This window comes from Tamandua tetradactyla, chromosome 4 (genome assembly GCF_023851605.1).
Source record: "Tamandua tetradactyla isolate mTamTet1 chromosome 4, mTamTet1.pri, whole genome shotgun sequence".
In the NCBI taxonomy this organism is placed as follows: domain Eukaryota; kingdom Metazoa; phylum Chordata; class Mammalia; order Pilosa; family Myrmecophagidae; genus Tamandua; species Tamandua tetradactyla.
In genome coordinates, this window is record NC_135330.1 from 29259555 (window position 1) to 29403733 (window position 144179).

The 144179-nt window shown below is 42.6% G+C and overlaps 1 protein-coding gene across 2 annotated transcripts; it reads right to left on the bottom strand.

The window, feature by feature from the left end:
• Positions 1-3954: 3954 nt before the first annotated feature.
• TNR (tenascin R) lies at positions 3955-79855 on the bottom strand. 2 transcript variants are annotated; one of them, XM_077155758.1, is made up of 21 exons: positions 79357-79855; positions 76450-76926; positions 70203-70466; positions 67354-67469; positions 64969-65119; positions 61781-62050; positions 56612-56797; positions 45962-46051; positions 44566-44829; positions 43654-43923; positions 42165-42284; positions 41264-41410; positions 38726-38845; positions 35799-35942; positions 34969-35099; positions 33852-33984; positions 16300-16451; positions 14831-14927; positions 10747-10908; positions 4987-5150; positions 3955-4074 (listed from the first exon to the last, which is right to left on the bottom strand). In XM_077155758.1, the coding sequence occupies exons 1-21, from the start codon at positions 79853-79855 to the stop codon at positions 3955-3957; spliced, it is 4077 nt and encodes a 1358-aa protein (XP_077011873.1). The 2 variants fall into 2 exon arrangements, with proteins under 2 accessions (XP_077011873.1, XP_077011874.1); XM_077155759.1 differs by lacking the exon at positions 79357-79855 and having other exon boundaries at positions 70203-70362; positions 76450-76530.
• Between the last annotated feature and the right edge of the window lie 64324 nt (positions 79856-144179).

Sequence of the window (144179 nt, forward strand, 5' to 3'; positions counted from 1 at the left end):
AGAGTGGGTGCCTTGTGCATGCTGCTCACTGAGTCCACTAAGCAGGAATCAGTGAGTAAAGTTAGGAAGTTTTGAGACAAGTTGACATGGGACTTGGGGAGAGAGTGGGGCACAGCATGTCTTGAAAATGGTGAAAAAAAATTGCTAAAAGATGGAAGCAACCCAAGGGTCCATCAACTGATGAGTGGATTAACAATATGTGGTATAAACCCACAATGGGATATTATTCAATCATATGAAGGAATGAAGTCCTGACACATGGGACCACATGATTGAACCTTGAAGACATGACACTGAATGAAAGAAGCCAGACACCAAAGGACAAATGCATGATCTCACTGATATAAAATAAATATGGCATGATCTCACTGATAGAAAATAATCAGAATAAGCAAACTCATGGTGTTAGAATCCAGAATACAAATTACCAGGCACTGATGGGGAGTGGGGAATGATGAGTGAATGCTTAATTTGTACAGAATTTCTATTTAGATCGATTGTAAAGTTTTGGAAATAGATCATGGTGATGGTAGCAAAATGTTGAGCGTATAATTAACATCACCGATTTATAGATATATGAAAGTGTTTAAAAGGGGGAAATTTTAGGTTGTACACATGTTGCTGGAATAAAAATTAAATGATAGAACACAGCGCTGAACAACACAGCGAACCTGGCGTAACGATGGACTATAGCTAGCGTGGCTGGTGTAGGGGTGTCCTTTCATGGATTGTAATGGGTGCAGCGCACTAATGCAGGTGCTAATAATAGGGTGATAAATGGGAAAAATACACCCTGATGTAAACTGTGGACTACAGTCAATAGTACAATTTTAACATACTTTCAGCAGTTGTGGCAAGGGTGCCACACTGGTGCAGGGTGTTAGTGGTGGCGGGGGTGTGTGTGTGTGTACAGAAACGTGTTTTCTACATGATTTTTCTGAAACCTACAACTTCTTTAATGAAGAAGTTAAAAAAAAAAGAAGGTGCAGAATCCCCATGTGCCACTCTGTGGTAGGCACCCTGAATCACTGTGGTTGCATTTGTTATGATTCATGGAGGAACATTTTTGTAATTGTACTATTAATAATACATCATTTCCATAGGGTTCATTTAAGAGACCTTTTAATTTGCTTTTTGGATTTTTTTTATTCTATTGCTTTAGTCAATATTTATCTTATGTCAAATGATTCTGTGATTTTTCTTTGCAATTGCATATTTTAATTTTTCAAGGTCAGAAATAGAGATGACTTTATACCATTATTTCATAATCTCAGCTGTATCTCCATTAAAACAAAACCCACTTAAACTAAAAAAAAAAATGGTGACAACTAGTGAAAAAAAAATCACTCTACTTTATCAAAAAGAATCCATAAATCCTTTTAGAGAGGGTTGGGTGAGCTGATCTTTGAAGTCTCTTTCTTGCTTCAAAATTCTCTAAAACAAATCTGGGAAAAGCTACTGTTGCTATTTATAAAAATGTTCCATAGGGTAAAATGGTTCCAGTAAATGGCAGGTTTTAGTTTCCAATGATGTTTCTTGACTTTCACCTAAATTGACAACATGAGGACTCAATCTTTTTCCATTTCAGTTCCCTTGATGAGGTGGGCTGCACTGGCACCACCCAGGTCCCTGGGCTCTGCTTCTGTGGACAAAACGAGTTCAGCCTCTTCCTTGGCATTATCTTTTCTGCAATGCTTTCTCGTGTGTGTGTGTGTGTGTGTGTGTGTGTGTGTGTGTGTGTGTGTTTTACTTAAGACTTCTAAACCTTTCTCTCTCCCTCCTTCCCTTCCGTCCTTTCTCCCTCCCTCCCGCCTTTCTATTTCCTCCTCCTTCCCTCCCTCTCTCCCTTTCTCTCCTTCTCTCTCTCTCTCCCTTGTAAAGCAGGAATCTTGGTGAATTTTCATTTTTTAGTTGTGCTGTCTCACCAATGCCAATTTCTACTCAGAACTGCAGACCATAGACTAGTATTATTGAATGCCAGAGCTGAAAATGGTCTTAGAAAGCCTTCTACTTTAACTTCTTATCAACAAGTAAAGAAACTGAGGCCCAGGGAGGTGAAACAACCTACCTGTTGTCAGATAGCTAACAAAATAGTAGAGGTGAGTCTAATCCTAGCCTCCCAGTCCCAATTCAGCATCTTACGACAACTCACTGCCGCTCCACTTTCTAGCTAAGTCTTATTTAATTTACAGGTTTCTTGAAAGGATGGTTTCTATTTCGTCCTCCTCTGCTAGTTTTGTTGGAACATATGGTGAAAATGCCACCTACATTGCTTGGTTTCAGGCATGCTAGTCACATCAACAGCCACCGCAGTCAGGAAAACCTTGGAGGCCAGTTCAAGTGGGGTGTGCCCAAGCAAATGGCAGGCTGACTTCATCCCCGTAAGGTCCGGTGACTGATCATTTGCCCCAGGGACTATCCCTTCCTGGTTATTAAAACTTGGTTAGATTTTACATTAAAAAGTTGCCAGCTCTCGAGCTCATCCAGTAACTGCTTGAAAAAGTTCAAAATGCCCCAGTTTGCCTAGGCATGAGGATTGTAGAAATAGAAATGGCGATGTGAGGAATGGGAGAGGAAAGAGAGAAGGCAGCCAGGGGTACTGGGCATAGATTTCAGCAGGTGCTGTGGGGATGGTTACAGCAGACATTTGATTTAGAGGAGAAGTTGAAAGGTCATGGTTTCTAGAGCCTCCAATTCTCCTGGGCTTAAAAATCAAATCATGCTGGTAGGACAGCACATCTCATAAAATTGGAGGTAGGCCCATAGCTCTCCCCTATTCACCTTTGGATTTCTCGATGCAATTTCCTCTGGCACTTTTCATTTTTCCTCCCAAAGGCAGAATAATAAAAGAAGATAGAGAAAGGCTTCTCGTGGTCTTACCTCATTAAGGGGTCATTCCTGTTTCCTAGGGACCAAAAAAGGAAAAGGAAAAAAACAAACCCCAGGAAAAAATCCATCTCTTCCCGGGGAGGAATAGCTGGCAGGTTTTATAACTTCTTCTTCTGACTCTAATTAAGCAACTCATACTAAGGAGAGTCTGACTAAAGACAGAAATGAGGCATTTAGTTTGTAATTCAGAAAAAAAAATCCATGACAAATAGGATGAGAAATAGAGAAAATGTTGCCAGGTAAGATCTCTGTTCCCCAAGGGACCTGAAATCTTCATGGCTAGTGCCCTGATTTCCACTGCTTCTGTCCTTCTCTCAGTGCCTGACCCCAAAGTGTTAAAAAACCAACAAGAGTATCCTCTTCCCAGCCACCCCCTCAAATTATTGTTTGTCTGACTTGAGGGCACTGACTTATGACATGGCCACTAGGGCCAGAAGGAGGCCACACCTTGGGATTCCAAAATGGTGGTTGGATTTATGGGGAAGCTAGACAAGTAGGCAAAGGACAGATTGGGGCTGGAAGAGAGGCTGCCACTCTTGGAAAGGCAGCAGTCATTCTAAAGGGCCTGGGGTGTTGGGACAAGGCGTGTTGGGACAGGGTGCAAATGATTTCTTTCCTCTTAAGGGGAGTTGTTGGCAAAACTCTCTTGGTGAGGTTTCTTTTCTCAGCTGGTATGAAAAACTGACCATCAGAGGCAGTGACCGGATCAGAAATACCTGGCAAGTGAAGGCATCACAGAAGGAAGGCAGGAAAAGAAGGCGTCATGCCTTCTGCACTCCAGGACTTGTCTTTGAGTTGGTCTTTCAGAGAACTTCCCACTTTTCCCTTGTTGTGGGAAAGGATGTGAAGGATAGGATGACTGGGTAGGAGAGAGAATGGAGATGGGGGGTCAGGCGTGCAGCAGTAACCATGAATGGCTGCACCTCACTTATTCTTGCTACATCTCTGCTTCCTTCAAACACTCTTAATATTTTGCAAAGCACATTAACACTACCCCCCTTGTTTCATATTATAAAATACAAACAAATGACAGAAAAGGTCGGTTGGCTGGAGATGGCCCTCTGCTCAGAACCGTAAGGACCGCCGTTTCCTCCCTGCCACGAGAGGGTGGTTGTAGGGGCGCATCTTCATTTCCACAAAGGGGATGGAGAACTCATGGCCTTTCCAATGGTACCAGTTGATCCCCTGGGCAGGAGAAAGATATGCATGTCAGATCAACCTCCCCTTGAAGGGAACACTTGGCTGGAAAAGAAAGGGAACGATGGTGCATGGAATCCAAGATGTAGATTTAGCCATTTTCCATTAATTTGAAGCCTTGTGGCTGAGAAACCAATAAAGTCAAGGGAGCAGAGTATTTTCCAGCTTTCCCCTGGAAAATGCTTGTGGCTTGGGTCTTTATTGGGAATATATTTTGGTTTGTTCCTTATGGTTGGTTTTATGTTTTTGGCTTCAGGAGTTGCGTGTATCAGAAGGCAGTGGTGAATTTCAAAATCCTAGGAGTGTGGGAGCATTTTGAAGAAAATAATTATGTTTGGCTGCTCATTTCTGATGAGAGATTCAGGTGGTTTTCACCCAGGTTGACCAAACCTCCCAGTTTGCACAGGCCTGAGGGGCTTCCCAAGTTGGGAAGGTCCCAGACAAACCAGAACATGTTGGTCACCCTATTTACACAGCCTGGTCTATGGACTTGGAGTCTCTGATGGGGAAAGGTAGTCCTGTTTACACTGGTATTTCTGATCACTGGTTCCCTGTATCCTTCCCTGGATGAAAATAAGCCTGTGAAGTTGTTCCCAGAATTGGTGCATTCTCTTGTGGAAAATAAATGAAACTTAACAGGTTGTCAAGAGGCTACTCTAGATGAATTCTAGCTCCTGGTCCAGATGCTTTCTTTTCTTCCTCTGACTTCTACTCTGTCCTGCCCTTGCCCCAGTGTCTGCATTACTTTTCTCTTTAGGGCAGTCCTTTCTCAAGGGTTTGAGGATTTATTTTTAAAAGAGAACTGTAGAGCCCACATATTCATTGAAACCCAAAGCTAAGGGACAGTGTATGGGTTCCTCAGCTCTGAATCGTCAGTAACAATGCCAGGGCGTCACCTACCTGACTATGCCTGGACTCCCCGTATTTCCCATTGAGGTTGGTTCGGTGGCAGTTCTTATACCACCAAGCCCCTTTATAGGACATGGCACAGTTGGTAACTGCTACATCATTGTCTCTGTCCTCTGTGGAGAAAGGACGTCCTTGATGATAGCTGAGGGAGTCCCCTGGAAAAAAAAGGTACATTTGTAAGTGTGTCATATTGTCACTTGTTTATCAGGGTTTTCTGGACATTTACTTACTGTTAATAAACCTGGCTTCTGCTTATGAGACCTTCCACTTAGCTTTCCCATTTCCACCCAATTCATCACTCTGGCTGTATTGAACTTTTACTCCATCTTACACATTAAGGTCAACTGCTTCCATTTTGGTTTCTCCAACCTGCTTTCTCCTTCCCCCAATCTTTAACTCAGAACTCAGCCCCATCTCACCACCTTTTCTGCTTCCTCCAGGCATGACCCTGGGGTACAGAACATTTGTAACTTTGTCTCCAGAGGAGATAGTGATGAACCATGCAGAGTTGACCCATTCTGGGTCTCCACTGTCTACCATGAGCCTGGCCTTCTCCATGGCTCATCAGTTCTGGTCAGACCACACCCAAAATCCCATGTTTAGAACTTGGTGCTACCCTTTAAGAGAGACATCAGCAAATGGGTGCCTGTCTATTGGAAACAGGATAATGAAAAAATCATAATTATGTCAGAGGAGTAGTTGGGAGAAAGTAGGCTGTTGCCTGGTGAAGAGTAGGCTTGAAGGGAGAGAGAGAGGACTCATGATCACTGTCTCCAGATATGTGATGAGCTGTTGTGTAAAATGCAAATTAACCCTGTGGGAAACATGAGGATCAATAGATCGGGACTATAAGGAGGCATATTTACCTAATTATATGAGGAGAAACTATGTAAAAATTAGAGCTGTTCACAAATGGAATAGACTGATCAATATCTAGCATGATGGCATGAAGAGTTCTGCTGACCCACTTCCCAGTGATACTGGTAAAAATTATTTTAAAAAACAACCATTTGAAGCCTCTGGAGATAGTCTTAACTAAGATCAAACAGCAAATAAAGAAACATTTATTCAAGAAAATCTACAAATATTTGGTAAGAAAGGCTAGTTTGTGTTATTTGAACAAAGACCACTCCTAACCTTCCTCCTCCCAAGTCACTGTAGTGAAGTGTGGAGCACTCCCAGGAGGCTTCACTCCACACTGCTGTAACGGGGAATACAAGGATCCCTATCAACCTAGCTCCGAGTCAGAGGGCTTTTTTCCTGGGAGGGGCAGGACCTCAGAATGTCTCCCCCTGCCTCCATTGCTGATGCTATGTCCTAGATGAGTGTGGTCAAGAGGCAGACCCTGTCCAGTCTCCTTCTTCTGCCCAGTCCTCACGCATGGCTACATGCTGAGAATACTGGGTCCCTCATTGCCCTGGCTCTGACTGGTGAGCTGGTAGTCCTCTGCCAGGAGAGGCTAGCCAACAGCAGTTCAGGTTGCCGTCTCTCTGAATACCCACCTCCCAGAGTGAGGATATCACTCAAGGAGAAGTGTATCATTTTTCCCACCTCCAGGTCCACAGCCCTGACTCACATATTTTGCTAGGAAGTAGGGAGAGAAACAGCCATAAAATAGGTTGCTCCTAATCTTTCCCCAAAGGAACTGGCTTCATTTGCAAGAGAATGGAGAAGGTGAAATCTAAGGGCTCTGTCAACAGTAGTGGAGGTTGTGGTGAAAGACAACTTAGAGGGAATTTGGGGATTTAATGAAGATGCAGCCAGACTGTGCGCTGGCCACTTTATAGTAGAGATCCAGTAAGTGAGACAGCTGAGAGTAAGAGTAGCTCTCATGGGCTCAAACACTGATGCCAAAACTGATTCCTTTAAAGGAGCCAAAATTTGACTGAAGCAAATTTATGTCTCAGGGAGTTGTTGAAAAAAAAAAAAAAATAGAACACTCAATTGGCAATTTTTGGCATTTAACTGCTGGGTGTAGTTAGGGAAAGAAACAGTCCTACCAATGGCCACTGTCATCACAGGGTGACTATGGGCATATTCAAAGCCATGTCTCCCTAAGGAGCAACATCAAAGGATTAACATTGTGTGTGTGTGTATATGAGGAGGGTAGATTTCACCAAAATAATCCAGCCAGTCACTAAAAAAGAAACAAGAAAAAACAAAGCAAGCCCCTGGGGGTGGGGGACTAGTACACTCACTGATTTGCTACAATATATGATCAGAAATATTCAGTTTCTCATAACAAATCACAGGGAATGTAAAGAAGCAAGAAAATATCCCATACAATGGGAAACAAAACAAAACAAAACAAAAAACAGGCAACAGAAACTGTCTGTGAGAGTCATTACAAATATGTTCACAGAACTAATAAAAAGCACAGCTAAAGAAGTAAAGGAAGATGTGATGATAATGTTGCATCAAATAAGAATGTCAATAAAATATTCGACTTTAGACAAAAGAACCAAATGGAAATTATGGAGTTGAAAAATACAATAACTGAAATTCAAACTTTTTTAGAGGGGCTTGAATTTAAACTAGCAGAAGAAAGTGTTAATGCATTTAAAGATAGATCAACTGAGATCATGCAAGATGATGAACAGAAAGAAAAAAGAATGAAGAAAAATGAACAGAGCCTCCAAGACCATCGAGCATACCAACATACATGCAATGCGAGTTCCAGGAGTAGATGTGAGAAAGGAGTAGAAAGAATATTTAAAGAAACGGTGGCAGAAAACTTCCTAATGTTTTTGAAAAATAATAATCTATATATTCAGGAAATACAATGAACTCCAAGTTGGAAAAAACAGACATATAGTAAAAATGCTGAAAGTTGAAGACAAGGAGAAAATCTTGAAAGCAGCAAGAGAAAAAAAGACTTGTCACTTGCACAGGAACCCCAATACATTGAACAGCTGACTTCTTAGCTGAAACAATGGAGGCCAGAGGCAGTAGAATAACAAATAAAAAAAAACTGTGAACCAAAAATCCTATATCCAGCAAAACTATCTTTCAAAAATAAAGACAAAATAAAGACTTTCCCAGATAAACAAAATCTGAGAGAATTTGTTGCTAGGGGACCCATTTTACAAGAAATACTTAAGGAAAAGCAAGTGATGACAGACTAGTAATTCTAATCCAAACAAACAAAAAAAAAGAGTACTGGTAAAGGTAGTTACGTAAATTATAAGAAACAGTATAAATGTATATTTTCTCATTTCTTCTCATAACCGATTTAAAAAGCAACTGTACAAAATAATATGCGTATAATATAATGTTGGGCCAACAGCATATAGAAATGTAATATATGTGTAATATGTTTGCCAATAATAGAACAAAGGAAGAGGGTGGGAGCAAATCTATATTATGTTTAGGAAATGATTACAGAGAGTAAAGCAAGAATTATAACAATGTATTGTTGCGCTAGCAACATTAATAAATGTAATATGTATAATAATAATACCACTAAAGGGGGAAGGGACTAGAGCTATAGAGGAGCAACATTTCTATATATCAATGGAATTAAGCTAGCATAAATCCGAAGCTGATTGTGATAAGCAAAGGTGTATACAGTAACCCTTAGAGCAACCACTAAAGACAAGTCACACAAGTGGAATAGACTGCTTAGAGATGTGGTGAGATTTCTCTTCTTAGATGCAAGCAGAAAACCTCCATGCTCACTTGTTGGGATGTTGTGGTATGGCCCTTATGGATTGAATATTTGAGTTGAGGGATAAGACTATGATTAATTTATAATGATCAACCAGAGTTTTGGCAGGATCTGTAGGGATGCTGTGAAGAGGGCTTATGCTATTGAATAAAAGTCATCTTGGATGCTTCTGATTTTTTTTTAAGCTAGCAGAGACACTTGTTATGACACTATGGCTTCAGAGTCCATGCTCACTGTGGCTGCCAAATGCTTCCAGTGCTACTAGCACAACTTAAATCTTAGGGGTTGAGCTTTATTTTATAGGGAAGCTTGGATCCTCAGGGAAAAACTTTCTCTTGTACAGCTACCTCTAACTCAATATGTCATTTTGTCTAACCCATCCTCTTCATATTCTCCTCTCAGTGTCCAGGGAATCAGGCTTTGTGTCCACTCAGAGTTAATCCCATCATCTGCAACCCTTCCACCATCCATACCCCATTCTTTCCTAGAGGAAGTAGAAAAGATTCCTGCAGCTTTTCTATAGGCACAATCCTAATATGGGGAGTAGATAGCATCAGGTGATTTTTGAAATGATTTAGTTTGGCATCTTGTTTAATATACTATATCAATGGCTATCAAATGTCCAAAGTGTGGCAGATTAGACCTTTTGTTGGAGGTATGTCAGTGTGGTCTGATAGCCATTGGAAGTAATCTCAAGTATGAACAGAAACAAAGGAAATCGTGTCTTCTATAGGCAGGAACCATACCTGGCTGAGAAGAGAAATAAATGAACAGAGACAATGTTTGGAAGGGCGACATCTTGAGGCTCTTAATTCCAAGAAGCATGCAAATGTTGCTAAAATGAAGATACAGCCAGACTGTCTGCTGGCAACTTCATAGTAGAGAACCAGTATGTAAGACAGCTGAGAGTAAGAATACCTCTCATGAGCTCAAACACTGATGCCAAAACTGATTCTTTCAAAGGAGCCAAAATTTGATTGAAGAAAATTTATGTCTCAGGGAATTGTTGAAATAAAAAAATAGAACCCTCAATTGGCAATTTATGGTGTTTAACTGCTAGGTGTGGTCAGGGAAAGAAAGAAAGAGTCCTACCAATGGCCACTGTCATCACAGTGTGACTATGGGCATATTCAAAGCCGTGTCTCCCTAAGGAGCAACATCAAAGGATTAACATTGTGTGTGTGTGTATATGAGGAGGGTAGACTTCACCAAAATAATCCAGCCAGTCACTAAAAAAGAAACAAGAAAAAACACCTGCACTTAGCCCTAAAATCAGAGACAACAAAAGGACTAACAGCTCAGTGTACCAAACAGTAGAATACTGGAGAAAACAGATTTTATGTAATGCTCGAAACAGACTGGCAAATGCCTAAAAAGCAGACCAGATACTATGTTCCAATGAAACTATTAATGGAACAGAGCTTATAGAGTCGGTTGCTCTGTTTAGTAGAAATGTCATAAAAATCTATACTGAAAACATAACCATGTATGCGGTTCTTGTGGAGAAATGTGGCAAATGAGAAATATTTAAGTGAGGTCATTGGCTCCTTGTCTGTTGTGTTGTGATGCCTGCTAACGGGGACATCTCAGAGGATGGATCTAATTATGGATTGAAGTCCCATAATTTAAAGATAGTTTCCTTAGATGTCATTGTAGGGGAAATTTTAGCCCACAAAATAGATGATTATGTTCTCTCTGGATAAGAGCCCATATTGATTAATCCAGACAAGAAAAACAATTCTTTGCCTTCATATTGCACTTTTTGCTTTTTAACTTAAAAAGCACTTTTGCTGTTTTTAATCTCTCACTCTCTCTCTATTTTTCCCCTGACAACTCTGTGAAGCAGGGCTGGTGTTAATCTTACAACTAAAGTCCTGAGAAATTGATTTCAGGTAGCCCGAGTGCTTAGGGGCAGCCTGAGACAGAGCGGGGATTCCCAGCCCTCGGCTCCCTCCCTGGCCTGCAGAGAATTCAGGAACCTTGGGGTGCCGCCTCTTCCTTGTGCAGCTGGGGCCTAGGCTGTGGGGGGCCTGGCCCTGCCGCCCGCCCACCACCTGCAGGGTCTGCTCAGGGGCCTAAGGTACCTGCGGTGCCGTTGTAGCCTCCAATGCGGAGTCTGTACAGGCTCCTGCTGTCCTCCACAGAGAACCTGCTGTAGTGGGCGAAGGCCGCCTCCTGGCCATCCCGCATGTCCACGCGCAGCTCGTAGCGGCCCTGGGACGTGATCCTGTGGATGCTGTCCAGCCCTGTGGATGAGAGCAGAGGATGCCATAAAGCGGGTCCCCAGGAGCTTCAGAAATGGGAGGCCACGGTGACCTGAGAACACATGCTATGGGCAAGAGAAAGGGTATTCTGATTTCTCTCAGTCCTTCCCAGGTTGCTATAAATAGGCTCTGCCAGACTCCACAGCTCCTTCTGCAAAAAGGTGGGTGCAAATGGGGAATGAAGTACTGATACATGCTACAGTTCAGATGGACAGTGAAAGAAGCCAGCACAAATAGTCATATATCGTATGATTCCCTCATATGAAAGTCCAGCACAGGGAATCTATAAAGACAGAAAGTAGATTAGTGATTGCCTAGGGTTGGGGAGTGGATAGGGAATAGAGGATGGCAGCTAAAAGGAATGGGATTTCTTTTTGAAGTGCTGAAATTGTTCTGAAATTGACTGTGATGATGGTTGCACAACTCTGGGAACATACAAAAACCGATTTGTTGTACATGTTAATTGGGTAAATTGTGTAATATGTGAATATATCTTAGTAAAGCTGTTAAACAAACCGAACAGGCCAACACAGATCTGCTGATGAGTTCCTACCTCAGGCCAGGTCAGGCATCCAAACATCTAGTCTGGACCCAGTAAACGATAAGCCCTGAGCCTTGGGATTCCCATTCACTTTGCATTGCTGTGGATTTGAGTCCTGATTTCTACTTCCTTCTCTACCGGAGGCCCTTTGCTTTGCAGTGGCATCTGATATGTGACATCAGAGCATGCCATGAATTAGAATCAAAGAATCGCAGGGATGGAAGGGAATTTAGACATTTCTCAACCCAGCCGTTTTGATTCATGCAAGATGAAGCTGAGGTCCAGAGAGATGAAATGACTGGCTGAGGGTCACCCAGATCCTTCTGTTCCCCTATCCTGTTTGAGATTTAAATTTTACCCCAACTTTGATTGTGAGTCAAAGTGTTTTTTTTTGAATGCCAGCTGCTGTTTGCCAAGTTGCCGACCTGCCACCGACACTAGACTTGTGCTTGTGCAGAAGCAGTGGGTGCTGGTGGTGCCCAGAGACCCTTAACTGGCAGGTGGACCCACCAGGCTGCCAGCTGCTAGTGACTCACAGCTCTTTCTTTTTCTGGATAATTGCCAAACAGGGGTCCTTTGACCCTGGAGGCTACACTTTCCCTCCCCCAAGCCTAGGGACAAACCTCGGTCAGTGACTGATGTGGGTACAAGAGCACAGCCCCTGCTTCCCAAAGAGGACCAACCCTGAAGTGCCACTCATGCTCCAGAGCTTCCTTTGGAATCAAACTGAAAATAGTCTTCAGCTGAGACTACATTTTTGTAATTCCCGCCCCCCACCATTCTATTGTGTTTACACCCCTCCCTTCCTTTTTCCTGAGAGTACACGCCCAATAAATTTACTTGCATGGGAATTCCTGTCACAGGTTCTGTTTCTAGAGAACCTGACTTAGCACAAAAGCCATGGGTCATAGTATTACCCTAGCCTGAGTATGGTGGTAAACTAAACATCACCAGGCCTCTCCTCTATTCAAGAACCCTCACTGGCTCCCTATTACCCGTGGCATTAAGTAGAGACTTTACTTCCTGTTAGGGTTCATAACATGCCTTCATTCAACCCACCCCTCTCATTTTCTTCTCGCCCTGACTTGCCCTTTCCTCTGATTGGAGGGGTTTCCTCACTGTCCCCTGGTAGCACATGTCAAAAGGATTTCTGCCTTCCCTTTCCTCCCGCATTCTTTTTCTTCATCCCTCTGTGTCTTCTCCATGAAGCTGAACTCTTCCTTCTCTGAATATCTGTGGCCCTCTTGTTGGTAACTGAAACAGTGTTTCTCAGTGTGAGATGGCATCCCTGATGGAATGGGAAATAATTTCGGGATAAAGCACTAAATGATTTTGAGCTTACAGTGAGAAAGGTCTTTCTAAATTCTCCCTCAATCTTTCTTAATAGATCAAGGAGAAAACCTAACCCTTATCCTCACCTTAACTCTCAGCTTCAGTTTGGTTCTGGTACCTTGTGGTTTAATACCTAACACTTTCTAATCTCCGCATTTTTTTTTTTTAACATGGGCAGGCCCCAGGAATCGAACCCAGGTCTCCTGGCATGGCAGGTGAGAACTCTGCCACTGAGCCACCGTGGCCCATAATCTCTGTATTTTAACAACAGCAAAAGCAGGCTCAGAGCCTCCATATTTAGCTGCCGTTTAATGATATCGTCTTCTTTTCATTGGGTTTACTTTTAAGTCTTCCTTGTAATTATGGCATGTGATCACTGATTTTCCATTTTGGTAATACTATCAAGTTTCCCACAGAGAAATTAGGTTTAATTAAAGTTGATAAACAGAAAAGTTAAGTACATACTCATTCAGATATTCCACAACTATGGGAGGCCTGAGTGCATGCATTGTGGGTGCATTGATTCATGTGGATTATGCTTGTTTCCCATGGGAGCTGCCAACTCTGAAGGTAAGGCTATTTTCCTACTTGTTTGATTTCTCTGTCAGTGTTTTTATATGAGTTTTCCTTTATTGTTTTTTATTAATTAACTCACCAAACACCAGATCTGGGTGTCTAATAGATACTAAATTCTCATTACTGATTATTGATCAATTGACAGGTACCTACTATTCTTCAAGTGCTGTAATAAGCAATGGGTTTAAAAGGTCTATATGATGTGGTCCCTGACTTGAAAGGAGCTTTCCCAGTGTAGTCAAGAGAGACAGACAGCAAAATGGGCACTGATTTGGGTCACAAATCAAAAGAGGGAGGGGCTGTTTCTCCCATAGGTAAAGGGTGAGAAAAATGGTCAGGACATGTTCTATGAAGGAAGAGATGTGTAGCTAGGTCTTTGAATATACATAGATGGATGATAAGGTCTGGAGGGAGGGTGATAGTTGGCTAAGAAAGTATTCCTTGCAAAGAAAACATCTGCAGTTAAACATGTTTGGATTTTGGTGGGGGGAGAGGTGAGGGGGGAGGAGCGGGGTACTTAGGTGGAAGTACAGCCTCCAGATTTAGATACAGAGGCCTTGAACCTTAGCTCAGGAGTTTGGCTGTCACTGCTGGTGGGGAGGACTTATTGAAAAGTTTTATAAATGGGGTTAGTTGTGGCTCAGGTTTTGAGTGTGAGAAGATCATTCCCGTGGCCACAATGGTCCTAGGGGTAGGGGGGCCATTGCAGGCGGTTATGGGCATCCAAGAGAAAAATAGTAGGGGAGGTAGAGAGGAGACCACAGATACAGAAGGTGGTACTTCACCTTTCCATCTGTCCCTCCCCTGTATAAATTCCTATGAAAATCTAAGTCAGAGGGAGATACAGGTAATGTCAAACTTGCTGCTTCCTGGGATTGGCAACACTGCCAGCTTCCTGGTTGGGTACGCCTTCACCTTCTCACTCCAGCTCACTTCTCAGTCTACAGCTCCTGCCTATGTCAGACCTCCAGGAAATCACCAGTCACCTCGAATGCCATTTTGATTTTTTTTCCCTTCCGTTCTCAAATCAGTTGATCACATTCCTCCAAGGAGCTAAGTAGAGTGACTGGACTCATTTCTCTCTTTACCTGCAGGCTGGCAGGCTGCTGCCAGGTTTCTGAGCCATCCAGCCAGCCCGCTGCCCTCTGCTCCCCCCCCCACCCCCAGGCAGGTGCTCACTCTCATTGTAGTCGCCTCATATCAAAATCCATCAGCGTAAAAGACTATTAATGAGGATGGGAAGGGACAGAGCAAAGAGGAAAACACCACAATAAAATGCAAACAGATCAATAGTGGAGCCAAACAGAGCCAAAGGTACTGAAAGCAATTCACGAGCTGTCAACTTCTCAACAGACACAAGCAGGGTTTCTGAAAATCCCAGATGGACACAGGAAGGAGAGAGATGGACAAAAAGCCAGAGTGGCACATCAAGGGAAAGCCAGAAGGAGGCATTACCCAGCCAAAACTCGTCCTCCAGGTTCCCGAACCCAATCCGGTAATCAGCCCATTTCCGGAAAAAATCCGTTTGGCCATTCTGCCTCCTCTGGAATACCTGTGAAGAAAAAGAAAAATAAAAGTGGGACTGAGATGGTAAAGAAAAGAAACTGCAAGCAGTAAAATGGATATAAACTGGGTTTTACATCTGCAACAAAAAAGATGGCCCGATAGGGAGCATGGTGGTCCAGAGCTGGGCATTTATGCGGCAGCTTTCCCAGGGGATGCTTGGAGCAGGGGCTCCTGACCGACAGGCGGGAGTGTGACGCTGACGCTGATTTGCACCCCTGCAATGTAGAAAGGATTTATGATACATATAAAGCCCCAAAAGAGTCAGGGGAAATTGGCTCATCTCTCAAATTAATCTTTGGTACCACGGAGTCCATTAAAAAAGCATTTCTCACCCACAGAATAGGGCTAACTTCAGATCAGCTAGGAACTGTCATCGTATTGCAGGCAATGCAGCCGCGTCTCATGCACTTTCTAAGCTGTTTTAAGTGCTAATTTCATTTAACCTCCAACAAATCAGCCTAGGCTTCAATTTCCATTTATGCTTTAAGCAGGAGGCACAACTCTGTCAAAAATATAAAAGTAAATGCCTCCCGAGAGCTGCTGCTAGGAGGAGAGCCACCATTTAACTCTATTTAACCCATCTTTGCACCATCTAGCACTAGGTGTTTGCTGTGCTAGTGGGCGTCTCTCAGGGAGGTGAGGGGCTGGGTTCCCACCCACTCAGCTGATGCTGGACGGCTTTAGGGCAGGCTGAGGGAACCCTCACATCTGCATAGTGCCCTGTGTTGACTAGTGGGGCCGCTTGTGAGACTGCCCTTTCTATCCAGTCTGCACCGTGCTGTCAGGCATGGGGAGGAGGGCAATGACAGAAACGAAGTCTCTCTTCCTCACCACTGATGCTCCTTGCTGTGCCAGCTCTGGAGAAGGACCAGAGCAGTCGGGGAAGAATAGGGACAGGCGTGGCTTTTGTAACCCACATTCTGCTCCCCAGCTGCTTCCCCCATATGCAGTCCTCCAATGGAAGAATCCTAATCACCTCCCACATAGAGGCTATCCTCCTTCTTCGGTAGAGCCTTCTTCTTGCCTCAGCAGGCAAGGTTCCTAGGCCCACTGTAGCCTCCACCCCCTCTCCTCTGCAGAAGGAGCAGAAGGGAAGGCAATCATCTTGGGTTGCCTTCATTGGGCCAGGCCATTGCAGCCTCAATAGGCCTATTACTTCCTCTCCCTGGCCAACCCTACCATCGGGCTCCTGAACAGGGGACCAGAGGACAACGAAGAGCCCTGAGATGGGCATTTAGGAGGTGGGTAAAGGGGTGGCCAGAAGGAAGGATGGTGCCTTTGTATTGGCAGACTCTGAGCTGGGTGGACCAGAAGGCCAAGGCTGTCTGCAGGGGGGGGGAACGGCCGCACAGACTTACAATCCAGCCGCCGCCGTCGGTGGCCATGTCGCAGTACACCTGCAGCTTCTGGCTCAGCTCCCCATTGAGGAAGATGGTGTAAACCCCGCTCAGAGTGTCTCCATTCATCAAATGCTGGGCGCAGTCTTGAGGAAGAGGGAACACCCGGCCCCCTGCATAGGAAAAGAGGCAATTTCCAGAAAGGCTCTTTCTCCCACTATGCATAAGTGCCCCTTGGACCAGAGTAGTTTATAGGGGGCCTCACAGAACTTCTGTGGAGAGCTGTGAAGCCCTCACTGCCTCTCAAACAGTGTGTGGGTGTGGGAATCTGCATGGTTCTTCATTCCCCCTCTTCACTGATGTTGGATTTACAAGACAATATATAGTTGTCCGGGATCTGAGGACAAAAGGGCTCCCAGTCTGGCTCTTCTACCTACCTATTTATTTGACTTTAGGCAAATGGACTGACTTTCCCAGGAGATAGTTTTCTCATTAGTAAACGGAGACAGTAAAAATCCTCCCCTTGTTGAGTGAGGGGGTGTTAATTCAGCTAGTTATTGATTACTCAGGTGATGATGAGATCCATGCGCTAAAATAAATCACTTTGTAGGGTCCACCTTTCAAAAGGGTCGGAGGCATCTAAGCAGAGCCTCCCATCATCTGCACAGCAGCCATTAAGGAATGCCCCAACAAGCTCAGCATTAGCAAGAGAACGGATATCTCTTCCTCATCTAAAATCATCTCCTGATTGGACTACACAACCAAATAGCCATGTTTCACAGTTCAGTTTAAGGGGAGGACAGGGGAAGTAAATTGCTGCTCATCTCTCAGAGAGAACAGCCCAATTTGTAGAACAATATCTAATTAGCTGAAAAAAGCTTAAATCATGTGTCTTGAAGAGCTTAACTTCAGGACACATTTTAAAGCTCAGCAGTCCAACAAGCAGAGAGCCCACTGGTGGAGATTTTCTGGACTGCAGGAACTGATAGAGCAGATTAAAGGCAGGGCTTGACATCTGAGGAATAGCAGTTTGGGTGTTCTGTAAACAAAATGATCTTCTGGGTCAATGAAGAACGGGGTGCCATCGACCTGGTTCTGTCTGCAACCTCCGTTTGCTGGGGAGGCAACTCCAGGGCCAGTCACCACACTGACCCCTCGCGGCCAAACTGGTACACTACAGGCATGGTGTAGGGCCAAGTGGAAAGCTCGCTGGTGGGTCAGAGCAAGTGACAGCACAGAAGATGACATAGCAATCTCACGGGACACCCTTGTCATCTGCGAGCCCTGTCACACATCACCCATGAGGCACCCTGTGTTAGGAAGGAGTTGTTGGAGCTGGTAGACTTCGTGGAGGATCCCTCTGGAGCTGAGTTAACTCCCTCCAGGCACAAGGCTGTACTTGGCTTGAGGCTACACCACAGTCAAGGGCAGTGCCCACGTAAGGCGGTTTAGAACTGAGTCACAGCCTACTGCGTGCGTGGTTAACTCAGGCAATGACAATTCATTTCTATGGAATTTGTACTTTACAGCGTATGTTTACTGAATGTCTAATTCTTGCAAGAAACTCGCGAGGAAGGCAGATTGTCACAGACAAAAGAATTATTTTACAGAGAAGAAAACTACAGTCAGAAAGATCACATGACTCTCTCAGGTCACATGAACTCAGGTGTTCAGACCCTGAGTCAGTGCTCTTTGTACTCTGCCGAACCAAGAAATACAGGATAGAGATTACTGGAGATCTACATCTATACCTCTCTAGCAAAGGATTAAGTCACGTCTACATTTGTTTTATAAGCCTGTAAAGCTTCAACGATTAAAATTACTTTAAAAAGCTCTAAGTTCAAATTAAATATCACCCCAAAGTGATTTCCTTAATAGCTGCAATAAAACTACAAACATCCATTTCCTGGGTGCCCTAGACATATTTAAAGTTCCTGATCCCACCTATTCCTAGCAGTTACAGTCGCATATCAGGAGGAAAGTGAGAATGACCTCCTTCACATCTCCCTGTTCCTTTGGGAACACAAATGTTTCCCCTGTCTTCCAGGCCATTCTCGACCTGGTCCCTGCAGCAATGGGCCTCTGCCTTTCTCTCTCGGTTCCTCTTTCATTGCCTGACTCTGCCATTTTAGAATATCAGAATATCCCTCATCTTCCACTCTTGCCTTATGCACAAATACCCTTTCCTCCTGAAGAAAGGTTGATGCATTGAATCAACAGTTTCTCAAGGAACCAGAACCCCAGTTTTATCCTCAATATTCAACTTGCCTTCCTAATAGAACAACATCTCCCTCCAAACTTCAAAACGACCCTCTCATTACAATACACATATAAAGCCAAACCAAAATAAACCAGAATGGGTAAATAAATCATCTTATATAGGTGTCTTGATAATGCAGATTATTTAATATTTAGGTTATAGTTATCTTTTTGTTTGAGAATTAAAATTTTATTTCTTTGTAAAAAAATTATCGAGTAGTTGTAACAGTGCTTGCCTTCTCATCGTATAACTTACGATATGGCGCTACCATCTTTTCTAGGACGTGGCAAACTGTCATACTCCTAAGTGTGGATGAGTCCCCCAGATTTTATCCTTTGCACTTTCAATGTCGCGAAATGTCCTCAAGAGTTCCTTTAATATGAAGTTTCTTGCCAGAACCACTTCCTTTGAGACATCTTCACCACAACCGATTTCCTCATTTACGTCTATAAGTCACCTTTGTTAAGTTCCTCTGGTTGTATACCTAAAGTCTCTTCAACCCCAACAGTGTCAACATTCCCATGATCTTTTATAGCTATATGTCTATAACTCCATTTCCATTCCATTTGAATCCTGCAAAAATTTTCCTATAGCACTGTCCAGACTACTGTGCAAAAGAAGACTGCCTGTGCTTCTTGGAGTCGGGGTAGACTTCACCGCAATATCTTTATTCCAACCAACAGCTTCACCAGATAGCTTAATATTAAGCAATTCATGGTGACTTCTGAAATGATGAAACCAGCCTCTACTGATAGTAAAATGTTCTTTTTCAATCTCCTCGTAATAAAACATTTTCTTTCAATGTAGCAAGTAACTTGAATGCTTTGGCCTGAATGCTAGTCAAACTGATTAGGATTTGTTTTTTACTACAGTCTTCAACCCAGAATTGAAGTAAATGTGCCATTTCAACCAAGAGAGGCTTCCTGTTCCTAGTGCAATTTATCCTAGAAGATGCTAAAGCTACCCTACCTTGTTTTTTATATTCATCGGACTTTTTCAGTATAGTTCGTACTGTAGTTCATGCAGACCTAGATCTTTTCCTGTCTTGGCTTTGTTGTCACCATTTTCAAATCTTTTAATCATATGCAATTTCCCTTCCAGCATTATCACTTTGCATTTCTTCACTGCCCCATCATCTTTGCTGACCAGTTCCCTCTCTCTATTATCCGTTTGTGTAAAATGTTACATGGGTTTATCACTGGGAGACAATAAGGCTGTGAGACTACACTTTGTTGTTTGTACGTGAACTGGGTAAACAGATGCTCAGTGACCAAAGCAGCCTTTGAAGGAATTATTGTGATTTGTCATTGATCACGATGCACATTTGTTATTTGCCTGATGATTTATGGGCAGAAGAGCTAGCAGCAAAGTCTGTACTTTATGCAACTACTCATAGCACTGTGGTAGCTAAAATTTTGACTGTGTTTTTGGCAGCCCGGTGTTATTTAACTTCACTGTAGCACTCATACCCTTGCACATTGGAACCGTGCAAAGCAAGGACTACCTTATTAAATAAATCTTCAAGTTCTTGGTGAGATAAATCTGACAAATGATGTTTTCTAAGAAAAACACCCTTCAATTTTATTCTTCCCCAGCATATTTCAAGTAATTATCTTCAAGACCCAGGTATATTTTCCCAATATCTCCAAGAATAAAATTCCTTAGCCCCTCAATTCCACTGCAGCAAGGTGTCTTGCAGAAAAGGTTTTGATGAATTAAGAGTCCAAGGATGTTTATATTAGAATTTCAAACTCCTCTGAGGTCACATCACTATGGTCAACCTTACTGTAATCTCCTCCATTATGTCCACATCAGGGAATGACCACCCTTGAACAATGCAGGAGGAGCGGCCAACTGCCTATAGTTATTTTTTTAAAGTTAAAATTACTAGTTGGTTTGAAGTTAGATCTGTCATACACAAAGTTAGAATTCTGGGATGACTTGTCCTAGAGAAAGGGAATCTTTAAATATCTGAAGGATTGTCATATAAAAGAGGGATTATAATTATTTTTTAAATGAGAATAAAGCCAGCTTAAGAAAAAAATGTGATCTAAGGGGTGCCAAAAATTTGGATGGGATGAAGTCCAGTAGACTCAGTAGACTGCCTGCTGGGAGAGGTAGGGGGTGTTTTTTTCCTTCCAGGTCCTCAGCACTGGGCTGGTGGTGGAAATGCTTATCAAACATGTGCAAGGGTGGTGCTTAGAGTTGCTGTGCACAGCTGCCTTACCTTATTCTTTAACAAACTGCAAGTTCCCCTGGTTGTTTATTGACTCGATGGGTTGTCATTTAGTCTGTGCCATTGCATACATGGAAAGATAAGCCACAAGAAAACCTTTTTCTTGTGCAGAATACCAGAAGCAGCGCCCTGAGATCTCCACATTCTGGGAGCTTGGAGAAGACCTGCCATTGACCACAGAATCACTGCTTTCTATCCCTCTCCAGCCCACTGCACTGACACAGTTTTGATCTCACACCCATCAGTCCTTAATCAAATTAGTTCTTTCTACCAGATGAAAGAAATCAGAGGCTCAACTCATCATTTCCAAATGTGCCTCTCTTAAAATTCAGATTCCTGGATTCTACAGCAGATCTACTAGATCAGCATGTCAGGGGATGGAGCCTGGGAATCAGTGTTTTACAAAATCTCCTCAGATGAGTCTGAAGTCCAACTGGATTGGAAAACCACTGGTACAGACAACCACTTGCCAGGCCATGCTGGAGGGAATTGTCAACCTTGGATTCTATGATTTCATTTTAGAAATGAGTAGGGTAGGTGTTACACACAAACTCAAGGAGATAAGGCCTTGAGTGAGTGGAGGCCTCAGGAAGTTGGCAGTACTACTCTGGAACCAATGAAGAACAAACTTCAGAGCTGTGATCACTTGCATCGGGAGTATCAATTGTATCATGGTTTCAATTTCTGCTGACACAATTGTTGGTTTGAGTTAATGAGGCTAATTTGGTTCTGGGAAGGGGTGCTGCTCTAAGCCTCCTCTTGCCATCCCAGATTCTTCTCTGGGAGGAGGAAGTCCTCACCCTATCGGTTAAATTCTGAAATGCTGCTAACTAGGAGGCAATGTCAACAGGCCTTAAAATGTGGAATCCAGACTCCACTCTTTCCCGATATGTTTTCCTTTCCTGCTCAGAGAGGTTGATGGGCAGAATTGGTAACTGGACAATGTCAAAGGGCCTCTGTGTTTCTGCTTCCTTTGCCTAAATTCCCAAAGCTGGGTGGATAAATAGCCTTAGCTTCTCCACACCTCTCTATTCCTCCATCTGACTCTCTCTCATTATCTCTCTCTCTCTCCTCTTCTCTCCTTTTACTCCCCTCTCTGTCTCCTTCCTAGTAGATATGTCCTAAGTGGGCTGATCCCAAGATTTAGATTGGGTGGTATGGGAAGGGGAGGGTCGAAGAAGCTCTATTTAGCCTTGAGTTTAAACTTTGTGTTCCAGCTTTTGCCATTAAATTCCACATTGAGGGTTATTGGACCTTGGTTTAGGTAATTAGTAATAAAAATGTCCTGGTTCCCTGTCACTGTCCATTGTGTGTGTCCTAAAACTTCAGACATTTCATGATATGGGGAAGAGGTGATGGTTAGGGCAGATGTCAGGCATTCCTGTCTCTCTGGATGTCACCACCTAATATCAGAAACTCACCTTTAGCTTTAACAGAGATCATCTCAGTAACTTTTCCCAAGGCAGATATTTTAGGACTAAGAGCAAAACTGGGAGGATTTTCTTCCTTTCAGTATAGTAACTGGGGCCTGGCTTGAGGAAGAGGTACTTTTTAGCCCAGGCTGTGGTGATTACCAAGTTAAGAGGAAAGCCGTGCCGTGATCAGCACACCAAGATGTCTCATGGTTAAGTGTTTCGAGATGCAATTGTGAAAGCAGCAGGGTGGAGTGCTTACCGGAAGAAATGTTCAGAAATTGGTTTGTGTTGGGCATCCAGAGGCTGAATATGGAGTGGATTAGATGGAGCTACATGACAGCCAGCTGGGGTGAAGGAGTAGACTTCCTCTGTTCCCTGCCTTGCCTCTTATTTGTTTTGTGTCTTTGGGTACATCTTTAAAATAGTTCGATTTAATGACTCTGAGGAGTGTCTGCGCACTGCCCATCCTTAGAACAGCAGTGGTAGGACTGAAGTCACGATGTCAGTTTCTCTCAGAGCAGCCTCAGTAGGTTTCTCGGTAACTGCAGAGCAACCTCCAGCCACCAGCACTTCAATTTGATTTTTTTCCAGAAGTGGGTTTGTAGTTGGATCCTACCTGGTCCCCCTTGTTAGACTTAATGACCCCACAGTTTCAAAGTGGCTGGCTAGGTTGTGGGGCACAGTCTGAGGCCATGGACGAGACAAAGTTGTCTGCTGCACTCACAAGGCTGTCAAACCCACCACCTTCACCTTCATCACAGCATCTTCCAATTCATTCACTTGTTTATCTATTTGACAAATATACACAGGGTGTCTGTTGGTGGATGGGCAGATGGATATATGAAAAGGACACCGTCCCATCTTTCAGGTTGCTCATACTTTAGTGGGAGAAACAGATAAATGTAATTCCAAATTCTTAGAGCTATGGGAAAGAGGTAAACATGGGTAGTTGTGAGAACATGAAGAGGGATGAGAGGCTGGAATGGGGATAATTGGTAAATGCCAAGTAGAAAAGAATTCTTATTTTAGGAACTGATGTAGGAGCCACAAATTGGTGGCACAAAAGTGTTCCAGGGCCGTGTGAAAGGTGTATTCAGTCCATTTCAGAAAATGCAAGCTTAGCTGAAGACAGAACGAGTGCTTGGTTGATGGAGGAGGGAGGGCCTTGGGGAGGTAATCAAGGGCTGGATCATGCCATGAAAGGAAGTGGACCTGCTACTGAAGGCAATAGAGGAGGAACCCATAAGGGATGTTAGATAAATATTTAGTCCACACCGCAGCGTGGAGAATGGACTAGAAGGGGTGAGATTGGAGGTCCATATTCAGGGAGTAGTAGTAGTAAGTAACTCAGGAAAAGAAGTGGCAATAGCCTTTAAGAAGGTAATGGAAATGGGGGAACAACTATCAAAGATTGGCAGCTTCTATGGCTTCATCCTAAGCAGAAGGTCCTTGAACTCTGCAGACTACTTGCATTCTACCCAGCAAAGATCTGTTCAATAAGCTTTCAAACCTTCTCTTTGAAGATCACTTAAATGCATCCTAATGTAGAGAAATGTTCTGGCATAATTGCTTGTTATTCCTTGTATTCATTTTTATCAAGAGACCCAATTTCATAGCAGACTAGGCTACCACAGACTGGTAGCTGCCTCCTGGCCCCTCTCTGTGGCTCTTGATTCAATATGGCAAGGAGAGGGTTGAGTCATGGTAGTACCTCCTACCTGGTATCTCTGCTGCCTTTCTAGCCCCACTTGTTTCCATTCTCCATCCCACAACCATTATATTTCTAGAATGTAAAGATGAGCCTATCTTAGCCTCTCTCTTACTTGTCAAAAACCTTCCAATGGCTTCTCCATTGTAATTAGGATAAAATCCCATACCTTTACTATGGCCTACAAGCCCTGCACATTCTGGCTATCTTGTATTCTTCCCCTCTCTCATTACTCCCCAGCCCCACCAGCTTCTTTTAATCTATTGTACATGCCACACTTATTCCTCTCTTGGCTATACTAATTACACTTCCTTAGGCCTGGAATGGTCTTATATGGCACAAGCTCATCATTCCAGTCCCAGCTCAAAGAGAGGCCTTTCCTGACCACTCTAATTTGGTCCAGGGTTTGGGATGGGGTAAGGAAATGGCAAGTATAGAAGTGAATTCTCCCTAATTGTCCCTATTCCATTATTCTGTTTTATTTTTTAATAGTATTATCACAGCTTAAATTACCAAATTTTCTTTTTAAGTCTATTCCCCACTGCCTTATTCCCTTGAAGTAAGTTTCATCAGAGCCAGCATCTCACTTCTCTTATTCATCACTCTATCCCCAGCACTTAGAACTTACTTTGCCCACAGTAGCTCAATAATAATTTTTGTTGAATGGATAATGTCATGTAAGCACTATGTCCCTTCCTTATAATTATGAAAATGGGAATTAAAATGACATTTTCTGAATACATTTGGAGCAACAATATTGAGATTGGGCTAGATCAAATCTGCATTTAGCAATGTGCAATATGGGGCTTTCTATGCCATTCACACTGTCATCTTCCAACCTATGGCACATAGATTGTATTAATATTTGACAAAATTCCTTGCACTCCCTAAAGGGGGATCATACACCTCTGTCTTATTGAATTGTATAAACAATTCTACATATATAAATTCACAAATTTATATGAAATGGAAAAATTCCTCAAAAACTACCATCTCTTAAAATTCACCCAAAATGAAATCAATAACCTGAATAGTTCTATAACTACCCAAGAAAATGAATTCGTAGATTAAAAAAAAAATTTAGGAAAAAAAGCTGCAAGCCCATGTCGCTTCATTGGTAAATTCTCTCAACATTTAAAGAAGAAATAACAGCAATTTTACACGGACTCTTCCAGAGAATAGAAAAGGAGACAATGTTTCCCAACTCATTCAATGAGGACAACATAGGCCTGATACTGAAACACACAACAACAACTAAAAGAGTTTAGAATAGAGAGAATAAATTGGAAGAAAGTTTTGAGGCTCTTTTCCTACTTCTCCCCCATATTGTCAGGAGATAATCATTATTTACCCCCATCACATGTATTTGGTCCTTCCCTAATACCTATGTTCCCACGCAGCGTAGCTGATAACCCCAAGGGCGCAGGAGCTCACAAGCAATAATGTCCAGTCACTGAGGGGTAGACCACCAGGACTGACCACAAGCAGTACGACAGTCATCATCTGACGCCGAATTATCAGAACAGATGGATCAAAGCTAAGCAAATTCACTTTATTTAAGAGGCAAGGAAAGATGATAAAGATATGAAACAGGAACAAGAAATCACAAAGAAGTAGACATGTTAGGTATGCACAATGAAATAGTATGAAAATAAGGATATAGTAGTTAGGGGTAAATAAGAGCTTTAGATACAGCTGAAAAACTTAAGTTAATCACAGATCAGATTGAGGAACCCTTTGGAAAGGTAACAGGAAAAGATAGGGAAATTAAAAAAAAAAAAAACCAAAAAACCCTAAGAGATATGGAGAACAGAATATACATTCATTATCCGGCTAATAGAAATCATAAAAAGGAAAAATTAAAACAGAAGGGAATATTTAAAAAAGTGAATATAAAATCCCCAGAATTAAAGATAAAGTAGCTAAGATTTAAAGGGCTAATAAAAGGTCAAACTAGACATTAAAAAAGTAAATGATCTCCAAACAAGAAACAGTCAAAAAGCTTCCAGCAGACAGAAGCAGATCACCTACAGAAAAGCAATAATCAGATTGACATCAGACTTCTCAACACTGAGTACAATAAGACTATGGAATATTTTTAAATATGAAGGATGCAAATATTCGAATCTAGTGTTGATATATAATTGAATGGCAATTCAAATGTGAAGTGTGATAAACTTCTTCAGGCATATGAGGTTTAAGAAGGTTTGCCTTACAAAGTCCGGGTTTGCCTTACAAAGTCCGCTATTGAAAATTTAGAGTGAGTGCACAAATAAGCAGAGCAACAGTACAAGAAGTAAGAGTGATCAGATCCTGGGTAGAACGTCTTATCTTTGTCTTCAAAAACAAAACAAATCAAAACAAACCAACAAAACCAACCAATCCAAACCGAACAAAAAACCCAGACTGTATTCAAAGTAGAAAAAAAAAAAAAGAAAGAAAGAAATGCACAATGCACAATGAATACCAAACATGCACAATGACCCAGAACCAAAATGTAGATGGTGACTGGGTGGGTGGGAGGGGAGGGATAGGGGTGAGGAGGAGTTCTGAGGGATTTCAGACCGGGCTCAAAAACTTGGATTGTTAGAGGCAAGACATGACATTTACCCATTTAAGAAATCAATAGGGATAAATAAACATGAATATGGGTCTTAATCCAAGATCTGGTGCTTTGAAAATATTATGAGAAACGTATCACTGGAAGGACTGATTAAGAAACAGAGAAGATGAAAATAAAATAGAAAACTGAAAAATAGTTACAGGTACAGTAGAGAGTAAAAATAATGAAAGGCTTTATGAATAATTCTATGCTGCTACATTTTAAAATCAAGAGGAAGAGTATAGTCAAAACTGGTGCAAGAAGAAATCAAGAATGTGGATCTATAATTCGTTTTAAAAACTTTGAATTGGTGAGTAGTCAGAACTCCTATTCCAAAAATGACAAACAAACAAAACAATAACAAATGTCCACGTGGGTTTAAAGATGAGTTCTATCTTAGGCAAGTTCTTCCCTATCCTCATCTACTAACATAGAAAAAAGAGTGAAAACTATCCAGCTTCTCTAATGAAGTTAGTGGAAAATGGATTTCAAGACCCAATAAGGGGTGTACACAAAAAAACTTGTACAGGTCAATTTCAATTACAGTTGCAGATATGAAAAGCCTAACCAACATATTAGCTAACCAAATTCAACAGTGCATTAAAAAAAATCATATTTAGGTAGATTTTCTCCCAGAAACGTATCCAAAAAGACCCAATGTGTCAACGTAATCAATTTATCAGTGTAATTCACCTTATTAGTAAGCTAAAGGATAAAAGTCATATAATTAACTAAAATGGTACAGAAGAAAACATTTGATAAAGTTTAATAGCAAAGTTTATGACAAAATTTCTTCACTTGAAATAGAACAGAATTATTTAACTTACTACATGTTCTATAAACCAAACCTAAGTAAACAATGTTTTTGTCTATTTCAGGTTGTAGCCAATTATATATTTTATTTTAGAAAAAAATGAATAGCTTATTTTTAAATCTAAAAGAGGCTAAAAATGAAGTCTTAGCAAAGACTATGCAACATGAAGCTTTAGTTATATTCCTTTCAAGAATGGGAATAATTCAAGAATATCTTACATTACTGTGAGTTACGTAACATTTCGCATAGTTCTGGAAACCCTAGCTAATGTGATAAGGAAAAAGAAATTTAAGAATTAGAAATATAGAGCTAAAATTGTCATAATTTGCAGATGCATAAAAGGTTGACTAAAAATATTAACAGAAACAACATAAAACTAGACTTAATAAGAGAGTTCAGCAGGATTATTAGATGCAAGATCAATATGCAAAAATCAATAGCATTTTTCTACATTAGTTACAACCAATCAGAAAATACTTCTTAAAATTAAACAAAAGTAAGAAAGTAATAAAAAAAATTATAGGAATTAACCAAGAGCATGAAGATTGCTATAGGGAAAATTTTCAAACTATTCTGAAAAACATAAGGATGATTTGAATAAATAAAGATCTGTTATGTACATATAGAAGGGAAGACTTCATATTGTAAAAATGTCAGTTTTCATACAATTCTCCACAAAGATATCCATTATCTGTTGTAATTCAAATCTAAATTCTGGTTGTTGTTTTTTTCATTCTGAAAAAGGTTTACGAATAACTAAGTCCACCTTATGAAGGAAGAAAAAAGAAAGGAAACTTTTTCTACCACATACTAAGGCATAATCTATAGCCATAGGTATACAAACAAAATTTTGCTAGGGTTGGCAAAAGAACAGATAAAAAGACCATGGAATAGGGAGTTCAGATTTCAAAGACAAATCCATGCACATATGGGAATTTAATATACAGTAAAGCACCACAAATCAATGAGGAACAAATGGATTATTTAGTAAATGATGTTGGGAAAACTGGGCCAGTACATAAAGAAAAAATAAAATTGTATCCCTACCTAACATCACATAGAAAACAGACCAAATATATTAAAAAATTAATCTATAAAGCTAATAGAGAGCATATTAGAGAATATCTTTGTGGTCTTGAGGCAGAAAGACTTCTTAAGGAAAACTTTAAAAAGTGCAGATAATAATAGTTAACACTTATATAGCACAGAAATCCTGACAGAAAAATGAGCAAATTATAGGAACATAAAATTTACAGACAAAGGAAGCTCAAAGGCTAACAAGCATATGAAGAGATGTTCCAACTCAACATGTTTATTATTTAAAGAAATGCAACTCGAACAGTGAGATATCAATTACCCTATTAGATTGTCAAAAATCACAAAGCAAGATCATGCCAAATGCTGGTATTAGGAAATAGGAACCTTCATGGATTGCCAAAGGAAATGTGGGTTAGTTCAGCCAATTGGGAGAGCAGTGCTTAGTTAAATGAAGTAAACACATATGCTATGACCCAGCAATTCCTTGTTTGGGTATACAGCCCAAAGAGATTGTCTCATTGATCCATAAGTGGACATATATGCGATATTTACTACAGCACTATTTATGGTAAGTTGGAGAAAATTTGATATCCATCTTTGGGAGAGTGAAGAGGTAAAATGTGATATCTGCACGCTATGCAGAATTTTGCAGCAGTCAGAAGCAAAAGACTAGATAAACAGGTAACAATATGGATGGTTATCAAAAACAGTGCTGAGTGAAAAATATGAAAATAGAGAATACATTATGTAATTCAATACCATTTACATACAATTAAAATATTTATACTCAAAACAATTTTGCAAGAACATATTTTTGAAAAATACCTATGAAGAAAAGGATACATATCCGAAAGGGTTTATATAGAAAGGGGGAGAAGAAATGGTAGCAAAAGGAAATAAGTGAATTAATACAGAAAGAGGCATTGTTGGAGCTATGCAGTACATGTTGGTGGTAATGCAGTATGTGGAGCAATATGTTTAATTCGAACCCCTGATCTGACCCCCATCCATCTATCCATTTTGGACATGGATGGAATGGTTTGTTCAATGCGATGCTTAGTGCTGTACACCCTTTCCACTGCTAAACCCCAAAGAGAGGCTCTCTTTTTAGGAGTTTGTTTCAATGAAGGAAGAATGTAAACTAGGTCTCAGTAGTGGAAGAGAGAGACACTCTTCTAGCTCGCTACTTGGGGTGGGGTATGCAGGGTAGAGAGCAGTGGATAGGGATGATCAGGCTTTCCTTCAGACCTGGTATATCTGATAACAACGAGGATTTGCCTGACCCACCCTGTGCAGCCCAGACAGACCCCAGGGTTTGCCAATCTTCATCATTTTTCAGAACCTCAAAAGCTGAAGCTTTTGCTAGAGTAGACTCTGGAGTCAACACCGATTGTTCAGAGCAGCCCAGCCTGGATGTGGGATAGCAGGAGCCAAAGCAAAGGCAAGAAAAGAACGACGTGGCATTGCCCATCTCTGGGTGCCTCTGCAACTGTATGTCTCCACTTAACCTCAAGGTCAAGACAACCTATTTTACAGCCTTCACAGTCTCTGAAGACAAGCTTTAGCAAGAGTCTTGTTTGCTTCTTGTAGTATTAAAAAAGACAATGAAACCTGACTCTCAGATGATCATTTTACCAAGTCCCTGTTGCCCTGCGGGGAATATTTGTTTCCTCATTTATATTCATGTCTCTAAAAGACAAGTAGACCTTGGATGAAATTTCAGGCGACAGTAAATTATAAATAATGTATCCATATTTTTTTCTCTTCTATACTACTTGTATTTAATTCCCTCCAGAGTCTTGTGCAAACACCAGAGACAAGAGGACAGAAAACTATAAACATGATGGAAAGAATGAAATGAGCTTATGTTATGTGTCAGGAACACAACAAGGGAAGATTTCTTGATCAAAGGAAGGTTTTGAGGGTTTGTGGGTGCAGGCTCTTTTCTTCCTTTTCTCTCTCGCTATTTGAAAAGATCTCTTTCCCAGGCCATTAAGCAGGCATTAGCTTGAAATGAGTTTCTTAGCTTAGCCCATCGAGGACAAGGTGAAGGTTTGTCAGTGGCTCGTGGCCTCTTTGGACTCCCATGCTAAGCTCTTTGGTTCCATAAAAACAGGGAGTAGGAAATGTTCAGGATTATCAGCTGAGACCAGCCAGCTGTAAGAACAGGATACTGCTGAGTGGAAAGCCCCTGCACTGGCAATGAAATCTGAAAGGAAGCTGGTTGCTAGAATGAAATTAGCCACTAAATCCATCAGCCCTTGTTGCCATCACATAAAGAACTTGACATGTTCCTCACACTTCTTGCTCAGGAGGGGTAATGCATGCTGATGGGGTCCAGACTAGCATTACTCTGATCTTGCAAGTAAGTGAAGATACTCTGTTCTTCATTTTTGGTTCTTTTGCCTATTGGCAGCATGCCCATCCCCACCTTTAGGAAGCTGCTACCTGTTGTAGACTCTTTATCTTCTGTCCTTAACAGAGGACTTGCTCTAAATGACAAAGCAGGGCACTGGGTCAAATACACCAAAATGTTACCGGTGGTCCTTTAAGGTAATAAGATTGTGAATGAATCCTATTTTCCCTATATTTTGCATACTTTTCAATAACTAACAAACTTTCTGCAATGAGAGCATTCATCAGAAAAAACAATTTTTGAAATTACAAAATCAAAGTAAAACCTTGTGGGTCACTCTGTGTGTGTTTGGCAAAGACATTTAATTAATATTAATTTCATTATTGTGTTAGTTATCATCATTATCATTAATATTAACAAAAAATGACTGTGTAGACTTAGTATAATTTATTCAGGGAAATTTGCATGCAGGGTGGCAGAATCTGAAACTAGAGGGGTTTGGGGCATCATACTTTGTAGGCAATACTTATGCCTGTAGTATCTCTGTAAGGGATGCTGGGAATCCTGTCCTCCTGGGACTTCATTTCACCAGAAACCCCTCTGTGAGTGCTCTGCAGCTGAGATTTAACTATTCAATTCAACATTTATTATGACTGCTATGTGGCAGGTTTTGTGTAACTTACTCTCACATATAATATTTGTCCATGAACTTTCCATTCTGCAACCAATCATTTCAGTGGATTCTGATGAATCTCTAAGACAAAGTCAGCAGGGTTGGTATATATCAGTGAATTATTTAGAATTTAGTTTTCCAGCAAAATCCTGTAAAAGCTTCCAAACATGGATATATCTTCTCTATGTGCCAGAATAGTAGTGGTGAGTCCTTCTCTGGTACCCCAAACACTATAGGGAGCAGCTCGGTCAGTTCCTAAACACCAATTGTGCAGAAAATTGGGATCTTCAATTTTCTCCTTTCTGAATTGGTGTTGGGGCCCCAGGAGCTCTATGGCGATGGCAGTCTTATAAAAAGAAACCTAAACTATATCCTGATGCTCCCTGCAGGGTTCACAAAACAAAGCCACTACCGTGGACTCCTCTGCAGATTTCCCTATGAGTAGTTAGTCTTTGTTTTGTGGTCCTGCTAAATCCCGGGTTGGATTTGGGATCCCAGATTCCCTTGGTGAGCACCACCACCTGAGAGAGTGGTGCTGGGCAGAAGCTGGAATACTTTTACGGGCCAGGGGGATCTGGAGCAAAGCACAGCTGCAAGACATTGCAGAAATTTCAGGCATATTGTCAAACTGCTCACAACACCTAGTCATGGTAATACCAGGACAGGAATTAAAAGCTCATACTATACTGAGCAAGCATTGAAACCCAAGCATTTTGGGGATGAAATGATTAGTTTAGACCTAATAAATATGCAAATTGGGAGCTCTGTTCAAGTGTCTGTCAATTGTGGACTTTCTATGGGATAGAAATTCTTAATTCAGTGAAAAGCTCCAATCCATGGGTCTTGAACTAGGACCTCGGAAAAGGGAGCCATGGAGGATCCTTTAATTAATCTGCGAATGTGCAGGGAAGGGTTTGAAAGAGAAGAGGGTAGCAGTTCGGTTCTGAGATAAGATGCCCTTTGAAAGAGCATGGAGGGTGTCCATAATTGACTTCGGCCCATAAAAGCAATCAAGTGTCCTCCAAGCTTTCCTTGGTAAAACATATCTCTGGATTCATGCTTTGGCTGTATGACTAAGGTTTAATTTTTACTTTTGAAATTAAAAAATTGTTTTTTTTTTTCTGTTGTATGTTCTCATTGCAGAAACCTTGTGAGGTATTGAAAGCTATGAAAAAGAAAGGGAAAGTAGGACTCATTCACAATCTCACTACCTTAAAGGACCACTGGTGTCATTTTGGTGTATTTGATCCAGTGCCCTGCTTTGTCATTTAGAGCAAGTCCGGAAGGGAAGTCCCCTGGGCTGGGACGAAGTCTCTGGGGATGGCAGGGGGAGTTTTGTGTCATGGACAGAAATTCAGCTCTCATGGTACTCTAAGGCAGAAGATACGCCTCTAGGGAAAAAGGGGGTATCCATGAACATGCCTGCACTGGCCCCCCATACGTGCACGAGCACAACCCTGGGATGGGGGCAGGGAGAGAGTCTGAAGTCTGGCTGGGCAGTCCACATGACACACCACTGCGGGATGTGACAAAGGGGAAAATTCACAGCACAGAACCCACAGCTGGGACATCAGGGCTCAAATCCCAGGTTCCCTATTTGAAAACTATAGGACCTTGGACATATTATCTTACCTATCTGTGGCCCAAATTTATCATCTGTCAATAGTGATGATAGCATAGAACACACAGGCTATTGTGAGATTAAATTAGATAATACATATAAAGCAGTTAGAACAGTGCCCAGCAAATAGCACCTAAAGGTTGAATGTTAGTTTATTTGCTGTTAAATACAAATGTTATAGACCTTTGTTTTTATACTGTTAAGAGCATTTTTCAAGTGCCTTCAGCTGACTTAGATGAGGAATGGCAGGAGGCACTACTGAATTTAGAAGGTGAAGGTCTTCGTTCAAGTTCTGACCCAGCCACTTACTAGCCATGCAAGTCATGTGAATTCTATGTACCTCAGTTTCATCATCTTCGAACTGGGGATAATGAAGTTTTCCTTATCAGTTGTTACAAGGACTGAGTTGAGACCATATGGATGTAAAAGTGGTTTGTGTCAGGGAAAGAACCATAGATTTAATACTGAGGGTTGCTATTGCTAGTTTTACCAGGAAAGTCTCTGATTACAGGCAGCAGAGGAAGGAGAGAAAGAATGATCTTTGCTGCAAAACATGTGCAGAAAATCTGAACAGCAACCTGAGGTCCTTACCTGGTGCATCTAGCTGGTCCAGGTGGACCACAGAAGTGTGCTGCTGGTTCCTGTGTTTGCCCTGGTAGTGAGAGGTGTCCTGGCAGGGCCTTGGCAGGGGGAAGGCAGGAGGGGAGGAAATAATTTCTTTCCTTCACAGGAAGAGGCATTTGAGTCTCTTTGACAGGCTCCTCCCAGGTCAAGTCTCAGCAGGCATTGCCAAGGAGGCAAGCCTCACACAGCAGGGAAGAAGGCGTCAAAGTGGGTGTAACTCTCTCACCTGTGGTGAAGGTGGTGGAGGTGAGGCTGCTTCGCTTGGCATCCTGGGCAGCCTGCAGGAGCACTGTGTAATCTGTGTTCTCTGACAGGCCCTCCAATCGGATCCAGGTGTCTTCTGCATCCACAATCAGCTCCTGCAAAACAAGCCAGAGGAAGGCAGTAGAAGTCAGCGACTGGCCAGCAACCATGGGGAAGTGGGGAAGGGAAGTCCAGACCCCAGGGCCAGCTAGTGCAGTCGATAGGAAGCATGATGGTGGACATTTTCATCCTCTCCATCACATGATAAGGAGAAAACCATACAAGAGGCAGGGAGGGCAGCTGGTCTGTGAGATTTAGGCCAGAGCCAATCATGCAAATCCACACTGGGATAAATTTAAGCACCTGGATTATAGAATCCGGTGGTTTTCAGATAACAGTGGACTTCCTCTAGAGTTGAGGAGGAAGCTGAGGAAGCAGAATCCTAAGCCTCCCCAGTTTTATAGCCAAAAGAAGCCCTGCTCTCTAAATTCAGCTTCTGCATATGATTTCACCTTAAAAGAGTAGTCCACCACTAAGACAAGTTTGAAAACCATTGCTGTAGATGGACTGTTTAGTCTGACCACATAAAACATAGACTTGTCATCTCTTTATTGTGGATTAAATTGATGTAGGCTTTATAATGCTTTTCAAGAGACATAAAAGCCTGGTGAATTTGTTATCCAGCTCATATTTGCTTGGCCCTGTTTGTGAAAATTAGTCTCAATGCCATGTACTTATATAGACATTGAAGATTCCAGTGTGCTTTGCAGCAACATATTGGAAGTAGCACCACAACCAAGTGAAACCGCAGGGGTAGAAACCCCTATTATCTGGAGGAGAAACAGAGACACAGAGAGGTTTAGTGCTTTGCCTCAGTTTGTGTAGAGAATGTTAGTGGAGTCAGGACCAGAACCCAGATCTTCTGGCTTGTAGGCTAGGGATCTTTCCCAACAGCATGCTGTGCATTCATTGTAGGAAACCTCATTCTTTCCTTGTAGATTGTTCCCTTCCCTCTGTCCCCGACCCCTGCAATTTCCTTTGGTTATTGGAGTGGCCTTGTTTGATGGAAATGGTCTTCCCCATTTCCAGCAAATTCTCACCTTCCGGCTTCCATCAGTAGATTTGTAGGTCAAGATGTAGTTCTCAATCTCTGCCCTGGGAGGCTGCCAGGAGATCAGGGCACTCTGCCTGGTGACTTCACTGGCTGTCAGGTTTATAGGAGGGTCCAGGACTGCAAAGAGGAGAGAACAGCAGGATGTGCCTCCCTCTCCAGCTTCTCTCTGTTTCATTTCCAGCCCAGATATCTATTTACTTGCCCATCTCTGCCATCTGAGAACTGAAAATTCTCCATTCTGACTCCATTCTGGCTTGGAAAGGAGCATAAAGGGTTCTCCTGGGTCAGAAGGTAATCACTGAGGGCTTCTACCATTCTGGCAGTGGGTCTCCTCTTTCCTTACCTGGGTGTCTGGCCCTGGCTTATGACATCTTCCTATTTGACCCTCTATGTCTGGGACCCTAACCTTGTTAAACCTGTGGGTCTGTGAGTCCACACCTGTACCTTGTCTATGGCTCTCCTGTGACCCTGGCCATACCCAGAAGCTTTATTCCCAATATCTTGCCCCATCAATATCCATCATACTTTTCTGGACCAGCTGCATTCCCAGCCTTGGCCTTTCCTGGCCTGGTTCTTATGCTGTCATCCAGACCCAGAGTGAGAGTGGAAAACAAACTTGTGTCTCCTGGCTGAGAGCCACATCTCACTTTCACTGGGACTTGGGGTTCAGTCAACCAACATAGGCAAAGCTCAGAGCTGCACTGCCAAAAGCTTATAGATTATCATATATTTCACAACAAAGATGCTGATGGTTTTCAGCATACAAGCTCCCCTACCCCCAGGAGACACCAGGTATGCAGCTGATCATGTACTCACGGGTAGAGAAGTTGGTGCTGATGGTGCCACTAGTGAGAGGCCCACTGGTGGCATACATGGTGGCAGTATAGTGGGTACTAGGAAGCAGGTCCATGAGCTGGAATTCCTCATTGACTCCATCAACTAGGATGGTCTCTCCAGCAACTGAAATCATATGAATACAGATAAGGCTTAAATAAGGCTATTCATCTTTGGAAAGATCTACCAAATCCCAAAGCATTTCACAAGGCTTTGATAATTGGAAAAGTCTTTTAGAGTTTATCTAGTTTAGCATCTTACTCCATTAAAGGATCCCATCTCATCCCTTTTCACATCTTTATTGAGAAAAATATTTATTATATGGAATTCAATTGTCTTCCTATAACTCATACTCAAGTCTCTGGAGTTACAATAATCTGAATCTTCGGTTTATATGAACCTTTCCTCCCCACAACCCTTCTAAACCAAGTCCTCTCTTCAAATTGAGAAAATTCAGTTCCTGCCCCATTACTCTTATGTCATGATTCCAAAATGCATCACAATTCTGGCTGCTTTTCTCTGAACAAGCAACAGTTTATCAGTGTTCCTCCTGAAATGTAAAACTCAGAAGAGAATAGAGAACAATAATTGAGATGTGCTCACCAATGAAACAAACAGGGTTATCTCTGCTTCTATCTGTGCCATTTATAGTAATCTCTTTGATTTTTGGGCAGTCATTTGACACTGTTGTCACATATTAAGATTATGCAAACCAAAGACCTTGTTCTTTGGTTTACAAACACTGGCCCCCACCCTCATCCTTTGGATCTGTGGGCAGATCTTTGTATTTATTTCTATTTGCATTTAGCCTTGTTGGTTGAATTTTGGACCACTGTTTCAGTTTATTAAAATATTTTTGAATATGGATTCTAACATTCACAGTTTTGCTTTATACACAAATTTAGTAAGCATGTCTTCTCTGTTTTCATTCAAGCTGTTGTTAAAACAGTTCATTAGAATAGGACTAAGCCCTCTATTGTGCCATTAGAACATTCCTGAATAATTCAGCATTCAACAAAAGTTTACTAGGTACATCTACAAAGCAGGTAGGTCCTGAGGCTTCAAGTTTTCTTGTGGTCTGAAGGTAGAGAAAGACATGCAAATAAATTAAAATCCAATCTAACTCTTTGGCAAAGCTACGTAATGACCCTATCTTTAGCATCCTCCTGGGCAACATCTCATAATCATTTAACACTACAGCCATATCAAACTGTTGGCAATTCCTCAAAGTCCTCATGCTCTTTTGCACCTCCATAAATGTCTATGAGACTGCTCTTTTTCTTGGAATTCCTTTTCTTTTTTTCTCTTTTTAAGTTCAGCTAAGACCAGCTGCCTTTCTTCCACTCAACCCCCATCCCAAAACATGGTGGTCCATGAGATGGGGTCTTTCAAGTTCTGTGCTTTAAAATCTGGTACTCCTCACATTGGGTTACAGACATTTACTTCTCTGAGCCATCTCTAGACAGTGAGTTCCACGAAGACATGAACATAGGTTTTGTCTTTCTAAATCCCTACAGCATTGTAGGGTATCTGACCTATGGCCTTGTAGAGTGTCTGAGCTATGGGAAGTCATCAAAAATATTTGTTAAATGCTTGGAAGTTAATTGCTATGTTGGAGGTATGCATTTTGTACCTGAGAGTAAGCTTGTTTGACTGCCTTGGGGGAATAAGGAAAGCTTTTGACAGAGGGTATAGTGTTGAAGCTAAGACTTGAAGGATGGGTTTTCTAGGTAGACAAGTGGGGATAGAATTTCCTGGAGGAGGAAACAGAATGTGCAATCATATGAAAACTTGAGAAAGCATGGTGAAAGTTAAGAAGTTCGAGATTATGATATGTAAGCAGGAGTGGTTAGAGTTGAAATGGAATGTGCATACACATAGAGATGTCAGGACATTTCCAGAGTAATGATATTCTTTCTTCGAGGTGGATCATCCAATCAGCTACAGTGCTACTAACTCAAAGTATGATCTATCATATATTTTTCCATCTTTACTAAAGACTAAATGATAAGTGAGTTTTTCTAATATCTTGCAGGAATGCAAATGCATTTCTAGAAGATTTGCCAATAAAAAACAAGGACATCAACCTGTCCTGGTCTGTAGTATCACTAATTCCTTTTCCTAATTTTTTTTAATAATCTGTTTTAGTTTTTACTTTCCAAAGCTTTGACAGCAACTTTACTTCTCTGTAGTTGGCAGAATTGGCTTTCTCTGCCATTTTTGAAAATCAAGACATCTGCCTGCCTTCTGTCTTCTTGTATCTCTGTTCTTTGGTTCATGAATATAATCCACAATGATTCTGCGATCATGTATCTAATTTAGGTAGGGAAATAATTTTCCTGGGACTAGAGAATTGGACTACCCGACGTATTTTGCTTTAGGTTTCTCTATGCAATTTCAAGTAGTGTAAGGTGAACAAACATGGTGAAGAAGACATTGAAACTCAAGATTTTTATGTTGGTTTAATCTTTTGGGCCAGATATGGATACAGAAGACCAAAACAACAAAGAGTATAGTAGTTCTGGAGTCTTCTTTCACCTGTTATCATCCATTATCTGCTCTAAACATGGGCTTATGCCTTTAGTATTTTTATTGCTCTGTCCATGCCTAGAAAAGTCTGCTTTCTTAGTCCTTAGCATTTTGGGGCAAGTCTTAGCTCATTCTGAGTTTTGGCCTTCCTAAAGCTGTTTCGCTGTTTTTGTATTTGTTCTCGGTTATGTGTTCTTCTGGCACTTTTCAAATTCAGCTTTTTTTTTTTTTTAATTTCTGTAGATGAAAAAATGTGCAGAATTTGGAGACAAAAAGAAGGAAAACTTAAAAAAATCTCTCACATTGACAAGAACATCTGGCTCCTTCACCTTCATATGGGGAGTAGCCCTAATCCTTTCCACTCCCAGCCTGATGCCCACCTGCAAAGTGTGTAAGAACAACGACATAGTTCTCCACTTCGCCCATAGGCGCCTTCCACTGCAACAGGGCTTCTGTTGGAGTGATGTTGGTAGCAATCAGATCCACAGGGTTGTCTATGGCTGAAAAAAAGTAGAATATCAGTAAATGGTGAGAGGAGCTGAGGGATGGAAGTACAGTAGATTCTGATCCCAGAAGTTTCACTCATGATGCACTTTTGCTCTTGTACTACACAAAATGGTGACGTGATGAAGACTTCTCTATCTTCTCTTCTGGTTCCAACAACCTCTTCCTTCTCTCCCATTGTCCTTCTTCCCCAGTATCCAGCTCATCCCCAGTCACTCCAGCTCTTTCTTTTCATTCATTCTACAAATGTGTTATGTGCAGAGCACTATGCCAGGTGCTATGGGGGATTTCAAAGAGATATAAGTTATGGCTCTTGTGTTTTAACTAGATGGAGAAATTAAGAGCATATAGAAATTGTTTTATTTCTCTAGCTAATGAGGAAATCATGCTTCCAAGCTTCTTTGTGCTTTCATAAATGTGAGGGATATGCCTTGTGCAAAGATTTCTACTGATGAATTTCAGGAAGTGTGGTGGGAGTTCCATAAGGGCATGAGTATTCTTAACACATTAAAAGATACTGAATATTTGTGGAATGCTTGAGTAGGACTCAGGTTGCCTCTAACATCACTCTGGTTATTGAATTCTTGCTCCACTACTCACAAGGCTTACTTTGTACTGAGTCTTGGGTATCCTTTATGGAGCTTAGAGAGTCAAGGACATTCTCTCAAGCTTAAGGAGGTCAGGAGTACCTCTTGGGAGGAGAGATTTTGCTCATCAGAGGACCATCTTCCTATTCTTGCTTTCTCATGCTCTAAGCCTTTGCTTTATTACTTACTGTGCCTCCTTTCTGTAAAGGTGGGATTTATTTAGAAATGGATATTATTATAGTAATTTAGGCATTGACTCAACTTAAGAGACATGCAGTTTAATTTTTAAGGCTAAGATCTGCTTTTTTCTGGACTTCTTTCTGATTGAAAGTTGTTTTTTGTTGTTGTTGTTGTTTGTTTGTTTTTGTGGTTGCTTGCTTATGTCCTTCATTTCAAAGGAACAACCAGAAAAATAATTCTACAGTTTTGAATTTTAATTGTATCCATAATCTCTGCCTTCAAAGAATTCTTCAAAGGCAGCCCTTTCTGAGGTTACTATTGGCTTGATCTCTCTGATGTTAAGTATGATACCCTGAAGGGCCCCTCATTTCTAAAAGAGGTAAAATCACAGACTTCAGGTTAAAACAATAACAGCAAATGACAACAAAATAAGACATTTCAGTAGAAATTCTGATTACTGGAAGTTGATAAAATAGCCCTGCCTAAACTTGAAGAAGGGCAGCTCATGTTGGTGTACCATTGAATATCTGCTTTAGAGATACTTGTTGCTGTGATCAAAACTGCTCTCTTTTACTCTGGGAGTAGGAAGCTTTGACATACATTTTAATGTCCTCAATTAATGAAAAGTCTAATTCCTTGATTATGAATGTCTAGGACTTTTAGGAAAGTGAGAGGGGATTCTTTTGATTCACTGGACATTACTTCTGGTCAACATTTGTTTGTACTTTAATGAACACAGATAATTTGATGAATACGGTAAGATTGTTGTCATAGGGCTGGGAGGAATTTGGGGAAGATTGGAATGTCCTGTTGTGTCTTTAGAAGTACATTTTGTGTGTGTGCGTTTCTAAAGCAATATTCCTTTGGCCGTTGCCTTAATGATGCTGTTTCTGGGCTGCAAGACTATCTACAAAAGTAGTGAGAAATTCCAAGGCACATTTTTCTCATCCAGTGTACACCATTCCCTGAGGAAATTCAGCAACCCCAGGAAATACAGATGTTCTACTAATGAGGCATGCTAGGTGTTTTCCCATGTGCTTCAGGAAAAATAGCTTAACTGGAAGGATAGACCTGGGAGCTGGGGACAGAAAACCTTGCATGCATTCCCCCCTTCCCCCCCATAACTTTTATAGCAAATTTTTGCTAGTTTTGCATGAGTGGGCTGTTTTCTTTCTCCTCTGAGCATAAACAAGAACAAATGCAGCTACTTCTTGGGAGATCTGTCCACATAAGATAAAGCATTTCCTGGTGCTAGGGGTTGTTACTGAAATAAAACCCTTTCCTTCTCTGAGGTGAAATTTCCTTCTTTGAGGTTCTTAAAAAAAAGTAGATAGATTCATCTGGGAAAATTCAGATGTCCGCCCTGAATTCCCTTCCATTGTGTGTCCTTGAAATGTCACCTTTCATTAGCAGAAGTTCTATGAAAATACCTAACATAAATCTGTGAGCCTCCTAGAGGGTGATTCTCTAAACTCTTACTATCAGTGGGGAATATCATGGAGGAAAGAAATTGTGAATTGCCTTACACAACACGATGAGTAAGGGGAGTACCTAGAACTCTGTATTAGCCAGAACAATTTCACCCATTGTCTCTTCTCCTTTTTGCAGGTCTTCAGCTTGGGGATAGAGCCAGGGAAATGTGCCTACCTGTGTGCACAAGAGTGCAGATGCGCTCGCTCTCTTCTCTGCCCCGCACACTGTTGAGGCTGATTTCGTATTCAGTAGCTGGGTACAGCCTGGTGATGGTGAATTCAGTCACAGTGTTGGGTACCACTGAGCTGTCCAGCCGTCCCACTAAGGAAGAGCAGAATCTACAGTTAGACCTCAGTGGATCTCTCATCAGCACAGCACATGGTTCAGTCTAAGTAGGAGCATCTGGTGGCACTTTGTCATGAGAGAGAAGATAACTGGTTTTTGTACTGGGAATGTTGGAACTTGAAGAGACTTTACATACTGGTCCCATCCCTTCATGTTACGGGTTTCTCAGAGCAAAGAAAATCAGGATCATTTATGAAGTAGTTTCTAACAAGAATTGCCTTTTTACTGAGGCAGTAACCTTAAGGGCAGGATAGAAGGCATGGCTGCAAATAATGTTCCATGCAGGGCAGAGACAGAGTAGCCAGGAAAACTGTCCCATCTCTTACTGGAAGTAAGAGTGCCCTCCACTTCGTTAACAATGCCACATGCACCAGAAAGAACCGGCAGGATGTGACATCTGGGCCAATTTCCTCTGACTCATAGCATGGGTGGATGGCTGAATAGGACCACATCATTTGTGGTTCCCTCCATTTCTCTTTATGCCACATAGATATGGTGACCAAGTTACCCCTGCTGGTGAAGGGCCTGCTTTCTAGGTGGTATAGCGAGCCTTTTGTGAGTGAAATAGGTGAGTTCTGAGTTTCTTGGTGGCTCCTCTTCCACCCATGCTTATACTGATGGAGAAATAAGCAGAGAGGAAGAAAAATGCAGGCAGGGTGCTGGTATCCATAGTAATATTCACCCAGACCCAAATCCCTTCCATTTTTGAGAAATAAAAAAATTTTGTTACCTTGTATGGGTCGATATGATACCCGGTAGTAGTCAAAGGATGCAACAGGAGGGCTCCAGGAGACCATCACTGAGTCCTTGGTCACATTCCTAATCGTAATGTCCTTGGGTGGATCAATTCCTACATGGATCAGGGTGTTTTTCGGAAAAAGACAGACAGCCCAATGTGAAGAAGTATCCCTATATCTTCTCTTATGTGGACCAAGAGCCTATGGTGTCCTAGAGGCAGAGAAAACCCTTCCTGTATACCAGGGCTTCCCGAAACCTGTCATGTATGGCCAAAGCCATGTTCATGGAGAATATTTTAAAAACATGGAGCCAATCTGTATATGCCTGTTCAATAAGTGTTACCTATCTGAGGGTCAACTGGGAACTTACCTTTAAGTTCATATGCTTTTGTTCAAACTGGGAGTAACATGGTCATTTTCTCTGAGAGAACTAATTTTGTATAAACCCAAATCTGGCTTTATTTCTTACTTTTTAGCAGCCACCTTTGGTTCGAATTGGAAAAATTGCCTATTGCCTGTAGAATGATTGAGAGGTATAAGTACAGAACAAATCCACTTTCCTAAATTGTATTTCATTTATGATACATGATTCACTCATTCATTCATTCATTCGTTTGTTTATTTATTTAGCTGCTGGAGAAGTGCAGGGTCAAATCAGCTGGATGTTTAATCCACTTGTACAGTTTGTGAGTCCCTGTCACTATGTAGGAAACTACCCGAACACACATGATGTCCTCACCCGCATGCAGGCTCATATTTGGAATGGTGTTTGGAAACGATAAAATGGTCACCCAATTCATCTCAGAGTACCTGTGTTTTCCAAACAATGTGAAAATAAAGCCCTTTCACAGAGTGCCAAGTTGCCACATGGTTGTATGCTAGTCCCATGTGGTTTTTTCTTTTTTCTTTCTTTCTTTTTTTTTTTTTGTGTGGGCAGGCACCGGGAATTGATTCACTGGCATGGCAGGTGAGAACTCTGCCACTGAGCCACCATGCCCATCCTCCCATGTGGTTTTTTTTTTTTTTACATGGGCAGGCACCGGGAATTGAACCATGGTCCTCTGGCATGGCAGGTGAGCATTCTTGCCTGCTGAGCCACTGTGGCTCTCCCATGTGGTTTCAAGGAGGTTCTCCAGGATAAGAACAGGAACTTTCTCATTGTAGATGGGTTTCCTCTAGGAGAAAATCTCTCCCCAGAGCGTCCTCCTAGACTGGTAGTGGGAGGATCTCTGGCCCAGTACATTCAAGCCCTCCCTCTTGAAGATGTTGGGTCCATTCTACATTTCAGATGGGAATTTCCCATCTTATGCATCTTATGTAGCACTGGAAGAAGTAGGTATTTCAGAACAGCGCACAGACCCTCTCTAGCCAAATGAAGCAGACCCCTGACCTTTGGGTGTTTCTTTTTAAAATTTCCTTGACTTATCAAAGACTACTGTGTGAACCCTCTTTCTCGCCTGCTGTGAAACCCTCCAGCCTCACCTGTGGTGATGGAGCCCACAATGGGCTCAGAGGTCACTGTGCCATGTACAGCCACCAGGTTCACTATGTATTCGGTGGCCGGCTGCAGGCCCATCAGGACAGCGTGCCTCTTGGTAGCGTCTAGAGAGACCTCCAGAGTCTCTTCCTCTTGGTCCCGGGGGCTGTAGTTCAGGATAAGTCTATCTGCTGGGGGGGACGGGTCACTCCAGGTGATGTTCACACTGGAGGAGGTCACGTGAGAAAAGTGCAGGTGCGAGATGGGGCGGAAGCCTGCAAAGCAGAGAAGACACATGTTTCTGAAGCTCCTGGGAGGTGGAGATGGAAGAAAACAAATGATGGAAGAACAGCCTGACGGAAGGGATCTGCAGGTGCTAAACCTTCACCAGTTGACCCAAACGGTACATTTCCTTATTCTCTAGTCCTGTGCTCCCTTTTCCCAAGCATGAAAAATGAATGCCCTCAGCAGGATAAAACCAGAATTACCTCTGTGAGTTATTCATAATACTGATCCAGGATTTAAAATCTCTATCCTGGAAGAAATTTAACGCCCCATGGGTCTTCTGAATGCCTACCTATTTAGTTACTCATTTAATTACTGATTTAGTGCAAGCAGTAAAGAGGGACAGAATCAACTACCATGTCCAGGCTGTAGGAAACAAGACACAAATTTTCAGGCATGTAGGCACCCTTGCTCCCCTCTCTCTTTACTTCCAACCACCTCCTCTTGATGTATTTATTAGTTTCTCTTTGATTTCTTATTTCTCTGCCCACACGTTCCTCCTTTCTCTAACAGAAATGTGGCAATGGGAGACTGGGTTGCCTATATGACCTTCCCACACTGGGATCTGTTGATCCGTGAACCTGGCTGGGTGGGATCTTATAGCCCCCATGGAGTTTCTTCTGCCCTGGTACCTGTGAAGGCATCCACAGTGGACTCCAAACTCTGCTGCCGACCCCTCTCAGCGGTGATGGAGATGATGTACTCTGCCCCAGGCTCTAGGTCTGTCAGTGTGTACGACGTCCTATCCTTGGGCACAGTGACTTCTGAGGCAATCCCAGAGGAGGGGGTAAAGATAATCCGGTAGTGGTCAATGGGGCCACTGGTTTTGGTCCAGATGAGGGTGATGGAAGTCTCTGAAGAGGCTGTTACCATGAGGTCTCGGGGACTGTCAAGTTCTGTGGATCAACATAAGTGGCCTATTTACAGGGGGGACCAGTATTAATTGGACCACCTCGTGGGTTTCTAAGCTATCAGCAGGCCTGCTAACCATGAGGATTAGCTTGTCACTGTTGACACTTATCTCATACTTCTTAAGCACCTTCCCTTTGAAAGATGCCAGGAGCTTGGCAAACAGATGGATAATCTGCAGAAAGGTATTATTACTTCAGACACCACTGGAATACATCCATCTCTGGGACAAAGTTAGCTTCTGTTTTTCAAACTTTCCATATTCGTTTTCCCAATCTTTCTCAGTAAGCCAACCAGGGCAAACATGAGCCAGCATGAAGGGGATATCCATTCCTGGTAGCAGTAGCTCCCCCCATCCTTGAGGCCATTTGACTTGGCCAGGCCATGGGTGTGCAGCAACTAGATGTGAGAACTCCTGGGGACCCCTGTCTAAGAGGCTCTTGATTTGTCTAGGAGATGCTGTCCATGCTAGCTTAAACCTTGGGATGGGGATTGGTCCAAAATTCCCAACCTAGGCTGCCCGTACCTAAGCTACTAGATTGTCTTTGTAATTTAGCTGGGATTTGGAAACAAAACTGCTGGAATCAGATTAGCAAGGTTCTCAAGTGCACTTTTCTATTTCCCATGGATTTCATGGGTTGCTTCTGGTTCCAGATCTCCACCCTAGTGGCCCAAGGTGCAGGGCGAGGGACACCATATTTTACCTGCTATGGGGTGGTCAAGATAGAAATATGACCTGCTAGAGCACCAACCTATTTGGGATTTTCCATTTCTGTTTTGCACAGCCCTGGAAAGCCTGTTAGGCCTTGGGGACCATGCACAAATCAATGGGGTGTAAGAGGGACCCTATCCTATATGCCAGATGTTAGAGCATCAGCACAAGGAAATCAAAGAGTTGGAGGTGGATGCTTATCTTCAGACTAATAATGGCCAGCAGGGACCTGGTCTTTGGAGGTTCTTCTGACTAATCCTTGCTGTCCTTGCTATAAGGGCTGCCCCTCCACCAGCTGACCCAAAGGGTCCATCTCCTTACTCTCTAGTAAGGACTACCCCTTGTCTCCTTGGATCCTTGGACTTACAGGAGCCTTGGTCTTCTTCCTCACCAATCCTCTTACTTACCAGTCCTGGCATTCATGGTGGCTGGGACACTTTGCTGAGAGTTCATGACTGCAGATATTCCAACCCCGTACTCAGTGCCAGGCACCAGATCTAGTGGTAGATACAGAAATAAACTATTATGTTCTGTGTGTGAATATCGGGAGTAAGAGAGATCTGAAAAGTTTCCTTTTTAGGTCTTGTGTTAATCTCTCTTCCTCCTAATTGTCCCTATTAGGAAATTCCAATTTTGCCACTTAGGAAATTCATGCCAAGTCAATAAGTAGTCAGTGGATGAGCTTCCTTTTCGCTGCTGGTCACTTTGGGAAGGCGGTTAGGTTGCCCTTGCTAATGGCCCTCAGAGGTGTGCTCCCCTGTATGAGGCCTTCCTGTGGTACCCAGAATCTCAGGTAGGCTAGAACTGGTGAAAGATTTCTTATTTAAATTGTGAGTGGGAGATTGTGTGATTGAGAGAGGTTGTATGGACATGGACCTTTGAAGGATTTCCTGAATATTGTTTTTGATGACCAGGCTGGGCCTTTTATAGTTCAGGGGCTGAGGAAACATGGGGACTCCTGAGCCCTTTCTAGGGAGCAACTGTGGGTGGATGTTTTCTCTGAGCACAACCTTGCCAGGCCTGTAACTCAATGGGATGCAGAGGTCCTGTTGTTTGCAGGGCCCCTACCAGGGTTACCAGATCAGGCCTCATATTTAACGGTACGGATCAGATTGGATCTAGTTTTAGGATGATTTCTAGGGGACTCTAGGAAGACGGAAGAAATGCTAAACTATCCAAGTAAAGGGTGTAAGCCTTTCTGAAGAAATTCTTTGGGGGTTCAGTTCAAGAAGGGGTTAGTGGGAGGTTAAATAAATATCTGGAATTATCTTGTCTCCTTCTCAACTTTCTTCCACATTATTTTTTTTTTTTATGTAACTCATAACATTAATGTGCCTTTCACATTTTTTTGCAAAGCAAGTGGGTTGACTGGTGTACTAGTTTCCTGTTGCTGCTGTAACAAATTAAGACAAATTTAGTGGCTTAAAACAACACAGAATTATTATGTTACAATTCACGAGGTATGAATTCTAAAATGGGCCAGCAGGGCTGCATTCCTTCTAGAGACTGTAGGGGAAAATCCATTTCCTTGCCTTTTCCAGCTTCTAGAAGCTGCTTGCATTCCTTGGCTTGCTGTTCCTTCTTCCAACCTCAAAGCCAAGTAGTGTAGCATTTTCTAATTAACCTCTCTCTGACCTCCGCTCGTATTATCATATCTCCTGGGATCCTCCTGCCTCCTCCTTATAGGACATTTGTGATTATATTGGGCCCACCCGGATAATTCAAGATGTTTCCCCCATCTCAAGATACTTAAATTAATCTTAACTTAATCCTTAATTTAATCACCTGCAAAATCTCTTTCACCATATAAGGTGACAGACTCACAGGTTCCAGGAGTGAGGAATGGACATCTTTGGCGGGGGCAGGGGGGGGGGGCATCATCTGCCTACTGCACTGATTGAAACTCAACCTGATTTTATTAGAACTGGGATTTGTAGAAAAATGCAATCAAGGTCAAATCATCCCCTGGGACCTCCCCTGATCAGTCTGAATTCTTCCGGTATGTTTATGGCACTCTATATGGGTTCCCCAGAACCAGTGCTGCCTATAATGCTATTCTGCATTTATATAACATTGTGCTTTTCAGAATGTGTTTTGAGCCCCATCCCAACCTTGTGAGGAATGAGGGATGGACCATCTTTTCTACAACTTTAAAATAAACTGAAGCATAGAATAAATTGTGGAAAAATGGAGATGATCCTCAGGTTTCTGGTCTCAGGTTTCAGGACCTTTAGGAGGACTGAGATGTCCCCTGGGGGCATTTTTGACTTCCCTGGGATCTCTGTAGAATGGGAATGATTTTGACAGAAATGCAATGTGCAGATTTTCCTTGACACAAATGATCTGGCTGAAGGAGGGAGTGCTGCATGGTAGCTAGAGGGTTCAGCATCTCCCTCCTCAGTATGGCTTTAGCACAGCCCATGCAGTAAATAACCCCATGCTTGAGTACAGAGAGCCTGGCAGGCTGTGCAGACCTGGCTCCATCAAAGTAATGCTACCCTGAAGCCCTGTCTGTGTGGCTATTAGGATCAGCTCCCTTTTTCCTTCATGAGCAAGCTCCATCCCTTTCCTAATCTTTAGCTCTTTCTTTTTTTCTTTAAAGTGCCAGCGTGAGTGAAGATAAAATGACCAGGCTTCAAGGTTCAGCATACCTCCACTCATATTCAGGCCCTACCACCTTTTACCTGTGTGACCTTGGAGTGTCTGTTAGAATGTTGCGCCTATCTTAGTGGGTCATTGTGAGGATTAAATGAAAGTGTATGTGAAGTATGGTCCAGAGTAATAGTAGTCATTATTACCCTACTTAGAAATCCTATTCCAGGAGATTGAGTCCACTTTTTTTCTTTGTGGGTGGTCTCATCAGCTACAAAAGACCCTGGGGCAGGTACCCACGTTGGTTCTAGGCACACCTGTTGTCGGTTTGTTGTGGTTTGGTATGTTGGCTCTAATCTAAACCAATGGTTCAGGGAGTTCAGGCGTCAGTGAGAAAATCGCCCATGTCTGGGGCTAAGTACCTGCAGTAGATGAAGTAGGTGATTGCAATGCCCCCAGATCTGTTGGAAGCATGCATTTATCTCCGTCAGTATGTTGGGCAGGTCCCAGGTACATCCTTGGAGAAGTTAGATTACCTTTGCGACATAAACTGCTTTTCTCAGGCAACTGATTGAAACCTTCAGTTGCTGATAATGAACTAGAAATTCTCTGATGTAGATGAGGGGTGACAAATTGAGGGGGGACAACAGAAATATATTGCCAAACAGATCTAACATGTAATGTTTTCATCTGAGTTTCCTATTTATGATGCTTAAATGAAATGGTCCATAATTTACAAGGGAATCACCTTTTTCCAGAAAACTGCAGAGCAGAATTAAAAGCACTGCCTTCCTAGATTTTCTGTCTAGGGGATGGAAAAGTGGGACTTGCTTATAGGCTTGTGCCTGCTGCTTTCCTTTGATTTTCAGCAGTTTTCTTCCTGTGCTACAAGTGAATTGTTGCTCTTTGCCAGCAGATAAAATGCAGTTCTGCTGGAAAAGAAAATGTGTATCCAAGGCATATCCAGTACATTTATATATCAGCGCTCTGAGGACTCCTAGGATTTCTTACTTTATAAAGTTCTCATTGCTCTCTATAAGCGCTCCCTTTATCTTTCCATCCAACTCCTGCCAGTGGTAGCATAAAAATGGCTCTGGTCCCTTTCATAATAATAGCTAAGAAAATTTGTCCCATAGGAAACCACCATGCTCCATTCCTTATAGAATTTCCTTGGTTCTGCTTGGAGGTTGATGTTTTTCTTAGCTATTTCCCTGCACACTCATTCTTCTGTAAGCTCTTAAAGCATACGGTTCATTCACTCAACAAATATTCTTGAGTTCCTCCTTTGGGCAAGGCACAAGCCTATGTATTGCGAAAACCAGGGTGAGCTGAAAGGACATCACTCTTGTCCTTATAGAGATGGAAGGGAATCTGTACTGAAGAAGCAAATTCACCATATGGAACACACATAATATGCCGAGCACTGAGCTATGCAGTAGGTAATCTAGAGGAATAATGAAAAGAGAAAGGAAGGAAGGAGGAAGAGTAAAGAATGATGGAAGATTGTTGAATGCCTGATGGTAGAGTACTGCTATAACTAGAGATTCTTAAAGATTGATTCTTGCTTCTTATTTAATACCCTAGCAACTCTGTCGGGAGGGTATTGCTGATGAGCAGAGGTACAGTGACCAAGGGCACAAAGCAAATACATAACAAATCTGGGTTTGGAACCCAAGTTTCTTGTTCTTTCTCTCACACCACAGCATGGACCCTGCCCATGAGGGTCGTACAGTCTAGTAGTGGGGAATGTAGCAAACAAAGGAGAATTAGGGAGTATTTTGATGCTACATGGTGGGCTGCTGATGAGGAAAGCCATTTTGGAGGAGGGGAGAAATCAGCATGGGCTGTAGCTGCCAGAGTTGGCTTTCTCAAGAAGGAGTTTGAGTTGAACCTTGAAAGCCAGCTAAGATTAGAAAAGGTAGAGGGAAGAAAGTATGGAATTCTCTGGTAGGCAGGATGATGGATGGTGAACAGAAATAGATTGATAAAGGCTAGAGTAACTGGCACTGGCTAATTCTCACCTGCACAGCAAGGATCATGGATGATAAAGTCAGAAAGACTCACTTCTCCTTGTTTAGGAACCCTATTCTTCATGCTTAACCCTGCTGGTGGAGAAGAGAGTGAAGAGAAGGAGACCCAAATAACTGAGAGTGCTCTCTCTTGCCACACAGATACGAATAAGACACTTGTTAGACTAGGTTGGGTTCATGTGGACATGTAGAAATATGAGCCTCATTCATCTCTAAATCCCTAGGCTTTGTCTCCAAGTGTCTGGCAAGCTCCCGTCCAGCAAACCATGGTTAGGGACTTGTTTGGTCCAAGTGCACTGGCACCTATCTTCACAGAGACAGATAGACTGAGAAACCTGCCCCCAAGGAGCGGGGAACACAAGAAAATCCAGTAATTTTACAAGTCAATGTGATGAGAACAAAAACGGAAATTTGCTCTTTGCATTCTTTTCCCTTATAGCTATCATGTTATTATATTTCATTGTTAGTTTGCACATCTGTCTCTTCTCAAAAGAAGCTTAGGTCTTTGGGTCAAACGATTTTGCATTTTTATAATTTATCTTTGGTATATAGCATAGTGAAAAAATATATGAAGCATGAAACGGCATGGTGGTGGCAGTGGTGATGGCGAAGGTTGGGAAAACTTTCAAGAGAGGATGTTTGAACTGGCTTTGGAAAGATCAGTGGACCCATGGCTGGGGGTATGCATCCCCAGCAGAGGGAACAGCATGTGCAAAGGCAGATCTGGTAAATAACTCGTGAAAACCAGGGACCTAATGTTGGGCCCCTCATAGCAAAATTTTCTAATGGCAGATTTTTGGGGTCAAAAGTTTCATAGATGGGGATATTTTTGGAGACAGAGGGTCTTCTGGGAGGCTCCTTAAGTCATACCAGATAGGCAACAATCTATTTTTTAATATAATGAAAAGCTAAGTTCCTGAGGACCCCCACAGTTAACTTCTTAGATAATGATTTTGCCTCTTCAGGGATCCCTGAATGAGCTGGGCCTTTGAGGACATCTCCCTTGTTTCTGGTGAGGATGAGAGTCAAGCATCAAGCGAAAGCAGCCAATTCCGTGCTGATTATAAGGAAGGGACTGGCCCAACAAACCCACATTTAAAAAAATAATAATCCTAAGGAGAGTTCTCAGATGGAACTTTCTTGTTGCCAGTGAATAAATGAGAAACATGTCTCATCACCCTCCGACCTTGGGGAACATCTCATATCTGGGTCTATCCTGTAGACAAGTGTTCCCTGGTGAAGAAGCCAAAGCAGAAGCTGAAATATTCCCACTGCCTTTTCTCCTGGTTCTCTTTTCTTCACCCTTTTAACATAAATAAGAGACAGACACCCCTGTGTCCTGGCTCTGTGAGGAAGAGGAGTATGGAAGCCTCTGCCCTTTCTTTTTTCTCTTCTATTTGGTCCATGCAGCCCACTCCCCGCTTCCCAGCCCCCAGGAGGGGAGACCCGTGTTCAGAGGGTACCTTACCAAAGTGACCACTTGGGGTCACTGTGACTTCGCCCAGAGGAGGCTGAGCACAGTCTGGCCCCAGCTGGCCCCCAGGCCCAATGCCCGGTGCCCCTCCCCCACCCCCTCAGAGGCGCCCGTGGGGCGTTGAGGCTCTGGCGCTGGGTTTGGTGTTTGTGCACTGGCACGTCACAGAAGTGCAGACAGGGTGAGGCAAACATCAAGTGCCTTGGTCGGCACTGACTTGCCAGCTGGACTCCTTCTGGAGTGCTGGGTTTCTTCACGGAAAATCTGCGTGCACGAGCCCGTTCCAGCCTCTGCACCTTGAGGAGCCACCTTCTCACCACAGCACCCCTGATGAGAAAACGTGGGGTTTGCTAGGGAAGCCCTGTTTCGTGTCCCCAGCAACCAGAGGCCTTGAAGGTGGCAACTGGCAGGGCCTGACTGGGGCATGCTCACAGAGTCCAGCCTTGTGAGTGTGAGTGTGTGGGTGTGTGTGTGAGTGTGTGTGTGCATATGGAAGGGGTGGGAGTGGTGGCTCTAAGTCTTTATTTTCTTGCAATCCTCTGCTGCATGATGATGCCTGTAGGAATCTTCACGCTCCTGAGTTTCCTGAATACTTTTTTCTGGCCGCAGCTGATAGAGGGAGTCACAGGTCAGAGAGAGGCAGCTGGAGGGAAACTGCCCCCATGAGGCACAGGCACACAAGGGGCATCCATGGGGTGGGTGCAGGATGTGACGAGAGGCCTCCTGTGACTGGATTAGAGTGCAGTGCTCATGTGGTCATAGCTGCCAGCTCCTTTCACTTTGTTTTGTGGCCACAGGGGTCCTCATGGATGGAGAAGGACCGAGCAAGAGAGTGGTGATGCCTGCCGGCCAGCTGCTGTCCCCTCTGGTGAGACGCTGCAGACCTGTACCTTTCGGGTGGCCGTTGGAGGAGCAGCCTCACCCACTGTGGCCAGAGTCCTGTTTATAATGTACATAGGTCCAGGTAGGGAGGCTGGTTTTTTGACCAAATTCCAGTCAAGAAATGAGACTCTCCTTCCCTTTCTCTCTTTCTCTCTCTCTCTTTCTCCCCCACCCTCTGCTGCAAATTTTCTATATCGTTTATTGCTTTTCAATGTTACCCAGAAAGCAGAGTGGCATGGCTCTGGCCTGTTCAATGCTGCCAAGTCCCTACTGGGGGTACCCTAATGAGCCTGGAAGGCATGTGGAGCTCTCAGGGACCCCTTTGGGACTCAGGGTGCAGAACTTAGGCCAAAAAGACATCATAGGACTGAGAGGCTGAGCCTCAAAAGGACTTAGCTTTAAGAAAACAGAAGCCACCGGAGTGGAGGAAAAAAAATCATTGCAGGCACAGACTGTGGTTGAGAAACACATTCGTACCTCAGAGCGAATGCACTGGGCATTGCCTAGAGAGAACGGGAGGGTGGGGGGAAAGTTTGGTATTTCGTGCCCCAGCCTGGCCTCTGTGTTGGGAAGGGCGAGGTATGTGAGGGGGAGGTGGGGAGGGGCTGTCTGCTGCTGGAATGATTCCGAGATCAGGGGGCTCAGGAGAGGCTTGGAGTCCACCTGGAAGCGGTGGCCGCTGAGACGGGGCTTCTGCAGGTACCATCGAACTCGAAGGGTTTAGAGTCAACCATGAGAACAAAGGGGCTGGGAACTTGGATCCAGGTCTGTACTATGCAGGGATTATGAAGAATAAAAGAGCTCATGAACAGAGGGCTCACAGTGTGCCAGGCTCCCTCCTCTGTGCTTGTACATACAAGTGTATATGGTTTCATTTACTCCCACAACCATCCCACGAGCTAGATACGACGTCCTGCAGACAGGAAACTGAAGCGCGGGATGTTCAAGACATTTGCCCATGGACGCATCTCTGGGCAGCCGGACTCGAGCTGAATGGGGCGACGCCAGAGGGTGTTGCTCTAAACTAGGGCTTCTCACCCACTAGAGCGCAGGCGCCTCACCTGGGGATCTGCTAAAATGCCCATCCTGGGCCGGTAGCTCCAGGGTGGGCCTCGGATTCGCCATTTCTAACATCTCCTCGGGTGCAGCCGACACTGCTGGTGGCCACACCACACCTAAGGAGCAAGATCCTAAATCCCTGCACCGCCCTGAGCAAAGGGGACCAGAAACCACCACTTGCCCATAGAACTCCTCCCTCTCTTTCACCTCCATCGTTATCCACTTACTGAGCAGCTTACTGTGTCAGAAACCCTACCTTAAAATCACTAAATGTATCACCAGGATGAAAGTGAGAGCATTCTTCTTTTACAGGTGAAGAAACAGAGACCTAGAAAGGTTAAGTAAAATTGTCCCCAAGTCACACAGGAAGTACCATTGCCAAGTTGGGGTGCAGATTAGAGCATTCAAATAAAACTGGGGGTTCCAGGGGCTGGGAGGCTGGAAAGCTTTACCTCCATACGGAAGCGAGGAAGGAAACACAGCTTTTTGGAGCCAGGATCCAGCTTGGCCCTCCTTTCCTTTCCTCCTCCACGACCCTTCCTTCTCTTCCCCGCGGCAGCGAGAGAGCTAACAACCCTTGTAATTCGCATCTCAGCAAGTACAGACATCCTTGATACCCTTACATGCCCATAATCCCTTCTTAAATCACATAAAGCTATTTGCCTTTATAAATCTCCCCAGCAGTGAGCTCCCTGGGATAATTACGTGTAGTATATACAAAAAAAAGTTTTATTTTATAAGCACAACTTCAACAACAAAAAATTAACCTATCTAAGCAGATCACTCAGTAGAAAAATTTCCATTCTTTATAAATCTTTTTTTTGGGGGTGGGGGTGGGGGAAGGTGCATGGTCCAGGAATCAAACCCGGGTCTCCCGCGTGAATGGCGAGCATTCTACCACTGAACCACCTACATTTTTTTTTTCTTTTAGCTTTCCCTTATATTTCACTTCTTTAATGGAAACAGCCATGGAATGGGAGACATCTGGCATTGTGGAAAAGGCTTTAGTCTGGGACTCGAAAGAACAGCAGCCTCTGGCTAGCTGGGTGAAGCTGGGCAAGTTTCCCATCTCCCTGAGCCTCAGTTTCCTTAACCATAAAATGGGGTTGCTATCAATAGCTACCTCATGAAGTTGCTGTGAAGATTAAGTAAGCAATAACTATGTGAAGGAGCCTGGCACAAGGTGGTAGAATCTTCTTTTTTTCCAGATAATGGGAAATAATAACTAGGATGAGACTGAGTCCTTCTCTACATCTCTCTGGATTTTACGGCGTAGCCTTCATCCAAACAAGTCATCATCTTTGTAAAACTGCTAATTGCCAAATCAGCCTGCGGCTCCGCAGAGGGAAGGGCTGTGCTAAGAGTCGGTTCCCTCCTGCATCATTCTCAGTTTGTTTAGTTTAATTTTTGTGAATGTCTCCAGCTTTCTGCAAAAGGCCCTTATGCCAGCTGTGTTTAATTCTTTCTGTGTTTAATTCACCCCTTTTAACCTGCTTGGTCAGCATATCTTTCCATCTCCTCGCTGTTTTCTCAGGAGCACGTCTGTCGGGAAAACGCATTCATTATATTTACTTTAACTGGCCTCATTTGGCAAGGTGGTCAGGGATTTCAGCTCTGGAGGAAAACAGCTTTGATTATGCTGCCCTTGTTTACTGTACACACTCTTTGCTGTGTATCCCTTGTCTGCTAAGACTACACATGCTTTTGCAGGAAGCCAAGATACGAGTTAAACAGAGTCTCAGTCTGTGAGTACGCTGGCAGCCCCGCAGTCATGGCTGCCCCGCGCAGTTTCCCCTTCATCTGAAACCACACCCCACACGTTCAGCCACCCACCTCGTGGTGAGGCCCAGCAGGGGTGGCCATAGGAGGGGCACCAGCTAGGTTCTACACCCCCATGCGGGCAGGACTCACTGCCCAGTGAGGCCTCGTGGTGACCAGGGGTGCTGTCTTGGCCCACATGACAACCATCTCCCCTCTGACACCAGCAGTGCCCTCCTGAGCCGTTTGCCCACCTCTGGCCTTGCCCTCTGCCCAGCCCTTCTCTACACTGCAGCTGCACACACCTAGCCATCACGTCCTCTCAGTTAAAACCCCTTGATGACTTCCCATACCTTTTATAGGGCTTATGAGACCCTCCATGAGCAGGCTTTCACCTTATCCCTGGCCTCTTGCAATCTATGCCCAGAGTGCATTATTGCAGTTTCTATCATTCATTCATTCAAGAAATAATTACCTAAGATCCATTATCTGGACATTGTGCAGGACACTGGGAATTAAACGAAGAGCGAAAAAAGATAGGGTCCAATTTTCATAATCAATAACCACACACATGAGTGCACGAGTGCACAGGGGTACCCTGAGTGGTGCTGTGAGATGAGCGGTGACTGGTGAGGTGAGACTGCATGACAGGATGATCTGAACTGGCCTGAGAGACCAGAGAGGGCTCCCTGAGAGGGGAAGTGACAACTGAAATGAGAGCTGAAAGGGAAGTAGAAGTTACTAGGTGAAGGTGGCAGTGGCAGAGCCTGCCAGGCAGAGGGGACAGCATTGTGCTGTGCAAAGCCCTGGGGTAGGAGAGAAAACATATTTGAGGAACTGAAAGGAGTAGACTCTTGGGCCTGGAGCACAGGGAGCACCCAGGGACAGAGGGTAGGAGGTGAGATGGGGCAAACCATGCAGCGCCTTGTGGGCCGTGCTAAGGACTTGGGGCTTTATCCTAAATGCAATGGGAAGTCCTGAAATATCTTCACCATGGGATGGCCTAATCCAAGAAGTACTTCACATGGATTAGTGTGAAGACTGGATTGGGTGGGGAAAAGAGAGACTGTGGGGAGGTTATTGCAGTGGTTAAGATAAGAGAAGATGATAGCTTAGACCAGGTGATGGCCATGCACATGGAGAGTAGTGGACATATTCGACAGGTTCTCCAATGGAATCTGGTGAGGGGTTGGATGTGGGGTGGGATGGGTTGGAGAGAGCTGTGAGGGTGTGGACTCAGGACCCCACCTGTGCTCACTCACCTGCGAGGGTGGCTCTGGTGGTTGGGCCGATGTTCTTGGGAACCAGCAGCTCATGGTACTGCTCACCCGCCAGGGTGCTGTAGACCACCTTGTACTCCTGAATCTCTGCCTCACTGTTGTCCCACTCGAGGTCAAGGCTGGTTGCCGTGCGGGAACCAACCCGCAAGTTTTTGGGGGCATCGATCTCTGCAAAGAGTCAGACATCACCACCATTACACACAATAATGTACATTTGTCATGCCTCCTGAACTTTAAAAAGCTTTGGGGTGAGAGTCCATGCCTTCTGACCCTCTGCCTCACATATGAATGAACCTTGTGTTGCCCTTTAGCTTTTGGTCTGCCAAGTTATGGTGACAAGTTCTTTGGGCAGGTTAGAGAGTCCTACTTGGGAGTTAGATATTAATGCACTTTATGCTTGCCACATTTCTGTTCAGGGAGTCCAGTGGCATTCTAGAAATGAATCCATTAATATCACAAACTTGAAAACATAGCAAAGTGAAAACTGCTAGGAGATAATCAGAGACGTCTCCCCAAAAGAGATGGGAAAGAATAATATCGAAGTTGACCACCAAGCATAAAGAAGACAGTTGATTTTAAGATTTTGAAGTGTAAGATATCTCCCCCTGACACAACTGAAAAGGTTGCACATTAGAAAAACTAAGATACATACAGGGAATGTGATTTAGTGGGAAGGATATGGGCTTTGGGGTCAGGCCTCAATTTGAGCCCCAGCTCTGCCACTTATTATAATGCAACCTGGGCAAGCCTTTTAATCTCACTGGGTCTTGATGACCATATCTGGAAAACGGGCCGACAATACCCACACTTCACGTTGTTGTACAGATTAGACAATGCATGCAAAGTGTACAACATAGTGCCACCCCTGGGACTGAGGGCTTGGAAGGTAGGTCTTAGAACTGGGGCGAGGCGAAACTGTCTGCTCACTCTGGATTTTGAAGTCTGGCCTTTCGGAGGGCGAGCTGAAGGGTGCAAAAAGAGGTGCCAAAGCTCCAGGCTGGCTTCTTGTTACTTCTAAGGCTCATCCAGAGTCCTAAAAACATGGTACCTCCAATACTTGCTCTCTGGGGTTCCAAAGCTATGTGACCTCCGCAGCTCTCCCACAGTCCCAGAGGCCGCTTCTCTCCCAGGACTGATGATCTCTGATTTTTTGGGCAGAAACAACATAAACAACTTGCAGTATCATGAGGTGTTGTGGTGAAAAACTGCCATGTTCCAAATTGTTCTTGTCTTTGAGATTTGAATTGAACTTTGGAGTGGGCCAGCGAGAAAACCTTTGGTGGACTGTTTTAAAATTTGCAAATGTAAGGCAAGTATTCACCGATTGCTCTTGCAGAAGACTGGAATGCTGTGAATCGATATGAATGCAGATGCTCCCAGTGAGAAGAGCTCTGTTTAGTGATGCAAATTGGGTGAATTTTTTTTAGCAGATTTATGTCTCTGCAGCTTATTTTTCTGAAAAATGTTTTCTTACTCAATGTGGCTTTAACATGCTGGATACTGTGTGTTCTTGATGCACTGTGTATGCTATTTCACTGGCAGTTATTGACAGGAGTGGAGAGTTTGGACAGAGAGGAGTGGGGAAGGGACACAGAATTTCACATGAGAGGAGAGGCTAGGCAAGGAGATAGCACGGGGCTTGGAGTGTGTGGCCTGGAATGGAGCCAAAGGCAATTAGGATTATGATTAGGGGCAGGGTTAAGGTGAACCCTGAGTCCTGCACATAGTTCTCTTTACAGCTAAAAAATTCAGACCTCAGGAAATGTTAGATTATGGTTTTGGAATTTCTTGTTTTGTTTTGTTCTTGGTGTCATGGAAAGGCTACACCCCTGTGTCCTGTGGATAGGAGGCAGTATTTACTCTGAAGGGACCATGCACTTCCAGTGTCAAGGATCCTAAAAGAGGCCACTGCTGGGAATGAGAGCTTGGAAGGTAGGTATTAGAACTGGGGTGAGGCGAAATTTGCTCACTCAGGGTTTTGAAGTCTGGCCTTTAGGAGGGCCAGCTGAAGGGTGGGAGCTGCAAGATGTCAGCTGGCCAAGAGCAAGGCAAAGAATGATGCCCAGAGATGGCCCTGTGATCGACTTTGGAACTGTGGACTCTACTAATAGCCATACTTAGCATCTAGAGCATAAATTATAGATCATAAAGTTCCCCTGCCTGAAACTTTTTGTTGCTTCCTACTTGTACTTAGAGTAAAATCTAAACTTATCATGGTCAGCAGAGCTCTGTATGATCCATCATTGTTTGCTTCTTTGTAACATTCTAGCTTTATTCATTGTGCTCCAGACTCGATGTCTTTTATTTGCTCCTGAAACACATTAAGCTTATTCCTACCTCAGGACCTTTGCACTGGTTGCTACCACTATCTGAATTGCTCTTCCCCAGATCCTTATGTGGCTTAGAGCACTGAGGTCTTAGCTCAAACTTCCCCTCCTCTTGTCTTCATATTCCACTCCTCAGCATAGCACTCATGATGGAAATGATCTTGCATGTTTGTTTTCTTCTTCATAGTCCAGTTTTCCCCATTGGAATGTAATTCCCAGTTTCCTTGGGTTAATTTCTCTCCAACTACTGGCCTTAGTGTGCTTGGATCAGGGTTCTTTCCTTTTTCAGAGCAATTTTAAGATCCAGGCAAACATCTCACTGCCATGCAGGAAGCAAATATCTCTTTTAATTGCCTGTGCAATTAGGGCTCTCCTAACATGGAAGCCATCACCTGCAAAAGCACTTTGGCTAATTCAAATTTAAGCGGAGTTCTGAAATGACTGAAGGCCTTACCCGAGGGTCTGGCCACCCTCTCATCATTCACCTGGCCCCTGCCAATCCCCGGGCCTTTGAAAGTCTGTCTGCAAAGCTGTTCACAGCTCCCACACTCTCTGTCCCCTTACTCCCCCGGAGTGGAGGGAGCTGGTTTGAGGTTCAGGCTGAGGCTGCATTGAGAAGTCAGCTGGCTAACAGCTGCCAATCTACAAGGCAACCAGAAACACAATCACAAAGGAGTGAAACTCAGGGTGTGTGTATAGGTGAGGGGGTGGGGGGGCTTCTAGGAGGCAGAAAGGCAGAATGCGATTGTCTCGACTGGAATTTTCCTGGTCATCAGCCAATCCTGCTTCCATTCTTGTCGACCTAAACATCAAGAATTTGCTTTTTATCACCCTGCTTGAGAGTGCTCTTCTTTTTCTTTCTTTCTTTTTTTTTTTCTGCCTCTTCAAACTCCTTATCTGAGCAACGCACAATGAAACGACTTTTCAAACAAAAACAATCTTAAACTTAAGAAAAGAATGCAGGTCCCCGGCTGGCCCTCGGGAGATCCATGGCGCTGAGCCATGAGCCAGCGGTGGTGTTGGAGGGGGGGGGGCAGGGGTGGAGAGGCTGACTTTGAAACAACCAGTATGGAGCATTGCACCAGGTCCCTTTCTTGGACTCCGCGCTGAGCATTTTTGACCAAAAGAAGAAGGGAAGAGAAACGAAAAGAATTTATTTCCTTTTTTCTAAGAAGCACCCTCAGTTACTGGGGATCCCAATATGTATTTAGTAAAAAATCTGATGGGTACCCCTGAGTGCATGAAGTCTGTCACAGGGGAGGGAGAGGAAACTAAATGGAATTGTTTTATTTTTCAGAATCAATCCCTGCCTTCTCCATTACATCCAAGTCTAACTTGCTCCCTTTTCTGCAGAGAGTTTTACCCTCTCCGATGTTTTCTTCTGTGTGGAGGATGTCCTGCTTAACCCCTGGACTCCCTTTTCCTTCTTACTCTGGGGAAGATGTGATGAGTTTTGCGGCAAGGGCTGCCGGCTGTCCTCTCCCCTCCCCACCTTCAGGAGTGGGCAGTCCCAGGGATCGGGTCCTCTGCTTGTTCCTTCTGCTGTAAGTTCGATCTGAGTAGTCCCCCAACTTCTACCACATGGAGAGACTTAGCAGGGTCCACAGTGGCCTCTCACTGGGTAGGTAAGCCTAATTTCTGGGTTCAGTTTGCAAGCCCATCTGGCTCTAACACTTAGATTCATGCTCCAAGCAAAAGAATGTTTTGGTCTCATCTCTCTTACTCTTTGCCTTATTTGTCAGTTGGTTTGAAACACAGGAGGAGAATAAGGGTGTTGTTTATTGGGCCTTTTTGAAGACCCAACCTACCCCATTCTGTAATTGGGTCTCATGCCACAACCCAAGGTGGGGTGATCACGTTAGTGATTCTCCTACTTTACCCCAGGAGGGAAGAAGTTGGTTCTTTCATCTTACAAATAACCAGTTTCCTGTGACCCCTGAGAAAGCTTGGAGTTGGCAGAGACATATCTTGACATGTGGCCTCTCCAAGGGGAAGAGGTGGAGACAGAATCTGGGTTAGTTAGGGACTCACTCTCTGGTCACTGGCCCTGTTTGACCCAGTGAGTGCCAGGATTCCTGTCCTTGGGATGGTCTCTATTCTCCTTGCTGAGAGGGTCAGGGAGTAAGTCACTCTGAGGTCTTGCCACTCCCGATTGTTGGTGAAGCTTTTTCAGGGTCCCAACCACCTTGGAAAGGGGAAGGGGGGGGTCATCAGAGCAGGGCAGGAAACAATGTTTTGGGCTTTATTAAGCCTATTGTCAAATTGAGCCTTATTGCTTACAAATGGCAGGTTGAGTTGCTGAATCTCAATAAGAGGGTCTGCTTATGGTTGTGCTGGCTGCGTTTTGTACAACTCCAGGGGACACCCTTTACATCATAGTGCTATAGTCATTATAGGTTTATATTATTAACACAACAATTTCCTGTATTTACAATGAAGAGTATTGAAGATGGGGCATCTTTTCTGAACTCTCACAAATTGTCATTTGGGCCAGCAATATGGATGCTTACATGTCTTCTAGACAAACTTTTCATTTTACAAATGAGAAACCTCAGATCCTAGGGGGGAAGGATTTATATCAGGTCACAGAACTAGATAGTGGCAGAGGCAGAAGTTAGAACCTAGTTCTCCTTACTACTGGTGCTTTTTCCTCTATACTGTGATGTGAACATCACCAGGAGGCCCTAGAACCTCTGGCTTCCTTCTTGCAGAGGCAGTGATAACATACAGGTCCAAGCACACATCTTCTCAACCCCTTAATTCTCCCCTTGCCATGATGACACCACGAGAGGGCCCGTCCTACTCTCTCCCACGGCAGCCTTACCTGTTGTAAACTGGGTGGTGGTGGAGTCGCTCTCATTGGTCCCGCGGACGGCACTGACCGACACCTCATAGTGGGAGCCGGGCCGCAGGGCCTGCACTGAGTATTGACTTAGTGGGGGCTGTAGCCGGAAGGTGGTCTTCCCGCCTTCCCCGCCCACCAAGCCATATTTCAAGAGAATGAAATCGACTTTGGCTCGAGGTGGGGTCCACTCCACAAAGGCCACGGTGTCAGAGACATCTCGAACCAGGATTTGCATGGGTCCATCGATGACTGAAGGAAAAGATCCAACAGAACCAAAAGTTTGATTGAGAAATAAGCATTCTCTTATTACCACAGAACCTTGACTAAGACGTGTTTTTTTTTAACCAATCCACCCTCTGGCTCACTCCCTATGCTGTGTCCAGAAAGGAATACCTCCCTCAGGGCTGTTTTAGGCTGATATTAAGCCTCTCGATTTTTCAGAGTTGAGTCTATCCTTGGCCACACACTGCTCTTTCTGGGTCCAACTCAGACCTCTTCTATCTTAAGCAGTTTAGGATTTTTTTAGTCGAACACAAGCCAAAATGAAAATCATCAGACCATTTTGGTGCCACCTTGGTTGGAGATAAAATGAAGTCCCATTTTTCATATTGGGGAAGTAATATGATTTAACAGCACACATTCAGATGTTGTCATTTCAGCATGATTTTGGACAACTTGGGACTTTCGGATTTAATTATGAGATGAAGGAAATGGCATTCTGGCTGCTGTATAGGCATAATGCCTGGCATATATTAGGCATTTGGTAAATGAACAAATAAATCAATGGATGATCCTCTTCATCCATGAGGAAGAAGGGGAAGCATTTCACTGAATTAGAGTTTCTTGAAGAAAAAAAAAAGGTGTCACCGATACACAAATGACCACATACGGCTTTTGTCCTTCAACTCTTCACATTGCCCTAAACCCAAGTCATAATGGATTGACCATTTTAGAATGTGATTATGTAGCACAGAGGGCTCTAGCTGCGGGAGGTCCTGTAATTTGCATTCATAAAAGGCCTGCCTGAAAGAAATCAGTCTGAGTTCCCGATGAGGACTCAGAGCTTCGTAGGGGTTCTTGGTGTAGGTCAGACCTCAGCAGAAGGAAACAATTAAGCAATCAGTTCCTAAAAACAGCAGACAGGGTTGGGAGTGAACCATCTTTTTTTGTAGCCACCCATGGGTGCTACCCTTTGGATGTCCACTTGGTAGTGATGTTGCTTTGAGGTCAAGGAGGCATCAACTTGATTTCTAAACAAACACAAGTCTTCTTCAAGATACAAACTGGAATAAATGTTTCTCTTTCCATTTCCTCATGACTCTGTACACAATGCCAACATATTTACTAGGAAAGACTTTTTCTTAATTTGAAAAAATTCTGCCTAGCTTTACCACAAATTTTTAGATCTGGAACTTTATACTTTAGTCTTAAGGAACTTCCAAACCAAAAAATACTGCAAATTTTGTACAAATGTGGCTTGAGTATAAGAATGAGGCAGCGCTGGACTGCCTTTTCTAAAGAACTCCCAATACTTTGAAAGAGAAACATTAAATAACTGTAATGTTCTTCTCTGCCCTCTTATGAACCAACCTCTCCTCCTAGCCATTTTTCTTCTGCTAATGTTTTCTTAATGTCAAATCACAGGAATGACTTGGGGACCCTGAAAAAATGCTATACCAAAAGAGGAGAATGGGCAATACTATCAAATGTCAACTCTTCAGATTTAAGCATGACCTGGGGTGACAGAGTCTGCAGAAGAACTCAAGCCATGAACAGCTGGAAGGAGTCCTACAAAACACTCTAAGTTGCATGACTACTAGAGTTTCTTCTAAAATGTTTTTGGGTTAGTGGTTTTAAAGCCTTTTTTTGATAAAAATGTTTTTAATAACAAAATCTTAAATAACTGTGCAAAATACAAAACAGAGAAGAGAGGAGCTGTTGGATCCTTACCTGACTTTTGCCTGAAGCATTGCCATGAAATCTTAGGACTCTATGAAGCACAGTCTGATGCCATGATAGTTTTCAATCAATGTTTTCTAGACTGAGCACAAGCCTCAGCACCCGATGCTATTTCCTTTGGCTCTAAGTAGCAAACTATGAATTGCTAATCCATAAACATGGTCTCCTTAAATAGTGATGTTTCCTTTTCTGTTTAACTTGATCTTTCGTCTAAGACTGGCTTTCCTGGGTCAATTTCTGTTTATGAAAAATAAAGCTAGGTTTTGTTCCCAGACCATGCACCCAATAAAAAACTAACTAAATAAAGCTGTCCCAATATCCACCAACTTCTGTGTCGTATCTGATGGGGAAAGTTGCTTAATCTATAAGTCTCAGTTCTCCAATCAGTAAGATGGGGGCAAAAATGATGCCAGAAGCTATTTATAGCTTTGAGAAATTCTTGGTGACGTGCACATATATGCACCGCAATTTCTAATTTCCAGCATGAAGAAGAATTAATTTCCTAGTTAAGGAAATAATAAGGCAAAATACCATATAATTGAATGAATCAAACCTGGAAATATAATGAGTGTCAATGAGATGAAGTGTGGGGATGAATTATTAATCACCTTGAGCATTGACCAAACCTATACCTACTGGTCCTGAATAACTTGCATCCTGCTGATTTCACTTCTTGGCATGTTCTCCGGTATGTGCACATAGACCAAGTGTTAAGCGTTCACTCTTATCAACATAGTATTAATTACTTTGTGTTTTTAATTTAATCCTCATCTCAACTCTGTGAAGGAGGTATTACTGTTCTTCATTGTAAAATGAATTGAGGTTTGGGAAGGCTGGGTGATTTTCCCAAATCTCACTATAGATAAGCAGTGAGTCACCTCTTTCTCTTTCCAAAGCTCATGATACTCAGAGATGACAAATGAAGTCTCTTGATGACTAAGATCAGAAGAAATATACTGGAAATCTAAACAAAGAGTTTTCTCCACGGAATATTCTCCCAGATCTGTGTTTGTAAGGATAGGCAACAGGGGAGATGTTCAGTTGAGGCTGAACATCTGGTAGAGTAGCTCCATCCCAGGGGTACCAAAATCATTCTCAGTTTTGGGAGGAATCTTAGCACTCGTTTTGACTGTCGCTTATTGGATGATTGTGCATTTCCTTTTCCTGAGTGAGCTAATGGAAAAAGGAAGCGATCAGGAGACACTCACCAGTAGAGACGCTGGCCGAGGTAGGGGGGCTCCGGGCTTGCTCTTTCAGAGCTACCACATTGACAATGTATTCTTCCCCAGGCTTCAGTCCTGTCTGGTTGAAGGAGGTAACATCACTGGGGAGCTGAGCAATCACTCCTCCTTCATTGTTCTGGAAGGTGGGAGGAAGGGAAAGAGCAAAGGAAGTAAAGAGAGAAATCTGATGAGAGAAAAGTAAGGGTATGAAACATGGATGGTAGGCTAGGAATTAAAAATGGTGACCACATCTCTTCCTTCCATGCTAACAGCTGAGTGTCTGGGGATGGGAACAACTGCAATGCCACCACTTTAGGAGCATTTGGCAAATGGAGAACCAATTTGCAAGAACATTTCTTTGGCCTCTACTGAGTTTGTTAAGCTTGCCAGTAGAAATTAGTCATGAGGTGATGCAGATTGGCTCTTGCCAAAGATTAAATGTTTGATGGTTATGGTTAATATCCATCAGATTTTTTTTTTTGGCATTTATCATGATAAGCATTCCCTTGGCTATTTAGAAGAATATTGTTGTATAAATGCCTTTATATACACATACAGCATATTTCAAACTAAGACATTCTCATTTTTTTTTTTATGAGCTGGAGCTATTATTTTGCTATAACTGAAGTTTCTCATGATGTTGTATTGGGTGCAAATCTGTCAATGTCTGGTTTCTCTTTCACCCAGATGGGTTTGAGCTCAGTGACATAATTAACAAAGAAAATAAAAATAAAGCAGAAAGCAATGAATAATTCAAAGGAGAGAGAAGGAGAAGATTTGGTGGAAGAGGAAATAAAAAAGATCAGCTTGATGAAGATGGGTCCAAGATAATACATATTTTCTGTGTGGCCATGGAAATGGAAGAGAACAGAGAGCCCTTTTGCTGGTACTGCCCTTCTCACTTACTCTCTGTTCATGTCATCTCCCTTATATAATTTATAGCCACACTCTTAGAGATCAGAGTGATAAATATCCCCCAGTGGCCTCAAACCTACAAATTGCAACTGTTACTCCATGAGCCTGTGTGGTTGACCTTGGCATACCCTTGCCAGCCCATCTCTTATTTTGTTTTACATACTGGATATAGAGCAGATGAAACTGACATCGTTATTTCTGTTTGAATAGTGGGAGGATGTGATTCCCTCTGCCCTGTTGCAATTCAGTTACTTCCATATTTTATAAATTTATACATTTTAACTCAGATAAAATATAAAAGATGTCTGTGTAGATGTATTTAGCTTGCCATGACATGCCCATTTCACATGACTATATCCATAAGAAAGTGGAGCAACTTGGTTTAGTGAACTGAGGTGGGTACTAGGAAATGGCGATGTGGTTCTCATCTTAAGCCTGTCACCAACTGACCATGTGATGTCATTTAAGTTCTCTGAGTCTTAGTGTCTGCAAACTAAACTAAACTAGATGTAGGGGTAGTACACTGTGACTTGAAAGGTCTTCTATAATTCCAATAGTCCATGGCCCTGAAATTTTGAAGCAAAACACTGTTGATATCATAGTCTTGTTAAGCCAAAAATGTGTCATCTGTCATTAGAAATGACTTAAGCCTCATGAATGACTGAAGAAATGCTCTTTGATGTTGAAGGATGAAGATAGAGGGAAGGAGTATGACTGAATGTTATAGCCCCATGAATGGTTTAGTTAGGGAGAACATGGGTAGGGTCAATAAATTCTGGAACCCCTAAACTATGCAGGCAACTCTGGCAATGTATAAAAGTTAGTTTTAGGTTTAATAAAAGAAATACCGCATTAAAGAGTGGGAAGGAATCTCAGGATACTTTTAAACTCAAGGAGTGATGATATCATTTGTTTAAGGAGAATTTTGCTCAATTAATAAGTTATTAACTCACTAGGAAAAATTCAGGGAAGCCAAGGAGTTTTGGTGCCACATTCCTAACCTTTAGATAATGAAGACATGCAAGCTGATTTTTTAGTGCAATTTTCTGCAACAGAGTGAGGCTGTAGACTAACTTCATGACTGATTCAGTCAGGCTTTTCTTATGTCCTAAAGAGATGCTCAAACATTTTGAGGGTTTGGTTTTCAGACTGGTTAAAATCATGGCTAGCCAAGCCCCAGAGCTTTCTGAGCAGACAGCTGGGACTGGTGGCTGTTTTGTACACCCTCCTGCTATCCAAAACCCAAGTGGCAGGCTGGGGGTCACTCTTATTAGCCAGTCATCACTGATATTTGCAGAAGAAATATCCTACAACCCAGATACCCCCAATTGTCCTTTTGCATCTTTAATGGTATGGAAGGAGCTATTGAGTAGTACCTTCCCTTCTGTCCCAATTTACAGTTGAGGGTATGAATTGTCCAAAACAGGCTGCTTAGTATCTGGCAGGTGGTGTTACCTTTGGAATGAAGCTGATCTCCCACCCATCGAAGGAGAATGAGAAGGGCTCCCACTGAACCTCCACAGTTGTCTCTGTGATCGTCTTGAATTGTAGCCCTTGAGGAGTGGAGAGATCTGCAACACAGCAATGTGGGTGACAGTGTCATGGCTGTCCCTGGCGGGGGCAAAGAGCATCACCTGGAGCTTTGTTTTGGAGAACTTCCTCCACGCTGTAGATGTGGTGACGTGTGCTGAGCAACCCCAATCTTACTGCAAACACATTGTGTCCTGGGCGCAGGGTGGGCCCACTCCATGGTGGCCTTGTTGCTCAGTGTTGGGTGGAATGAGTGTGTAAACTTAGCAAACACAATCTAATAAATAATTTTTAATGCTTTCAGTTGCATAATAGGTTAATGTTCAAATGTAAAAGTCACACTTTCCTTACCAATATGGTAAATCTCGGTATTTAATATAATGCCTTTCTTCAGAGAACTTAAGCATTACTTCAGGAAGCATTACAGGATTCCTGAGAGGCAATGTCATGGCAAATATCAGTGTTCCCATTTCACAGACAGGATAAGAGAAGCTCAGAGAATTGGCTAATGGGTGGAGTAAGCCATTTTAGGAATAAAGACTAAAATGCTTCTCTTGAATATGTGATTTGCATTAAGAGCATCTGGTTTAGCTCAGATAATGAAATTTAGGATGATCTGCATTTTCCATTTGATGAAAACAAGCAAAGCAATGGCACAAGCCATGGACAATAGCATATAGTTGGAATTTTGCTTTCATTTCACTTTCTCCTTCTTTTCTCCAGTTGTTCCTCTCCTCTCTCATTATTTTATTCCTCTCTCCCTTATTCACCATTCCCTCATTTTTGTTATTTTTTCTTCTGCTTTCTTATCCTCCCTCTCTTTCTGCCACCACCCCTCCCTGCCAGACACACACACACACACACACAGGTTTAATGAGGTGGAAGCATGCTTGTCCTAATGGAGATCCAATTACCAGCCCTGAAATGTGACAGCATGACTTTTCTCAGTTCTCCTGGGAATCAGCTCCCATTTTAGCTTTGTCTCTCATGGGATATTCCAATTGGAAAACTGACCCACTCTCATCCCTCCTGTTTGGAAGCTTCCTCATGTTCCTTGGTTGAAAGACAGGGGTGATTCTGAACCCAATTCATGTGGAGTGAGTTACATGATTTTGTCCTTGTCACCTGGGAGCGTGCCTGAGGGGATTCCCTGGATTGGTGTCATAACCGTACCGTGGATGGAAACCTCATCATTGTATGCACTTGTGGATCAGAGAAGAGACATTTGGGAGTCAGGCCAGGTGCTCACTCTGGTGACTCATCCCAGAGCAAGGTGGGAAAAGCAGCAGATGGTGGCCTACCTCTGGCAGATACTGAAAACTAGTTTTCAGGCACCAGAGGAATTTTTTTAAAAGGTCGAACAGAAACAGAGATAATTATAGGCATGTTAACAGACTCAGCATTCATAAGCAGAACCCAATATTATAACAGTTTTTGTCACCTGAAAAGCAAGGGGACAAGATGACTTCTTAAATTCTTTCCCCTCTGCCAATCCCTATCTGGGCTCAATTAAGTCCTCAGACCTCCATGAAACCTTCATGGCCAACTGCCTACACTGCCACTCCTTTTTGGAGCTCTCATGGCGTTTGTAACCCAGATCATCTTGGGTGGAAACCTTTACCCTATACTGGTGCTAAGTCCCATTGAAAAAGCCAGGGACTCTCTGATTTCCAGGGGCTTATGTTCTCATGGTCACCTTTTGTTCCTATTTGCTGTGGCTGGTAAAATTACTCACATCTCACCTCCTTTGGGTGCTCTCTTCTCTCTTCCCAGAATTTAATCAGTGTGCATGGCAGATTTGGCAGTAGGTTTGGGATGAAGAGAGTTAGAAGGGTGGCACCCTCATGGAAGGAAATTCCTCCCTGGCTTAAATTTCTCTGAAGACTACTCTTCTTGATTTTTGAAACTCCAAAGTAATATAGGTCAATTGTAACAATTTAAGAATTCAAAGGTATCTAAAGAAAAAGAATAATAGTGTTTTCCTATTTCTTCCTCATCTCACTCTTTGATGTAGTCAGTATTGCTGGTTGGTATGCAAACTTTTACATTTTCCCTATGTTTAAATAAACCTACATAAAATATAAATACACACATACAGGATTTTTTCCTCTGTTAAAAACCAAAATAGAACTGTCTGTTTTTTGTGGAGGGTAGTTTAGTTTGCTCTATCTTTGCCTCTCCGTCTCTCTTTCTTTTTTTCCTACTGAATTCTTTCTAAATTACATTCTGGAACCTCAATTTTATAAGCAAAATAAACCGTCAAGATATTCTGCTAAACAAAAGACCATGAAGAAATTATGCCACTCCTCTATAAGGAAAAGTGGATGTTGTCAGTTGTGCTTTTCGATAAGTATTTTTTTCCACTTTGGTATATGCTTACATCTGTACATAAACATACCATTTAGTACTTGTTTATTATGTGTCCTGATTTCGAATTTCTAATTAGATTGAAAGTCCAGAAAAGTCTCCTACTTTACTTGATTTCTAATCAGAGCCCAGCTTATAGCAAGTCAGTATTCAATAATTACAATGCATTTTGTCCTTTTGGTTCTATGATTTATGGGAGCTGAATGAATTTTGAAATTCTCTTAATAAGCAGTGACTTTTTAATCATGCACCTTTCCCATGTGAGCCACATCTATATCCCTTCCCCTTAAATGCAATGTCACTGCAGGCATCCCCGAAGAATTAAGAAAAGACACTACTATCATGAATGCCCATGATCTCATGTAGGGGAAAAGAAAAATGAAGCAGGAAGGGGAAATGGTACGTACGGGTGGCCACCTTGGCAGTGATGGGAAGGCTGAGGATGTTGCTAATGACAGCGTAGACGCTGATGTTGTAGGTGAGACCTGGCTCCAGCTCCGTGATGGTGACACCACTCCAATCTCCAGGCACCCGTTGCTGGAGCTGGAGGCCCTCCAGGGCCATCGGCTGGTAAGAGATCACATATTCCGTCACTGCCATCGGCCCGTCCCATTCCAGCTCAATGGACCTGTCGCTGATACCAGCCACTCGCAAGTCCTCTGGAGGGGCAACTACCGGGAGGCAATACACAGATAGCATGAGCTCAGAGGATTGCCTTCCCTATCCTGACTCAGCTTTGCTGCCACGCATCTCATCCCACATGCTACGTCTATATATTTCTGCTGGACTCAGTGGCTTTGAGTGACTTGTAACCCCCTTTGAAGGCAAGTTCTTTTCTTTTCAGTGCTTAGTAACCCTCAATTGATAGAGTCTCCCAATAGCTTGTGAGAGCTGATTGCTGAATTTCCAGGAATTTTGCGAGACAGTTGTTAAACACAGCCATTACTAAAGATTACATTTTATAAACTCACAATTAAGAAAATTGTATTTTAAAAAATGGTAATAAATACTCAAAACTCATCTTCCAAGCTATTTTACTATTGTCTGTGCTCTGAAGGTAATTTGCATCTATTGCATGTGTGTGGTGGAAATGCTATATAGTTGTGTGTCACTGCGCATCTCTTCCTAGCTCCGGTTTGGTGACAATCATGTTGGTAGTTTGAAATTGGCCACAGAGGGGGTGTTTACACCATGAAATTGGCAAAAAACAACAAATCAGCGCTTTTTATTTTTTCTTTCAGAGAGCCAGTAGTTAGCTATTTAATAGCATACCACTGCCCCTGGCTTTTGGTAGTTAATAAATTACTGTCACCAGATCACCCTGGAGCTAATACCTGATTTGGCAAGTGGAAATAAAAGCTTGTTCTTGCTTATTTGGCAAAATATAAGGAGTAAAAACAGTAAGTCCTGGAAGCCACAGCATGAAGAAGACATTCAATAGCCCCCTTTTGGTGGCATTTTCCCTAGCAAAAGGAGATTTTTTATGTTTAAAAGAAATGTAACTTGTGTTCAGCTAGGTTTTCTTAGCCTGGATCTTAGGAATGATGATAAAGAAGCACACTGGTGGGCTTTACTTTTCTCCCTTGTCCTACTTCTCAAATGCTATTCAAAGAATCACCAAAGATCAATCTCATTGCAAAAACCTTTCATCCACGGTTCTGTTAAGAACTGAAAATTCACCAATAGTGTGAGCATCAAATAATTGAATCTTTAAGACCAATTTGGAGGCTAACTCCAGTATACTTGCAGTTGGACCTGCCCATAGATTAAACCAAAGATCTGGCCAATATTTAAAAGGTCCTAATTGACTTATACATTTATATGGAGTAGAGGCTTAATTAGTTTAAGAGTTGTCATTGGTTTTGAAGTTCTCTTCTGGGTAACCTCACTGTTTCACTTTATGGGTGGGTAGTTCTAGGCTAGGTGCTTTTCACAGAACTGTGTGATTGGAAGCTCCTGGCCCCTCTGCCATGCTTACACACGGTCCCTCACATTCTTGACAGAGGCTGAAATTGGGGGCCCTTCAACTGACACCAGATCCATGGGATAGAAATCAGGAACGTTGTATTAGCATGTCAGATATTTGCTTTGGTTGCTTTTGTCCCAAACCAGTCATTGTATAGAATAGCCTGGAAAACAGAGTTTCCTCTGATTGAAGATAGCAAATGTTGACTGAAACAAAAAATAAAAAACCTGTTCTTTAAAATTTATGAAACTAGGTAAGTATAAATAAAATTCAAGTAATTAAACTTTCAAATGGTTTTTTTCATAAATGTGTCATTTATAATTCTGATATTATTAAAGGTTAGAACTGTACCAAGACCTTTAGGGCAGCCTGGATGACGTGTACAAAATGACTTCTCAAACAAAGGAGGAAGAACCGATGCATAGAACATACCAGAATTTTTCACAATAATGTCAAGCATTTATTATGCACCAGAAAAAATGCTAAATACCCTTACATGGATTCTCCTTTCATCCTCTCACTAACACTATGGAATAGGTTTCAAATTATTACCCCTGTATTATAGATGAAGAAACTGAATCATGCAGCCAGCAAATACGGATGCTGGAATATGATCCTAGCAGAACGACTTCACTCTATAACCTCTTGGACAAACATACAATGCAACTTTACATTTATATAGCATCTCACAGCTTCTAAAACATGTTCATACATTCCACCTAATTAGAATTAAAAAAAAAATCTTTAGTAACAGCCCTATGATGTAGATTGGGTAGATATAATTAGAATTATCCCAATTTTAAAAATGAGGAAACTGAGGCCCAGGTTGAGGGAATTGACAAAACTCAGGGAGTTGGGTTGTAGCAAAACTGACTCTCAAACCTAGATCTAAGTTTGGCCCTCTTTCCCCTGCAATTTGTACAGCAGGTTAGAGATTGTGCTAGATGCTTCCTTCCATTTATAAACAGCTCCCCCTCCCCACAACTAAACTACATTAGGGAATAATTCAGACCATGAAATATGCTGTGCTTTCCACACTGCCACTCTTCCTAGAGTAAGAAACCTCTAAAAAAGGTTGCCTAGTGCCTTTCTCTTTTGGTTAAATGCACTGACTCCCAGTCTCTTCTGCAGGAGGTCTCCTGCTACAGTGACAGAAATGGCCGTTCCAAGTTTCAAGTCATCAACAACTCTTAGGGCACTGGAGGCAAGTCAGTGTATTTTGGTTCTTTCTTTCAGAAAATAAAGCTGATAATGACAATGGAGGGTGAACCAAGAAGGGCATACTGAGCTTCCGAAGTAAAAAAGAGGTGCAGAAGAATTTCTTCTCTTGACAACTTAGCTTGAGAACTGAACCTGGTGGTAAGCATTGCCTTCCCTTCTGACAGAGAAGGCAGCTACTGGTGTCCTTCCTGTGGAAAGGTTCTCACGGGCGTGGTTCTGAGGAGGAAACCATCACTGCTTGCCCTATGATTGACAGGTATATTGTAATCCTTATAGAAAGAAATGATATTCAACTATAAACAAGCCACATATTTTCAATCGATCCATTTACGGTGAGTACAAAAATATTCTTAGTCTCACTTTCTTTGGGGTTCCACCTTTGAAAATTTGGGTAAGGGTAGACTGTTAAAAAGAAATAAATTGTAGCTGGAGCAATTGTTTACCTTTTAGATCTTGCACTAATTTCACACTTGTGTGGTGAGAACAGTTGGAATTAATTCTGGGTTGTATTTCAGGTGCCAGAGGTTGGGCTGGCTGAAGAGCTGGCAGGGATGGAAGAGTGACACTGATGAATCCTCACAGTCTGACTGAAGTCCAGGGAATGGCTCTCTGGATTGTCTCAAGATGCTGCTCAGATGGTTCTTTTATCCTGCTGACTCACAGGGAGTTTGGGCCAGCTTGCTGGCTGGCTCCCACAATAATCACCTTCGCCTGTGCACAAGTGGCTTCATGTCCTTCTTTGCCCCACCTCCAACACCAAATTTGTTCTCATTTGACAGGACTCAGCTTTCATAACAGAAGACTATTTCTTTGCATGTGGGCCTTTAACATTTTTTATTTTTCCGTTCTGTTCTACTCAGTGTCCTAGAGAGGATTAAAGAGGGCTAGGAGTTGGTAGGAGACCAGGGTTTTCATCTTTGCTCTTCCGTTAATTAGCTGTTTGGCTTCGGGAAAATCTCTATCTCTCCGGACCGCTGCTTTTATAATTTGGACAATGAGAAGCCGGAGTAGTTTATTTCTAAAGCTTGTTTTAAGTGTTCATATTCATGAAGTTTTGGTTCTATTATCTTTACATGTGCAGAGAACAGAAGCAGAAGGGTTGAGATTTTTGTCCCATGGTACGCTGTGAGCAAAGATTAAGGCTAGAAGTCAAATACAGTGGCTCAGTTGACACTATTCAACTGAATCCAAGCTCTAAGGGCCTAGGGAGCTCAGAATGAAATCCACACAGTGGGCAGCTGTTTTTCATGCTCTTGCTAAAGAGAAAAGAATGACCTATGAGGAACTATATTTTGTGGCTCCCTGTGTTTTTACCTTTCTCCTCCTTTCCCTTTCCTTTCCTCACTCCTGGAGGTAAGAGAGGAGTAGCTGCAGTGTATGTACCTGCCCAGAAATGTCAAATACTAGATAAATAGATCCCTCTCCCAAAGCCTTTTCACAAAGAACAAGTAAAGTAGCACTTTAGATAATGACCCAGATACTTCTCTGGGAGAGACCTGTGGCACTTGGTTTAAAAGGTAGGCATTTAGAGCCGCACCTCCTGCAATGAGTGGTGGCTCTGGAGTTGCCATAGAAAGTGATGAAGATTATGCAACTGCCCTTCCTCATGCACTTTGGGAACCTACAAGGTCATTAAGTTGGGCCTACAGAAGTCTTCCTCAAACCGCACAGAGGTTAATGTCTTGGAGGTAATGTGGTCCTGGTTTGTTCTCGACTCATTTGTAGTTACACAAGCTGGTATCGAGTTCAGTTCAGTTTGGATCCTCGACCAAATAATAATTCTGTTTGCAAAAGGGCCCACTCCTGTAGAAAAGCAGGGCCAAGACCATCGACAGGTGTGTCCAGTCCAACAAAGATCAACTCTATGAAGAAGCATGTGTTCTGTAGAGTACCTGCGATGCAGAGGTAGTCCAAACTGGCCCTTAGCCTCTTCCACTTCTTCCAGAGGAGGGCCATGAAGCCTTCTAGAACTATCTCACCTTCTGGGTGGAATCAAGAGAATTCTTCAGCCATGCTTTCCCAGCAACTGCCTATTGACCGTGCATTCAGAAACACTGAGACTTAACTTCTGCTTGAACTTCCCTTTGGAAAGGTTGGTAAAGCAACGACATTATATTTGATTACTAAATTTCTAGAAAGAGATTTCAATTTAGTAAGCAAAACTGGGGGCTAAATGAGATCATTGGATTTGGAAAAACTAACTTCAGGAACATGACCTTTTTTTTTTACTAAGCAATGTTTTATCATGGTTATTCTTTTTATCATTGCCATTGATATTTGGGAAGATTTGAAGTTGAAGTCATATGTGCGGGAACTTGTCTTTTACTAGTCAGTTATCTAAGTGCAAATCATTGATGATACCAGAGAACAAAAGGCTGGTGAAGCTACTTCCCAGTATTTCTCCCTTCAACTTAGTTTGAAGGCTGATTAGAAAATTCCTAGAATTGACCAACTTGAAGGTTTGGCAATGTTTTTGTTTGCTGTTATTTTTCATTTTAAATCCTCCCCATGGGTACTCTAAGTGCATTGTTACAGACTGGGCCTTACATCGAAAGGATCAACTGCTTAATCCGTACTGTTAAAAATGCAAACAAATGTATCAGCGGTATCACTGATTTAGTCAGAGGAGAATCAGCAAAAGTGAAACGATGAAAATAATCCGCATCTGGTTTGGGGAGGGGGGAAGAAAGGAACCATCAATGAGATACTGGTGTTTTCCCAGTGCTGGATTTAGATCTTCTTTGTAGGGCATCACCTCTGTGTCAGCTCACCACAGGGTAGCTTTAGATGGGGTTGATTTCGATTTGGATATAATCATCTGGAACAAAGTGAGTCACAGCCTTTTAATATTCAGTACGCATTGTTAATATGTTTGTTGGTGCTTGGTGCCTTTAATACTTTATTCTTGTTTATATTTAATTCCTTGCCTACAAACACTTTTCTCCATGTGGATGCTCAGTCGTTTCATAAATTAATAACACTTTGCAGTCCATAAACTCCAAGATAACCAAAGTGCCTCACAGACTAACTTCCATTTCATGCAATGGCCTTGTAAAAGGAGATACCCCTGGAAGATAGCAGCAGGCAAGGGAGATATTTTGGGGCAAGTGGAACTCTTGAAATGTCTCTGCGTTACAGAAAGGTGGTCCCATGGCTGTACTTGCTACCCTCCCAGCACCTAAGGAGAGGACAGTGGAATGTTGCCATCAATATTGCAGTTATTGTTGTCCCAGTGTTTCAGGGGTAATGATCCAACTATCAGCCTGATTCCTGCCCTTTCCCCCTCTTATCTGCCTTGTCAATAGAGTGAATGACTCATGAAATCAGCTTCCTTGGAAATCAAATGAGTAAACCCAATTGGGAGTTATTTTGCCTAAAATCCACCTTCCCTCTTCCTCTGTCTCCCCACCACCAATCAGTTTGCTGGGACCCCTTTGCCAACCACCCCAGAAACAGCCCCTTCCTACCTGCCGAGCAGTCAGGGCCCTGGTAACCCTCTTCACAGAAGCAGAGCCCCTCCTGGCAGTGTCCCCTCCCGCTGCAGGCATTGAGGCACCGCTGCTGGCCACAGTCCTCGCCAACGTAGCCCTCCTGGCACACGCAGGTGCCATTGGCACAGCTGCCCTTTCCCGAGCAGTCCGCAGGGCACCTCAGCTCACTGCAGTCTTCGCCCGTGTAGGGCTCTTCACAGACACACTCTCCGTCCACGCAGAGCCCCCGGGAGCTGCAATCTGTGGGACACCGAAGTTCAGAGCAGTCGTCCCCGCTGTATTCACTGTCACAGATGCACTGGCCATCCACGCACACGCCCCGGCTGGAGCAGCCCAGGGGGCAGTAGGGCTCCGAGCAGTTCTTGCCGAACCAGCCTTCGTTGCAGATGCAGCCACAGGACTCGAGGCTAAAGTTGCCGTGGCCACTGCAGTGAGGGATATAGTCCAGTTGTCCTGGAACGGTCAGGGAGAAGGTCAAAGGACAGCAGCAGCATCTCCTGTGAAATGGTGCATGGGGAGGGGTGGGCAGAGACCTCTACTCACTTTCTGATCAGATTTGTTTTGCTGAGAATTAAGCTTAACACAATTTGGACCATAATCAATTTAGTAAGTCTTTTCATCTAATGTGGGTTTGCCTGTCCCTAGCACAGTGGTTGGGGCCAAAGGTGAACCAAATCTGGTCCCTGTCCTTCATAAGTTTGCCTTCAGAGTGTCTTAGGTTGGCTTCCCTGGAAGAAAACTTGTGATGAGGATTTGTGTGAAAGTGATCTACTGGAACGTATCCCCAGGAAAAAATGGTGGGGGAGTGCGACAAATGGGGACGGGAAGGATCCCAAGCCTGGGTGCATTCTCAAGCAAAGTGCCATGGAGGGTAATTTGGGTTTAATCCTGGGTGGGTGGTTGCACTGGAAATAATGCAGGCCACACCTGGTCCTGGATTAAGAGCTGTCTCTGGAGCACTGTCCATTTCCAGGCCCTTCCATTTTCTCTTCCAGCTGGCCAGGGAGGTTCCACTGCCCAAGGATAGCCCTCTGACATAAATGCCCAGGTGCTGGCTGTGGGGAGTGGAAGGGACTCTGGGGGTGTAAGTTGGACACTGCACCTGCTATACAGGGGAAGATCACACATGTTACAAGCCTACCCTCCTCCCTCCTTCTTGCCATCTAACTAACTCTGCTCGTCCATCACAGCTCAGTGCCAGGGTCACTTCATAGCCTTCCTGGAGCTATTGTTCTCTGTGATCCCTTTAGGATTCTATGCATATCTCTGTCTACAATCTAACTACAGTGGCTGATTTATCTGTCTAGCATGAATCAAACAAACTTATTAAACATCCTAAGCTGAGTACCTGCTTGGCATCTTTCTCTTCTTTTGGCCCTGAGGATACGAAGTCAAGTAAGTTATGTCTCTGTTTAATTCTGCTATGTCTCACAGCCCCCTTGGACTGAAATGGTGTTGTACTGATATAGTTTAGCATAGCTCTTCCTTGTAGGTATTTATCATGTTTTCCAGGGAGCCTTGTGGGAGTGTGGTAAAAACCCTGTTTATGGAAGCCACCCAGGCTTCATGAGCAACAGAAGGTCCTTGTCTTTGGAAACCTATGACTTCTTGTTCTCCAGCTCCATTGAAAAGATGAACTGACCCAACAGTTCTCACTAAAGAACAGTAGAGTGAACAACTGTACTTTCTTTTCTATCCTTCAGATTGTTTATTTATGGCTTTGGTTATAGGAGAGAGAAAAAAGTGAGAAAAAGCTATATTTCAGTGCACAAAGACTGCCCTTAATCTTGGCATCTCAGGATGAACATGTCTGACATCTCCTCTGGATACATGAGCCATCCAAGCTCTGCTAAAATTTCATCCCTGCCACCTCTTACTTTCACCCCCATGAAGGCTTTGAGATATTGGGCCCTACAGGGATGAAAATTGAATGTAAGATAGAAAATTTCTTTTCATTGAAGAATGATATTGAATGGGTGAAAGATGGTTTTTGAGTGAGAAAGCTAAGGGTGCAAAAGGGGACAGACCAGTGGATCAGCTGATACAGCTATTGCTTTTAAGTGTGCCTACTAGAAGCCAGGCCTACTTTTATTTAATAACTGTTCAGCGCTATCACCATTTGTTGGAGGGGAAAAGAAGGCAACTTGCTTAGGCCACTGAAGTGGTAAGCAGCAGAGCCAGGATTTGAACTGGGAAACTCTGGCTCTGAAGATTTAATCACTTCTCTCAGAGAGGTAAAGATAATTCATAAGTATTGCTAATTAGAGGGTAGGTGAGGCTAGAGGTAGATCCCATAAACAGCCCTTTGGGGGTGGTGGTGTAATGAGCTCTGTGGGCATGTGTGAGTTTGTGTGTGTGTGTTCCTGGAGGGAACGGCAGATAAAACTTCTATTTTGCTAGAGCAGCTGGGGACAGGTCCTTTGAGACCTTAATGATGATCATTTACACAGATGGGAGAAGGGCCACCACTGAGTGAACAGAACGCCTGCGTGCTCCAATCCCTCAGGTTAACACGGGTAGATATCAGTTCAACAGCCTGGGAAAACCCAAGATGAATGCAGACAGATGTCAAATTTCCCTCTTGCCACAGAAGTTGCTCTGCTGAAGCGATGTACCGTTACCTGACTCATCCCTTCCCCAAATCAGGCTAATGTACTGCAAACACGCTAACCAGTGGGGAGAATCCCTGAACTGAATTCCCGGGGGAAGGACCGCGTTTACATCTTGGAGACACATTAGCAGACAGATAGCGCTTTGTTTTTTTTTTTCTCCGACCGTGGGAAGATGTGGGGTTTGGCTGGAGGTGCGCTGCTCGCGGTCATTTACTCTCCCGCTCTGCTCAGCCCTCCTTCCCTCCGGGCACCACCGCGCCAGCGACTCTACCTGTGGCAGCACTTTCTTGGCAGCAGTTGGCGTTGCACTGGTCCCGCAGCACCGACACCTCCCTCTCCAGCATCTCGATCCGGCTCAGCAGCTCCTGCAGGACCTGGGCTGAGCCGGCGCACGGGCAGGCCTTTTTGGGGAGGTTGATCCTGTGGGTGAAGGTGACCTGGCTCTCGCGGTCTGCGGTCTGGCCCGTGTACTCGGTCAGAGTCTCGTCGTCCGCACTCACCTCCTGCTGGGCGGAGGCCTCCAGCCCTGAGGAGCAGAGGCTGTCCAGGGGCACGTTAATGTTGTACACGTGGTTGAAGACCATGGGCTGGTCTTTGCCGGATGCGTTGTAGTTGACCACACTGCCTTCCTCCTCCACGGCTTGTCCCTGGGCCCTTTCCGTGGTGACCTCCAGCTGACACTCCGAGGGCTTGAGCATGGAGCCCAGGAGGATCAAGTTGACGCCAATTAGCATGTTTTTGAGCACGACTGTTTCCCCGTCCGCCCCCATCGTCTCCACCAAGCCCCGGGTTCAAGAGCAGCCTGCAGCGCGCCACATGGAGCTGTGGAGATCTGCAAGAGGAAATAATAGGTCGTTATAGGGTCTGCGGGGGTGGGGTGGGGGGTGTGCGGGGTAGGAAAGGGTCTGTGGCTACCAGAGTCCTGAAAGTCCAGGGTTTTGTCCCAGAGAGGGAGGTGACTGCTTCTGCAGGCCATTTCGTTACCCCCAAAGTCTAATCTAGAACACCTGAGTCTGGGCCCCATGATGGGCAAGTGGTTCCAGCAATAAAACACAGTCTTCCTGGGGACTTTGTGGAGAACTCAGACTTCTTCTTGCTTTTAGGTGAGAAGGTGAAGGGAACCATGGAGGCCTGGGTGTCTCCTCCCATTTCCTCAGTATTTATTATGAAGGGGTCCAGCCAGCCCCCTTTGAAATAACTTATTCATAAAATCCTCCAAGCTCATCTATCCATTCAATCCAGGCTGACTTTAGAATAACCAACCAGGCAGATAATATAGTTCTAGTTAATTGGGATTGTTAATAATCCTTGGGTACATTTGTGATTATCTGGAACTGTGTGAGCTGAACTTTCTTTTAATCTCCTCATTAGTATAGTCCCAGTGCTGTGTGGGAACAGGGCGTGTTTCTTCTGAAGTCCTGTTTAAATTGCTAAAATAATGAATTAGCTCCTCCACTGGTTACCTAGTCACCGTGAACCACAGAACACAATAAATTCACAAGAATGCAGATCAGTTTTACAGAAATTATATTTCTTTTTTATTCCCCATGTAAAAGGGAAAAGAGGCTTACGAATGTTGGTTCTAAATGTAGTGTTAGAGCTACTAAGAAGATTAAGGACTAAGGACCGAGCAAAAGTAACCATGGGATTCCCGAAGTAGGTGACAGCTGTTTTACGAAATGTGAACAGCGCATAGGGACACGCTGTGCACCTCAAACGTGATCTTATTTGTCGTCAGGACAGCCCTGTGACAGGACATTATGATGTTTCCCATCTTATAACTGAGGAATTTCTTCCTAGAGAGGTTAAGATTTAGTCCAGGCCTGCAGGACTCCAAAACCTGTGCTCTCAACTGTTATGTTCCACAATTCAATTTTTCTCCGGTCTTTGATATAATTTTATATGAAATTATATAAACTCTAGCATCTTCCCAGGAACACTGAGATTGGGAAAGTTTAGCTGGGGCCAGATCCAGCATCACCTCCTCTATGAAGCATTCTTTTCCCCTCTTTTCCCTCCTAGCTCCTCATCTACACACTACTGCAAGGCTAGCCTAATCTGCTGTTCATTCATGATCCCCCCAATTGCAGTACTTCCCACTCCAGACCACACGGTTCTGTTTGCCTGCTTCTCCTCACCCAGAAGGCTAAGCTCATTTAGCTCAGACCATCAGCAGTGTGTGACCAGGACACTCATAGTGAAAGTGCTCAATAAATGGTTCTTGAATGAATGGATGGAAGGAAGGATCGGCGGATGAATAAATAGATGAATTAATGGGATAACGCTCAGTCTGCAAAGGGTTGAGACATTCACAAACTCATTTAATCCTTCTCCATTATTCTCAAATTGTTCATTGTTTTCCATTTCTTTCCATTTCTCTTCAACTGTACAATGTCTGAGGGTTGATTTTTAAAAATTTTGTACATAATGATTTTATTAAGCAATAAAATACAGCAAAGTGCCCATGTGGTAGGCTCAATGTGTTGTCACAAAGTGAACACCCTTGGGCAACAACTACCTGGGGCAAGGAATTCCCGCCCACAAGCTCCCGACCCTTCCCCAGCCCCTTCAAGCTCCTCCCTGTTATGACTCCCTCTTCTCCCCAGAGACAACCATGACCTACACTTCTAACATTTTAGGTGAGCCCCCTTTCAGCACTTTGAAGGTGCCTCTCCATTGTCTTCTGGTTTGCAGAGTTGTCTTTATTCTTCCACATGTAATTTGTCTTTTCATAAGTAACTTTTATCTGTTTTTGAATTTTATAGAAATGGAATCATATTGTGTAGTGCTTTCATGCCTGGCTGCTTTCACCCACTATCATGTTTCTGAGTGTCAACCAGATTAGTTCGTTCGCTGTCAGTACAGTGTGTTTTGCAGTATATGCATATACCACAGTTTATGGCTCCACTCTCTTGTTGGTGAACATTTGGGTTATTTCCAGCTTTAGATTATTACAACTAAAGCTGCTATGAACACTTTTGTGCACAGCTTTTTAAAAAATGTTTTTATTGTGAAATATAACATACAGGCAAAGAAAAGAAAGAAAATAATTTTCAGAGCACACTTCAACAAGCAACTACAGAACAGATGTCAGAGTCTGTCATGGTTCACCATTCCACCATGGTGGATCTTTCCCTCCATTTCTGAAGGGGTAAGCTAAGACTACCCATAATAAGGCCTAAGAGTTGCTTCCAGGAAACCTCTCTTGTTGCTCAGATGTGGCCCCTCTCTCTAGGCCCAATTTTGCAAGGAAAATCATTACTCTTCCCCCCTACATGAGACATGACAGTTAGGTGTGAAAGTCTCCCTGACATCATGGGGCATGACTCCCAGGGATGAGTCTGGCGTTGGCACCATGGAATCAACAACTCTTTCTTGACCAAAAGGGGGAGAAAGAAGTGTAATAAAATAAGGCATCAGTGGATAAGAGAAATCAAATAGAGTCAGGAGGCTATTCTAGAGGCTATTAAACTTTCCCATTATGCAAGCTTCAGTTAAATAATGCTAATTGCTATGGTTTGCTAAACCCTAATCGACATCACTCCTGTTGACTCTTAAGAACATCTAGGGCTCAAAATGAGACTCCATAAAAGTTTCATGCACTAAGCTTGCTTTCCTGGAACCTAGAATTTCTTGAGGGTTTCTGGGCCAGATAATTCTGAAACCCAGAGGGACCAGCCTCTCCAATACTATCAACTAATTACATTCCCTTATCCTTTAGTGTCAATACCTGCTCTCAACATGAAAAAGTCAGAACAGGCATTGCCTAAAGATCCCTATAGGTTGGGAAAAGGATTAAAGGAGAAGGAGTAGTCATAACCGAGAAAATAAGATTTAACAAATGAATGTGACTGTTGAATATCTGTATTGATATTCCTTCTGGTCTCCCCCAATGGTTCAGACAGTACCTGGGGCTTCTCAGATGGGAAAGTTTAATAGTATATATATATATATATATATATATATATATTTTTTTTTTTTTCTTCTTCAGGCCGTAAAGGGAGGTCTACCTATACTTTTTAATTATCAGCCCACCATAGGCTGAGATATATCCTGGTGTTACATTAAGCTATAGAGAATTACAAGGCCTCGTTCCCATTCTGGGCTCCAAGAGTTTGGATTGTTTAACTGAGCCCTCCAAATAAGTTAATTTCAATTGTTTGTTACAGAAAATTTAGGTTCCAGACAAAATAAACCTCTCTGCCTTTGCACTCATACAGTAGGTGAAGGTCTAGAGTACATACATGATCATCTTATACTTTGTATTCTAATTTACCTAAGTCCCAGACAGATGGGTTTCATTTTCATCCCTAATTGAGGTCTAATCCCTTTTTGGTTACTCTAACTGTTATTACATATAGCTCTGCTAACTTTCAGGACTGCAGCACTCCATTTCTGGGTCCTAGATGCCACAGAGTTTTGCAAAGTTCCAGGGAAATACCAGCTGATACACATATAGCTCAGAATCTAGAAAAACATTTACAACTTCAGACTAGGTGTGGTTCTATAAGCCTTTATAATCTAGGCTCCAATTTTCTTACAAGTGTTTTTTGAAAGAGACCTTAGCATATTTGTTCTTTTGTTTCTGGCTTATTTTGCATCACTCTTGTCCCCAAGGTTTGTTCAGTTTGTTGCATGCCTCTCAATGTCCCTCCCTTTTTTGGGGGGTGGTGGGGGTGCATGGTCTGGGAATGAAACCTGGGTCTCCCTCATGGAACGTGAGCTTTCTACCACTGAACCACCCATGTACCACCGATGTCTTTCCTTTTTGTAGCCACACCATATGCCACCATATAAATATATATCAAACTTCACCATTCTGCTTCTCAGTTATTGTACGCTTTGGCTCCCTCTACCTAATGAGCATCATGGATAATGTCCAAAATAAACAAACCACATCTTACAGTATCCTAACTTGGTTGTACAATCATCAGCACTCTCAGTTTTAGACAATTTTCAATGTTCCATAGCAACAAAGAACCGACAAACACAATGTCGCCAAATAGCAAATCAAAACTACCCCTTATCACTTGTTCCCTCCCCCCTCCCCAATTATTTGCCCCTGGTAGTGCTGTGGTACTGTTGATGAATTCCTGTTAACTATTGGCCATAGCATGCATTTTTAGTTTTTCCCCAATACCCTCTACCATTAACTCTTTGTCCAACATCAAACTGGTGAAATAGTTCAGGTGAGAACTTATTTATTATTCATAATTGTAGATTTAATCAATGGGATACATGGTGTTATACGTCCCCTTTCATTCATAATCACCTTCAATATAGTAATGTTACTTATAACCCCATTAATCAGTTACCCTTACCTCTATCCGTTCCCTCGCACTTAAGTTCAACCTCACTGGGTAGCCTTTCCCCCATCTCCAGGTTTTATGTACCCCTAGGGCTACTATATTCTACAGCGTAACCTCTGAGATTACCTTTACCAAAGCATAATAGCGAAATCATACAGTGTCTGTCCTTTTGTGTCTGACTTATTTTACTTACCATTAAGTTCTCAAGGTTCATCCATGTTGTCATATGCTTCAGGACCCCATTTTGTCTTACTGCTGCATAATATTCCACCATGTAATATATATGCTTCATTTTGTTTATGTACTCATCTGTTGACAGGCATTTGGATTTTTTCCATCTTTTGGCAATTGTGAATAGTGCTGCTATGAACACTGGTGTGCACATGTCTGTTTGTGTCACTGCTTTCAGCTCTTCTGGTTATATATTGAGTATTGCCAGTCATAAGGCAACTCACTATTTAATTTTCAGAGGAATTGCCAAATTGTTTTCCACAGTGGCTGCACCATTATACATTCCCACCAACAGTGAATAAGTGTTTCAATTTCTCCACATCCTCTCCAACATTTGTAGTTTTCTGTTTGCTTAATAGCAGCCATTCTTATATATGTGAGGTGATAACTCATTGTAGTCTTGATCTGCATTTCTTCTGAGGGTTGATTTTACGGGGAGTCAGTTTGTACTGGTGATTAGTATAAACACCATGCCTAATTACTTGGCCTTTATGTGTTGAAGTATAATCTTCCCTTGTCTCCAAAATGGAGAGGAAGGAGAACAGTTCTGTTGAGATCATGGACTTTGGAATCAGACTGCCTGGGTTTGAACCTCAACTCCTTTCCTTTCTAGCTGTGGATCAGGTCACTTAACCACTCTGTGCGTCAGTTCCCTTCTAAAAAGTAGAGGTAATAGTGGCACCTACTTTTAGGGCTGCAGTGATGATTGAGTTATTATCTGTGTAATACTACTGTACCTGACATTAACTAAAATAAATAAAATCACTGGGGTATCTGTCAGTGGATAGCAGGAAAACCCAAACCTTAGCATACCCTTGTCCAAAGAAGGGAGAGTTTCTCAGACTGGGAGGGAGCAATCCCAGTCTGTCACAACAGATGAAGTAAATCAGCTACTGGTGATAGATGAAGAGACATAACCATCCTCATAACCATCAGCTCTTTCCAAGGCCCCTCTTATCTGTGGTTCTCCTTGACTCCCTATTTTCAGGGGCTCTAGGCATTGTTTCCTTGGAGCACTGCTACTGTTCTTCTGACATTGAAACCTTTCCCAGAAATGGCTTTGCTATTTGAGATGTCTAAGCTTTCTCTCTTGCTTAACTAAAGTTTCTTTGTATGATCAATGCTTTGGATCATATTTGGATCATATGCTGAATAATTCTTCTCTCCTGGGAATTGCAAAATAATTAGCACGTAGCACGCGTCACACTTAACATAGCTTTTGGAACACAATAGGCACTCAATGAATAAGTCAAAGAATGAATAATGGTATAAATGAAAAGGAAAGAAATATTAATGGCAGAAAATTTAAGAGAGAGAAATGTTATGTCCTACACATAGGTCCAAAGCAATAACTGCAAAATTATACAGAGGGGGAAAGGCGGAACTTCATGTGTGAAAACACCTTAAGATTTTAGTCAATAACTAAACTTACTATGAGTGTGATTTTTGTGACCCTCCACTCTTATTTAATCTTAGATTTTGTTAATTGAAATATAGAATAAAAGATAACAGGTTGTTCTGGTCTGCCCTGCATCGATCATTGATAATTTCTTGATGGATAGGATATTGAAGGGACTAAAATTTTGCCATATACAAGGCAGGAATTTAGCATTTTGGTTTGCAGAACTGAAGACTCAGGTGGTGTATTTATTTCTTTATCATTCATTCATCAGGCAGATATTTGTTGAGTGTTTACAATATGCCAGAACTCTTTCAAAGAACTCACATTTAAGTGTGGGTTGGAGGGAGAAAAAAATGATATTTATTTATTGTGACAGATAATATATAATAACCACAAATAATGACATATCAAATGATATTTAAGCTATAGTAATATAATATGCATTTGCATGTGTGTCAGGAAATGGTAACTGCTGAGGAAAGAAATAAGGGAGAAAGAGAGTTAAGACAGGGGGGTCATGTGATGTTTTATAGAGCATTATCAGGGAATCTTCTCTGATAAGGTGACATCTGTGCACCTGACCCAAATGAGAGAGTAAGCCAAGCAGATGACTGAGGAAGCCCATCCCAGGAACAGAGAACAGTGAAGGCTCTGGGTTTTAGTAACCATGTGCGGCTGCTGAGTGAATGAGGGAACAGGTATTGGAAGATGAGGTCAGAAAAGTGTGTGTTGGATTATATTGGACTTTGCAAACCACTGTGAGGACTTGGTCTTTGAATATGCAAAAGATCACTGTTGTCAAATGTATCCACAAATCAAACATCTACTGTGACCTAGTGCACTGCCCTCGATACATTGTCTTGCACAGGAGTTGGAAACAAAAGTAAACAATAACAGTGCAATGTAATAATTACCACCACTAACAAATGCACAAAATGCCCTTAGAGATGAAGGCAATAGAACCAACACTACCTGGGGCACAGGGAATCAGGAAGGGATGGGGTCATCATGAGTGTTATTTGCCAAGTATTTCTGGCCTGACTTTTCAGATGCATGCTAGGAATACATTTCTGCTCCTCGAGTGGCTGGGTAAGATCATGTCACTGGTTCTAACCAGTGATTTATGAGAGGAAGTGATGGTTGCCAGTTCCTGACTGGTGCACTTAATTGCTGATAGGAGATCTTCTAGAACTTTCTTCCCTCTCCACCCCCATGATGACTGGCAACATTCAAGATGGTGGCTGCTCTAACAACCTGGGTCATTGAGCAACTATGATAAACAGAGTCCTCCTGCTGATCCATGATGGACATGCATGTAAGAAACAATCCTTTGGTTTTTGAAGCGCAGATTTTGGGATTACTTTTCTACAGGGTAACCTAGCCTATTAGGAGATAATATTGAACTGGATTTTAACAGATTGCTTTTTAGACCGAGAAGGCAGAAGTTCATTCTGCACAGAAGAAAATGCATTTGCTAAAACTCTGATATGTACAAGAGCATGGCTTGCTCAATTAATGCAGGTATTTGAAGAGATTGGACTTCTCTCATATGACAAAAGTTCCCATGGAGCTAGTTTGCACTGAATGGGGGAATTTACAGGGAAACAGGTTTTGTCACTATATAAGGAATAACTTTTCTAATAGAGCTGCACAAGTGCAGACTGGGCTGCCATGAGAGAGTGGTGAGTTCCTGTTCACTGGAGGTGTTCATAGAGAAGTCCAAAGACTATTGAGTGGGAATGCTGAAAGGGGGTTTGCCAGTATCAGATGAGAGATTGGAAGAAGATAAACTTTGTCTTCTCTTTCCTAATATTCTAAAAAAGGTCTTCTGTGACCTTTGATTAATTTCTCCAATCTAATACCAATAGCTAATCTTTACTGGACATCTACCAGTTACTTTCCTTGCATTATTTAATTTATCCCTCACAACAACTGTATAAATTCGTCACAGTCAAGATACACATAAAAACTGGCATGCCTCAGACACCAACCAATCAAAAGGGGCATCAACCAAGCGAAATTGGGCATTGACCAATCAAAATGGGGCACCGACCTATCCGAACGGGACACCGACCAATCAGAATGGCTACAGGTTGTAAACCGTCAGTAGGGAACTGTAATGAGGATAGTGGGTATCATGATGGTAAGTCCCCCCCTCCCCTTTTTGAATTTCCATTATTTGATGTACTCTCTCTCTCTCTTTTTTCTTTTTGTTTTTGGGTGCGTGGTCCAGGAATCGACCCTGGGTCCCCACATGGAAGGCGAGCATTCTACCACTGAATCGCCCATGCACCCTTCCATTATTTGAGACAAGGAAAATGGAATTCAAGAAAAACAAGGAAATTGACCAGGACTGCATGGCTAAGGAGCAGAGGCATCAGGATTGAACCCAGATCTTTCTGATTACACTGTATGCTCTTATCTGCTGATTTTCAGCCAACTTTATTTAGTGGGCACATAACATTTCCACGCAAAAACTTAGAGCTTTTACAAATCAACACTCTCATCCCCCCGATTCAGATTTAGCACTCTCTGACAGCGGTGACTTTTAGCTTAATGTTTCCTCCACCAGGCCAGCCTACTCCCCCTCAAATTGCTTTCAGTATCTCTCCTTGAGGCACGGCTGGCATGATGGCTCTTCATTTAAAAGTGCCCAATCCACACTGTTTCCAGAAGAACCAGGCACAATTTTAAATCTTGATCGTACAGGAGCTGGGAAGCATTTCCTAAATCTGCCCTTTCCCAGGATTCCCCACAGAGCCAGCAATTATAGTAACAGGACCCACACGGTCTCTGAGCTGCCCTCTGGTGAATCTCCTCCCAGCTCAGTGAGGAGTGGCTGTCGCTCACAGGCCATTGTTGGGTTCACCAACCTCTCTGGTACTGTCTTTGGCTTGTGGTTGCTTTTCCAGGGAAAGGCAGAGAGAGAGTGGGGTGAAAGGCATGAGGGGCTCCATTTTTCTCACTTCATCTGAAGTCTGCTGAAGGGGGAAGGAAAATGAAACTAACATTTATTAAATGCCTACCTCATAAATGCACCTTAGTTTTGCTAAATCCACGTCATTTAGTAATTCTCTCAGAGTGGCTTTTTTTCTTGTCCCCTGGAAGACTCTTTTTTTCTGGCTTCATTCTCTTTCTCTCTGCCTCCTATTCCTCTTTACTGCAAAGAATGCTCACTGTTCGGCAGGTGGTCTCTTTCTCTGGCACTCCTCATCAATGCTGGTGTGGACTGATGAGCCCTGGTAGATTTTTTAAATTGCCCAGGAGGATGGCCTGGCCTCACCCTGTGGCATGTCCAGGAGTGCTGCATTTGCTATGTTTGTCTCCCTCAGAGGGGATCCACCTGCTCTGAGACCTATGTTCTGTCTTTGATGAGAGGTAAATGCTGTCCCTCTAAGCCAGATGTGAAAATCTCTGTCCCAAAGGAGACTTGATACTCAGACCTTGGGAGATTTGAGGGAACTAGTAGAGCCTCCTCTTTCCTTCACTGTCTCTTCGTCTCTCAGATAAGTCATCAGATGAGAGTTTGTAAGACCACAGGACAGAACCAGAAAGAGCTGGTGAGAGAAGTAATGTGGTAGTGAAAGGGGAAATGCAGGGAAGAAAGAGAAAGCAGAAAAGAAAATGGAGACGGAAAAAATGGACAAGCACCAGACTGGTGGGGGAGATAGATAAGAGTTCCACTGGTAAAGTGAGAAAATATAAACCTAAGCGACAGATAATATACCCAGGGTTCAATAATACACTAACAGTCGTGAACGAGACAGATAGCTAATGACCCTACAAATGAGAGTGCAAGAGAGTTGCAGTAATTCGATAGATTGATACTTAAGAAATTCATGTGGTTCCATTGATTCATTTCCTCCACTCCAGGTTCCTTATCAATATAATTATCATGGCCAGCAACAGAGGTGTCTCTGGGTAATTTGTAAGAGGTGGATAACGGGATGTCTTTAAGACTGATTTAGTGTCCTGTTAATGAGTTGCTGGCTCTGCTCCAGGGAGGGCTGTGGGGAAAGATTTGGGTCATGGGTCGTCCCAGCTTGGCTGAAGCTCTTGTGCCCACCCACAGTTGTTCTTAAGAGGCTTTTCTTTCTCTTCCCCCTGTACCAACCCCACCCCCACCCCATATGCCCTCCCTGGCTTTATTTCTTCACACTGTAGAGTTGTTCTAAGGTTATAAAAAATATTCTGCAAGCCATCACTTTTCACAGACACGGAGAAGTATAGAGAAAATTGGTCTCAAGAAGGCTGAGGGTAAGGGATAGGAGGAAGGACTCTGAGGAGGTAAGGAAGAGGGAGAGAAATAGCCAGAAGTCAGTTAAATTGAAACCATGCCTTTGTCTCGTCTCTACACCCCTGACGCTCCTTGCCCCGTTAGAGTCAGAGAGGGGATAGAGTTGATGATCATGGGGCAGGGGATTTCAGGACAAAAAAAGGGCAGGGGGTGTGGTGGGAGAAAAATAAGTGCAGGTTTTTTGCGGGGGAAGAAAGGATTGGAGATCCCCAGGGGTGAGGGGTGGCCAGCGTTCTGTTCGGCGTTTTAGCTTCTAGCTGCCAGACTCTGTCCCTAGGGGTGATTTATAAACCAGAACCATATCTGTGGAAGACGACACTCTTTTTGTTGTTTTTTTTTTTTTTTTAGTCAGAATTAGTTTAAAAATAGTTTTCTTCCTGCCTTTGGGATGCTCTGTCACTTGGAGAAAGAGGGTAATTATGAAAGACGAGGGTGTAATGTAATTACAGCCGGCCCCATTGTGTCAGTGGAGGCAGCGTGGGGGCTGCTGGGACAACTCAGAGCCTGCTCCTCTCCATCAGCTCTGGGCCTTTATTGGGATTGTCAGATTTCTAAAAAGAACCTGAGGGCAGAAAACTCCCACAGCCAGGACTCCACGGCTGGCATAGAGCTGTCAAGAAGGAGTGCGGAGGGCTGTGGGTAGATGTGCGGGGCCACACTGGGGCGCTGCTTACAACCAGGCCTGGCCACCCAGCACCCCTGGGCCACGTTCACGTGGCTGCCTCCAGCAGGGAATTAGCCGGAAGGGTCTCTGGTTCCGAGATTCCAGGATGCACGTTCATTTCTCGGCACAGGTGGTCAGTCCAGTAGGTGGGTGGCTTTATGCCAGCATGGATTAGAGAAACCACAGTGGCCCGGAAGTGGAACTTGCCTTCTGGTCTTGTCCTCTGGCTCTGTCCTGTGCTAGCTATGAGAACTCCAACTCACCTGACATCTCAGAGCAGCTCTGTGTTCATCAGGAAAATGGGGTTTGGAATATCCATCAAGGGAACAATACCAAGGGAGTAATAAAATCTCGAGATTGGAAGTGAGCGTGAGATTATTTGAATTTGAATTTCCACTTTGCAATTCAAGTGGCAAGGCTGGGTGCATTCTATGGCTGGAGGTGTCTATTTCCTTTTGGGGGCAGATATGACTGATAGAAAGTCTGCTTTCCTGTTGCTTCAGTTCTAAAATTTTATGATGCTTGATTTAGGTTTCCCATGATTTTTGGTAAATAGAAATCCCATTAAGGTGAGATTTTATCGACTTTTTATAGACTCCCGATAATTTCTAACATTTGTAGAACATTTAAAAAAATATGAACCCATTTAATTCTCACAACAGTTCATGAGGTTATTCCCATTTTATAGACTTAAAATATGGAAATTACACACAGTAAATTAGTGCCAAGATTAGTCCTGAATCATATTTCCAAATTCTCAGTTTAGAACTAGATGCTACAGCCTTCCTCCAAGAGCTGCTTCTATCCTTTGGTAGTCAGTTCAATGTAAATAATGTATTTCTAATTAATCACCAACATTTTGGTTAATTTTTTTTCTGAGAGTCTGACCTTTTGCTACCATTCATGTATGTTCTTCATTTGTGGGTTTTTTTTTTTTTTTAATGTTTATTTATTTATTTACATGGGCAGGCACCAGGAATTGAACCTAGGTCTCCAGCACGGCAGGCGAGAACTCTGCCTGCTGAACCACCATGGCCCACCCCTTCATTTGTGTTTTTTTGAGCTTGAGGAACTGCATGTCTATAATTGCTGCTCAATTATTTTTCTTGAAGAATCATCATATTACCTTTCAGCTTTCCCTTCTTTACACGTAATAAAATTGGAAGCTCCCTTATAAGAAAGCTTGCCAGCCAGACTGCAGCCCAAATTAAGGATTTATCTACCTACTGCCCAAGATGCCCCCTTAAAACAGTTTGAGGAATTGGGTCTGAATATGATATGGTCTCTGCCCTCAATGGGCTTATAATCTCATGGAGATGACTGGAAGATCGGACTAATATACATGAAACTGAAGAACAAGGCAAGGTAGTTCATTTTATGAGTTAAAGTGACTATAACTAATTTTAAGCTTAGTAAGTGCTCCTAAAGGTGACTAGAAATCCTCATGAGAGAAATGGCCAAGAAGGTTTCCTGAAGAGGTGGCATCTGAATCCAGACAGAGCATGGGTTTGAAAGGTAGATGAAAGTTTTGGGGAATGGATGGGGCAAAGGGGCAAAGGGCACAGCTTAAATAGAGTTAGCTGAAGCCCAAGATCAAATGCAAGGACATTCCACCTCTGAAGGGGTCATATTTAGTCTTCATGAAGGCTTAAAATCAATTAAAACTGTATTTTGATTCTGAAAATAAGACATGCCTTGTGTGTTCCTATGAGATAAAGTAAGTGATCACACATGCTACTAATGCTTCCAGGGTTTGATGTGTATGGACCAGTGGGTCAGGAAATCAACTCATGGAGTGTCAACTTATAAATGTGAGAGCAGACTTTTAATTAGGTAAATCTATAAATACAGGCATTGATTACTTGATTTCCAGGGCACTTAAATCCTTTAGAGAAAAAAACATATCTAGGAGTAGATACCTTTAAAAATTGTGCTCACCCACATTATACCAGATAATTCATCTAGTCTGAAAATATCTAATGACAGATTCAAATATCAAATTCATGCTGTTTCCAACTCTATGACATAACCAAATTGGAGCTGATTCTTCCAGCAAGAACCAAATAACTGCTTTCATATCGGATAACCAATAATTTCTTCAGTACCAGCTTGTATGTTGGATATGGCAACTTAAAAAATTTCAGCTCTAGTGATCTAAATGAGTTATTTACCTCATTGTGTAAATTAAGTCTTTTAGAGTGTGAAATAGCCCTACCCTGACCCCAAGACTTAGAGGCGGGTGAATTATATCTTCTAGCACATGAAATAACATCATTATTTTCTACCTAGAACTTGAGGATGTCCTGAAAGGACAGGTATATAGAGCACAACTTGCTTAATTAAATTCAGTTTCACACCGTTTGCATGCCAGGAACTGGGCTAGGTTTCATTTGACATGCTGGAGGTGGGATAGAGAAGTCCCAGGCAATTCCTTGTGTCACTGGGAGGAAGACAGGTATTCACACAACAAGAATAAATAGCAGAACACGGCGAGTACCATATGAGAGATTTGGAGAGATTCTTCTGGAGGCCCAATAGGAGGGCTCAAGTGCAAGGCTCCGAGAAAGTTCCAGAAAAAGGAGGCCTTTGATCTGGGCCTTCGAGGAGGAGAAAGATTCTGAAAATAGAAGGCAAGGGAAAAGGCAGCGGAAGTATGTGAGAAGTGGTGAATGAGGAAAATCAGGACATGCTTGAGGAAGGGTGCAGCTCCTGGAGTGGTGAGGCATAGGGATGTTTGTGTCTGTTCAGGAACGAGGATGAGTTAGAAGATGCCAGAGGTCCTTGCCTGGCAGGCCACCCCAAGATTAGGAAATCCTTTGACACCTGCAGTTAGAATTGAGCCTCAAGACGAATTCCAACGTGAAAAATTCAAAATATTTATTCTTGTCTTTCATCTTTTTTGTTTCAAAAGTTTCCTCTTGTCTTTTTTTTTTTTAATCTTACGTTGCAGATATTTTAGTCAGTAAGGCCCAGATTAGCCTTCTTCAATATCTTAAAGAGTGTTTTTTCAAGGTACAAAATTTATTAAATTCCTTTTCTCTCATTCTCTTTCTTGACAAAATGCATTTCTCTCTCCATTAAGCTATATTTCATTCTCCTTGCTCATTTTTGTTAAAATAGGCCTCCAATGTAATTCACATGTTGTCTTGTTAACTGCTAAATCCAGGATACGTATTGTAAAACATTGGACTTTTAAATATTTTTGATCTGATAAAAGACAAAATTGACCATTTAGCTACAAGCAGAAACAGACGACACTGAGCAGGCTCTCTGATGTAGCTGGGCTATTGAGGCATTTGTAAGCTAAACATATTTTGAGTTCCCCAAGTTCATGTGTGTGTTGGTACAACTTACAAAGAAAGTCCACTAAGAGGGTGCAGAATGTCTTGGGTGGCTTGAGGCTTATTCCTGAAATAACTTGCGAGTGGTGTCCAGTTTTCCTTTACTGATGTGCTCCTTCCTCCCCAGCTCTCACCGTGCCCCATTTCTGGCCTGACCCCCTCTGTCTGTACGCGGTGGGTGGAATGCTTCCATTCACACTTAGGATCCTCCTTCTACCTGATCTCTGCCCACCGAGGCTTCCTTGTCCTGGAGTTTCTGACTCAGCCAAAGGAGAGCCCAGCAGGAGATCTGCATCAGGGAGGAGAGCCAGGGCCTCTCAGCAATCTCCTGTGAGGTTGCTGGGGCTGCCTGTAACCCTCAGCTGAAGGGTTCATCTCAAGGTGACCTTTTCTACAGGACTGACTCTCCAGATTATGGTAAACTCTTCACCCAACCCGTCACCTCCTCTGCGGTTTAAGGATGGTAACAGTTCAGCATCTACTAATCTCGTTGTTGTTTTTTTGGTTTTCTTTTTGCATCATATCTCTTGTGGTTCTCTTACATCCCTGCACTCACCCTCATAAATAATTCTTTTGTAAAATCACGCTTTTACTGTTGGGACTCCAAATGGCATGCACACCATTCACTCTACAACTCCTCCCGGATCATTGGTGCGCTTGGTTTTGCTGGCCCGGAAGATAGTAAGCTCTTGCTGACTCAGGGCAACCTGCTCATTCAAACCAGGAGCCCCATCAGCGTAGGGTGGGGCATCCCTTTCTCCCTAGGATTTCCATCTATGGGAATGGGAGGTGGAGTCTTGGCGTTAGCTAAGACCCCCGCCAATCAGGAGCCGGAGCGTAGCCGCAAGTGAAGTTTGGCCCCTCCCACATCTTTCATTCTTTAGCAGGAAGATGCTGCGGCTGGAGAGTCACTGCGTCCTCATTCCTCTGGGCAGCGCTGGGGCTGGGCTCCGGGGAAGCCAAGGAGAGAAGTGTGTCTTCATCTTGTAACTTCTGGGAGGTTTTGAGATTGGGATAAATTATAAAAATCAAAGTGAATTTTGCAACAGTTCTGAACCATTCAGGTATCTTAGTGGGTCAGGGTAGACCCCCATTTTGGTTGAGCGCTGTTGAATTCTATTAATTCGATCTCATTCCCTATTGTAATGGTAATAAGGATTCGATCTATTAAATGGCCACTATATGCATACCATAGTCACATAGTATTTCATTTTATCCTCACAACCATAAGGCATATTAACTTCATTTTACAAATAAAAATCTCAGAGAGGTTAAGAGATGTGCCCAGGTTTATAAGGATAGTCTGTGACGGAGCAGGGACAGGAATGTATATGCCTGACTCCAAAATTGGTGCTTTTTTTCATTGGCCCACATGGACCCACATAAGGGCATTATTGGATGCCTCCCGAGCCATATCTTTGGCTCTAAACAGTCTCATTCATTCATTCATTCCTCTGATGAATACCTTCTATATGTCAGGCCCAGTACTGGACCCTGGAGGCACAGGAAGGAATAAAATTGACACAGTCTCTCTCTGAGGGATGGTGGCATCTTACAGGAAATCTTAAAATGTGGTCAAGTTTGAGTCTTACTCAGAGAGAAGAGTTCACAAAGACAATTTCCCCCCACTCACCAGGATCAGCTAGACCCCCTTCAAAGCCTGTTCAACTGAGAGCCTCAGGCAAAATAGGGAAGTTTTTCTTCGCTGTATTTACCGTGCCCCATTTTGGAGCCCCTCTCTGGGTCCAGTGCCCTCAGTGATGGACCCAGGGCTGTCCAGTGCTTGTCCCTGTGGGTACCCACAGGGACCTGGCTTCCTGGGAAAGGCTATTTATCCTAGATGTTTCCTCCTTCTCCCAATTCTGCTTGAAACTTAGCTTTGCTGTGAGCTTCATTCCTTCAGATGTCAAATGCCAAAGTAATACAAGATACAGTATTGGCAATAAATTAATGCCATCTGAAAACCTATTTGGAAAAAGGTAGCCTTTAAGCCATAAATAACAGTGACATTTCCATTTTAACAACAGCCTTCATCTAACCTAACAGTGGACATGGTTCAGTGTGGTTTCATGTTATAGCACAGAGTAAGATTCATCGCCTGTAAAAGGTTTCAACATTTTTTCTCACATTGATCTTTCTACCTTTCCCCTTTAAAAGCAGCACTAAAATGAGTCAGTGCAACAGTGCACCTGGCAATATTTTTCATAGACGCTTTCATAAACATAATCTCAGTTTATCCTTATACAGAATTCGTCCTGGATGTAGATTGGGCATATTGCCCCATTTTACAGACGAATAACTGAAGATCATTCCTTTGAATAAAAGCCATGAAGCTGAGACTAACAAAATCAAGTTTTCTATACTACTTCTGAGAAATTTACAGCGTAAAAAGGAATCTAGCTTATAACTTCTTTAGTTTTGTTTTCTTCGCAGGGAGGCTGGAAATGTAAAGAAACATTAAAAAAAAAAAAAAAAGACCCAAGATTTATTTTTCTATATTTCTCAGCAAAAATTTGTGTATAAAAATACAAATAAAAAAGACATGCAGGGGTTGCATGGGTAGTTCAGTGGTAGACTTCTCACCTGCCATGAGGGAGATCCGGGTTTAATTCTGGGCCCATGCACTTCCCAAAAACAAACAAAGAAGCAAAACAAACAAAAGGAAGAAACGAACAGACAACAAAAATTCAACAAATTGTGCTGCATTAACGGGACATGCGGTTTGGCCCAACCGCTAAGCTATCGGGGAACCTCTACTCCTCAGCTTCTCACTGCTTGCTAGACGACACTGCCGCACGCAGAAAAGGGGCTCAAGCCCGGGGTCTGGGTCCAAGGGGCGCGCGCAGGAGACCTCGCTGCGGGTCTAAAGGACTGGAGGCCGAGTCAATTAAGGCATGAAGCGAGGTAGCTTTATTGTTGGTAGACACTTATGCCAGGGCCGCCAGAAGCTAAAGACCACGAGGCTTGACGAGCCCTGGATTATATACAGTTTGAGGAGAGGCGGAGTTAGGGTGTGGCCTCCAGGGGAGGGTAGCCAATCACACAGGGAGGACGGATGAGTGACTGTGACCATAGAGATGCTGTTCCTGAGTGTACCCATAGCAGAGGATGTTGGGTAGGTGGAGGACTAAGGAGAAGGCCAATAGGGTTAGAGAGACAAGGCTGCATCATCACTAGTCGCTGGTGAGGCTTGTAATTCAGAGGCTTAGAAGAACCGGACGTGCCAAAATGGCGAGGGAGGGAGAGAAAGAGACTAAGCCACCAGGCCAAGAATAAAATTATGCCACAGGGACACACATGGAAAAAGAATGAAATGTGACCCCCGCCATACAGCATACAAAAAAAAAAAAATAATAAAGACATCCAGCCTCCTACTGTCTTCATTCTCTGGTCATTTCCAGATGCTTAAATAAGCAAGTGAGCTTTGGGTGGGTGGATGGTAGCCTCACCAACACTGAGGGCTGCAGGTGGGATTTGGTCAGAGGAAAGAGAAAAGAGAAATCCAGGCTGGTCAATGCAGAGGGGAAACTTTCTCTGTTTTCTTTGTGGATTTTCTCAGCAGGTCTTCTATCTGAGTTGGAGAACTATGCTCCAAGAAATTCTCAGATTTCCCTAGCAGCCAGTACAAAACCTGATCCTTTCTTTGGAGTTCTTAATAGGAAAACCTATCCCTTTGATCCTACTTTGCATTATCAGACAGGATTCCTGCAGAGAAATCATTATAAAAGTGTTCTCACCTATTGAGCGAGATACCAGCTTGATTCACTAAATGGAAAGCCCAAAGCAGGTGAGCTACTTCCTAAAATGGCTCTGATAATTGTTCATGCCTTAGCCATCAAGAGGCTGCATTTGAAGGTGATTATGAGGTAGGCAGTGACATGCCCTTTTACTGTTCTGGAATATTATCACTTCATTAGTCTTGACCCACAGTTGGGTCTAGAGTTTTCCAAACTGCAGAATGAGTCCACAGTATTAAGTCAACAAGGAATATTTACTGCCTTTCTCTAAAATAAAAAATATTTCTGGGCTTTTGCAGAAGACTGAACACATGGGATTGGTAGTTGCATTTGCTCTAACCAGCTGCATTTGATTAGGAAAATCCCCATCAGACTATACTGATCAGATATAACTACTGGCCCCAGAGTTTATGCATTCTGCCTAGTGTAATGCATGTGGGATTGTACCACGGGGGTGGGGGATGGGGGGTGGGGTGGTGAGGGGGCAGGGAGGAAAGCTTTTCATTGACTGACACTAACATACATCAGGAACATGTCAAGTACTCTTCTAAGGGCTTTGTGTATTAACTCATTTAACCCTTCCAATGATACAAGCTACTTTTATTATTTCCACTTTACAGATGAGGAAACTGAGATGCAGAGAGATTAAATGACTTATCTAAAGTCACAAAGCCTTTACGTGAAGAAGCCAAGATTTAAACTTAAGATGCCTGGCTATAAAGTCTTTGAAGGCCAAAGGATATATCCAGTAGATTGAGAAGACTTTTTACGAAAAGGAATTAGTGACAAACATCTCCCTGTCTCCTACTCTGAGATCCAGCAGAACTTATTACATTTATCAGAGTGGTTTGTCTCTTCCAGGAGGTTCCCTGGAGGGCAGAATCTAGCTAAAGCCAGAAGGCTAAAAGGTTCTCTCTCTCTAAATATACATATATGCATGTGTGTGTGTGTGCGTGTGTATATAATTTTTAATGGAAGGAATACAAGGAGAGAAAGAAAAAATGAATGGTTCCAAGCATTCTTACCTCCACTCAGGTATTTTTATAAATTGGTTTGTCCTGCTCCTAAAGTTTCTGAAATTTTCCTCTCTGCAGTGTTATGCGAGGGAAAAGTCGCTGGGAGTGTGTTCGGTGAGCCTGAGAGGATTGGGGACACAGTGTCCTGCTAGCCATCAGTGCGGTTTATTGTTTGGACTATAAAAGACCTGCCTTCCCCTTTCCACCCTCTCTCGCTGATGGCGCCAGGAATATAGGTCTTCCTCCCTCACTTTTATTTTGATTACTGCTGCATATCACATTGTTTCTTATTATTGACCTTGGAACCTGTCAGACAGTCCACACCCCCTAATTGTCTTCACCAACAGCATGTCCATCTTCGCTGAAAACCTGGGTTGCTCTGATTACTCAGTCCTTGTCAATCACTCATAGATTTATTTGATTCTTCTCAGAAATGAAGAAGTAATCTGTAGCCTTTGCCCTTGGGCTTGATGGAGGTTGCAGTTTGTAAGCTGGGTCATGGATGACCCACTCCAGGCGGGTAAGCTTAGGGAAGTTTGAGAGAGATGGATCCTCTTTGTGGGAAGGGCATTGGTGTTGGAGACGCGATGTCTGGCTGTGCCTCATAAAGCCATTCCTTCCCTGGCTTTATGAGCATGTGGGCTGACTGCTTGGAGTCTTAGTTTCCTTATCTATAAAGTGAGAATTACTTATCCTGAGAATCAAGTATATGTGAAAGTATTTTGTAAACTATGTAATAATACATAATTGATGGAAAGGTATTAGCATTGTTAACATATCAGAAAACAAAGGAGCAAATGGTCTTCCTTTCTATATGGGTCAGAGGTTCATTATGGGACAGCCCAATTATCTTTTCTCCTCAATCTTCCCTCCGCTCTGGTGTTAGAGGGGCATAAAGAGGAGTGAGCATCACTGGGTGTTAGCGTGCATTTGGTTGAATTGAGCAGCACTGAAGGTGCTCAGTTGGCTCAGTTGGTGAATTCCGGGGTGGCACTGGTGTTGCATCTTCTTGACCAGCAAGTATAGCTAAGGACCATCCTTTCATGCAGATGATCAGTAACCCCAGGGTTTGACCAATTCCTTCTGGAGTGGGGTTGATTAAAATGGAAATCTAGAACTCAATCCCCTAGAACCACAAGGATTCCTAAACTATTCCTTGGTTTCTCCAGCACTGTGTTTGGTCCCTGAAGCAACACTGAGAAGCCAGAAAGGAAGTGTAGAAGGGGCTGAAGCCATTCATCTGGCTGCAGCAACCAGACATGAGACATAGGAGGCAAGTGTCAGGGGCCAAGGCCAAGCAGGGCTGCCCTGAGCTGGGCTGGAGCATGAAGCTGGTGAGGCTGAGGAAGATAATGTGGTAATTCATTGTGCAGCCAGGGTCAACTGAAAATTCGCAGAGCTGGATCACAGCCCCTAGGGTGAGAACCAACTAGGCCCAGAATGCAAACCTGATGTGTCCCATGGTGAGAGTGGATGCATGTCCATCAAACACTTAGAAACCTTTCAAGTTAGAATACCCGAATCAATGGCCTAAATCTAAACCAAGTTTATATGCTTAAAATATTTTATTGCTTTTTATTAGAAAAACAATGCATATTCATTACAGAACAGCTGGAATGTACAAAAAAGTGTATTTTCAGTATCTTGACCCAGACAAAGCTACCGAGGATTTCTTTCTTTTTTTTTTTTTTGCATGGGCAGGCACCGGGAAATGAACTACCAGTGATTTTGATGTATTTTTTCTGATATTTTCTGTGTGATTGTGCACATGCACACACACGCACATTTATTTACATAATTGAGATTGCACTCTACAGTGAATGGAGTTAAACCAACAAGCACTGCCCAGTGGCTTTGCAGCGTCCCAGACAGGCTTAGGGACAGGCCCAAGGTGGACCTCCAGCCCTGACAGCTGTGGGGCCACAGGAACAAGCAGGCCAGGTGACTGGCCAGACCCAGCCACACAGGGGTGGGAGCTGGGCAGATCCCAAGGAGGGAACAGCTTCTGTAGTTCTTCCTCTGCCCCTGGCACCAAGCACACTTCTCTGACAGTTGTGGAGCTTCACAAGTGTTGACAGAGTGACGAGCCTTCTCTCCATAGTTCTCCTCATTAGCATGCCTGTGGCACCCTGTCTCCACCCCATGGGAACAATGATCCAGCACAGCTAGAGAGAACCCTAAGGGAGGGAAAGGTCTGCTCCCCCCAACTCTGTGATTTCTGGCCAGTCTGTAAAGCAGGGTCCTCAGGTAGGTAGGTGGACCTGAATATCTCAAAAAAAAGACATTTCAACTGGAATGGAAGTGACTAGAACAGGAGAGAGAAGAAATGGTATGGGGGCTGGGGAGTCCTTGGGTTCCTGTTTTCTACCCTGTCAGCACAGCTGGAGCTTCACATGGAGTTAGTAAGGGACAGTGGCTAAGTTGAGTGGACGACAGGAGCTGCTGGCCAAGAGGGAGAGTGTGCTCAGAAAGAGCATCAGGTATTGGAAGACTAAGCAAGAAATATCAATTCAAAGATCCTGCAAGGTGACACAGAAATTTCTGTGAGTGTTGGTTCCTGGGGAAAGCAAATTGTAGGCCCCTACAGAGACTCTGAGAGTAGTTCTTACCCCCAGCACAACAAGCAAACTCAGGGCTCAGATTCATGAATTTTGGATTTATCAAACCATTTTCTAAGGTGTTGTATTAGGAATCCTTGAAGTGGGAGATAAGATGGTGTCATGGATGTCAAATACCCTGGCATCTACTAGGCCATCTACTTGCTGTGTGACCTTAGGCAACTTACAGGTTATCTCTGAGCCTCGCTTTCTCCATCTGTAAAATGGAAATAATAACGGCATCTATCTCACATGGTGTGTTAAGCATGTCATATATAAGGCATATTAAACATTGAACACAGGTCCTGGCACAAAGTAAGTGCTCTGTTTCCCCAGGTGCTATGTGACGCTCAAGCTGAATGAGTCCCGAACGCTTATTATCAAGAACGTTTTTGATACAAGTATCCTGGATAATCATGAGCATGCAACAGAATTTTTTTTTTTTTAATCAAAATCTGTCGTCGGTTCCTAAAACAGTGTCCTCATAGGTTAGGAAAATGACCTTTTAATGACAATGACCACGCAGGATGAACCAGCAGCTGGGATGAGCACTGAGATGAGCACTGAGATGTGCTTGCATTGTTTCTCCTTACTACATACTGCCCATTGCCGTTGCACTTAAATTTGCAAAGACACATTTTTTTCAGCAGCCCGATTGACTGGGACCTGGAAACCCAGCCATCTCTGGCCCCTCTTCCCCTAATCGGTGAGTCAAAACAATGCTAAGAATTCTAGGGCAGTGTTGGGGTTAAGCAGCTATTACAATGCAGGGAGCCACAGCTTCTAGGGTCCCGTGTTCCAGTGATGCCTTGCGCCATCTGGCTACGGTCGAACCACCGCCCTGGGTGGCCTGAGCCCCTGACACCCGTACGGCAAGGGTTATTTACACCACGGCTTCAATGCTGCAGCTGCTGAGCCTGAAATCAACTTGGATTCACGGGGCTGGATTCATGGGCAGTGCAGGTGTCCCTTTCTCCCGTTTTAGTACATCAGGAGAGGCTGCAAACTTTCCAGGTTCAGAACTTAAAAGTTACAGCCTTGACCTGACTCTTATCGGAGTCTCTCTCGTCAGATCTAAATCACGGTCTTTATTGTTTACAGCCGGGACATGCTTGCTGACTCAAAGAAGTACTGTCTCATCATTGGGAATTTAGAAAAGGGATGTTCCAACATTTTTTATTCTATTGACAGAAAAAAATACATTTTACTTTGCAACCCAATACATGCATATGTAATACATAGGTAATTGAAACCAAAGTTTAAGGGAACAGTGTTTATTTTTTCTAAATGCCCTGAATTCTAATCCAATCTATCATATTGTATTCTATTCTCCTTCATCCAGAAAAAAACATATAGCTTTCTTTATTTACTAATATGTCACAGGTTACAGTTTGAAAATCGTTGTTTTAGAGGAGCACTGTGCAATAAAAATATAATGCAAGACACCAGTATAAGCCATGTATGGAATTTTAAATTTTCTAAGTAGCCGCATTAAAAATGTAAAAGTAAGTAGGTGAATTGAATTGTAATAATAGATTGTATATAGTAAAAATATTTTATATAGCTAAAATATTATAAATATTGTCACATCAGCATGTAATCAATATAAATAATTATCAAGGAGATTTTTAAACATTTTTTCCCATATTAAGTCTTTGAAATCTGGTATGGTATTTTACACTCACAGCACATCCCGATTTGAATTGGCTACATTTCAAGTGCTCAGAGATCACATATGGTTGGTGGCTACAGAACACTTATTGAGCACCTACTGTGTACCAATAGAAAACGGTGCTTTGGTCTTTCTTTTAACTCTTTCTATGCTAGGGGGCTTGCTATCCCTGCATGTCCACTGCTGACCAGCATCACCTACTCAGGGTGTAACTCTGGGGAAGACAAAGCTGAGAGAACTGATGTAAATTAGTGGGGCTGTCTCCAATCCTGTTAAATTTATTACTGCTGATGATGACAGTACTTGCAGCTGACATTTACATCAGGCTTTAAAATTAAAACCTGCTTACAAATGCGTTATCTGATTTGATTTTCAGAGCAACCCTGGAAGTTAAAATTATCATTATCACCTCTTTTTTATATAAGAGGAAAACAAGGTTCAGGGAGGTTAAGTAAATTGTTTAAAATCAGACAGTCATTCATGCAGCACATATTTTTGACCATCTACCAGGCATAGCATTATATGTTGAACATATAACACTGAATAAAGTTCCAGCTATTGGTTGAATTTGGATTCAAACCCAAGTGTCTTCGGTCAGAGTTTTAACCTCCTTCTGCCACACCATGCTATTTTCATTTTATATAAATGGAAATGAACATCATATAAATTAGTGTATTCTCGGCTTGGTTTGACTCTTCGCTCTATCATCTATCATCAGTTACTTAAACAATCGAATTGTCCATTTTGTTTTCTACATTTATCATTGCCATCATTTTAGATTTGAAAAATTAAACAACTCTTGCTTGGAGTTTGACTCATTTGCTTATACTAATATTGGTCTGAAAAAAGTAGAAAGCTGAACCTAAGATTCAAGATACTCACCTCTCAGTAAATCCATAGCCTTCAATTTTTTTATAGCTAAGTCCTCAGAAGCATATTTCTATGGCACTACAGAACAGTCTATGGCATGACTGTTAATAGAAGCTAAGAAAGAGAAAAAAGTGTCTATAGGGGGGTCCCTTGTGACAAATTTAGGAACTGAATTAAATAGAGTTAAATAGCTTTCTTTACACAAGAAATTTTCAGAATTTTAACATGTTAATGTGATTTGTGAATCATCAAGATGTGTATAAATATTGATATAAATATAGATTTAGAATAGATATACAGATGAAGATATGGAGTATAAATATAGATATAGAAATGGGAAGCAGCATCATGCAATGAATTCTAGATTTGGACTGACAGAGTGAATTCTGGCTCCAATAGTTGCTAGTTGTTTGGCCTCAATTTCCTTAACAATAAAATGGAAGTTAGCAATAGAGTCATTATGACGATCAATTTAGCTACTACATGCAAAATACTTATAATAGAATTCGTTGCATGATAAATGCTCAACAACTATTAGAGGGAAATGTTAGCTATATTTACTATGCAGTAGTTCCCAATTGCAGGACCTACACTCAACTTTTTAAATGGCATTTTCTGGTATAAGCATTACATGCATGGAACACTCTTTGTAAAATCCTTCTCAAGAATTGAGAGCCCAGGTAGGAGCAGGTAGAGAACTGGGTAGGATCTGAGCGCCATTCTTTTGGGAGAGGAGAGGAGAGTGTTGCATGACATCACTGGTACAGGAAAGATGTTTTTACTGGAGGAATTTTACCCTCACCCTTGAAGTTTCATCCCAAAGAAAGTTGGAAGTTCAAGAGCTGAGGGATAGCAAGTATACGGCATGCATGCCATTATTTCTGCCTTCTTACCTCATGGCAGACATTGCTAATTGACCCTGCTACATTCTCCTGTCACCCTCAACATAGCATGTAAGATGAAATCTACTTTCTTTCTCTGGGACAGTCAGAACTTGGGGGTGAAGAAACTAGGAGTACTTCATCACAGCTGACTGTTGAAACCCCAACGACTGGGGAAGACAACAAATTCTATTGAACCACCAAATTTTCAGCCAGCTCTATTTGTAGCTGGCTTTGGAAAAATGGCCTGAAGAGGTGAGACAACAACCAAAGTCGTGGTAATAATAGTAAAAGCGAGAAAGCAATTGGATGGGTGGTTGTTGATGGCATGATGAACTATGTTCAGGAATTAGCTCCTGAAGAAGGAATTAAGTCAGGGATCCTGAAGCAAGACTTAAACAAAAATCTAAATGAGAACATTTGCTCCCCCATATTTCAGGCTAGATTGTTCTAGTAATTGAGGTTATATCCAAGAACTGTAATCCACACTCCCCATCCCCCTCTTTGGGTACTTCGATGGATACAGATTCAAATCATGGGACCTGAGAGCAGAATTTAAAGATCTTCTTAGACCTTTTTATTTAACAGGTGAGTAGCAATTCTAATTCTTAGTGGTAGAGCTGAGGTTAGAATGTAGGTCTCCTGACTCCTGGTTCCACAATCTTGCCACTGTATCATCTTCTTCTTTTGACGTTGCCTGATAGAATTATACCTTTATATCAGAAGGAACCAGGTTTTAAATCAAAATACTTATTTCTTCTCTATGTCCCTCTCCTTGCCTTTAAACAAAAACTGCTTGCCCCTACCTTATACAGAAGAGGGCCCAATTACTGAAAGGAAAATTTTACAATAATTGGTTCTTCCATATTTTAGAATGAAAAAATGTGTGATTTTCTAGGAGAAGGAAATTTTTGTTTTAGCTCTACGCCAAGTATTTTGGGTCTCTCTGGGGCCCAATTTGAGCATCCTTATTTTGCATGAATTTATATATGTACTGGGGGTGATATTTGACCTCATCATCTGCTTTTTCTCATAAGAGCACCTATTCCAGGAACAGAATCATTCACAGCTCCCCATGGAACCCAGGGAGCAGCCTGCATTTTGCATAATCATCTGCATGACATTCAGCATCCGACATCCTCAAAACTGCCTTTACATCTGGGGATGGCATCAAATGGACCTATGGGGAGGAATGAATCAATTGGAGAAAAAACAGAACCTGAACATTTTTCTTGGAGCTTTAAATACAAATGTATTATTAAAGAATGCTGCTATGTTTGTGTTTCCTCTATGCAGTGCTGAAAACCAATAGATATTTTTGCTTGTACTTACTTAACAAGTATTATCAAGTACCAACCACGTGTGGAGAACACTTTGTTTGGTGCTGAGGGTTGTATAAAACTGACATAAGAACAGTTACTGTTTTACTGCAGCTTAAGTTCTAATAGAGGTGAGACCATGGTGACCCCCCTTCCTTCTCTTTCCTTCCTTCCTTCTATGGTGGGCATGAGGGATGGCAGGAATGGACTAGTATTCAGCCAGTGCTTTAAATCATAGAAGGATCCAGAATAAAAAAATAATTTAAGGTGTGGACACATCTTCTCTCAAGTAGCCAGGAGAGCTCCCACTGATGGGGGAATTTCTCTTGCAATGTGGTCAGGCCTCAGTCAGAGCAGGAAAGGGCCAGTGCTTCTCAGAGCATCATGCGGTCATAGAGAGGGAAATGGCAGTGACAGCGACCTCCTGGCTCTTAAAGGGCTGGGCCAAAAGCTGAGGAAAGCAAATATGTGCATCTTTGAAAGGTGATTACTCCAGGCAGAACCAAATAATGGGTTCAGCCAGTCCTTGGCTCTCACTAGGGATCCACATTCCTCTTATTTATGGACCATAATCCTTCTCTCTCTCTCTGCAGTCTACTGATGCAGAAGGTGAGAAGGCCAACACACCCACTGCCAAAGCTTGAAGGCATTGTTGCCCCAATTGGCAAGATATAAGAAGGAATCATGGGTGAGTCTCCTCCTGTGGGGAGAGGTGGAGAGAGGTGGGGCTGCTGACTGGGGGTTTTGAAACGGGAACTGCTTGTGGGTAGCTCACAGGTGGAGCAGGAATTTATAGAGGACAGTCTGTGGTGAAGGCTGGTCTGGAAGAGCCTTCCTGTGCTGCCAAGGGGATATCTAGGTTTACTGCAACTTCAAGAGCTGAGATGTGCTTGACCCCATAGTAAGGAACATCTGAGCAGTGTATTGTGTTCTGGCGTGCTTATTCTGGTGAAAGCTGATGGTCATGGGTAGTCTAGAAATAGAATAACCAGGGTGGTCCCATTTTCTAGACATTGCAGGAGAAGGGGCTGGAACATCCACTGCGCAGGGAGCTCTGTATCCGGGAAGACATACAAGAAGACCCCATGCTCAAGAAAGAGGAAGCCAAAACTTTTCCAGGTAGCCAAGTTTGCCCCTAAAGATGGGAAATGGTAGAACACTTGGGTTACATCTTCCTTCCCCTCCTTTCTTTAACCTTCTCCTTATTTCTCCTGCTTTTTATTCCCTGCTCTCTTTTCTAGTATTCTTTCGTCTTCTTTTTTTCTTTACCTCCCTTCTTTCATTTCCTTTTCCTTCCCTGCTTGGTCCTTCTTTATTTTCCCTCTTGTTAGTCCTCTCATTCTTCTAAGTCTCATTCTTTTTGCTGAAAATTTTCCATTTCAATTTCCATGGCATTATATTACGGCCCTAGATTCCTCTGCTTCTAACTAACTGACACTGTCAGACTCCACACAATATTCATTCTCTTTTACTTTCTTGATGGCAGATACATTGTATTATTTTGGGCCATATTGCATCCAACTAAAATTTGACATTTCCCAATTTCTCTCGCTAGAAGAGGCCATGCAACCAAGATATGGCTGATGAGATGTAAGCAGAGTATTATGTGGGGCCCTAAAAAGGTTGCATACAGAGAACTTGCCAACTGAGAATTGCAGCCTTTTTGCCCTTCCACCTTCCTCTTATGTGCTGACTAGGGCATGGACATGATGGGCTGCAAGGTATTTTATATCTTAAGGTGGCCTTGAGTTTGGAAATCACACAGTAAGTAGGGGAAAAAATAGAAGGAGTTTGGGTTCATGGCGATGTCATTAAGTCACCGTCTCAGTCCTGGACTGTGTGCCTCTAGACCTCTTATGTTACTATAGAGAGAGAAATTTCTGTATTGTTTAAGCCATTGTTATTTTCAGTCTCTGTTATTACAGCTGAACTCAGTCCTAAATGATCCACTAATCTCATCAAAAATGTTTCTGCTGCCCCATTATTCCCTTTTAGGTCATTTACTCTGTCCTCACTCCCAGGTAGGATGCTGATGCCTTGAGGGACAGCCAGAACACCTGCACGTTTGATGGCTCATCGTAACATTGTAGCATCTGTGACTGTTCTCCATCCAATAAATCCTTCACAGGCACAGCATAGGACTTTGGGGAGTGTGAGAGCTGTAACAGCTCTCTGAGATGAGAAAATATTTACACAGAGGCCTGAGCCCCTTACACTTGTAGCAAAATCTCATACAAAAGTGTCATAGAGGGAAGTAAAGGCAATCTGTCTGAGGCTGTCAGCTCCTGTCCAGGAGCCTGGACAAGGTAACAATTTATGAGGCGCCTTCAGACATCAGGTTTAAGAGAAGGCTTCATCAGGCAGATTTCGCTGGCTATGTTGTATGTACATTCACAAAGTAATTTACAGTTCCCTTGGAAACATGAAAGAGTTTGGGTCTAAATTTAGGTGTTCATTCTGAGCTGTTGTAATAAGCTCAAAGAATATTCAGAGTGAAGGAACAGAATGAAGAGATGTGGGACAACTCATCCATAAATCTGAGCGCAGCCCCATCTGCAGGGCCAAGGAGACTCCAGTTCCTTCTGCAGGAGGTCAGCATCCCCTCCCACCCTCATTGTCAAGGCGGAGACGGAGATGGGAGGTGATCACTTCTCTGCCTGCTCTAGGAACGCAAGTTCTCAGAGCTTTGTTTTTCCATTTAGTCCTTTGTTTCTCTTTTGTGTGAAGCCCCATGACATTTGCCATCTGTCTTCTTTCTTCTTTTAAATTTCTTGCAAAGTGTCTCCATGTGTGGTCCCAGAGAACCAGCATGTGAAGCTTGTGGGAAGAAACCAGTTCGCATTTTCAAGATTCGCCTGCATGCTGGTTTCCCAGGAAGGTTCTGGCACCCATCCATTTGCAGAGAACAGGTGTGAGCTGGAGCACTGGAAGCGCAATGAAGACTCCAGGTGAGCTCTGCCCTTTATGATGACAACATATGAGGTGTCAGCTGCCTATGGAACTCTGCTGCTTCTGTGAGCTTGATGATTCATTATGCCTTGCCTGAATTGGAATCTGAGTCCTCTAACTGATCTTTCATTGCTCTCCCTCCCAGCAGCCTCCATACTCCATAGGGGAGGTGATCTAAGACTGTACTCCATTCCTCCTGCATTGCAGCTGCTTATTGACAGACCCCGCTGGACAGCAAATGCTGTGACCTAACTGCCATTTGCTCAGCAGCTAACATATTGTCCAGCACATAACATTAATTCAAAAGATGCTTATTGAATTTCTACATGAATAAGACCATCATATCTCCCCAAGCTCATTACTTTGGCACTGAAGGTGATCCATGAAAGGATAGTGCTAGGTCTCTATCATCATCTCTAACCATTCTTGGCCTCTTGATTTAGGTTCAGGGGTGTGGGACATTTTCTAGCATCTGATACACTGCATGGAGCTTCTGAATTCTTGGTATTTACTCCTGCTGCTTCCATGCCTTTGTCAATTTCTACCTAGTCTTCATTTCCCTCCTCTTTTACCACCACCACATACACCTTGTCTCGCTAATCCATCCTTAATTTTAAGGCTCTGACAAGGTATTACCTCCTCCAAGAAGCTTTTCGTGACTCTCCCTTTTCGCTTGTGTCTCCTTTTGAGCTTTTAATTCCATTCTTTCAACTCCTATTTATTGATTATCTTTCATGTTTTAGGAAGTAGGGCTACTGCAATGAACACAATACGCCCAAGGAGCTTACACTCTAGTGGTGGACATGTAAATAAATAATGATGACAGAGAGAGATAGAATTAAAACAGAGTAAAGGAATGGACAGGGATAGTAAAACAATGCTAAGAAGACTAAAGAGACTCCTCTGGTGATAAAATATTTATTCAGAGGCCTGAAAGAAGTGAGGAAACAAGCCATGCAGATATTTGGAGGAGGAGAATTTCAGTCAGAGGGAAAAAGCAAGTGCAAATGTCCTGAGATGGGATTATGTTTTGGATATTCCAAGAATAGTAAGGAGGCAAGTGAATGAGAAGGAGATTGATATAAGAGCTGAGAAGTGTCTGAGAGCAGTGCTGATTATGTAGGGCTCAGACTTTGGATTTTTCACTGAGTAGGACAGGAAAGCATTGGAGTGTTATAAGAAGAGAAGTGATATGCTCTGACTTATGTTTTGAAAGATCTTTCTGTCTACTTATGTTATAAGTAGGGCTACTGCAATGAACACAATACCCCCAAGGAGGAGTTGAAAGAATGGAATTAAAAGCTCATAAAAGCTCATAAAAGACTATTTATGGAAAATAGTCTTATGGGAGAACAGGGGAAGGGGTTTGAAGTAGGAAGATGGTTAGAAGGTTATTGCAATGGTACAGGTGAAGGACGACAGTGGCTTGATCAGGGTGAGTGGAAATACAGATGAGCTGCAGTCAAATTTTGGATACATTTGAGGGAACAACTAATGAGATTTACTGATAGATTGAATATAGGAGGTGAAAGAAAGAAAGGAGTGAAGGACGGTGTCAAGAGTTCTGGTTTGCAAATAGAAGAATGGAGTTGTCATAAACGAAAATAAAAGACTAGGGAGAATCAGGTTTAGAATGGGGTTAATCAAAGGTTCCATTGAAAACATAGTAAGTCTGAGATGGCAATTAATTTCAAGAGGCCACATAAAGAAGAAGGTTGGATATGTGAGCCTGGAATTCAAGGGAGAAACTGAGCTGGAGGCATCAGTGAATATTCATGGAAATGGATGGAGTGAGTATAGTAAGAGAAAAGAAGAATTCTAGGGGATTGTTCCCTGTGTACACCAATGTTTAGTAAATTGAGGAGGAGGAACTAACAAAGAATGAGGAGCACTCATTGAGGTAAGAGGAGAATTAAGCAAGAGTGGATTCATAGATACCAAGTAAAGACAGCATCTCGAAGAGGATGGAGGATGTGATTGTGTTTAGAACTGTGAATAGATCAAATAAAACGAGGATTGGGAGTTGACCATTGGATTTGGATCTGGCAATATGGAAGTCTAAGTGTGTCAGACCAGAGGCAAATAGATTAGGCAGAATAGATAGAACATTTGCTGGACTGATGTCCTTGAGTAGGTGAGAAGGGATGGGATCCTGCACTCAGACTGAGATTTACTTGCTTTAAACAAATGCCTTGCCATGGGGCAAAGGCAAAGTATATGGCTGTAAATGCAAGGAGGGGTTTAAATGAGAAAGTAGGAATGGATAGAATTTTTCTTCTGATTGCTTCCATTTCTCAAAATTAATAATAATAATGATAATAAGATGCTAGGTCATCAGCTGAGAATGAAGGCGAGGGACAATGTCTTATTCATTTCCATTCCTCATCAATTAACACATGCCTGGCACAAAGGTGGCATTAACGCATGCTGATAAATGAGTGGCTTGAAGCTCAGCCTGGTGACTTAGCATTATGGGATTTTTTTCTGATTGTCTGCGATATGTAATCTGACTCTAGTTTTGAACTATTTAGGTGTTTAGAACATTTGATGGAATTGTACAAGAAGAGGGACTACCATGGTAGAAAACATGTTTCTTATTAAAAATATAACTATAGATTATTATAGGAATATATTTACATATTTGTGTTTTTAATGTGCATACACACTCTCTATTTGTATGTATGTTACATACATATACTTTAAAATTAAACCAATTTAAATCAATGTAAAAAAATAGCAGATACTATCTTAGATCCAGACACTATCTTCTCTGTTATAAATGTGGATAATATTCTGCCAGCTATAAAAATACAGGTACACTCAAAAGAGCATGGAAAGTTCAGTTCATGGGAGACCAGTGTGGGAGTTTGGTAGGAGAGAAGGGCGTTTGGGGCCCTTGAGTCATGTTAGAGAAATGACATCTTCATCCATATATTCCTAAAACTGGTCTGATGATTTCCAACCAGCCACTTTTCAGTGACTTGGCCCACATGTTCTTAATATTATATCCCATTGCCAAGAGGAGAATGTAGGAAAGGGCTTTAAAAAAATCTAAAAACTGAAGAGCTGGGGGTTAGATAAGCCAGGAAAAGGAGTATGAATTATGAAAAAACAGACTTTAAAAATTGTATATAAGCATGCCATATTTTGCATTTGGAAGTCTTCCCAGCCTAGAACTAGCTGCTGTGGGTACAGAGAGAGCACAGCCTGGCATCTGTTGGGTGGTGGTGGAGTCTCTGGGGTTCCGTGGGTTCCAGGCTGCAGAGGGGCTGCCCGGGAATGCTCAGGAGTGTGCGCTTTGGAGCGATACGTGAAGTAAGTGGTGCAGTAAATTTTAGTTTGCTTCACTGACCTCCTTTCTTTACATCTTATTTTTCTCTTGCCTTTTTTCCTCCTCCTCCTCTCCTTCTCCCACCAGTTCACACAATTCACTGTCAAAAACAGGCAGTGGGGACATGTAAATGAGCCTTATAAATTAGGACAAGATGACTCCCTTCAGTATGACTTAGAACCACAAAAGTGGTAGGAGACTTAAGTAGAAACAAGATGAAAGCCAATGAAGATGGAATGGCCCCAGGGTCATGCCTGAGGAGAGGCTTTAAGACCGGGAAAGGATGAGTTGAAATACTGACATTGAATCCTAGAGCTCTGAAATGATATTGACTGGATTATTAGAACACTGAGAGTGAGAGGGTGGTCTCAGAGCAGACAAGGGAAGTGAGGAGAGATGGTGGCTGGAGTCCCTGAACCATAACTAGATGCATCGTCCGTCAAGACAGATGCAGAGAGAACGACCTCAGGGGCAATGGGGAAAGCTCTCACCTGCATCCAACTCAGCCCGCCTCAGCCTAATGCTCTTCTGTTTCCAAGCATTAAAGTACATAAATATGAAAAGCTGTGTCAACTGCCCAAGATCATATTTATTCGAATCACCCAGAACAGGTTTCTAAAAACAAATGTCAACCTATCAGGAAGACGCACAGAATTCGAGAAAATGTAGTCTCTGAAACAACTCCAGAGCAGGTCAGCACCCTCAAATATAAGTGGTGTATTTCCGGGTTCCACAAATTTACCTACCCTGTGTTCCTTATGTAAAATATCCATACCTTTTTGAGCATTCAGCACTGGCTTTGTTTTAGAAGGCTGTAACAAGGGCAAAATGAGTTGTAAATATAGTAACATATTTACCTGTGGTAGTTGGAAGCTGTATAGACCCCAGAAAAACATGTTCATAAATTTAATCCATTCCTGTGGGTGTGAACCCATTGTAAGTGGGACGTTTTGATGAGGTTACTTCGGTTAAGTGTGTGTGACCCAGCCTAAACAGGATGGGTCTTAATCTTATTACTGGAGTCCTTTATAAGCAGAATGAAATTCAGACACAGAGAGAAAGCCACAGAGGGAGCAGCCGGAAGCTGTTCAATGGAACACGGAAGAAAGGGGGGAGACCAGGAGACACTCCCATGTGCCTTACCGTGTGACAAACCAAGGACCAAGGATCGCTGGCAGCCAGCTCCGGAACACCACAGTCCTTGGGGAGAAAGCATGGCCTGGATAATGCCTTCCTCTGGACTTTATTTTAGCTTCAAAACCATGAGCTAATAAATTCCCATTGCTTAACCTGATCCATTGCATGGTATTTGCCTGAGCAGCTCAGGAAACTACAACATCGCCCATGTATATTTACAACACGTTCCTGCAGGCAACTTGTAGTTCAGTGGAACATTTACTCCATAGTATAATTTTTCAATAACAGTCATGCATTAATAAAGGTAATTTAGAAAAAGCCCCATAAAGTCATTTGACTTTTTTGCCAATTGCCAGAGTAATAAAATGCCTTTACATTATGTCGCAATAGAAAAGCCATGTCCTCTGGCTTGATTAAGTCCCTTCAACATTTACAACTAGATATTTGTGTGTCACTTTATTGCCATGGGTTTAACTTATCTCCTGCCTCTGGATGGCACTGCCCTTGTAATTTTGGAGAAGGGAAACTTTATCCTGACTGCTCAAGAGGACCAGCGACGTGGATGCGGACTTAGGGCATCCTCATGCTGCCAAGTGCTCGTGATGTCGCGGTTATCCCTGCCAGGGCTCCTGGGCCAACCAGGCCCCTTCTGTCAGTGCTTAGCAAGGACTCACCGATCATTTACTATGTGCTTTGGGACAACGTGTTAGGGACATCAAAGCAAGATGGAGTTTAAGAAGATTCAAATAAAAAATAAGTGTTATTCCAAGGGCCTGGGGTAGGGGTGAGACATCCCAGTACGTTTCATCTTCCTCATGTGATCACTCCTTTTCTCTACCAGAGCCAAGGACCATTGTTCAGTCCTGAGGAAGAAGCGAGAGGAGAGATGGGAACGAAGAGAAGGGAGGGTCATGAGAAAAGGATGCAGTCTGGACAGGGCATTGGAAAGGAGAGGAAAGGCATGCAGAAAGATGGATCCTGAGATTGACTGCTCAATGGTTTGAGATGCGACTTCCCTCTTTGTGGCTAATGAAATCTTCAGGAAATGTTACGGTCCTTAAAGACATTGCTTGGGGGTTGATTTGGGGGGAGAGCCTCTTCAGAAGAATCTCACGGAGGTCTGAATCTTGATATGTGCATGAGGGTTTCATGGAACAATAAAGCCCAGGCTTCATCTGGTCATTGGCTTGGGGATGCATATCCATTAAATCTAGAGCTCCCAGCATAGGGAGGCCCCAGCCAACTTCCGTGCACGCAGGAACCAGAGACTCCAAACTTATAACCCAACGAGAAAATCCACGCTAGCCTACAAAGCCAGGGTGTCCAATAGAGACAGAATATAATTAAGTGGTGAGTTGAAAGTTAGGGCTCTGGCTGCTCAGAGGGAGAGGGCGGAGCCTGGCAAGGTGAGGAAGTGTTTTACTGAGGCTGCTAATGTTCTGACCAAGGAATCTAAGACTTTTATAAAGGAGAAACTGAGACTTAATTGGGCTTTAGAAAGCTCAAAGGATTAGGGTCAACTGAGGGGAATTTGAGTGGGAATTTGGCTGCATGCCAAGAGAGAGGCAATATAACAGGTGCAGCAGGGAGCAAGGAAAAGTGGCCAGCCTGCCACTGGGTGCCTTACTGCTTGGTCTATGGACAGAGCTCCCTAGGCCCTAACCCCCATGAATAGGTCACATGTCTTGTTGTAAATGTGTCCCTAGCACACCACATCCAAGAAGTAATAAATAGCATGGTTCAACCATTCATTCATTTAACAAATAGATGGCAGGTAATGGTCTTACTGCTAGAATTACAGCAGTGAATAATACAGGCATGGTCTCTACCCACCTGTCCTATGGGAGAGACAGAGGACAAGCAGGAAAATGACAGCTAAATTGTAATCCATGTCTGAGAGCAAGGCAACACAATGTTCAGGTAGAGAATAATGCTGGGCTGACAGAGGCTACTTAGAAAAGGTGTCCAGTGACTCCCAGGGGTGTAAACCTCCCTGGCAACATGGGTCCTGACTCCCAGGGATGAGCCAGGACCCGCATCATCGGAATGAGAACAACTTCTTGACCAAAAGGAGGAAGAGAGAAATGAGACAAAATGACATTTCAATGGTTGAGAGATTTCAAACAGAGTAGGGAGGTTATCCTGGAGGTTATTCTTATGCATTACATAGATATCTCCTTTTTCATTTAGGGTGTATTGGAGTGACTGGAGGGAAGTACCTGAAACTGTTGAGCTGTGCTCCAGTAGCCTTGGTCTTGAAGATGATTGCATGACTATATAGCTTGTACAATGTGACTGTGTGATCGTGAAAACCTTGTGTCTGATGCTCCCTTTATCTAGGGTATGGAGAGATGAGTTTAAAAAAAAGGATAAAAAGTAAATAAATAATAGGAGAGATAAGAGGTAAAAATTGGGCAGATTGAAATATTATGGGTCAATGAGAGGGAGGGATAAAGGGTATGGGATGTATGAATCTTTTTATTTCTTTTTCTGGAGTGAACATTTAGCAAATGTTCTAAAAATGATCATGGTGAAGAATACACAACTATGTGATGATATTGTGAGTCACTGATTGTGTAATAGGGTTGGACTGTACGAGTGTGTATATTTGACAGTAAAAATATTTAAAAGGAAAAGGAAAGGTGTCCAGGGAAGTCTGGGCCCTTCTGGAAGTGAGGAGGGGACAGCAGGTACCGAGGCCCTGAACTGGGAAAGCACTTGGTACTTGTGAAGACTACTGAAGACCTGTGTGGCTGAAGCACGGCAAGCACGGCAGCCAGAGGCATGCGACAGAGTTGGGGAGTGAATTGAACCAGATCATGTAAGGCCTTTCAGTAAACCAAGCAAAGGAGTTTAGGTTCTATTCTGATTGTGATGAGAATTCATCAAAAGATTTGAGTGGAAGTTTTAAACCTATTCAAGAATTTTTTCATTTCTGGGTCTCTCTCTCTCTGATCTGTATAAATTTTTAACCTTAAATTCTCAACCCCTTACAGGTATGTAAGCCTCCTATGCTAGAAAATGGTATGAACCTGCTAAGCTTTCCTTATTAAGGGTCCCCAAACAACCAGCAGACGGATAATAACATTTAGTCATTGCCGACTGGTAATTACAGTATATATTTAAAGAAGGAATAACTACATTTCCTGCTTCAAGCTCTCTCTTTCGAAATGGAGAACCGATGTGTCCCAAATTGTATACCAGAGATGCGATCCATAGTTCCCAGAACTGATAGAAAACTCCCCGAGGTGGATAACTCATGCATGACCTACGATTGCAGTTGTACGTTATTCTGTTTTCATTAGATGTTCTCCTTTATTGAGTTCTCACAGTGCACATCAGTAGCCACTCTGTGTCCCTGTTTGAAATAAGCTGCTTGCTTTTAAAATGTTCTGGACAATATAATTTCATTCGAACCATTATGGGGAGCACATGGCTCCTGAGGGTCTGGCTTTTAAAGTCTTTACACACTTTAAATCCGCACACATTTTGGATGTTTGTCTCAAACTTTTTCAGGTGTTAAGAGTTGGGACTTTCACTTTCTTAGGGATGAACCTGCTCCTCCCACTCCTCGATGCCTGTTTCTCTGGTCCTAAGAAGAGAGTTCTAGCTCAGGGCATTGTACAAGGAGACAGCTCACACACTGGGAGGTGAGCAGAGCCCTTGAGCTGTGTGCAGAAGAGGGGAAGGACTTCTCCATCTCTGCGGACCTGATGCTGTCACCAGACTTCAGGGTCTGGCCCCGGCTTTACCTCAACTCCTGAGGCCAAAAGCTGGGCTCAGCCACTTCTTCCCTCTGAGGCCATTTCCCATCCACTAAATGGCTTTTATTTATCCTTCATTTCAGTTTTTAGGGAACATATAGAAATTCCTGCAGTAAGGGCTGCCTTGTTATTATCTGCAGCATAGTCTGATTCATGGCTCTGTTTTTTTTTCTTTCTATCTGATGTTAAAATTGACTGGAAACTACATATCTGTAAAGGTATAAATAATATCTATAAATCCAAAGATATATATATATATATATATATATATATATCTCCAAATTATTAATAGTGGTAATTTCCGGGTGGTGAGATTTTAATTACTTTTCTTTTTGCTTATCTGTATTTTCTAGCATTTCCACGATGAACATGCATTATTTGTATAATGAAAAGACAAAGCAGAGGAAAATTTTTCTCATTATTGAAGCACAGAGCAAGGGATGTAGTGGTTATAGCTGTATCCTACCCTAGAGTTTAAAAAGACTCTGAGCTCCCAGCCCCATTCTTGCTGCTATTTCAAAGATCCTGAACAGATGCATTTATTTATTGAGCACCTACTACAGGCCAGACACCATTCCAGATGCTGGAGATACAGCAGTGAATAACACAGATAAAACTCTCTGCTCACACAGAACAGGCATTCTAGTGGGGGGAGATAGAAAACTAGGAAGGAAAATCCATAGCATGCCAGATGATGATATATACTAAGGGGGGGGGGATAAATAAGGTAGAAGAGGGGCTTGAGAGTGCCAGGTGGGTTATTGTCAATATGGTGGCTGGGAAGATATCACACAGACTTTAAGAAGGTGAGAGAGTGAGCCATGTGCATAATTGGAGCAGGGAGCTTATTATAGATTGAATCATGTCCCTCACAAAGACATGTTCAAGTTCTAACCCCTAGTCCTGTGAATGAACTCATTTGCAAACAGGATCTCTGAAGATGCTATTTGTTAAGATGAGGCCAGAGTGGGCCTTGATCTAATATGCCTGGGGTCTTCATAAGCAGAAGAAATGTGGACCCAGGAGAAGGAGGCAGAAGGAGACAGATGACCATGTGACAGAGGTAGAGACAGAGTTATGGATTGCTGGCAAGCTACCATCAGAATTCTATAGATTTTGGAGAATGCAAGCTCCTGCCAACACCTTGATTTTGAACTTCTAGTCTCTGAAACTGTGAGACAATAAATTCCAGTTATTTAAGTCAACCAGTCTGTGGTACTTAGAAACTAAGACAGAGCTCCAGGAAGGAGGGAGCAGCCCATGGGAGCCTTTGGTCAGGAGTGTACTTGGTAAGTTTGCAAAACATTGAGAAGGTTGGTGTGAAATGAGCAAGTACAGATTGGGGAGTGGTGGAAGATGAGGCCGGAGAGGGAAAGGAGCACAGATTCTGTGTGGCTCTGAAGGCCACCCAAAAATTATTGGATTATTAGAGTTCAACAATCTAGGTGAGAAATGAGGTGGCTTGGACCAGGGTAGGTGGATGTGCAGGTGGCAATAGGGACTGTGCAAACCCAGGATAAAACCATGTGGGGCTTCCCAGAAGAAGGAAACTCCCTGGTGAGTCTGGGCTTCTCCTCTGCTCCAGAGCCTGGCTCTATGAGGCAGCTCAGCTGCATGCACCATTGAAGAGTAATTGAGGTGAAGCTTCTGTGCCTGTGTCCAGATCCTAGGTACCATCTCCCAGCCATTTGGCTCTTGCCCAGGCAAGTCAATGGAGCTCTCTGATTCAGTTTCTTATCCACGATCAGCATGAGCAAAGTTCACAATTACAGACTTAGATATATAACAATGTAAATTTATTTTATGTATCTCAACCTAATTTCTTATTTGCAGCCCTCCTTTAATCTGATGCATGTAATTTAGTCCCTTTCAAATAAACTCATTCATATAGTTATTTTAGGCTTAAATCTAGTCAGATTCAGCCTTCTGATCTTCTCCTTCCCTCTCTCTGAGGCTGATCCTTGTTCAGGTTGTGGGAAGGGGGATTTTATGCATTTCCCTGGCTTCAGGAGGCTGAGACACTGGTGCAAAGTCATGCATCCATGCATGCTGGAGTTTCTTGAGATACGGAATTTCCTTTGGCCTTTGGCTGTTGGCATTGGTTGAGATGACCCTAGTCTGCCATAGTGTTGGTTCAACTCCATCTTCTCCTCATTCTAAACATAAGGCCCATTTGACTCTGGTCCCCTTTCTTAGCTGCTTCTGTGACTCACAGTAGGGGATTTCTGGTTGCCTTCTCACACTATAGTGGAGTGTGAGGGGACTCCCACCCCAAGACCATTGCACTCTGCTATTGCAGCTACAAGAAGCCTGCCAGACATGAAGTTGTTCCAGAGGCTCAAAACCACCCCATGCAGCTCCCTGGGACACAAACATGGGACTTCTGCTCTGGGACATTTAACTTGGATTCTATCATCCTTTCAGTGGTGGTACGGGGGTGGATGGGTGGGTACAAAAAGAGTGGAGGGGTGAAAGCCTTGGTTATTTTTCAGATGTCCATACCAACAGTGAATTTGGTTGCTCTCCTTTCCCAATCTTCCCTCCTTTTCTCTTCAGATTGACCACTTCTTCTCTTCCTTTTTCTTTTTCCTTATCCCCTCATCCTTATACTCTTCATCTTATTTTATTCCTGCCCCACATTTTTTTTTTTTTGCATAGGTACAGGGACTCGAACCCAGGTCTCCTGTAAGGCAGGTGAGAATTCTGCCACTAAGCCACCATTGCATTGCCCTCTGCCCCACTTTTGAGTGGGGGGTGGGGAGAGGAATAGTTCTCACACCATTTGTCATTTTGCATTCTTCTGAACCTTGCTTATGGTTGACACTTTCAGTATCCAGACTCTCCCACTTTCGTCTCTTAATAATCGAAATCAGACCTTTGCAACTTAGAAAACATTTTCTCTATAAAACATCAAATCAGAAAGCCTCAAAGGAATTGAAACTCAAAAGTAGGTTTCAAGACTGTCATCTCTGCTGTGATTTTTATGATGCCTATTTGGAGGTAATCAATTTCTGTTTTTTTTGTTTGTTTGTTTTTGTTGATTGCTTGTTGGCTTTTGTTCTTGATTTTGTGTACTCTCTTCTTGTGGGCAAAGAGTGGTTTCTGACACAATGAAAGCTTTGGCTCTGTGTAGGAAGGAAGGTGTGGAGAGATCAATAAGGGAGAATTCCTTTTTTTTTAATATCAAATTTTACTCTAATGCATGTGCTATGGGACCAACTATGCATCTATCTCATAAAGTCCTTATAAGGATTTAATGAGATAATCCATGAGAAACATTTAACTCACTGCCTGGCACATAGTAAGGGCTCAATAAATGTACCTATTATTACTTTATGATGTTCATTGCTTTCAATAAAAGAAAGAAAGGAGACTCCTGGGTTCACTTTTCTCAGCCCATGAACAAAGGAGGTTTAGAAGCTATATCAGAGCGCCAATGCCCCCCACTCACACCATGCCATTCTCCCTATAACTGGTTTCCCTCAGTCAGGTGAGTTCCTGAGCCCTGGCGTGGTAACTCTTTCTTACTGTCTATAGCCTGTTGTCATGAGCTTTCAGGGGGTTTACTGATTTCTCTGTCCAGCGATCAGTGGCTCACTGTGCTCCCCTTGTCTACCTCTGATGAAGCCATGGTGAATGGTTACATGGGACACACAGAGAAGTGAAATGTGCTGGCTCAGTTTTGGAGTGACAGAGCAAACTAGAAGCTCCTGGGTGTGATTGGCATGTAGGAAGCTTATATTTCCAGATTCAATGTTCCATATGTTCCATTTGGTGACCCCTGGAAGTCCATCAGCAAACCTGTGGTCTAGGACTAGCTTAGAGCTGTTGCCACGACCTAAGCAGACAAGACAGCACAAGGTAGGAGTGGGAATTGAAAGATCTTAGTCTTGAGAGACAAAAGCAGAGTCCTGCTTCCTTGCATGCCAAGAGCAGCCTCAGTCTGTCAGTGCACCTGACACAGAATGATGGCCCAGTAAATGTGGAGACTGCTTGGACATATTTTGGCCCTTCCTTGGGTCAAGGAAAACTTGGCTTCAAACTAAGTGGATTACTTTTCTGTAGGGTCCTGGCTATCTGACCCATTGATCAGCCTGCTGGTATTGCCACTTGCAGGTACATTTGTTATAGCTGGTCATGGGTGGTTCTGTAAATTCCCTGGACTGTCTTTCATCTGTATCATTAAGGACCACTTGGAGTTGTAGAAAACATGGTGTGGAAATTGCTCCCAGTGCAAGCAGCCAGATTGGACGACTTCTACAGACTTCCACAGAACTGGCTGGCAAATTTTGCTACTCCCTTACTCTCACATGCAGGCACACACATAGACACACATGCAAGAGCATAAACACATGCATTCTGCCACACATACACAACAGGTACACATGAAGACACACATGCACCCAGCAAATGTCCAGGGCACCCATATACCTTGAGTACCTCAGGGGTGGGCTGGTCCTATAAGATGTTTTAAGGGTGGTCCTTTATTTCCTTTACCCTCTTCTTTTCTTTGCTTCTCTGCAAACGTTAGATTCTTAAATATATAGAGGGCTTTTCTGACCATTTTCAGGAAATTTACATTTTGAGTTGGGTCAGGTGCTAAATGAAGTTGACTTGGGTGCCCTGAAGACCTGAGATGCATGATTGCCACCCATTCCCTGAAAAGGGATTTGTGAGGATAAAAATACAGGGAAAAAAAGAGAGCTATAGGGAAATGTTGAAGTGCTACTAATATGTCAGAGGAGGTGAAGGATTCCACCTGGTGGTTAGCATGTTGGACCCCCATTGTCCTGGGCTGAGTGTTGGAGGGAGCCTCTTTTATCTGCTCACTGTAAGAGAGAGGAGAGACCTACAAATTCATAAGGCCAAGGCCAGGGACATTTTCTCACTTCTCACCTGAAATTAGGGAGTCAGAGTTGCCCTCTTCAAGGTTTCTTTCCGTGGTAAAATAACAAAACTCTCCAAAGAAGATTGTGGGAGGATGGCAGATTTGGGAGGTCCAGGACTCAGTACTTCTACCAGAACAACTATGAAACAGGCAGGACCTTTTGAAGCAACTTTTGAAACTCTAGAAGCCAGAAGAACACTATACGGCATCCAGGGAAGAGTGGGAAGAAGAGGCTGATAAATTACAGTAAATCGCTCTCTCTACATGAGGGCTGCTGGTGCACATCCCCCACCCTGCAGCAGGCTGCTGTGGGATCCAGCCCCTGGATAGCTCGCTGGTAACAGAAAGGGACATGAAAATCCTCTTCCCCAAGACCAGGGGTGGACACAGCTGGTCACTGATCATGGCTTTGATTAATGACATTGGATTGTGGGGGGCCTGGCACCAAGGACAGCCATTGTTTCAACCTGCTCTGGACAGGACAGTGGCCATCATTGTTTCAAACCACCCTGAACAGGGCAGCAACAGAGGAGACTTAAGTACACTGCACTTTCACAAGTTTGTTGGGGACAGTTAGTTGAAGGGCTGCATTTACTGGGCAGGTCAAGAAAGCTCAGGTTTGAGCAGTGATGCAAGGAGCTCTTGACACCTTACTGATTCCTTCTTTAGGGTACTGTGCGGCTGGTCTGTACCTCCTTGTGGAACCTTGGTCCCATTTCCACTGGGAAATACTGATTTGGAAAGTCCTCTAAAGTATGATCCTCCTCTGAGAATTGGTCTTCCAGGCAAAAATAGCTTGAGAAAAGGAAAGAAGAATAAGAAACTATAGAGGAGAAAAGTCTGGCACAAAGGCTTTCTGGCTTCAAACACTTGGGAGAGTGTTGCCTGTGTCCTGGGAAACAGAGGGGAAAATGAAACTTCTGTAAACAGGGGAGCCTCAAAACAGTTAACAAGCAAAATATCAGGTCAAGACAGAGACCCAGAAAGAGAGGACACACTGCATTCATTCACCTTTGGCATGAAGAAGCTCAGGGAGATCTCTGTCATCACCAGGTGTCTAGAAAATCAAGAAACAGACATCTCAGGGAATAAATCCCAGAGTTGGCATTCTAAAATATTAAAATGTACAGTGTGCAGCAACAGAGTACAAGAAAAACAAAGAAATAAGAAATGATGGCCCATTCACAGAAAAAGGATAAAAATCCAGAAAACACCAATCAAGAAAGCCAGAATATGGGCATAATGAACAAAATCTTAAAAAAAACTGATCTTAAAAATGCTCAAGGAGTTAAAGGGAAATACAGAGAAAGAACTACAGGATATCAGGCAAACAATGAATGAGCAATATGAGAATCTCAGTTAAGTGACAGAAATTATATAAAGGAACCAAACAGAACTACTAGAGTTGAAGACTACAATAACCTGAAATGAAAAATGCCCAGGAGGGTTTCGAGAGTAGATTGGAGCTGGCAGAAGAAAGAATCAGTGAACTTGAAGTCAAGACACTTGAAATGAGGCAAGCTGAGGGGCAAAATGAAAAAGAGAATTGCAAAAAGTGAAAATAGACTAAGACACCTCTGGGATACCATCAAGTAGAATAATTTATGCATTATTAGAGTCCCAGAAGAAGAAGAAAGAGAGAAAGGGATAAACTTCCTAAATTTAGCAAAAGACATGAATGTGCACAGCAAAGAAAACACCAAGCAGGATAAATCTGAAAGAAAATGCAGCTGATGTATATTGATTATACTAGCGAATGCAAAGGACAAGGAGAGAGTTCTGAAAGCTGCAAGGAAAGCAACATGTTACATACAAGGGAGTCCTAGTTAGATTCAGTGTTGATTTCTCATCAGAAATCATGGAGGCAAGAGGGCAGTGAGTTGTAACACTTACAGTGCTGAAAGAAAATAATGGCCAGCCAAGAATTTTATATCCAGTGAGACTCTTTTAAAAAATGAGGGTGAATCAAAGGTGATGGTAGAGTTATACAGAGAAGGTAGGATTTAACAAATGAATATGATTGCTTAATCATTATATTGATATTTCTTTTAGTCTCCAGTATCTTATAGCAGCTAGAAGTAAAAACATAAAAGTGTGGAATTGTAACACATACTAACCTCTGAAATCTGTTCTACAACTAATTGTTGACATGTGCTATGAAAATTATTGTTTTTTTGTATGTATGTTATTTTTCACAAAAAGAAAAAATGGTTGATTGTGATGATAAATGATACTGTGAAATACGGATTGTACACTTTCGATGATTATATGATATGTGAATATATAATAAATATCAATAAAAAACCAAAGTGTTGTGGTGCACTTTGAAATTTATTGCTTTTTGTATATATGCTATTTTTCACAATAAAAAAATGAGGGTCCTCTATTCTGGAGCAGCTAGAAGGAAAAATCTGAGATTATGCTATTGTAGCCCATGACAAACTCTGGGATCTGTTCTGTAACAACTTGTTGAAGAGTGCTTTGAAAACTATTGCTTTTCTTTCTTTACTTTGTGTATATATTATATTATACAAAAAAAACAGTAAAAAAAAATGAGGATAAGATTAAGACATTCCCAGATAAACAAAAGTTGAGGGAATTCATTACCACTGGACCTGCCCTACAAACAATTCTAAAGGGAGTTCTTCAGACTGAAAGTAAAGGACACTGGACAGTGGAAATAAAGACTTCTGGTAAAGGTAACCATTTGAGTAATTATTAATGCCAATATTACTGTAGTGTATTGTTTGTGATGTAACTACACTTCTTACTTCCTACAGGTGAGAAAATGCAAATGCATAAAAAGTAATGATCATTTGATTCCCAGTGCCTGCCCATGTGAAAAAAAAAAGTAATGATCAATCTAGGTTTTTGGATGCACAACGTACAAAGATAGAAATGATAACAAATACAAAAGAAAAGAGGGATGGAGGGATACAGGAAAAGTATATGTGTATGCTATTAAAGTTAACTTATTATCAAACCAAATATGATTGATATATATTTAATATATTAACTTTAACCCCATGGTAACCAAAAGAAAATAGATGAAAAATACATCCAAATAGAAAAGAGAAGATACTCAATATGGTACAACATATTATAAAAATCAACACATTGAAAAAATAAAAGTAATATGAAAATAGGCATAAACAGAAGAATTGAGTGACCAAAAGAAAAAAAAAGATATAAGACATACAAAAGCTAAATAGCAAAATGGCAGAAGGTAGTCAGTCCAGCATTATCAGTAGTGACTTTAAATATAAATAGATTAAATTCTCCAGTCAGAAGGCAGAGACTGGAAGAATGGATAAAGAAGCATGTCCAACTACATGCTGTTTGTAAGAGATCCATCTGAAATTCAAAGACACAGTAGGCTGGAAGTAAGAGGATGGAAAAAATACATACCATACAAGTAGTAACCAAAAGGGAGCAGGAGATAGCTATAATAATAATATCAGATGAAATAAACTTTAAGTAAAAAACAGTTATGAGGGACAAAGATGGCCATTATACACTGAAAAAGGGAACAAATCAACAAGGAGATATAGCAATTACAAATGTATATACACCTGAAAAGCAGAGCCCCAAAATACATGAATCAAATACTGACAGATTTGAAGGAAGAAGTTGACGGTTCCATATTAATAGTCAGAGATTTTAATACACCACTCTCAATAATGGATAGAACATCCAATCAGAAGATCAATAAGGAAATACAAGACTTGAATGATACTCTAAAGTAACTAGAACTTACAGACATATATAGAACACTTCACCCAACAAAAAAAGAATACACATTCTTCTCAGGTGCGTATAGATCACTCTTCAGAATAGACCATATGTTAGGTCACAAAACAAGTCTCAATAACTTCATAAATACTGAAGTCATATAATGTATATTCTCAAGCCATAATGAATGAAGCTAGAAATCTATAACAGAGAGAGAAAAGGAAAACTAAAAAATATGTGGAAACTAAACAATGTACTTTTAAATAAGCACGGGGAAAAAAGAGGAAATCACAAATGAAATTGGGAACAATCTTGAGGTGACTGAAAATTAAGATACAGCATTCCAAAACTTACGGAAGGCAGGGCTGAGTGGGAAATTTGTATCTTTAAGTGTTCACATTAAAAAAGGGGAAAAACTGCAAATCAGAGACCTAACCTCAAAACTGGATGTATTAGTTTGCTAAAGCTACCAGAATGCAATATACCAAAAATGGAATGACTCTTATAAAGGGAATTTTTTATGTTACAAGTTTACAGTTCTAAAGCCAGAAAAATGTCAAACAAAGGCATCTAAGAAAAGATACCTTAACTCAAGAAAGGCTGATGTCTATCACATGGGAATTCATGTGGCTGGCATCCACTGGTCCATGTTCTTGGTTCCATTGCTTCCAGCTTCTGATGCCATAATTTCCTCTGTAAGCATCTGTGGGCCTACAAATAGCTCTTCCAGGACACAACTATGGGTTCTGGCTTGCTTAGCATCTCATGGGAAGAAACATGGCAATGTCTGCTGGGCTCAGCCCATGTCTAGGCATCTGCTCTCTTTGTCAGTCTCCAAGCTTCTCCAAACATACATATCTCTGTCAGCTCTGAAGCAACCATTCTCCAAGTACCTGCAACTGAGGTAAGACCCACCTTGACTGGGTAGAATTACATCTCCTCCTAATCAAAAGGCCACACCAACAACTGGACGAATCACAACTCCTTGGAAATAATGCAATCAAAGTGTCCCACCTAAACAATAGGTCTGGCCCCACAAGATTGTATCAGGGTTAAAACATGGCTTTTCTGGGAGGTACATAATAGTTTCAATTAGCACACTGGAAGAGCTACAAAAAGAAGAGCAAGCTAAACCCAAAGCAAGCAGAAGGAAAGAAATAACGAAGACTAGAGTGGAGATAAATGAAATAGAATATGAAAAAGCAATAGAGAGAATCAACAAAACCAAAAATCCACTATTTGAAAGGATCAATAAAATTGACAAATCTTTAGTTAGACTGAGTGAGAAAAAAGAAATGAAGAGGGGAACATTACTACTGACCCCGCTAAAATAAAAAGGCCAGTAAAAGGACACCATGAACAACCGTATGCCAACAAATTACATAACCTAGATGAAATAGACAAATTCTTAGAAACATAAACTACCTAATTGACTCAAGAAGAAATAGAAGATCTCAGCAAACGATTTCTAGTGAAGAGATTGAATCATTCATCAAAAACCTCCCAAAAAAGAAAAGCCCAGGAACAGATGGTGTCATTGTCAGTTTCATGTGTCAACTTGGCCAGGTGGTGTTGCCTGGTTGCCTGGTTGGGCAAGTGCTGGCCTGTCTATTGCTATGAGGACATCTTATGGGCTTAAATCATGATTATGTCAGCTGTATTCACAGCTGATTGCATTTGTAATCAGCTAAGAGGAGTGTCTTCTGCAATAAGTGATGCTTAATCTAATCACTGGAAGGCTTTTAGGGAGGATTCAGAAGAGATAGTCTCTTGTCCTGCTTCAGCCAGTGAGCCTCTCTTGTGGAATTCATCCAGACCCTTCATAAGAGTCATCAGCTTGAGCCCTGCCCTACAGACCTTGGGCACATGGAGAATTCTACCAAAGATGCCAGGAAGACTTCAGTCCAATTCTGCTCAAACCCTCTGAAAAAATTGAAGAAAAGGGAACACTTCCTAACTCATTCTATGAAGCCAACAACAGCCTCATACCAAAGGTAGATAAAGATACTACAAGAAAAGGAAACTATAGGCAAATACCTCTTATGGATGGAGATGCAAAAATCCTTGATACAAGACTAACTGCACCTAATCCAACAGTGTACTGAAAGAATTATAAATGATGGTCAAGTGGGCTTTATCCCTGGTATGTAAGGTCAGTTCAACATAAGAAAATCAATCAATGTAATACCCCACATTAATGGGATGATTGGAAAAATACATGATCATATTTCTGTAATTGATCTATATGGCAATCAGAAAAGGTATCTGACAAAATCCTAGCACCACTTATTGATTTAAAAAAAAATTAGAACGTTAGGAATGGAAGGAAACTTCCTTAGCTTGACAAAGAGCATTTGTGAAAAACCCACAGCTAACATCTTACTTAATGGTGAAAGACTGAACACTTTCCCTATAAGATTAGAAACAAGAAAAGGATGTCCACTGTCACGTGACCACTTTTATTCAACATTGTACTGGAAGTTCTTGCCATAACAATTAGGCAAGAAAAGAAATAAATGGGATCCAAATTGGAAAGCAAGAAGGAAAACTTTCCCTATTTGTGGATGACATGAGGCTATATATGGAAAATCCTTTTAAGATCCTTTTAAAATCTAAAGCTCCTTGAACATGAATGCAACAAAGTGTTGGGATACATGATCAACACCCCCAAATCAGTAGGTTTATATATACAAGCAACAAACAATCAGAAGAAGAAATCAAGAAAAAAATTCCATTCACAATAGTAACTAAAAGAATCAAATATCAAGGAATAAATCTAAACAAGGATGTAAAGGACTTGTGCACAGAAAACTATAAAACACTGCTAAAAGATATCAAAGGAGACCTAAATAAATGGAAGGACATTCCATATGCGTGGATTGGAAGACTAAATATCATTAAGATGTCAATCTCACTTAAAGCACTTTATAGATTCAATATAATCCCAATAAAAAATTCTAACAACCTTCTTTGTAGAAGTGGAAAAGTCAATCATCAAATTTATATGGAATGGTGAGGGGTCCTGAATAGCTAAAGCCATTTTGATAAAGAAGAACAATGTTGGAAGATTCACACTTCCTGATTTTAAAACTTGTTACAAAGTCACAGAAATCAAAACAGCATGGTACTGGCAGCAAGACGGACACATAAACCATTGGAATTGAATTGAGAGCTCATAAATCAACCTCACATTTATGGCAAACTGGTTTTTGACATGGGAGCAAAGACCACTTGATTGGGAAAGAATACGTTCTTCAACAAATGCTGGATGCTAGGAAAACTGGATTTCCGTTTTTAAAACAAGAAAAAGAGGACCCCTACCTAACATGTTATACAAAAATCAACTCAAAATCGATCAAAGATCTAAATATAAAAGCCAGAACTATCAAACTCAACATATAAAAAGGTGCTTAACATCATTAGCTATCAGGGAAATGCAAGTCAAAACCACAATGAGGTACCATTTCACACTCAGTAGAATGAGTGTGAATTAAAAAAAAAAAAAAAGGAAAATAACAGATGTTGGAGAGGCTATGGAGAAATAGCAACACTTATTCATTGCTGATGAGAATGTAAAATAGTGCAGCTGCTGTGGAAGACAGTTTGGCAGTTTCTCAGAAAGCTAAATATAGAATTACCGTATGACCTGGCAATCCCACTTCTAGTTTATATCCAAAAGAATTGAAGCAGGGACTCAAAAAGATATTTGCATGTTAATGTTCATAGCAGCAATATTCACAATTACCAAGATAGAGAAGCGACCCAAGTGTCCATCAACTGATGAATGGATAAATAAAATAAGGTATATCCACACAATAGAGTATTATTCACCAGTAGGAAGGAATGAAGCCCTGGTACATACAACAATATGGTTGAACCTTGATGACATCATGTTGAGTGAAACCAGACCCAAAAGGACAAATACTGTATGATTTCACTGATTTGAAATAATTAGAATAAGCAAACTCACAGAGAATAAAGATTACAAAGGACAGGGTGGTAATAGGGAATGGGAAGTTAAGGCTTAAAATGTACAAGTTTCCTATTTGGAATGGTGGAAATGTTTTGGTAATGGCTGGTGGTGACAGTAGCACATCACTGTGCATGTACTGAAATATACATCTGAATGTGATCCAAAGGGGAAATGTTATTTTGTGCATGTAATAGAATTAAAATGTTAAAAATTCATGGAAGTACACTACACAAGCAGTGAAACCTAAGTTAAACCATGGACTATAATTAACAGTATAACTACAAAAATGAGCGACGATTAATTTTAACAAATGTCTTACATCAGTGCATGGTATTAATAATAGGGTGGTATATGGTTATCCTGTAGTTTATGTGTGATTGTTTTGTAAACCCACAACTTCTCTAATAAAGAAAAAAATCATGGTCTCCTAGCTTCAGCTGGATCCACAGAGGGGCTTCATGATCCTACTTTCTTTATTTCCTCATCAGACGCTTGTTCCTTTCCCCAAGCCCTGGTACCACCATGTCCCCAAAGTCTCCCTCAACTGTGGGCTGATCTTAAACCTCAGTAATGAGAACACTTCAGATATTTAGATAGAATCCTCTAAGACACAATCCTGTCAGACACAATTCATGCATCATCTCCTCCAGGGAGACCTCCCTGATAGCAGAGGACTCTCCAAACTCTGGGTTAAGTTCTCTGCTCTGGGCTCCCATAGCCACTTGAACTTATCTTTATCACAGCACTTAAAACGCTGACTTGTATAGCTTCTTTACTCTGTTTATTTGTCTTTATGGATGGTGGGCTCCTGGAAAACAAGGACTACATCTTTTTTCTTTGTATCTAGAGGGCTTGGCACATTTTTGTTTGATGAATGAATGAATGAAAGAAGCCCATTCTTCATGGAAACATGGGCCCTGACCAGGTAGATTGCTTGGGACAAACAGTCAAGGGCAGGGCTCTTCCTAAAGAGGCTCATAAAAATCCAAGGGGCCCTGAGAAGCCACAGGTAGCACTGTTGTGTGAAAGCAAAGCCAGGTGCATTTTTATAAAATTGAGAAAGCTGTTCTTGTCTACTGTTCTTATTCCACATGGTTTTACTTGGTCATTTGGGGGGAAGGAGGAGTCATGTCTTCTCCTGTACTTTCTTTTCCCCACAAAGATAAATTTACCCTTCGCTTAGACTCCTGAGTATAGTTCGTGACTCCAAGCTGGTGCAAGTTAGAACTGTGCAGGGGACCAGGGACCAAAGCTGCTCTGGCTCCTTTCTCTCCCTCACATGTCTCTTTGAATCCTTGCTCTATCTGACCAACAAGCTCAAAAACCCAGCATTTTCAAGCTGAAAGGGACCTTTCAGGTCATCTGGCCCAATTATCTGCTCTTGCAGATGTGGAGACTGAGACCCAAGGAGCTTACAAACCTCTCAAGACCACTTAGTTAGTAACAGGGACACATATGGAATCCAGACCCCAGACTGGCCTTCTGTCCATCACACCACATTGTCTCTAGGAGAGGAAGCTTCTGTAATACCTCTCTAATGGGGGATTTCATCGCTGTGGCACTAGGATGGGGAAGTACCCTCATCTCGCCACCCCAACACTGTGAGTCTCTAACAGTTGCTAAGAGCAGACACGTGGAAACAGAGGAGGGTGGCTGGCACTCCCTTCGCACATAAGGAGCCTGCCTGTCTCAGCAGCAGGTAGAGCTATCTATCTGTTCCCAGCTTGGCAGGATGGTAGCTCTTATTGATAAAAAAGACATCTAGCCAAGTCTGAAAAATGACTTAGCATTTTGAACATTGAAGAGACACAGAGTAATGAGTTCTCTCTCTCTCTCTCTCTCTCTCTCTCTCTCTCTATATATATATATATATATATATATAGGGATGTGGTACAGTGACTTAGGGGCACTTCTATAGAGAATGGCTCTTGCCATCCCCAGCCAGGCCCCACCTGTGATGTTTGAGCTTTCTGCGAAAACAAAGCGTGACAGAGGTGAGAACAGACACATGCCATGAGTATTACTGCACCATTATAATTTGCCGTATTATACCTTTATCTGCCCCAAATTAGGCAGCTAAGCAGCAGCTGAAGGAAGAGGAAGCAGGAGTTATGTTACATTAGCTGAGGCAAGACATAACGGGGACTAGCACTGTGTGCCAGGCCTCTCCCTTCTGTCAACTTCTTTTGGGTTCTATAATGCCTTAGCCCTGTGACACTTCTGCTCTGGGCTTTTAAGTCTGATACCAGAATTTCCTCATCCCACACACTTGGAGCACCACCTCCTGTGTGCCAGACACTGTTCTGGGCTCTGGGGATGTGAGTAGGGCAGCCTGCTCTACAGTCCAGATGGGGAAGAAGGCAACACACAATGTTAAATAGCATCAGGTGGTGAAGCTGCTATGAAGAAAGTAAGCCTGGGGGATGGACATGGTGACGGGGTGGCACATGGAGACAGCTCAGGGGGAGAGGGAGGGCCGCTCTGAGGAGATATCTGAGCAGAGACCTGAACGAAGAGAAGGAACTGGCCGTGCACAGGGCTGGGGAACAGCATGTCAGACAGAGCAAAGAGCAAGTGCAAGGGTCCTCACGAGAGCACATCCTTGGTGGGTCTGCAGAACAGACCAGAGGCTATTAACACTGGAGCCTAGTAAGTGAGGAGGAGAGAGGTAAAAGAGGCTGGGACCTGTAACACCTGGTGGGTGGGAAAAGAGGTTGAATTTTATTCTTAGTGTGAAGCTTCAGAGATCTTTAAGAGGGTGGGGGTAGAGAGTGACAGGAGCTGATTTGTATTTTTAAAAGAGGACCCTGGCTCCTGCGTGGAAAATCTATGGTAGAAGAATAGGAGGAGGAGAAGAAAAACAAACAAATAAGCAATTAAGAGGCAATCAGAGTAATCCAAGTGAACGTGGACCAGGGTGGAAGGAATGGAGACAGGAAGAGAAGGATGGCGATAATTTTGTGCTTCCAGCAATGTTGCAAGAATAGGACAAAACTCCCCTAAACGCTTTGCTCACATGGTTATTTATATATTTTGGAGATAAAGTTGAGCTGAAATAAAGCTGATGGACTCTGTGTGAGGGGTGCAGGAAAGAAGAGACCATTCCCTGGAACTGTAGAAGTGAGCTGTGGGAGGGCAGAAATCAAGTTGCAGACGACAAGTACCAGCTAATGAGGCCGAGGCACAGAGTTAAGTAACCTCTTCAGGAACACAAAGCAGCTTTGTGGCAGGGCCAGGGTGTGAGCTCAGGTCTGCCCATTTGCAGACTTTGATCAAGGTTTTGACCACTTTCATTTTAGCCATATTTCACCTTTATAAAATGTCAGGCAGTTGGTGGGGAAAGAGGGAAGATGGGCTTTGACTCTCTATTCTCAGGTTCCCTATTATCCTGATAGAAAAGGGAGATGCACTTAGACCTATTACTGCTGAACACAGCCAGCCAGTTGCTCAGTTTCTCCAGCTTCTAAATGAGTTTAGTTATCTGTCTGTTGGGGCTGCTAATGGGAGTAAGAAGAACTTGTCTTTCATTTGAAGGGGTTGTAATAACCGGACCTACCCCGACTACCCATGCTCCCAAATGTCTCCCTGTTGATAGAGTGTCTGAGATTTCCACCTTTAGAATTATTCCTTTAAGTTACAAGCCGAGGTCAGAAAATGCTCAATAGCAGCTAACCATGCTATATGCATTCATTCATTCATTCATTCATTCACAATGTGCCAAACCATTATAAACACAGGGTGCTAGAACTAAGACAGGCATCATCGTATCATGGGAACAATGTGCGTTTTGCTGTCAAACAGAGCATTTTGAGGACTGGCTCAATTTTTTTTTCTTTTTTTAGTTATGTCATATTGGGCAAATTACCTACATCCCTGGTACCTTTGTTTCTTCATCTGCAAAGTGGGAACTGTGGCAGTTTTAAAGCATGGGTGTGAATCCTTGCATATGCTCCCATCAACAAGTGGGATCTATATCCCCTCTGCTTGAATCTGGGCAGGCCTATAATTGTTTCAGCCAATAAAGTCTGTGGGAATGATGCTTTGTGATTTCTAAGGCTAGGTCACAAAAAGCCATGAAGCTTCCTCATTATTCTCTGGAACTCTGAGCTACCACGTAAGCTACCACCAGGGAAAGGGTACATGTAGGTCCCCTGGTTTCAATCCCAGCCGGGTCCATCCTGCCAGCCACTTGGCACATGAGCTGGGTTTTAAGTGGAGAAGCCACCTTGGAAACGGGTCCTCCAGCCTCAGTATTTCTAGCCCCCAGCGTTCGACTCTAACCAGAGACAAGCTATGTCTGTCATGTCCTATCCAAATTCCTGACCCACAGAATCTATGGGCATAATGAAATGGTTGCTATTTTGCACCACTAAATTTTGGGATGATTTGTTACATAATCATAGATTATGTATAACATGCCTTAGTATTACCACACATTTTACACGAAGATAAAAGCATACAAAGCTTCTAGCCTATATTAGGGCCCCAGTAAAGAGTTCCCTTTTTCGAAAAAAAGATCCTTACTGTCTAGTGGTAGAAGCAGTAACTAAATACAGTAGGTAAGCATCTTAGTAGATACAAAAACAAAGTTCCAAAAAAGTCAACCAAGGGGCTATTTAATTTTGCTAGGGTTTGGTGCTGTAAGACTGTATCAGGGAAGACTTCAGAAAAAGGAAACATTTAAATCAGGCCTTAAAAGACTAGCAGGACTTTTTTGGTGTTCACCAGCCAGATGAAACAGGAGAGGATATTCTACAGAGAAAGGGAACAACTTGAGTTTGACAACCCCCTTGAATTATTTCCCTGCTCCCTTCTGTGATCCTTTCCTGGCTAATCTGAACAGAATGTCCAGAGTGAGTCCTTTAAAACGCAAGTCAGGTCATGCCACCCTTCAAATCCCATGGCTCCCATCTTGCTCAGAGAAGAAGCCAATATCCAGATGGTGGCCATGAGTACTATCATATAATTTATCATTCAAATTGGGACACTTTAGGAGTGAACAGGGGCACTATTAATAACTCTTCCAGGACAATAGGAATAATTCAAGACTGTCCTGGGCTTTTGGGACATATGGTCAACCTTGATCACATCTCCTACTGCTTCCTGCTTCCCCTGCACCTGCTCACCTGTCCCAGCCACGCCAGCTTTCCTGAGGATTCTTGAATATACTCAGCATCTCCGCACCTCCTGGGCCCTCGGCCTGGAATGTTCTTCCCCAATGGTCACACTTCCTTCAAGTTTTCACTCCAGTGTCACTTTCTTAGTAACGTCTTCCCAGACCACCCTCTTTAAAATGAATTTCCTCAATAGCCTTCTCCTCTTCCCTGTTTTGTTCTTCTTTGTTGCATGCATTACCTTCTAATAGTCAACATAACTTACAATTTTATTTTGTTAGTATTTTTATCTCCTCCTGCTCAAAGATAAGTTCCAAAAAGGCAAGGATTTTTGATGTTTTATTTACTGCCGTGTGCCTAAATGTCTAAAACAGTGCCTAACACATAATAGGTGCTCAATAAATACATACTAAAAGGAAAGCAAAAGTAGGTAACTGGTCTCCTTAATTAATTATAGCCTGGCAATGAACTGTTGAGGCAGGGGAGTCTGAGTATGTTAAAGAATGTCTTGCATGAGGATTTTTTTTTTTTTTTTTTTTAGTTTGTAGCTTTCGAAAACAGCCAAGAGCCATGTCTGAAACAAAATGTATGGCCCACACTCAGCACAATTTTCTATTATGAACTTTACCTCCACATCTCTTAGTCTCATAAATTATTATAGCTGGAAGAAATCAGCTCTAAAATTCTATGATTCTAAGTGAAAAGCTCTATTATATCTAAAAAAAAGTGAAGTGATATTTTTCTGGGTAATAAAGAAAACTGGAGGTCAGGGTAATAAGGGGAAACTGAGGTTGTTGGCAATTTATGAGTCAATTTCTTGGTTTGCCAGACTATTGGGATTTTTCCCAATTGCTGGAGGAGGGGGGAGTTGGGGGGGGGGAGAATGGTGTTTCAATCTTGCCTCAAGCTTCTGGAATCATACGTCTTCCATTTCTTGAGCTCTCCACTAATGTCTGAAGATTCTGGTAGATAAATTGTCAGCAGTCCTTCCCATTTCTGAGGCATTAAGTTTAAATCCTGTTAAGGTTCCTCATATATTAAAAATAAAACTTCTATTAACTTTTCCCCTGTCAGTGCAGTCAGAGTTAAATTAATTTTTTAACACTTCAGCAAAGCAGCCAAAGAGAAGTCTGTCCCCAGAGCTACCCCACACTGACTACTGCTTGGTCAGGGAGGCCTGGGCCAGCCGACTGCCCACAGCAGCTGCCCTACATGCCATTTGATATGTTGGGAGGGGAACAATTCCCATTTGCAGCAGTCCTGAGAGAATGGAAGGTGGCTGAATCTCAGGCAGCAGCCAGTGGGCCATGCACAGGTGGATTGCTAAGCAAGACATGGAACTGTGGCCTGGTGTTAGACCACCAATACAGCCCACCAAACTGGACTGACCGATTTTCCACTGATTTGGACGTGTGGCTTCAGCACTTCTCAAGATGCCACATGATTCACCCTCTGTGACTAGGGAAATGGCTTCATTTTATTTTTGATGCTGAACATATGGTGTGTGAGAGCATGGGTTTTACAACCAGATACATAGTTGGACCTGTTTTTGTCACTTGAAAGCTACAAGACCTTAAGCAGAAAAATAGAAAAAGAAAATAAACAGCTACTATTGATTAAACAATTACTTTATCTCGGGCACTGAGCAAAGATACAGAGAGAAGCATTTTCCTCATTCAATCCTCCCTTATAACAATAGATATTATCTCCTCCACCTCCCCATTTTCAGATGGGGAAACCAAGGTTCAGAGATCACAATTGACTTCATAACAGTAATGGTACATAGCAAATGACAGAGTTCTTATTTGAACCCAGGTTTGTCTGGTCTAAAGCTAGTATTTTTAACCATGGGATTGTGATGCAAATTATTCAAACTTACTGAACCTCAGTTTTCCATCTTTAAAGTGAGAAATAGGTCCACACTTCACAGGCTTGCTTGTGTAGAACATACGGGATAATATATGAAAGTGCTTTCACAGAGACTGACAAAGAGCTCAATAAATGTTAGCTGCGATTGCAATATTATTGTGAATAAAATGCCTCTTCCTTGAGAGATCAGAGAAGATCTTTATGTTTAAATTTATTTCTCAACTATTGCATGTATCATTATGCTATATGTTTTGAGGAGAAAATAACAGAGATACATTCATCCATCATTCATTCATTTTTTTAAAAAGCTATTTATCTAAAAGGTGTAGAGTTTAAGAAGGATAATAGGTGCTCTGCCCTTAAAGAACTTATACTCTAGTTGGTTGATCAAATATCCATACAAGATAAAATAAATAAAAATTAAGGCAGTAAATCAACTAAACCAAATATGAAAGGTTTGAAAAAGGCAGTCATCATGTGCCAGAAGTATGAGACTGAGCTGAAGCTGGGCTCTAAAGTAAGCAGGATTCAGCTCTTAGGAGAGAAGAATGATAAGAACGCCTAGTCCTAAAATCAAGAAAAAACTTTGGGCACCAACAGGCAGGCAGTCTCTCAGAAATGAAACTATCATTTTGTGACCTTTATTCTGAGGTACACAGAATTGGACAGGCAACCACCTAATTTGTTTTATGGAGGTCTGATTTCAAACAGGAACAAAGAGCCTTCTTTCAAAAGAAAAGTACCCAATTCTTAGTGGAAGTTCCCTTGAATATAGACGGTTGCACTCTACCACAATGCACACATTACACTATCACTACCATTACCTCCATCGCTGTCTTCACGATCATTATCAACTCCACCACTTCCCTACCACCATCATCACTTCCCCACCATCATCATCACCTCTACTCTCACCACCATAACCTCCACCACCATCATCACCTCCACTCCCACCACCTTAACCTCTACCACCACCATACCCTCCACCACCACCATAACCTCCACTGCCACCATAACCTCCACCACCACCATCTTAACCTCTACCACCACCATCACCTCCACCACCACCATAACCTCTACCACCACCATCACCTCCACCACCACCATAACCTCTACCACCACCATCACCTCCACCACCACCATCACCTCCACTGCCACCATAACCTCCACCACCACCACCTTAACCTTTACCACCACCATTACCTCCACCACCACCATACCCTCCACCACCACCATCACCTCCACCACCATCATCACCTCTACCACCACCATCACCTCCACCACCATCATCACCTCCACTCCCACCACCTTAACCTCTACTCTCACCACCATAACCTCCACCACCACCATAACCTCCACTGCCACCATACCCTCCACCACCACCACCTTAACCTCTACCACCACCATCACCTCCACCACCACCATAACCTCTACCACCACCATCACCTCCACCACCACCATAACCTCTACCACCACCATCACCTCCACCACCACCATCACCTCCACTGCCACCATAACCTCCACCACCACCACCTTAACCTTTACCACCACCATTACCTCCACCACCACCATCACCTCCACCACCATCATCACCTCTACCACCACCATCACCTCCACCACCACCATACCCTCCACCACCACCATCACCTCCACCACCATCATCACCTCCACTCCCACCACCTTAACCTCTACTCTCACCACCATAACCTCCACCACCACCATAACCTCCACTGCCACCATAACATCCACCACCACAACCTTAACCTCTACCACCACCATCACCTCCACCACCACCATCACCTCCACCACCATCATCACCTCTACCACCACCATCACCTCCACCACCACCATCACCTCCACCATCATCATCACCTCCACTACCACCATCATCATCACTTCCACTTCCACCACCATTAACACCACCTCACCATGATTATCACCATCATCATTACCACCATTAGCACCACCATCTCTACCAGACATGAATTGTAACTATGAAAGTTGAATGGTCTTCATTTTAAGGCTTCCACTAGTCTAAACTGGGTAAGAGTTAGATGTCTTCTGTCCTCCAATGTGAAGCCCACTGGAAGCTGCCCTTGACTCCAAACAGATCTGTTGAGAACACCTTCCCCGTCTTGTGATAATTTGTTAAATATGGTGTTACAAAAAATGAATTCAAAGTTTCCTGCCTTTCTCCAAGTGTTCAGTTTACAAGCTGCTGGAATGCAATATATAAGAACTGGAACAGCTTTTATAAAGAGAAATTTAATAAGTTACAAGTTTATAGTTCCAAGGAAGTGAAAGTGTCCAAATTAAGGCACCAGCAAGAAGTTACCTTCACTCAAGGAAGGCCGAGTGGTCAGGAACAGCTCTGTCATCTGGGAAGTCACGTGCTGGCATCTGCTGGACCCTGCTACTGGACTCCGTTGCTTTTAGCCTCTGTTCCCGTGGAGGTTCTTCACTTTGCTTCTCCAGGGCTGGCTTTCACCTCTTGGTATCCTTTGGCTGTCTCCAGATTCTTGCTTGCTTAACATCTCATGGTGATGTCTGCTGGGTTCCAAGCATCTCCAAATATCTGTGTCTCTGTTCTCCACGTGCCCACATCTGTGTCAGTTCTGCTGTGAAGTTTCTGTTAGCTCTGAGGCTTCTGTCCTTTCTGTTGGCTCTGTTGTTTCTGAGGTTTGTTTACAATGTTTCCTCTTTTAAAGGATTCCAGTAAACTAATCAAGATGCACCGGGAATGGGCGGAGTCACATCTCCATCCAATCAAATGTTAATGACCACAATTGATGTATCACATCTCAGTGGAGACAATCTAATCAAGTTTCCAACCTACAGTATTGAATAGGGGTTAAAAGAAATGGCTGCCTCCGTGAGATTGGATCAGGACTAAAACATGGCTTTTCTGGGGTACTAATACATTCAAACTGGCACACTGAGTCAAGGTTCCCACCTCTTTCAAGTTTCAAGTATGCCTAGAGAGCTGAAGAGATATCCAGTTATTCCTCATTCCAAGAGGCGTATGTGGGGGGTTTGGGCATGGAAAAGGGAGCTTAGTGAGCCTGGCAGACAGGGGCTGTTTTTCTCCCACTCAAAACAGCCCACTCCCTTTAGGCAATAGACAGGAGGCTCCAACTTCAAGCCCTAGCTGGGGATACTGCTACATGAGTAATGCTTGGAAAGATTCTATAAATGGTTTCTTTCATCTCCTATTGAAATGAAAGAATGAGAGAGAGAGAAAGAGAATAGAAATGAATTGTATTTATACTGCAGAGAGTTCATTTGATAAATAATATATAGAGAGTTTGCAGTAATAACTGCTCTTTTCCGATTCAACATGTGCGGATGAGTTTTGACATATATTCTCCATATTTCTAACAGACAGTAAATGACTGGTGCCTGGATTGGCATTATGAAAGGCAAGGCAGACTGTTAACATTTGCTGTAGTGTCAGAAAGGTTAATCTGGCTTTTCTCTTGAGCTGGGGGCAGGGTGCCTTGCCTTTCAGTGGAGATGTAGGAGGGGAGGCGGGAGACAGATGGAGAATTTGTTTGTCCTGGGCTTGCAGGGAATGGGTATCAAGACAACGATGTGTACCACCAGGGTGGAGCGACCAGGACTCAGGCAGGCAGGGAAAGGTGTGCCTTGAGGGTCTTGCCCTCTGTACCTTCTGCTAGCTGCTTTCTCCTCAGCCTCAAGGCAAGCCCAAGACACCCATTCGGGTGCTGGAAAGAGTGCAGAGATATGCATCCAGGCTTTCTTTAGGGACCTTGCCCAAGCCCATGAATGGTCCCTTTGTTCCCACCAAGAAAGGAGAGGCATCAGAATGTTGGATAAGTTGCCTGATTCTTTATCGTTCTCCCACCAGGAGACAAACTCTGGACTCAAATCCAAGTATTAGAAATAGGATCATCTATTACCCTTTGCCCCTAAAACAGTAAGAACTAGTGTTCTGTTTTGTTTGGGGCTTACAAAGTATTCTTGTAAATATTATCTCATTTGATCCTTACAATAACGGGGATGGAATTGCTACTCCATTTTACAGATGAGAAAACTGAAGTTCATAAAGGCTTAATGTTTGTCCACAGCAGAAAAGGATTTAGAGGTAGAATTTACACAAAATAGGCTCTAGTTAGTTTTTTTACCAAAATTTCAGTGCTTTTACTACTCAAGTTTGCCTGTACACTACTGTAGCCGTATTGCGGCTGTACATGCATGTGGGTGAAGGGGTGGGGGCTGCACACACACACACATGCACACAGGCACACGCATGCATACACATGCACACACGCATGCCTGTGGAAAACGACTGAAGCTAGAGAGCATTCCCAGCAGCAGTAAGTTTTCTGCTATTCAGTTTGTTTTCTGTCACTTCAGTGAAAAATCACTCAAAGCCTCATGAATTACTCTGGTCCCACATGGATGGGCGGAGCAGCTGGGGAGCCCCAGGACATGATTTCCACTCTGCAGGGGTCTGCATTTCAGGATAGTCATGATGCACGGCCTCTTTCAGCCACGGACCTCCTGTCAGGGTTCACGGCGGTCGGTGGCTGCAATTTGCTGGGACTAAGATTTATAGCATTCAGTGTCCAGGCAGATGTAATTTACCTCACAGGAAGGAAAACTTTTGTTCCCAACAAAATGTTTTACCTCCCCTGGCTCATCTTTAAATTTAAGTCATCATTCTGAGAGGTGGGTGGATGTCTAAAATTTTAAATTTTAGATTCACTTCCCCAAAGATTAGATAACATGAATGTCAGAGCTGAATTGAGGTTTTATCAAAGGTCCTTTTCTCGATTCTCCACTCAAATAACCTACAAGGAGCTTTCCATGAAGTACCTGAAAAGGAATTTTCTACATCTATCGTCTATTTTCTTTCCACACCCCTCTTCACTCCCATCTTTTACTTTGATTTCTTTCTGCAGCATCTCTTGGGAAATCTTGCTTCTTCATGTTTTCAGGCATTTACTGTTTCTGTTCGTGCCTTTTTTCTTCCTATAAATATTTAGTTTTCCTTTCAATGGACCTTTCCTTTTACCCCTATGAATTCTTAATGGTTTCTATGTCATTGTTCCTTACTGCTGCCAATTATTCTGCTTTTTCTTACCCACACGCTAGAGCCTTTTCTCATCCCCACCTTTGCCCTTTCCATGGAGGTTTTCTAGACATACTGGGGACTTTGGGATTGGGGTGCACACAGGCTGGACTCCAGCTCTAACACTGGAACAGCTGTGTGACTTGGCAAGCCACTTTCACCGCAACCAGAAATCTGGAAGTAATAATATCCACAACGTAGAATGTGTTTTATTTTTGAGAATTAAATGAGATCCTGTGTGGTAAAAGCATGTGTCCCAGTATCTGACACACGAGAGGTATTCACAAAATGCCCAGTGCCCTCACTGTTTTCTCTTTTGACTGTGAGATGTTCACTCCCAGTCCTTTTCTGATTCATTAGCTTACTTGGATTAGGTTCCGTGGGTTAATCAAACCACCTAAAGATGGAAATATCCCCAACTGTGTGTGTGTGTAAGATCCCAAATGAGATGGGGGGATTTGATGCCAATTCTGGTGAGAACCAAGAAGCGACTGTAACAATGAAGGATATTAGGGGCTGAAATGAGTCAAAAGGTCAAGTTCTCACGCTCTGTGTGTGTAGTGTAAATGCTTTGATAAATGGCAAAGAAGAAACAACAACATGTGCTTCTCGATCAAATAAGCTGTCACAGTCTGCGAGATAAAGATGCACTAGTCCAGGGAAGTCAGTTTCTAGACATACACCATCATTATGCACAATTTAATAATATACGCAGGCATTCTCCTGAGTTCTCATTTGGCAGCAGCCAACACTCCAAAGGCTGATCTTGCTAATTTTGTGTATTTGGATTCTGCAGTAAAAGAAGCAGTCTCAATATTTGGGTTCACTGGAAACCAGCTCTGAAATTGTAATGATGATTAGGATGGGAACGTCCCTTGTGCCTTAGTTAATTTATACTGAGAGGGTGAATTTGATGTTTTGCAAATAATATCGCACCACCAATGATAACAACACCCCATTACCAATAATAATAATTAATAATAATGATAACAACAACAACAGAAACAAGACAGGGCAGCTGTCTAGAGAGCATGAGCGGTGGTTAAAAGGGTTGTAAGGAGATGTCGAACATTTAGCATCCTAGAGTGATGGGGTTTTCCAACAAGATAATTTTTATCATTTTGTGACAGTGATAGACAAAGTTTTAGAAATTGTTTCTGTAGTAGAGTGTTAATGAACTTTCATCAAAGAAGGAAACAGGCTATCAGTAACTTTCTAGAAGTCAGGGAAGATGGGCAGTTTTCTTTGAATCACAGTGGAGAAGTTCTGCCCTAAAAGATTCTTTTTACCTAGAAGAGGATTAAGGCCCAAAGCAAGAGTCTTGCAGAGTGCAGGTGATCTTTAGTAGGATTTTGTCGGATTCATTTATGCTACCTACTTGAAGACTTGAATAGGACTGCCAGTTTCCTGATTTCTCTCTGTGTTCCAGAGATCTTAGCCCATTCTTGGTTTTACTACACAGACTCTGTTAACCATACTATTGCTACCACCCTCAGTATTTCTTCATCTACCATCCTTTCAATGCACACCTATTAAAATAAAAAACATGGACAAAGACAGTTTGCTTGGCAGCTCAGTGGCATCACCAATAATTAGATTATTTTTGTCTTCTTGCACTGATACCTCAGCATGTTGACTTTTGTTCTCAACTTAGTCCTAGTCTTCTGGTTGCCATTGCTCCAGTTATCACATCCTTGACCTGGGAAGTCAGGTAAGATAGACTTTCCCTTTCTTGTATCCCTTTTAACACTGAGAACTTTCCCCGAGGCTGCATCTTAGTTCATTGGCCAGAATTGTGTCATGTGCCCATTTTCATGACAAATTTTTGCAAGGGAGAAAGGAGTTGCCATCACTGGTTTGGATTAATCTAGTTTGCCCTTTTCCTATTAGGGGCTTGAGTGGGACT

Bases quoted from the DNA above. Each gene is read 5' to 3' on its own strand.
- TNR (XM_077155758.1), bottom strand. From the start codon at position 79,855: ATGGGGGCGGACGGGGAAACAGTCGTGCTCAAAAACATGCTAATTGGC. The intron at 62,051-64,968 runs GTGAGTGTCTCC...CTTTTCCTTCAG, and splicing joins CTCGGCCAGCGTCTCTACTG to TCATCGATGGACCCATGCAA. The intron at 35,100-35,798 runs GTGAGTACATGA...TCCTCTTTGCAG, and splicing joins CAGCACCAACTTCTCTACCC to TCCTGGACCCTCCTATAAAC.